This window comes from Maylandia zebra, linkage group LG6 (genome assembly GCF_041146795.1).
Source record: "Maylandia zebra isolate NMK-2024a linkage group LG6, Mzebra_GT3a, whole genome shotgun sequence".
In the NCBI taxonomy this organism is placed as follows: Eukaryota; Metazoa; Chordata; class Actinopteri; order Cichliformes; family Cichlidae; genus Maylandia; species Maylandia zebra.
Window position 1 is genome coordinate 16,934,635 of NC_135172.1, and position 144,179 is coordinate 17,078,813.

The 144,179-nt window shown below is 41.5% G+C and overlaps 7 protein-coding genes across 15 annotated transcripts; 5 read left to right on the top strand and 2 right to left on the bottom strand.

Moving 5' to 3' along the window:
• Positions 1 to 3,380: 3,380 nt before the first annotated feature.
• lrata (lecithin retinol acyltransferase a) lies at positions 3,381 to 4,962 on the top strand. The gene is made up of 2 exons (XM_004576414.4): positions 3,381 to 4,436; positions 4,543 to 4,962. The coding sequence occupies exons 1-2, from the start codon at positions 3,705 to 3,707 to the stop codon at positions 4,693 to 4,695; spliced, it is 885 nt and encodes a 294-aa protein (XP_004576471.4). The 5' UTR covers positions 3,381 to 3,704; the 3' UTR covers positions 4,696 to 4,962.
• Positions 4,963 to 5,762: 800 nt separating this feature from the next.
• si:dkey-30k22.5 (lecithin retinol acyltransferase family protein) lies at positions 5,763 to 8,281 on the top strand. Its single transcript, XM_004576416.3, has 2 exons — positions 5,763 to 6,265; positions 7,058 to 8,281. Exons 1-2 carry the CDS (start codon positions 5,780 to 5,782, stop codon positions 7,211 to 7,213), a joined length of 642 nt encoding a protein of 213 aa, XP_004576473.1. The 5' UTR covers positions 5,763 to 5,779; the 3' UTR covers positions 7,214 to 8,281.
• Positions 8,282 to 33,457: 25,176 nt separating this feature from the next.
• Positions 33,458 to 34,816, top strand: npy2r (neuropeptide Y receptor Y2). Its single transcript, XM_004568388.4, has one exon. The coding sequence runs from the start codon at positions 33,458 to 33,460 to the stop codon at positions 34,565 to 34,567; it is 1,110 nt and encodes a 369-aa protein (XP_004568445.3). The 3' UTR covers positions 34,568 to 34,816.
• An 8,392-nt stretch (positions 34,817 to 43,208) lies between these two features.
• Positions 43,209 to 54,864, bottom strand: LOC101484652 (PDZ and LIM domain protein 3). The gene is made up of 7 exons (XM_004568376.5): positions 54,683 to 54,864; positions 48,532 to 48,683; positions 48,023 to 48,107; positions 47,739 to 47,926; positions 45,940 to 46,067; positions 45,138 to 45,249; positions 43,209 to 43,645 (listed from the first exon to the last, which is right to left on the bottom strand). The coding sequence occupies exons 1-7, from the start codon at positions 54,773 to 54,775 to the stop codon at positions 43,456 to 43,458; spliced, it is 948 nt and encodes a 315-aa protein (XP_004568433.1). The 5' UTR covers positions 54,776 to 54,864; the 3' UTR covers positions 43,209 to 43,455.
• A 4,278-nt stretch (positions 54,865 to 59,142) lies between these two features.
• sorbs2a (sorbin and SH3 domain containing 2a) lies at positions 59,143 to 110,288 on the bottom strand. Of its 8 annotated transcripts, none has more exons than XM_076884777.1 (29): positions 109,665 to 110,288; positions 103,851 to 104,002; positions 93,880 to 93,935; positions 93,093 to 93,182; positions 91,859 to 91,885; positions 91,606 to 91,730; positions 89,567 to 89,983; positions 86,448 to 86,574; positions 85,909 to 86,084; positions 83,660 to 83,726; positions 82,859 to 82,909; positions 82,513 to 82,729; positions 82,258 to 82,372; positions 80,558 to 80,629; positions 75,830 to 75,886; positions 74,961 to 75,010; positions 72,903 to 73,078; positions 70,632 to 72,464; positions 69,102 to 69,178; positions 68,771 to 68,868; positions 68,268 to 68,382; positions 68,029 to 68,157; positions 67,249 to 67,443; positions 65,561 to 66,601; positions 64,348 to 64,809; positions 63,799 to 63,879; positions 63,443 to 63,480; positions 62,127 to 62,233; positions 59,143 to 60,748 (listed from the first exon to the last, which is right to left on the bottom strand). In XM_076884777.1, exons 3-29 carry the CDS (start codon positions 93,887 to 93,889, stop codon positions 60,687 to 60,689), a joined length of 6,015 nt encoding a protein of 2,004 aa, XP_076740892.1. In that variant the 5' UTR covers positions 93,890 to 93,935; positions 103,851 to 104,002; positions 109,665 to 110,288; the 3' UTR covers positions 59,143 to 60,686. The 8 variants fall into 8 exon arrangements, with proteins under 8 accessions (XP_076740892.1, XP_076740891.1, XP_076740896.1 ...); XM_076884776.1 differs by lacking the exon at positions 89,567 to 89,983 and adding an exon at positions 90,666 to 91,289; XM_076884781.1 differs by lacking the exon at positions 70,632 to 72,464 and adding an exon at positions 90,666 to 91,289 and having other exon boundaries at positions 68,771 to 68,817; positions 109,665 to 110,283.
• Positions 110,289 to 122,091: 11,803 nt separating this feature from the next.
• On the top strand, positions 122,092 to 131,725 carry tlr3 (toll-like receptor 3). Of its 2 annotated transcripts, XM_076884784.1 has the most exons (6): positions 122,092 to 122,267; positions 125,392 to 125,534; positions 126,451 to 126,918; positions 128,291 to 128,485; positions 128,645 to 130,497; positions 130,871 to 131,725. In XM_076884784.1, the coding sequence occupies exons 3-6, from the start codon at positions 126,460 to 126,462 to the stop codon at positions 131,100 to 131,102; spliced, it is 2,739 nt and encodes a 912-aa protein (XP_076740899.1). In that variant the 5' UTR covers positions 122,092 to 122,267; positions 125,392 to 125,534; positions 126,451 to 126,459; the 3' UTR covers positions 131,103 to 131,725. The 2 variants fall into 2 exon arrangements, with proteins under 2 accessions (XP_076740899.1, XP_004568434.2); XM_004568377.6 differs by lacking the exon at positions 122,092 to 122,267 and having other exon boundaries at positions 122,316 to 125,557.
• A 3,607-nt stretch (positions 131,726 to 135,332) lies between these two features.
• On the top strand, positions 135,333 to 143,331 carry cyp4v2a (cytochrome P450, family 4, subfamily V, member 2a). The gene is made up of 11 exons (XM_004568379.4): positions 135,333 to 135,602; positions 135,705 to 135,817; positions 136,403 to 136,488; positions 136,671 to 136,861; positions 137,402 to 137,471; positions 137,554 to 137,680; positions 139,790 to 139,963; positions 140,166 to 140,268; positions 141,605 to 141,739; positions 141,926 to 142,105; positions 142,207 to 143,331. Exons 1-11 carry the CDS (start codon positions 135,410 to 135,412, stop codon positions 142,383 to 142,385), a joined length of 1,551 nt encoding a protein of 516 aa, XP_004568436.1. The 5' UTR covers positions 135,333 to 135,409; the 3' UTR covers positions 142,386 to 143,331.
• The last annotated feature ends 848 nt before the right edge of the window (positions 143,332 to 144,179 follow it).

The window sequence follows — 144,179 nt, forward strand, 5'->3', positions numbered from 1 at the left end:
CGCCTCTGTCAGTGCGCCCCAGGGTGGCTGTGGCTACAATGTAGCTTGCCATCACCTGTGTGTGAATGCGTGGATGACTGGTTGTGTAAAGCGCTTTGGGGTCCTTAGGGACTAGAAAAGTGCTATACAAATACAGGCCATTTATATTGTAATGCAACTGCATAATGTTGTAGGAAATGACATACAACTAAATTAAATCAAAGTGTTCATATTTTTAATATGTTTTTTTCAATTTAAAGAGATGAAGGAGACACTAGTCTTAACAGCAGCTGACATTACGTCCAATCCGGATTTGGCTCCTTGAAGGATTGCTTCATCCCCGGGTCAAAGTTCAAACTCTCTTCTGTGCCTCGTTTTACTGAATAGTCTTGTGCCATTAAATTTTTTTAAAAACACAACTAAGTAAACAGATCCTTCCAAAGATGGTGTGTAGTTTTAAAAAGGTGTAGCTGCTGAAAATAGTTTTTTCTGTGGCCATCTCTGCAAGGTGCTGTGAGCAAACACACCTCTTGTTATTACAACAGAACAAACAGTAAAGATACATGTGACTTAATATAGCTTAATAATGGTTGATCTGTGGGCCCCATGTTGACATTAAATGATAAACCTTTGTGTGACCAAGTTTTATTATGTGGAAAAAAAACAAGCCCAGGATGGATATAAAGCCTCGCTGACCTGAGAATGAACTGCCAGGCCCATGAACCTAAACAGTGTTGAACTTTTGCTGAACTTTCTAGAGACACCAGATGGAAAGTGCCTCTTTCTTTCTCTAAGTGCCATGAAGACACAGGCACGCTCTCTAAACACCGGGTTCAGGATGTTTAGATGTGTTTTGGGCCATTGTCGATGTGTTCACATGCTCATGCCCGACTGACATTCTTACACTGTTCGCGCGTTATCAGGATGCAAAGCAACCAAAAAAGCAAGTTTTTAGTTTTCTTTACAAAGACTGTGCATACTCTGGAAATAGGTCACAAGAATATTATGCAGAATAAATGCAGTTTTCTTTAAAATGAAAACATCCACATTCCACATCTTAGGAAAATACGTCCTTATGTCAGTAATCAACTTAAGCACCAAAGCTGAAAAACAAAGTCAGCATAGTTCACAGGTCATCTGACCAGGAATTAAATTTAAAGAGCCTTGTTTGGATGCTTCAGCGGTCACAACTATAATTCTGGAGCTGTTTGACTGTGGCGTAAATCTCCCCAGGATGGAGGGCAAAGGTTTGCGGTTTGGCCACATTCGGGTTCAACCTGCGGTCAGGTTAAGTCGCCTCAGCTGAAGGTGGTGTGATCTGCAGTAACACATGCGGGGACATTGACACTTTGTTGTCCACATATCACAAACTAATGAGTAAAAAGTACATTATCATCATCAGTAATTCTTCTAATATCAGGATGTAATGTAACAGATTTGTAGTCAGCTTAAGTCACACAGACTTTATTTGGTTCTGCTGGCGTGTTTTTGTGGAAATAAACTTTTTATGTTAATAATGCAACTACCTGTGTTTGTCTGCTGTATATGCACATTCATGTGTTAATAAGAAATACATCAGATCGAACCTTTGTGGAATGCATAACAATAACAATGTTCTGTGCACTGTTTGTGGCCCTCGCACTCATCAGATACAAAGTCCTGAATAGCCTAACATTACTCATGATTTCCTTAAAACTGGACCACGAAGCAGTTTTTATGAAACATTACTTCATCTAGAGCATTTACTTGGCAAGCAAAAGGTCGCTGGTTCCAGCTGGAGACACAAATCCCTTTTGGGATTGTGTCAGAAAAAGCCTCTGGTGCAAATCTCTACAAAATCAAAAATTTGGAGTCACCCACTGTGGGGAGCAGCTGAAAGTGGCTTCTTCTTCATTATCATCCACAGGTGAATTCACAGCTGTGCGTGCTACTTGTTGCCCGTTGATGTTTTTTCGACATTAGATGTCAGCTACACAGAGAAATAACCCCCAGCTAAGAGCCAAATATCTCGTTGTTTGCTACTGCTAACAACCATTGCTGCCGTGAGAGACTGATATCAGTTTTTCAACTGATTGCAACCCATTGCTTTTTACTTGGGTCCTTCATTCATCACAATTAGAGTTTTTAATGAACTCTCATTGTAAATATTGTTTTAGACACTGAATTATAAATCAGAGAATCACTTTACCTTTAGGTCTAGATGCAATACCTACACATTGTAGGTTTTCCCTTAAGCAGATATTGGCATTTTTAGACTTCATCTATCCAATAATACTAATAATAAAAGACAAACATGTCTTACTAATACTAATTTACGCTGAAATTAAAGTGATTAATCTTAATTAATCATAATCATAGCTTAAATTAGGACACCTCCAGCACAAATATTGATATGAGACTTTGATCCTCATCTTTGCTTATAATTTATGAGTGTAACTCAAGTTTTATAGTGAGCTGTATAGCTTATTGCTTTTTATGGTCATTAATCAAACACACACCTCATTAAACCGGCTTTCTCACAGACACAGTCAAATACCAGCAACGATTTATCCTTTTCTGAAAGGATTTTGCAGAATCGAGGTCAGCAGACAAATGTGCAACAAATGATCCAAAGACAAGCACAAAACGAAACAAGCTGTTGTGTTTCTCAAAGTATTTGTATCTGGGTTAAAGATGAGCGTGTAAGTGAAGCCTGAAGGATTAAGGTAATCTCATCATATGGTTCCTCTGGGAAAGTGTAGGCCATCCAACTTATTTTGGTAGACTGATCCTGGATTGATGATGGAAAAGGACGGATTGTGAGTCAACAAAATCCACGGCCCAGAAATGCCTGTTTGGGTGATAATCAGCTTAATTGTCCAATTTGAAAACACAAATAAAAAAACAGTTTGCATGACAATAATTAGCTTGACAGAAAAAAGCTCCAATGAGAACAAAGTTTTCATTTAACTTTATTTTTTTTAAATACTCTTTTATATTATTCTAGTTGGTTTATGTACAGGTATCTAACACCATCGAACTCGGTTGGAGCAGTTGGAGCAAACTCAGTTGGAGCAAAGTGGTGAGCTGGTTAGAACCATCTCCTGACAGCAAGACACCCCTGGCTTTGAAACCCATGCAGATGTGGTTGAACCCACATCTGCATGGGTTCTTTCCACAGCTTCCTCCCACAGTTCAAATACATGGATATTAGGTTAACTGTTGATTTTAAATTGGCCACATGTATGTGACTGAATGATTTTGTTCATGCAAATGTTCTTTTTCTTAAGCTTGTGCTTTTAAAAACGTATTGATACTGAATATCCAGAAATCTGTCATTTACTAAGTAAATAAATAAAAAAAGGCTTTGCTGACATGATGCAAAATACAGAAAAACACAACTTAAAAAGAGATTTTCCTTTGTAGTTATAACTTTGCTTTTGTTTGTCTCCTCCACTTTTAAACACAATAAAGGCTGGAGCACAAGTGGCTATCAGAGCAGTACAGTTGTTATGAATAGAGTTTATAGAGTTTATACAGCCTCTGTGAAAGAGGACTTCCCTTAACTTACAGTGTATTCAAAAACTTTTGATGCATATCATGATGAGTTCATCTTGTTTAACATTTCAAATCTGCAGTCTGAACGCAGACGTACTCTGCCGTTCCTCGTTGAACTAATATTTCACACGAGTTCGTTTTGCGCTCAGTGAGACAGATTAAAGCGGTTTAGCGGAAAACAATTGCACATGTGTGCACCGCAGAAAACAACTAAAGGCAAGATGCTAAAGAGACGAACTACGAAGAATGCACACGTGCGCAAAGTTACTCCTGGCCAATCGTGCCCTTGGGATTTTCTGGACGGTCTTTCTCCTCCTCGTGCGAGGAAGGATAAAAAGGCCATTCCACACACGCACTCTGGTGTACTTCCTCCGCATATGTTCACGATGCTGCAGCTGCTGACATTCTTGGTGGAGAAGGTCTCCCTTCTTTTCAAGTTCAAACTCTTTGAGTCCAGCTGGTTAGAAAGCCGGCAGCGGGAGCGCGCTGAGCGACGCACTCCATCGCCACCCCTTCGCAGGGGAGACGTGCTAGAGGTTCCCAGATCCCTCTTCACTCACTTCGGCATCTATTTAGGCGACAACAAAGTAGCCCACCTGATTCCAGACATCCTCCCCGTGCTCACGAGCAACGACAAGCTCATCAGCTCTGTCATCACAAACGAGAGGCTCATCCTCGGCTGCATATACAGGTGTGCCACGGTGCGCGTAGACACGCTGGAGGACTTCGCGTATGGCGCCAGCATCCTCGTGAACCATGCTGATAAGATGATGAAGACGCCACCTCTGCCCGACGACACCGTCGCCAAGAGAGCTGAAAAGCTCATAGGAGCCTTTCCGTACAGTTTACTGTGGAGTAACTGTGAACACTTCGTGACGTACTGCAGGTACGGAGCAGCAAGGAGCCGGCAAACAGAGCAGGTAAACATCCCGAATTGCCTGGGGCCATGTCTAAAGTATGCCGAGACTTTTAAGAAATGTTACAATGATAAATAACTTTTTTTTTCCTGTTTTCTTCCCTCCGCAGTTCTGTGAGGTCCTAAAATCAATCATCAGGGACCAGCGCACTGTTATCGTTTCCGGGCTGCTTGGAATTATCTCTGTTGTTTACTTTGGTATGGCACCTTTAACTACATTACCCACAATTCTGATTCCCTTCACTCTCTGGATGGCTGGTTAAAAGAGCTCAAGCGAAGAAGCCAATAAAGAAGATGAACTTTTACTTGGCAAAACCTCCCTGAACACTGAACTCCAGCTTCATGCTTTGTCACAGTTCTCTGATTTCACTGGCCAACAGTGTTTGATGTATTATGTTGTTACTGCATCATTAGTTTCTTATTTTACTCTCAAAATGTGGGGACTAAACTGATTTCTTTATTAGAAGAATACAGTGAGTTACTTTTGCTAACATTGGACTAAATCAATAATAATGTTGTATGTAAATAAAGGTTATGAATATGACAGTTGTTTAATAAACAATGCATTTTTACATGTTTGCCTCGTGTGAATCTGACTCTTCTTACATCGCCACATGAATGCCAGTGGAAGAAGAGGCCTGCATCACCCATGCTAATGGCAGATAACTGGTCATAGGGTCAGCTGTGGAACAGGCTGCGTGAGAAAGCCTCCAAAACAATAGTTGACAAACAGATAGAGAGCAAGTGATGGATTATCGCAAACCTTTATACTTTTATATCAAGAAAGAGTCAAACCCATCACAGGACTACATTTGGCTTTAAGGGTATTTGACATGAAATTATAAGAACCTATCTCAGCTGAGAGTCGGGGTACATCCTACACAGGCTGCCAATCTGCTGCTGGACAACCAGCAACCACTCACACCCAGACCTACGATAAATACAGATCACAGATCTAATATATTTCTCTCAATATTCAACAAATCACTGAATAATAATGAGACTGGTTTGAACACTTGGAGGCCGATCTAGTCTGCAACAAAGAAACTAACAAAAGGTGCTTCTTTGGGTGTAATGGCTCAATAACTGTGACCTTTAAATTGGAATTGAACTTGTTGCCCAATTAGCCTTCCTGATGGGGGCGCTTCACCTTAATACCCCACAAATAGGCCTGAATTTCAAAATCCAACCACACAGAAAAGGGATTAAAGAAAGCTCCTTTGTTTTCCTGTGAAATTCACACTAAAACATTGAGCAACATTTAATCCTCCTCGGCAGACTCGGCCCTCCCATTTCTGTTATAAATAAAACGGTCAGGTGTCAGCCTGTGTGCTGCACACTGCCATCATGTTTCTCTACCAACTGCTCAGCTTTTTCTTTGTAGTTTCTAAAAAGGAAGAGAAGCCCAAATATGATTTATCTCTGTACAAGCGCGGCGACTTGCTTGAGGTACCCAGGACATTATTCACACATTTCGGGATTTACCTGGGGGACGATCGTGTGGCTCATCTCATTCCGGACATCCTGCCTGCGATCACCAAAAACAAATCTGCGATTGCAAAGATGGTAACAAATAACCGCCTTATCCTGGGGGCCATCACCAAAGAAGCAAGCGTCAGAGTGGACTCTGTGGCAGATTTTGCTTATGGCTCCGAGATCCTGATCAACCACGTGGATAAAGTGTGCGCACAGCCTCCCTTAGATGGAGACGAGGTGGCTCGGAGGGCAGAGAAACTCCTGGGCTCAGTCACCTACAGCCTGCTGTGGTACAACTGTGAACACTACGTCATGTACTGCAGATATGGAATGGCCATCAGCTACCAGACATACCAGGTAAACTCCACACAGAAAGGCCTCCCAGCAGCAAGACTAAAGGATGAAGTTCACTTTTTTCCAAGTCTGACTTCAAACAAGACTAAATAGGTTGTTTGTCACTGCGTTTAAACCTCGTGTCTATTCTTGTTGTAGAAACATAATTTTTGAATACCTTGCCACACACAGAATAAATGCATTTAAGGAAGTTAGACTGCTACAAAATATTTGTTTGATTGAATTTTGCAAAGTATTTTTTTTAATAAAAAACCTATAGAAGACAGTAGATTTTGCTATTCACTTTATTTTGAAAACCATATTAGAAAGAAATCTACTGGTATCTATTGCAGACGGGAAATATAATTAAAGCAGCCAGGACCATATATATTGTACCAGACATTTTATATATAAATTTTTTACATAGGTGTTATTTTAGAAAGGAAAAACATTAATTTAGACTTTTCCTCAAATAGGGTGGACTTTTTATAATTACCTCACTAAACAGTGTGTAAAAATGGTTTATTAGTACTTTTTAGGGATTTATATTGAAACAAAGACTTGCTTTTTAAAGGTTATGTTTATTTATTTATTTATTTATTTTGGGGGGGGGGGGGGGGGGGGTTAAGTTTTCCTGCATTTGTTATTTTGAACTTAACTATTTCCTGAGGCGAGCAGCTCCATCTAGTGTTACTTTGTGTCCACATTGTTGTCATTAAGACTTTCCCTTTTCAGAACAAACATCTTCTACTTTTCTAAATTTATCTCACACACTTTGTCATTTATCACAGCCTAATGTTGACATTTTCCCCCCAGTTCTGCACTACGATACGGAAGATCGTGTTCAGCAGACTGAGCGCCCTTTTGACTGCACTGTGTGGCGTGTGCACTGCGCTGTATGTAGGCTGCGTGACGCCGCTGATGTTTGTACTCATCCTGCTCGTCTCATTCACCATCTGGATGGCTGCCTAATGACCCCTGGAGAGACCGACCTGAGAGAAAGGACTCTGGCCCTGTTTTTGCTGTGTTACTGAAAACACTGGAAACAAGGTTTCTAGGTTGTTGTTTCAACTTCTTATATATGGCTGTTTTAATTTCTTTCTTTTTTCTTGTAGTTTTCTGAACTGTTAAGTAAGCTGTGATATTACTGTAGTTTAGCAGGTTTATTTAGCACAAATGTATTATGCAAAACTTTAAAGACTTTGAATAAAGCTCAAAGACATTTAAATAAAATAATGACTGAGATATATGATAGAGTACAGGGATGAGCTGTGCAGTAAGTGTGATAGATGGGTTCAAGATGGGGGTGGAATTACATCAGGGATCAGCTCTGAGCCCGTTCTTGGTTGCAGTGGTGATGGACAGGTTAGCAGATGAGGTCAGGCATGTCTTCAGATGACATTGTGATCTTCAGTGAGGGAGTACCTGAAAGGATGGAGTTGTGCTCTGAAGAGGAATGAAAGTTCAAGATGTTAAGATTTTAATTGGGAATGAAGATTATATATCAGAGGGACAGCTCAGGTTTCACAGTGAGAGAGGAAAAGTTGAGATGGTTTGGACATGTGATTATGATGGACATCCCCCCCAAGCAGCAGGAAAAGAGAAAGGAAAAAGAGGAGGTTCGTGCATGTATTGAAGCAGGACACGCAGCGGGTTGATGTGACAGAAAAGACCGCTAAGGATCGGGTGAGATGGTGGCAGGTGATCTACTGTGGTGACGCCTAAAGGGAGAAAGATGATGAAGAAGAAGACGAATACAATATATGTCAGTGTGATGGTGTATGCAAATTGTATTGTGATAAGACTCACAGAAATGACACAACTTGTTACTTTTGTATGTTGTAGAATAAATTACTGTTTGTACCATGTGGACAAAAGCGCAATAAATTCCTTCTATTGTAATTAGTTTTTGTTATTCTGTTAAACAATTTGAATTTCCCTTCATGTTGCATTACTTTTATGGCTCATAGGTCATATCATTACATTATTATCTGCTGCTATTTCAATCGTTTTTGACAACGCCTTGTCTGGGAAAAATAGGCGGAGACAACAATGCTCAGAATTAAATGTTTTTGCTGCTTACTGCAGAGACTGTTGTTAATCTTCTCCCATTTCAACAGTAACAAGGAAAGTGATATATGCAGTACAATGTTGTGAAATCATCTTAATAAATTCTCTGTAAATATTCAGTATATGGCTATGCAAACACACAGTTCAACTTAGACTTAGACTTCGAGCTTTTTATTGTCATTGTGCAGTTTCTTGCACAGCGAAATTGGGTAGCTGAACCACAAAGGTGCTAAAGTAAGAAGAAGAGAAACCAATATACAACAAAGGCGGAAAATAAATAAATAATTAAATAAATAGAATAAAATAAAAAACAGTGTATATGTATACATATGTGAGTGGAACTATATACATGGTGTGGACCAAAATAATTGCACATGAGCCAAAAATATTGCACAGAACATGGAAAGACTGAGATATTGCACATAGATGATCAACAGCAGTGTCAGGGTGGATGTGTTGGGGAAGTCTTTACACACTCTTAGTTTGCATTAAGAGTTCTGACAGCCCACGGGAAGAAGCTGTTCTTTAGTCTGTTGGTTTTGCACCTGATGGATCTGAGCCTTTTTCCAGAGGGCAGGATGTTGAAGAGGTGGTGGTTAGGATGGAGGTGGTCCTTTATAATTGCCCTGGCTCTGGAGAGACATCTTGAGCTGGCAATTAAGTTCAGGGAGGGGAGTGGACAGCCGATCACCTTCTCTGCAGTTCTGATGACCCTCTGTAGTCTCTTCTTGTCAGCTGTTGTGCAACCAGCGTACCACACAGGATGGCGTGCACCAGCACACTCTCGATAGTGGCACGGTAGAAGGACACTAGGAGTTCAGTCTGCAGCCTGTTCCATCTCAGAACCCTCAAGAAATGGAGGCGCTGCTGGGCTTTCTTTACTAGGGCTGATGTGTTTTGTAATGTGCGGTGGAGATGAAGCCAGCCGCGGAGGTGTGCAGGTGGATAGCGAATGAGCAACAGCTTCTGACTTTCCAAAAAGTACTCATTTATTTACAATATCAAAAATAAGTGCTACCTCTACCACACATTACTGAAGAGCACACTAGTCCGCGTACACACGGGAGCATCCATTACAGGAGGAGTGCGAAGAAGAACAAAAAGGGGGTGACACCAGTCGTGAGACAGGAGGCGCCGCCATGTGGTGATACACTGCATTACGATAGCAACTGATACATAGTCCCCCCTGGTGAGAAAAAGGCTGTCCTCAGCCGTACACAGCTGAAAAAACACACACCACACCTAACAGTACCCTATACATAGAGGTTACAGCTAAGATTGGTGCACACACACAGGGCAAAAGACCATTTAAAAATGAAATTGGTGAAAATAAGACGAATATGTACAGTGGAAAATCAGTCTTCTTAGTTTTTTCACTTTTTCCTTTTTTTTGTTTTTAAAGTAAATGCCAAGAATGAACCTTAACGCACTAAAGAGCCATAAAACTGGATTAAGTAGAGCAAACAGAAACATCTACATATCATGACTCAAAGTAGCAATGCAACAAGACAGCATCAAACAGGTTTAACCAGAACATTTCACTTCAGATCAAGCCTGGTTGTGTGAAAATCATTAGTCCATCTTTTGTTGCTCCAGCCAGACGTAACTCTGGGGCAACGTCTGGGCCTGAGATTGTAATGTCCACCAGCAGCTGGGCGCTGGACAGATCTGGGTGAAACACTCTCTGGAACAGCGCCCACACCAGAAGAAGAGTCAATGTCCGGTAAATCAAAGGGGAATGGCTCAGAGCCAATGTCAGTGTCTGCAGGGGGGCCAGGGTGGGCCTGAGAGTCAGAGTTCAGACCCTCTGCGGTCTCTCTCTCAGCAGGCAATGAAACAGAATGTTCTTCGGAAGTGAGAGAGTCCCAGGTATGGAACGGTTGCATGTTCACAACATGATAAACACCTGCATCCACACCGGAGTCCACCCAAGTGAGCCTGTAATTAACATCACTGAGTCTCTGAGATACACACAATGGTCCCTGAAACAGTGGTGCAAGTTTAGCAGTAAAGTTAGACTGAGCATCTGACCTGGGGTGTGTCTTAACTCTCACAAGGTCACCAACACGAAACGAGGCATGTCGATGTCTCAAGTCATAGTAATGTTTTTGTCTGTCATGGCTATAGTCCAAAGCTGCTTTGGCGTGGTCGTGAGCTTCCTGCAGGGAGGCTCTCAGAGTCTCAGGGTAAGGCACACCCGGTTCATCAACACCTGCTGTAGAAGGCTGAGTGATAAGGTCAAGCGGGGTGTCTAACTCACGACCATAAAGCATCATGGCAGGAGTCAAACCTGTACTGTCATGAGGGGCGGTGCGCAGAGCAAAGCAAATCTGAGGGAGAAACTTGTCCCATGATGTGTGCTTATCACCTACATAAGCGCGGATTGCAGTTTTCAGAGTCCGGTTGACGCGTTCAGTAGCATTTGTCTGAGGGTGATATGCCGTAGTGAGTCTGTGCACCGAGCCTAATGCAGAAACAACATGTTCAAAAAGCTCACTCACAAAAGGAGACCCTCTGTCAGAAATCAGGTAAGTGGGTGTACCATGTCTAGCAAAAATGTCAGTGACGAATTTACCAGCTGCTACCTGAGATGTAGCTTCTTTGACAGCACTGGCTTCAACCCATTTAGTCAAATAGTCAACAAACACGATCAAATAAGCATTACCAGTGGGGGTGCGGGGAAGTGGCCCAACAAAATCCACACCCACATACTCCCAGGGTTTCTGGGGGACAATGGGAATCATAAGACCGGCTGCTTTTTTCTGACTTGGCTTGGTGAGTTGGCACACTGAGCATGAAATCACATAGCGTTTCACATCAGCTGCCATTTTGGGCCAGAAAAACCTAAAACGCAGCCTAGCCAATGTCTTAGAAACACCCAAGTGACCTGCTGTGGGGTGGTCGTGGTAATAGTCCAGCAAGGTGCCTCTCAAGGAAGTAGGGGCAAACAGTTTCAGCTCTTTCAAAGGGTGCAAAGCACATGTGGACTTGGGTTCCCTGTGATACAAAAGAGAGTCATACACAACATACTGTAACAAGGTGGCATTGTCCGAGCTGTTCAGAGAGTCTGCTTCAATGTCTCTGAGGAGTGGACCTGTGACGTGATCGTCTAACTGCAGCTGTCTCAATTGTGAACGGTCAGCCAGAATGACGGGGGGCAGAGTACGAATGTCCAGGCTGCCCATAACAGCATGATCTGGTAAAAGATCAGTCGGCCTGTCACAGGTCAGAGGCAAAGGGTTGCGTGACAGTGCGTCGGGAACTTTGTTTTGTGCACCAGGTTTGTGCACTATTGTGAAATCAAAGTCCTGCAAACGAAGTGACCAGCGGGCGAGTCGGCCCGTTGGGTTTTGACGAGACATGAGCCACCTGAGACTGTTGTGGTCAGTGAAGATAGTAACATGAACACCTTCAACATACGGGCGGAAGTGTTCCAGAGCCCATATCACAGCGAGGCACTCCTTCTCTGAAGTGCAGTAGGGGAGTTCAGCTTTGTGAAGGGAGCGACTAGCAAAAGCCACAACATACTCACGACCCTTGTCATCCTTTTGCATCAACACTGCCCCAAGACCAATGTCACATGCATCGGCGTGAATGGAAAAGGGACGGTTGAAGTCTGGAAATGACAGGATCGGGGCTGATGTGACATGATCCTTCAAAGTGTCCATGGCCCTTCGACAGCTGTCGTCCCAGTGGAAAGCATTGTCCTTTCTGGTGATGGCGTGAAGAGGTTCGGCATGGCGGGCATAATTCTGAATGAAGCGTCGATAATAGCCAGTCAAGCCAAGGAACTGACGGACGTGTTTCACTGAGGTTGGGGTATCAAACTCCTTAACCGCCTTTACTTTGTCTGGATCGGGCTTAACACCTGATGATGTGATGCGGTACCAGAGAAAGGTGAATTCATCGAGGCAGAATTGGCACTTTTTGAGCTTCAATGACAAGCCAGCAGCCTGGAGTCTGCCCAGCACCTCCTCAAGATCCACTAAGTGCTGTTCAAAGGTAGGTGAGGCGATAACAATGTCATCCAGGTAGACTGCGCACGTTTTGTAAATGAGGCCAGCAAGCACAGAGTTCATGAGTCTCTGAAAAGTTGCAGGTGCGTTGCAGAGCCCAAAGGGCAGCACCCGAAACTGGAAGAGACCGCAGTGAGAGATGAAGGCAGTTTTAGGCTTCGAGTCCTCTGCTACAGCAACCTGCCAATAGCCTCGCGCTAAGTCCAATGTCGAGACAAACTTTCCTCTTGCCAGAAAGTCCAAAGACTCATCTACACGAGGCAGGGGATAAGAGTCTTTTCGGGTAACTTGGTTGAGCCCTCGAAAGTCCACACAAAACCTTGGTTCCGTGGCCGCTCTATTTACAATGACTACAGGAGCTGCCCAAGGGCTTGTGGAAGGTTCAATGATGTTGTCCTTCAACATTTGTTGTACTTGTTCTTCAATCACACGTTTCTTAGCAGGTGACGTGCGATAGGGTGGGAGATTGACAGGTGTTGCATTGCCAGTCTCTATGGCGTGCTCAGTGAGAGCCGTTCGACCAAGTTGACCATCAAACAAGGAGCTAAACTTGCTGAGCAGATTGAGTAAAGCATCCTTGTTGTTCTCTGAGAGACTTGCTTCAGACAGTTTGGCTGTTAAGTCTGAGCGAACCAAGTCCAAAGACATCAGTGTTCCAGGTGAATGTGAGTAATCATTTTGAAGGTCCTCTTCATCGTCTGCGAGTGGGCAGGGGATGTCCTCAATGTAGACGGTTCTAGTGGGAATGTGAATAGAAACAGAAGCTCTTGCCATAAAATCCATTCCCAGAATGAAAGGAGAGGACAAATCTGGTATTATTGCAAAACGCTGGTAAAAGTTCTTGTTCATGAATCCAATATTGAGCCAAATAACACCGTCAGGGATACAGGGAGCATTATTGGCGAGGTTAACTGCAGGACCATTCCACTCACTTGTGTTTCTAGGGTGAGAGTCATTTACTTGAATGAGATCTGTTCGTACAGCCGAGAGGGAAGCACCCGTGTCGAGGGTAGCATCCACAGATGAAGCATTGAAGTTCACTTTCGTTCTTAGTGGGGTATTCCAGTGGACTTGTGAAAAATTGTCTTCCAAGTGTCCAAGACTGTGTCCACCCTGTAGTGAATCGGGCGTGTGAGGCTCCGTTAGTAACTGGGGGAAGGTTGGCCTCTGTGAAATGTCCTCCCCCCCCGTAGTTTCCCGACTGCCTGTATTGTGGCTGGGATGTGGTGCTGCTTAATTCCACCTTTTCATGGCCAGGGTCAGAGGGGCCAGGTGCCGGCAATGGCTGGACTGGGCCATGCCTAGCGGTGTTCGAGGCTCGTTGTGGCAAATGAGGTTGGGTGTTACAGTTTGGGCAGGTGCGTGTGGTGAACCCTGGCTGAGAGCATTTGAAGCAGTAAGGTTCAGGCTTATAGTTGTCTTTGCTACATAAAGCAGGCTGTGGTCTTTGTGGTCCAAGCACTGAGTGAAGCTCATGAGCACGTAGCAGCAGGTCCATTACAGAAGTGACATTAGCGCCATACAGGGCAACTCTGTATTTTTCAAGAGCATGTTTACTAATTAGGTCGATTCTGTCTTTTTCAGGTGGAGGACTCTTCAGTTTGTCAAACTCACTCAACATGTGGGCAACAAAGGTTGGGAGTGGTTCGTCCTGAGCCTGAACACGATCCAAAATTCCTCTCAGGATGCGTTCTTGGTTGTCGGAGGGCAGAAAAACTGTCTTAAACAGTTGACAGAATTGAGCCCATGATGTGATGTGGGAGCTCAATGCCTTGAACCATTTCCCGGGCTCTTTTGCAAGAAAGTGTGGCAGTTCGTTTAGCAATTGCCCATCGGTTAGGTTCAATGAGGCTTTGTATGTGCCAACTGCATTTAACCAGTCCTCAGGTTGCACTTTGCCGTCCCCAGCATACACAGGAGGCTCCAGTTTTGCGTGATGTAAAGCTGCCGCAATCACTCTGGAAGTGCTGCTGAGCTCAAGTGAGTGAGATGGGAGAAAAGGATTTGTAGGTTGAAATGGGTTGCTGGGCAGGAACGGATTGGTACTGTTGGTGGGTTCAGTTTTGTCTCTCGCAGGAACATGAGGTGTCGATGTGGCCATTGGGAAAACAGGAGACTGTGGGACTGCAGGAGGGGGAGAGCTCCCCATTGTGAGTTGGTCCCACTGCCTTAGTAAACTCTGCTGTATGTTCAGTGAGTCACGTAATCACTCACTAAGCTTATTCACCTCAGTTCTTAACTCCACCACTTGTTGGCTAAGGCTAGGAGTCACATTTTCAACTATCTGGCACATAGGTAACGAGGTAAGTTCCATGTCTGAGTCAGAGTCGTCTGGGCAGTGTGCCATTGTGATTTCAAAAAAATTAAGCCGCTCCAGGGCACAGTGTAGTTATTGATATAGTAGTAAAAGAGTCAGATCAGACTAGAAAGACAAAAATGCAAAGATTAATTTTAAATCGTTTCGTTATACTGAGCCGAAGACCAGCACCAACGGTTGTAGTCGGCCAAGTTCTCACTTACATGTGCTACAGTCAGTCTCAGCAGAGGGAAAGGGGAATGGAAAGCCAGCAGAAATGTTCATGTCCAGGCTCTCCACAGAAGAATTAATCCTTAGAAGACGAAACCAACAGCACGTCCAAATAACAAATCCACGGAGTCCATTCGCGTCGCGGAGTCAGCTTCTCTCTTTTTCTTTCTCCCAAGCAGAGCAGCGGCACACCGCGGTATCCAGAAATTAGTCGGGTCCCACCTGAGCTGAGGCTGCGGCCATGGCTGGAGAAAACGTCCGAGCGTCCGCAAAACTTGGGGGATTTCCGAGACAGTTCACGTGCTAGAAGAGAAGAATCCTCGGCGGGATGCAAAAATCGTCTGAAGTCCAAGGGGAAAAAGTTCGGGCGCCAGTTGTAACGTGCGGTGGAGATGAAGCCAGCCGCGGAGGTGTGCAGGTGGATAGCGAATGAGCAACAGCTTCTGACTTTCCAAAAAGTACTCATTTATTTACAATATCAAAAATAAGTGCTACCTCTACCACACATTACTGAAGAGCACACTAGTCCGCGTACACACGGGAGCATCCATTACAGGAGGAGTGCGAAGAAGAACAAAAAGGGGGTGACACCAGTCGTGAGACAGGAGGCGCCGCCATGTGGTGATACACTGCATTACGATAGCAACTGTTACAGTTTGTGGACCAGCATAGGTCCTCGGATATGTGGGTGCCGAGGAACTTAAAGGAGGACACCCCTATCCATAAAAGGTGATGATAAAAACAACAACAACAGCAATGATAAAAAAAACAAAAAAAAAAACAACGTCAGTACCCACAAATCTTTATTGTGATTTTTTTTGACACATCTGTGTTTGCCTGCAAAGCGTTTAGATGTGTGCAGGTCTTTGAAACAGAAATAACAGATTTCAAACTGACCTAAACTGGCTAATACATTCAGGGGTTCCTTTGCAGAAGTATCAAAACTGAGAAAAAAGTTTTGCAAAAAAAGTAAAGAGAAACATCCTTTTTTAAAGAGGAGAATATTATCTGATTGACTCAGAGAAGAGGGCGTTTAATTCCAGGATTTATAGATAGAACTAGTGAGATGAAAGCAGACTTTACGCCAGGCAAGCGGTCAGAACAAATCCAGGAAAACAGATGCTAGAAAGAACAACAGGAAATGTGAAACACTGAGCAGGTATATATGTGTAATGTAGAGCTTATGAGGGGAAAAATATAAAATATAAATTTATATTTGTCATGATGTAAACACAAGATGAGACACTTATCAGAATTTCACAGCATCAGATGCAAAGACTCTAAATGTTCAGCCTGGCCAGAGCGCTCTAATAACTATAACTGAGCCCGCCTCTGTGACAACCTATCCGGTTGTTAAGTCTGATGTCACTAGCCGTGTCTGGGCCTAAACTCTGCTGCAGGTCCATATATCAAACGATCACTATGGCATTACTGAGAGTTGAAAAACTGTCTAAAGTCTTTCATCTTTTTTTTTTTTAATGTATTTATTTATGCAAGTTTCAAATTTTTTTTTACACATTCACAAACAGCGGGACAGAAGAACACAGACAATAAAGACAATAACAACCAAAAAAACAAAAAAAAAACCCCCAAAAAAACAGAGCAACAAACCACACAACAGGGTACAAGGCCAGCACTTGTTAAAAACAGCAGAGAAGCAAACAAAGCAACTGGTATACATGTCAAACAACTCACAATCTAGTGAGTCCAATCCACAAGATCAAATCCAAAGATCGCTAGGAGGAGCTGATAACAATCATGCAAAAACAGTTATGGGCAACAGCTCAGAATGAAAGCAGTTAAAACAATGTGGTCAGGACCCAGGGCGTGGACTGTCCTTCTTAATATGGTCTATAAAGGGCCCCCATATCTTCCTGAACTTCTCCATGGAATCAGACGTAGAGAACCGAATTTCTTCCAGGTATAGACAGGAGACCATCTCCTCGAGCCACCTCTTGAAGCAGGGAGGGGAGGCAGATTTCCACTCCCCCAGAATCAGACGTTTGGCAATCACCATACCAAACATGAGGGCCTGTTGAACAGCAAAGGGAAGTGCCAAGGAGTCGCCGGAGCAGCCCAGGATCACCATAAGACAGTCAGGATACAGTTGCCTATCATAAACAGTGCTATAGAAACTAAAAATACTAGTCCAAAAGGCTGTAAGCGTAGAACAGGACCAAAAAAGATGGCCAAGAGTACCGTCCACAAGTTTACATTTATCACATTTGGGGGAAACGTTAGGAAAAATCTTGTTCAATTTGGTTTTGGAATAGTGCAGTCTATGGACAACCTTAAATTGAATTAACTGAAGCCGGGCGTTAACAGAGCATAGTTTTATCCGACTTAACACTTCAGCCCATAGATCGTCAGAGATAACCAAACCAGTGTCCCTTGTCCAAGCCTCTTTAATATGGCAAGAGGGGGCTGCCGAAGAAAAAAGGTTGACAAGCTGAGAAATTAAGTGTTTTGAGGTGGGAGGTTTGTTCATCATATTGTAAAAGACATGCTGTATGGGGATGGTATCTAAATTTGAGAATGCTTGCTTGACATAATTCCTAATTTGTAAGTACCGAAAAAAAATGACTTGTAGGGAGATTGTACTTTGTCTGAAGCTGAGCAAAAGAGGCAAAATGATTGTCAATATAAAGATCCTTTATAGCAATTAACCCTTTGACAGGCCATTGTTTGAAAGCAGCATCCATTGTACTAGGCGTAAAGCTAGGATTGTGGCAGATCGGGGCAAAAGTTGACACTACCGGGAGGTTCAAGATTCTCTTAATTTGATTCAATATTTTTATGGAGTTGCAAAGAATAAAGTCATCACATGCACTTTTAATAACCGATTTTGAAAATAAGATAGCTGGCAAGGATGCTCCAGTGTGCTCGATAGCAGTGCTAAGCTCCAATTCGAGCCATTTAGGGCTGGACCTGCATCCCACAGCATCACCAACTATAGGCAGATTCCAGAAGACCCAGGCTCTGGCATTACAGGCCCAGTAATAATGTCTGAAAACTGGAAGGCCCAGACCACCCTCGTCCGAGGGCTTTTGCAAGTGAGACTTCGAGATGCGGGGGGGCTTGTAGGCCCAAACAAAAGGCATGATAATGGCATCCAACGCTTTGAAAAAGGAAGACCTGAGAAAAATAGGAACGTTCTGGAATAGGTACATGAATTTAGGGAGCACAACCATTTTGATTATATTGATACGGCCAATCATTGAAAGTGGGAGAAGTTTCCACCTATCTATCATACACTTGAGCTCATCAGTTAGAACCGAATAATTAAGCCTGAAGAGGAGTTTTGAGTTCCTAGGGATGTTAATACCCAGGTATGAAAAATAATCCTGGGAGACCTTAAAGGGCAAACTAGACAGGAAATCAGGGCCCAGACCAGACGACAGCGGCATAAGAACAGACTTCTTCCAATTTATGGTGAACCCTGATAGGTGGCCAAAGCTGTCAATCAGCTTAAGAAGTGGAGGAAGGGAGATCTTTAAATCTGAAAGAGCCAATATGATATCATCTGCATACAGACCGATGGTGTACTCTGATGTGCCACAATTTATACCAGAGATATGGGAATTGGCTCTGATGGCAATGGCCAACGGCTCAAGAGCTAAAGCAAAAAGCATTGGAGAGAGGCAACAACCCTGCCTTGTCCCACGGTGTAAGAGGAACGGGAGCGACCTCTCATGGTTGGTAAGGACCGAGGAACGAGGGCAAGCGTAAAGCAACTTAATCATATTCAAAAAATTCGACCCAAAACCAAATTTTTCAAGAGTAGCAAACAAATAACTCCATTCCACCTGGTCGAAAGCCTGCTGGGCATCGAGTGAAATCACCGCAGAATTGGGCAGTGTCGTTGAGTACATCGCATTTAAGAGACATCTAGTATTAGAAAAAGAGAATCTATTGGGGATAAAACCCGATTGGTCAGGATGAATTATAGAGCCTATATGCTTATTTAACCGATTGGTTAGGACTTTAGCAATTATCTTTTGGTCTGAGTTGAGAAGACTTAGGGGACGATAGGAAGAAACATTAGTTTCGTCTCTGTCTTTTTTCAGGAGGAGACATATATGGGCATCGTAGAAAGAATGAGGGAATGAGCCGTTTAACACTGCGCAATTTACCATCCGAAGTAGCAGGGGAGCGATAACGTCAATATGTGTCTTATAAAGCTCTATCCCGAAACCGTCCGGACCACAAGCTTTTCCATTAGGAAAGGAGCAGATTGCATTTCTAATTTCCTCCAGCGTAAAGTCTGCATCGAGTAAGCCCCGTGCAGCCTCAGGAAGAGTCGGGATGTCTAAAGCATTAAGAAAATTAGTGATTTCAGCAACTGTGGCCATGGTACTAGATGTGTATAACAGACAATAAAAACTGCGAAATCTGTCATTTATCTGCTTGTGATCAGACAGCAACTGGCCAGTTGCAGAGAGAATTCTGTGTATCGCCCTTTCAGCTTGAATGCCCTTCAGCTGTCTGGAAAGCACCTTGTCAGCCTTTTCACCAAGCTCAAAATGCTTCTGTTTTAATCGACAAATACAATTCATGACCTGCTCCCCCAACATGTGGTTGTAGTCATATTTCAATTTGAGAATGGTATTAAGTGTGTCAGCAGCCCCGGTATCCTCCAACACAGCCAGCTCTGCCTCAATATTAGTACGCAGCCTGAGTTTGTCCCTCTTCTGAGAAGCTTGATAAGCAATAATATGGCCTCTAATAACGACTTTAAAGGACTCCCACAAAACAGAGTCTGAAACTACACCATTATCATTAAATTGTAAAAATTCTGCGATTTTAGTAGATAGGTAAACCGTAAAAGAGTCATTTAGATATAAAGAGGGGTTAAATTTCCAATTGTATTGGGGGGTATATAGGTTGAAGTCAATTACCGTTGAGAGAGGTGCGTGGTCCGAAACTAAAATACTGTGATAAGTGGAACTAACCACCTTCGAAATAAGCCTGGAATCAATAAGAAAATAGTCAATTCTACTGAAGCTGCCATGGACAGGGGAGAAGAAAGAGTATTGCTTTTCTAACGGATGCTGGTGCCTCCAAATGTCAACCAAGTCCAAAGATTTAGTAAGAGTATTGAGTACAGAAACAGCTCTCAAGGTTGGGGCTAGGGACGCAGAAGACCTATCCAACAATGGATCGAAATAACAATTAAAATCACCACCGATAATGATATTATGGTCATTGTATTGTGAAACAAGATTGAATATTTTACTAAAGAAGTCAGGGTTGTCAAAATTAGGGGCATAGATGTTCAAGAGGACTACAGGGGTGGAGTTGACTGTACCTGTAACAAGTATGAACCTCCCACCTGGATCACATATCTGAGTTTTGAATATAAAAGGAATAGTTCTGCGAACAAGAATGGCAACCCCTCTCGCCCTGGAAGAAAAGGCGGACTGGTACACCTGTGACACCCATACCGATCTTAATCGCCTCTGCTCTTAAGGTTGGATATGGGTCTCCTGTAAAAAAATTATATCAGAAGACAGAGATTTTAAATGCGAAAATACTTTACCACGTTTAAGAGCTTTGCCCATACCCCGACAATTCCAGGTCGTAAAAGTGATGTGGCTCATCCCCATCTTAAGTGAGTGGATGGTGTACGACGATGTGGAAGGACAAAATGAAGGCTTTGAGGTTTGACAAATAAAGAGCTGGCACTTACATCAAAAAACAAAAACGACACATATTTAGAAACAAGTAGACCCCCCCCCCTCCCACCCCCACCCACCCCACAAACCGCAGAAAAAAAGATAGCGGAACACCCCCTATATCCAACAGGGAGGCAGCCGGGAACCAGGGCCAGCCTGACTGAACGCTAATACTAAAAAAAAAAATACCGTGGAGCCCCGTGCGCCCCACATATAATCTATTTAACAAACATGAAAAACAAAATTGTGCACCAAGTACGAAAGATCCAACTCAAATATCTAGATGGATATAAAACTTTAACCGTTGCAACAAAACTGCAAATATGCAGAAATGAGACAGAGCATACAGAAACATGTGCATATCCCCAATATCACAACGTAACACAAATACTGCAGAAGCAAAACCCAATAGGCAAAATAGGCACTGTACACCGTTTCAGTGCGGGAAAGAGATGAACTCTACAGTATGTAAATCACAGTATGCAAACCAAAAAAACCTTTATATTGCGCATTGATCAGCTGAGGACAAAGATGTTGGATCAAAACATTCAACATAGCTGGGTAGAGAACATTACTGCAGAAAATGCGCGAATATGTAAACATGTCGTGAAATTAGTAAGTCACTTGTGAATTATTATTCATTTGCAGAGCCAATGGAGTCAGCAAACCGTGCAGCTTCCTCCGGCGACATAAAAGTCTTCGATGTGTTGTTATATTCGACATGGAGCTTTGCGGGAAAGCGAAGAGAGCACTTAGCACCGGCGTCGATCAGCCGCTTCCTCACACCACCAAAGGCCTGCCGCTGCGCCGAGACCTCCGCAGTGTAATCAGGAAAAATGGAAACTCTGTCTCCGCGGTACAGCAAAGGAGACCTTTGCCTGCTGAGTCGTAGTATGTCAAACACATCCCGGTCGTTGTGGACTTTAGCGATGATGACACGTGGCCGTTCATTGGGCTGTGGCTTCGGTCTCAGGCTACGGTGGGCTCGGTCTATTTTTATCGGCCTGCTGAAGTTCTCACGACCCAAAAGCTCTGGAAGTAGGTTAGCAACGAAGTCGGTAGGGCTGCCTTTCTCATCCCCTTCCTTAACTCCCGCAATCCTCACGTTGAGTCGGCGAGAGCGCCCCTCCAGATCGTTGACTTTAGCTTTGAGGAGAGTGTTAACCACCTGTAGCTCTTTGCACGATGCTTCCAGCGCTGCTAATCGGCTATCGTTAGCGGACATAGGTCTTCAAACCGGCGCTCAGACTCATGATATTTCTTCTGGAGAGAAGTTAGCGTTGCATCAATTGCATCGAGACGGCCCTCAACCGACTTCTTCAACCCGTCCACGAGCGAGGTTATTTTGGAAAGCTCAGCTCCATGGTTAGCGATAGCCGCTAATATGGCATCATTACCTGCCGCCGACTGACTCGCCTTGGACGTATCCCTCTGGCTCTCATCTTTCTTCGGCATGATGACAAAAGATCGGCTCCGACAGTCCACGAAACAGATTTTAAAACTACCCAGCTAGAAATAAACTTAAAGTGCAACTTTATGAGTGAGAAGGCACGGAGAGCACAGAAAACACGTCTACTCCATAGCTGCACACGAGCGCCCCCTAAAGTCTTTCATCTTTAATAAAATGATCAGTGTTCTGCTCTACCAGGTGTAACAATTGAGTTTAACATCAAGGCATCCATGAAAACGGAATTTATGACATTTAACGGAGTTAGAAGTTAGCAGGAAGTTAGCTCGCTAGCTTCTATCTAAATACAATATAGCATGTCCTGACTGCGGGGTTTTGGAAACAAATTAAAACGTGCAGCTTTGTTATCACTTCCAACATAAGACAGAAAACTAAACAGCAGTGACGTTTGTAGGGTTACTGAAGTTGGGCTAGCTGGTATATAATGATGTGCTACGTGACCGCTAGCGACACAGCTATGTTAACATAATATAAACAAGCTAACTTTTTTTTCCCGCTCGATAAAAGTTAACGTGAGTGTTCTCAGTGGTCAGGAACAAATGTAATCGCATGGCAGGATGCTGTAAAAGGACCAAACTTCAGCCAGGAGAACAACTGAGATAATCCATCCACAATACGAGGTTAGTCATTCATATACTGCTGCATGGGCTGGGCTGTAGTTACATCCTAAAGTTTTAAAAACTGAGCTTAAATAAATGATTAGCGGTAATAAAAGCCGAGGGAGGTCAACAGTGATCACTGACTGTTTTAGTAGACTGTTTAAATAGAAGAAAATACAAAACATTAAACATGTTAACAACACAAAAGCCATATTAAACGCAGACTACTTTAGGCCCGGAAGTAGGATTCGTCGTGTCATCACTGAACAACCGGATTAAGTAGATCAGGAATTAAGATTAAGATCGTGGGCAGTCCCCACTGGTGGGGTGAGGAACCAACACATGTGAGCATGAATGGGTATGTCTCTCCTGCCTTTATCAAATTAAAATTCATTGTGGTCACTGTTTTTTTATTGTTAAAAATAAGAATAAATGATAAAAACACTGATATGTGAAGTCAAGTGAACTTTATTCATTTTTTTAACATACAAACACATTCAACAACAATAGTGGAGCAGAGAAAAGCAATACAAGCACACTAACACTTAAAATGACATAAAAATGTATGTGGGGCATGAAAAAACTGCACAACCACATATAACGTCTTCTGCATAAGTCAAACTAAGTCCAAGATCCAACTCTTGATGTTTCCATCTGGACATCTACAATGTGAACATTTAACGAGTCATTAAATGAGTTTATAGGAGTCATTCTATAGGTGCAAGTGTATGTCTGTCTTTCGTCTGAGTATCAAAGGCAGACCAAGACCAGAGTTAAAGAAGGATAATTGCCTTACCATTACACTTAAGCACTAATCCCGCAGAGAAGCACTACATATTGATTTAAGATAGGTTGATGTAATGGGCTGAACCCCACAGGTTCTAATAAAAGGAGTGCAGGTGCACAGACCCTGCTGAGATGGAAGTGTAACTGGGTTTTGTCGCCTCTAAAATTGACGATTTCCAGGGCTAAGTTGGATTCACTAAGAGAAATCTAATTTTCATTTCTATAATCTCACACGGTGTCAGATGTCTCCCTTATTCAGCTTCTATTAAATACCTCGAGACATATTTCACATGGCAGCTTTAAGAAAAAAAAGGTCTGTGTCTATGAGAAGAAAGTGGGCTAAATCTATTTTAAGAGCCCAAAAGCTAAAGCAGGAGTACACTGTGCGTAAACACTCTTATATTTCATTATAATCATTTTTTAATATTTATAATACACACAAACTGATAATATTTGAATGACTTTTTTACAGTTGAGACATTGAGCTGTAGGTGCCTTGAGCTTTATTATTGCTGTCACCAGTTTTCCCTACCCTAACTGTCAAACGTGGTCCAAACATTAACATTAGTGGCTATAGTTACTCAACTAAATGTCTGGAATTGTCCTTTTAAAATATTTCCAGGGCACTCAAACATTTCCTAGTTCTGTCACAAAATATATTTTGTATTTTTATGTATGCTCTGGACAACTTTTTTCCCATAAAAATCAGAGTCTGCTTCCACTGGAGGTCTCTTCCTGTTAAAGGGGAGTTCATTGCTGCCACTGTGGCTAAATGTTGCTGATTGGGGATTGTTCACATCCGTTATAATACAAAGTGCCACGAGGCAACAGTTGTTGTGAACTGGTGCTATATAAATAAAAATAAAAATAGTGGTAGCTGCCAGTGCCACGCCTCAGCGTCTTAGTGCATGCACACGTGGTATAAATTTTTATCATAGGTGACTTCCATGTTCAGTTATTGCATTCACAAGATATTCAGAATGTGACCTTTGACTTCGACCTCGGGATCAAGGTTCACTGATATTTGAATTTGTCCAAGGTTTTCAGTAGATGCACATATGGCATCAATTTCAAAACCCCGCATCACCTCCTTCTCCAGTTATTCATTCACAATCTTGGGTGTCCATGCTGTCCACCTGCCTGCCTGGTGGGGTGATGACAATAACCCATCAGCCTTTTGCAACTGAGGGGTAAAAAGTGAATTTCGCTTTCTTCTTAAGAACATTTTAAATTATGTAAATCAGAAATCTAAAGATATTAAATGCATGGTGGTGCTGTGGTCAGTGCTGTTCCCTCACAGCAAGAAGGTCCTGAGTTTGACTCCAACCTTGTTTCTGTGTGGAGTTTGCATGGGTTCTCTCCAGGTACTCCAGCTTCCTCCAACAGTCCACAGACATGCAGTTAATGATGTGTTAATTGGTGAGTCTAAACTGAGTTGTGAGTGTTGCTGGTTGTCTGTCTCTCTGTGTTAGTCCTGCATCAGACTGGTGACCTGTCCAGGGTGTACCCTGCCTCTCACCTATGATAACTCCAGCAAACCTGATAAGGATAAGCGGAAGAGAAAGGATGAATGGGTGCAATTTTACAAACAGTGTTTATAAATGTATTTAAACTCTATCACAGCGGTCCCCAAACCCCCGGGCCACGGACTGGTCCGTGAGTCATTTGGTACCGGGCCGCGAGAGTGAGACTCGGGTGTGAAATGTATGGTTTTCAGGGTTTTTATCGGTTTTTATCGTTATTTTGTTATCGTTTTTTTCGTTAACTCGGTTTTCCTGGGTCTTTTCACGTGTGTTATGAATAAATCTTTTTTTTTTTTCGGTACCGGTACTAGTTTTATTTTGTTGTATTTATCCGCGACACCTTAAAGGCCGGTCCGTGAAAATATTGTCAGGCACAAACCGGTCCGTGGCGCAAAAAAGGTTGGGGACCTCTGCTCTATCAAAATCCTTTTGTAATACCACCAAAGTTTAACGTGGTTCTCTTCAGGACACTGACTGTACCACCAGAACATGATTTTGAAAATAACTAATCTATGAACATAATTTCTGTGACAGAGATTTGTAATTGTGGTATAGGAAGTTACTACTACTTATCAGAGGGTTTATGGTTTGATCCGCAGTTCTTTCAAGCCTCGTGTGTATTATTGTGGTGTGGAATTAGCTTTTGGACGGATAAAAAATGTGTAGGATAAAAGCGCTATACAAATGTGCGTGAAATGGTAAAAGTGGTTTGCGGTGCAAAAGTGCTTCAGGTGTTTGATAAGACTGGAAAAAGGCTTCAAAGGCTTCAAAATACAGTAGCCAATAAAGTGATAAGTGGGGTGAAGATGGCAAGAAATATGCTCTTCTGGAGAGTGGATGTGCACTGAAGGACGGAATTGAACAGCAGTGCATCCTGATGCGTTGATGTGCTTGAAATTACAGTGACGCACATCGTGACTCCACCAGTGTGAGGCTATAAAATATTTGCTGCACAAACTGCTTGAGTGAGTTTACCTAAACTCTCTTTCTTACAGATTTAAACAGACCAAACGCAGCTACTGTAAATGAGCCAAAACTGAAATTTCTGTCTTTGTTTATATAAAAATCTCATCTTTCAAGTGTTTTTCAAAGTTCATTTATACAATATAATAAGCATATTATCAAGGTAAGTTTGCTGTTAGCCAAATTTATATCTTTCTAGCGATTCGTTTTTAATAACAATAGCCAAATTTTTGGTAATGGTAACTGAATGGTCAGACATGTCATTGGTCAGCTGCAATGCTGATCCTGGATCAACTTTATTATGATGATATAGGAACAACAACATGAGCATGGGGATATCAGTGCGTACTCACATATGCAAATGACGCCCACGTTTACATGCAAATAAAGTCCAAGAACTACTCCGATGTCAAATCTGGAAGCTTTTGTAAGTAAACCAAACTACCAAAACGACTGTATCAGCCTGCAATGATGTGAAAATATATAGTGTCACTGTATACAACACTGTTATTTGCTCTGAACAGCATGTTCCTCAGATCCATTTCATCGCTTTTACTGAGCTTTTTAGCTCATTTTTCTGCATGTTAAACAAGTGTTTTGAACACACTGTCCATAAATGCTATCTTTTGATTGAGTTCTATGAATTTATTATTGTTGGCCACAATATCTTCCTGTTCCTGTTCTCCCTTATTTATTTATTTGTTTATTTTTGTTGCTTGCATATTACAGCTTTATTAGTTACTAGGAGTAAATATGACACAGCAGCAACTGCAGTAATTATGATAAATACTGAGGCAGAAAATTAGTCAACCAGAAGGCAGCGCGGCTATTAGCCCTGGCTGTGCGAGAGCAGTGTGGCAATGCTAATTTTAATTGACTACACTGGAAGCCCTGCATGTGTCTTGCTGTGCACAATGAAAATGTGCAGCAGCCATGAGTGAAGAGACCCATGATCACCTTTTGAGATACAGTGACGTAAACACACCAAGCAAGCTGGCTTTAAGTAAGAACTCAGTTTCACCGATAACAAAAACACTTGCAAACGTTAGTGTAGCATTTTTCATGCCATTCTTCCTGTTTTTGTGTCATCTCTCTTCAAAATAAAGTAAAAATAATATTTAAAGTACAAATAATAATCATGTCAGAGGTTTACATTTCATTTGGACATCCACAAAGAATTGACCATGTGAGACAAAACTGATGTGGATTTGTCTACATGTTTCAGTTTTAACTCCATTAGTACTGACTGAAGGTAACACGTTTAACAGCATACAGCAAAATGTCCCCTGCATAATCACTTTAACTACAAACTGACATCTGGTCTTTGGATCTTAATATGATATCAGGTTCTGCAGCACTGACCAAGCAACGTTTGGTTTATCACTGTCTTTAATCGGTTAACGTCAGCTTCCACTGAAAAAGAGACGTTGCTCTAGCTGTCAGCTTTTACAGTCAGAATTGTGATCTGAATGCACTGTGGTGCTAAACTCAGTTTGCTTTTACAAGAACAGCTACATAGAGTCTCTACAGGCTCCTCTTGTTCATGTGAATCTTTTATCTGTTGATTTATTTATTTCTATTTCTGAGTATTTCAGTTATTACATTATATGTGGTACAGTATGAGCGCCTAGCACTCATAGGAAGCGGGGGCTGGGGAAATATTGGGCAAATATAATAAAAGAATAGAGTACGAATGGAAATGCAGAATGTATCGCCAACTGCTGCTCCTTTAAGAAAAACACAAACATGCAGCACACACAAAAATGAAAAATACACAGATACATAAATCAACAATTTTCTTGTAGCGTTAATGAGTGTGTCAGAGAGAGAGTGTGTTACAATGCCTGTGTCTTTGTCACAAATGTAATTGCTAATGAGGGTGGGAAGCCACAATAATGCCTCCCATGAGCCAGAAGCAGACAGAGATGGAACCAGAGATGGACAACTGCGCTATCTGCAGCCCCCAAGAGTACCTTAGACCTGTGGCCACACATCTCGGTGACAACCGCACACCCATCCCAGCAGGAGAAGGATTGAGGCCTCAGATGGGATGCCCACGACCAAAGGGTGAGAGTCTCAGAGTCAACCCTGCCAGAGGCTGGCCACCCTGGTGCAAGCTGAGAAGAGAAGAGTTGAGGGTCCCAGGCAGCCTAGAACTATCCCGCACCTGCCAGAGCCTGCTGACAAAGAGGAGGTCTAAGCCACGCCCAGCCTCCAAGGGAGCGGGCCAAAGTCCACACCAGAACATCCAGCCATGTACCCCAGAACCAACAAGCAACCTCATCCCAAGGAGGGGCAGAAGGGTCCAGCAGGGCGCAGGACCATGTTCCACAGGGGAAAAGGCATACAGTCCCCTGCATAATCACTTTAAGTACAAACTGACATCTGGTCTTTGGATCTTAATATGGCATCAGGTTCTGCAGCACTGACCACTGTCTTTATTTGGTTAACATTTGGTTTCTTTGCAACAGAGACGTTTCTCTGTGTATTTTATCATATCAAACACTTTGTTGTTCAGAATGATATATGTCGTGTCATCCTCTACAGACACACAGCAAGCAAAATTCTGCAGGTATTTAGGTTTGCTTCAGTTGTTTTTGATGTCTCCAGTGCACAATTCAATGATGTCTATGTAAATGCTGTCATGTTCAATTACCTGCTCGCTGCCAGTTGAGTGCATCAAATAAGTCTAATTTCTAAGATGTGAGCTGAGACAATGAATAACAAAATTGTACTGTAAAAAAAAGAAAAAGGTTATCCATGCACCCATGCATCCATTCTATTAATCGCTTCTCCAAGTCAGGGTCACAGGAGGCTGCAGCCTGTGAGGGTAAGAGGCTAAATAGGATGAATAAAACATGAAATAAGAGGCAAATAAATTCTGATTCATTTACATATTTATCCCTGCACTAGCTATTTAGTGAAACAGATACAATTTAAGAATTGTATAATAGAAAAAAACATTTTATTCTGACATAGAGTACACACACACACACACACACACACACACACACACACATATAATCTATGTGGACCTCTTACTAATACAGAAATGTTCTTTTTTTCCTTGACCAGGAGCTGAAGCCTTAAATCACAGTGTGAGGCATCTGCAATGACAAATGAAGAATCATTTCTTGCTACCATATTAAAGAAGATCATTTACACTCTGCTCAGCCTGCTGCAATCTTCCTGAAAGCCTTGCCCAGGTTTCCTGTTTTTCTTTCCTCATTATTTCACCATCTGTGTTGTAGCTCTATGGGCAAGTTTGGTAGGCGTTTGCCAAGGAGACAGTTCTACAGTAACTCAGTTCCTAATGGCCACATGGTGACTTGGTTTATAACAGCGGTAATCAAATGATTGCAATTATAAGCCGCAGGCTTAACAATTTGAAATGGACCTGCTTCACTGAACTAGACCTTAAGCTGGAACCTGCGCTGTTATTCACCAGAATATAAAAAGTGAGGTCTCTAATGATGAGTTTGTGGGGAAAAAAGACGTTTCAGAGGATGCTGATTGATGGCATCAGTGAAAAAAAGCGGCAGAGACTCACGGACGCTCATATAACTGAAACTGATATTGTTTCATGTAACAACGTAATTTAACAATGCAAACATACTAATAAACAATCAAAAAGAAAACAACATCAATTACATACAACTTTAATTACATACACTATACAGTGGCGTGTCTAGAAAATTTTTGTTGGGGGGGCCAGGTAGGGGCACAGATTTGGAGAAGGGTGGCAGATGTAATTGGCAGATAATGTTAAAAACAATTCTACCAACCGTTAACCATAATTCAATAACCCTGTAAACCTAATAACCGAATGCGCTTTTAACTCTTATTAGAATGAGATTTTAACCACTACGGTGCAAAGTTTTTAGATACTGCGTTGATAAAGTACAAGAGATACAATCAGTCAGTGTTTACTCAGTATTCAAGGACATCAATATTTGCATAGTATTTTTACTGACATGTAGTGCACATATGTTTTGGGCAAAAACATTTTTGAATATTAAAATACGAACATTTTTAACATACAATTGGCAAATTAGCCAATGCCAATGCAAAACCAATGCCTGTTAAAAAAAAGAAGATAATCTTCTCACAAACTGGTGTTTGATTTTGAAACAGGAAAAAAGTGGGGAAACAAATGAAAAGACTAACATTTGAATAAAACCTGAAAGCAAGTAAATACTTTCTATGCTGCCTTATGGTAAACTTTGGTAATATTGATGTATAAATAACAGCATTGGCTGATGATGAAATACAGTCAGCTGGCATGGTGACACTGCCAGTATTAACCTGCAGGGCTGGACTGGGACAAAAAATTGGGCATTTTGACTAGAGACCGGCCCACCAGGTATTAAAGCCATAAAGACTTTGAATGAAAACAAATGCTGTTGTGACAGTGATGTACAGTCTTTTTGGTATATGTATGATTTCTATACATTTTACGTCAGATAAAAACTTTGTTCGCAAGATTCAGATAATTATTTAATAAAAGCTAGATATTTGAATTGACAATAAAAAAAGAAAAGTATTTCTTTGTGCCCCCCTCTCCCTGTTAATGCCCTACCTGGCCCCCTGGCAACACTTTCCTAGACCTGCCCCTGCACAGTTACCAGCTGTCAGCTATGTAAAAAAGGATCCTGATGTTATTTGTCTCTCAGAAACAGTTCATAACTTCCCTTCAACTCATTCATGTCACCTAAAAGGTAAACCTGTTTCTCCATCACAGCTCTGATGATCCAGTAAGGACATCTCCTGGTTTCATCTTCATGTTTCCCTCTCACCACATATCCAAACCGACATCATGACCAGCAGCTTTACAGCTGTGGCTCCAGCAAACATCAGCTGATACTAGAAATTAATATTAAATAAATTCTAACAACAGCTGATCAAGCTTAAACGTGCTGCTGTTGTTTAGCGCGACATCCGCTGGTTTCCTGTTTCTGGCACAAAGTGGGCGATAAACAAACAAGAGAGCCGATCAGCTGATCATTGATCAGTTTCACGATTGAAGTAGCAATAGAAGAGGCAGCTGTAAAGACAGAATAACTCCAGCTTTGTGTCTTTTTCCATCCTAGCTGAAGTACGGGACAAACTGCGTCTCTTCTCAGCTCAATACGAAACGTGTAATATTTTCTCTGAATGAGGGACCATTCCATTTTTTAAGGAGCTGTTGGCAACTCTACTAACCTTATGAATAAAATAAAGTTCACTATCAGTAACATCATAGCAACCGAACAGCTGTATAGAAACTCTGTCATGCTAGCTCACGCAGTACGAGTTATTGTAACTGACTGTAAAAAGTCAGCATAACAAAAATAAACTCCACCTAAACTTGGTTTATATCTGACCCAGATAGACTGCAGGTCATAACTTCTTACCTGAAGTTCAGTTCACCTGACACTCGGACCGGCGGCCACCTCGGGTCTCTCCTCCTGCCTCACCTTCCCTCATCCACCTGTTGCCTCTGTGGAAGCTCCGCCATAGCCACCACCAAACAACTGAGTTATTTTTACACATTGGCCAGCATCTGGCCAATCCACCACCTCTCATTGTTCATGCCGTTACAAAAAAAATAAAAAAATAAGTCATCAGCCCACCATGCAAACGTCCAACGGCTAGTCCAGCTATGTTAACTTGTTAATCTTTCGCAGAAAAAATGTTTTCTGCGGTGCCGTCTTTTGTGCTTGGCTCTCCTACCTTTGCTAACATGATGCTCATAGTGCAGAAGCTGGTGCTCCATTCACTTACCCTCGGATATCTGAGCTTCACTGTGAAACCATAATCGTACATTTGATATTTCATTAAATTTTATTGTTTTAGCTTCGGAGTGGCACCTGGGGTGGCCAGTCTGGTTGGGGGGGGGGGGGGTGGCCTGTGCCCCAGGCCCCCGCTGGACACGCCACTGTTCAGCTCCTAAGTGTCCAGAGATAATTAACGCGTGGGTGGTAAATTTATGTCACATTTGACTCACTGCTTACAAAGTTGAGAAGATGCTAAATATGCTCTAGCTTGTGACTTGATTTTAAGTCACGGTAAATTTTGTTGTTGCAAGTAGCATTTCGAGGACATGTTGGAGTCACGTCCTAGCTGCACCTTGACGCATTTGGAGGAATCTGTTTAGAGTTTTTAATACCATACAATAGTGTTTATGTTCTAGGCGCAGTTATTAAACTGCAAATACTAATTATGAAAAACCCCAAAAGATAAAAGAAAAAGCTGCTACCGGTGCTGCGTAACAGTCTGCGGAGGCACACCCAGACTTCATCAGCGGAGTCCCTGTAATACGCAGATGCTGCAAGCACGTTGTCGCCAAGCTTATTTTTTTTTATTTTCTACATAAAACATTTTTATAATTGACTTTATAGTCTCATCTTCTCACAGTCTTTACACTTTGCTATTGCTCAAATGCTCCATATAAAGCACGCTACGCATCTGCACTTTTAGGTTTTCCTATTGTTGGCGCACATTTATTACATTTTGTACTCTCACAGGATGAAGATCCCCAAAAGACCGCGTTCTCGTTTCTTCTCTGTTACTTAACCCGCCTCGTTTTTCTGTATCGCTCAGTCTCACAGAGCAGTTAATGAACCCTCGACGCCAAACGGACCGCAGTGCGCACTGGCAAACTGTTGCGCGCTTTGCTGCTGCTGCTGTTTCTCAGAATAAGGACACTTTTTCTTCCCCCCCGCTGGTGTTTAAATGGGTTTGCTCATCTGGACATGACAGGAACGAGAAGAAAAGCACCAAAACTTTACTAGCGGCACAAACGATGAGCGGAATCTAACAATCTCACTCTGCAGATTGAGGTGAGTGGATCTTGATCAGAGTAGCTGTCTCATTTATACTCAAACTGTCACGTGTTTTTTCTTGATAAATAGCCATCACAAATTGCCACATGACTTAATAACTGTTGCATTTGCAATTTTTTACAAGCCCCCCACAAAAGCGCGGTGCATCCTATAGGGCATGTAAATGTTAATTTAAGATTTTCACAATCCAGCAGCTGAGAAGGGGGTTAGTATTCTCAGCTAGTGACAGATTTGTGTTTGCCGCACTGAAAGATAATTGCGGCACTGCTCGTTACAGTATGTGGCTCTGGTTCCTGCGTTCATTGTATTCCAAGACCTCTTAAAAGGAAATCCACCCCATCAGAAGCGCATTGTGCTCTTGGATAGAAGCCAAGCCTTCGGAGTCAATATCTGCAATCACCCAAAGCAAACCTATGTGCCACCAACAAGTGTTCTGTCAAAACTCCGGTGTAACTGTGAGGTTTTTGGTAACTGGCTGATATTTAACATAAATGGTGGACTTTTCAAAGTTAAACCACATAAAAAAAAAAACTTTCAATGTATGAATTAATTAAAATGAGGGCTGTCCCTCAGTGACTTCTCACGTGTAGATTTGCATTTTACAGAGCTTACTTGTGATTTTGACTAATGCAGACTTAATACTAATACTACTAATAGAGCACGCAATATAAACTACTGGCTAATGGTTAATAGACTATTACATGAGCCACAACTAATGTCCATATCTACTTTTTGTTCCACAGATTTACTCTGGTTCTTTTAGTCATGAACACAGCAGAACAATTAAACATGACTCAAGTAGAAGATTATCAGCTTCAACCTTCTAACTGCTGCTCAACCGCGTACACAGTGTATGGTGAGAACTTTCTCATGGAGGATGACAGCACAAGGCTGGTTGCAGTTCAAGTTATCCTCATCCTTGCTTACAGCACAATCATCCTGTTTGGAGTCACTGGGAACTCCTTAGTGATATATGTCGTCTACAAGTTCAAAAATCTGCGGACCGTGACCAATTTCTTTATCGTAAACTTGGCTGTTGCTGACTTGCTCGTAAACACGCTGTGCTTACCTTCCACCCTTGTCAACACCCTCTATGGCAAATGGATGTTTGGTCAGGTGTTGTGCTTCATGCTACCCTGTGCTCAAGGCATGGCTGTGCACGTGTCCACCATCACTCTGAATATCATTGCTCTGGACCGCCACAGGAACATTGTCTACCACATGGAGACTAAGATGTCCAAAGACATGTGTGCTGTTGTTATCGTCATCACGTGGGCCGTCAGTGCCCTGTTGGCTAGTCCCCTTGCCATTTTCAGGGAGTACGAGATGCTTGATCTGTCGCCGGCCGAGACTCTTCACGTGTGTGCGGAGAAGTGGCCGGGAAGCAGCATGAATGGAGCCATCTACAGTACATCGATGCTTCTGATTCAGTACTGTTTGCCTTTAATAATCAACTCTGTCGCTTACATTCGCATCTGGAATAAACTGAAGAATCACATGGCTCATCGAAACGATCGAAATGACCGTAATCAGCGAAGGAAGAAGACCACCAAGATGCTCCTGACCATGGTGGTGGTCTTTGCCGTCAGCTGGTTGCCTTTCCACGCCTTCCAGTTGGCCGTTGACATCGACAGCAGCGTGCCGTACATGAAGGACTTCAAGCTGCTTTTCACTGTGTTCCATATCATAGCAATGTGCTCAACATTCGTCAACCCCATCCTGTACGGCTGGATGAACAACAACTACAGGATGGCTTTTATGTCTGTGTTTAAGTGTTTCCCGCTTTCCAGCGTGACCGCAAGATGCTCCAAAGCCAGAGAGACACAGAAAGACGAAGATGGGGTTTGTACTGATTGTAAATCAACAAATGTCTAAAGTTGCACAATTTAAGGGAATGGACTGATAATTAGTTGTTCAAATGTGAAGTGCGTATTTTATGTTTATTTTGGGCATTTTGACCACACATAATAATGGATGATTAAAATGACTTTTTAAATGTTTTAAAGGGCTTAAACTTTAAAATAGCTAACTTCTAACATCAAATAGAGCAACAAAGGGGGGCATCATTAACACACCTGTGAAACTGTACTCACGGCTTCGTAACATACATGTATACGTCTTTAATCTTAATCATTTAAAATACGGCGGATCCAATCTGCCATCCGCAATATACTGGTGTTATCTACATTTTTGCAGTCAGAAAAATAACTGACAAATACCCGCTGCAATAATGAACTTCTTCTCAATTTTGATTTCTGTTCAGCAACGCCACCAGTACAGCTCTCTTACAATATCTGCATAACATGAATTGATTTTAAGCTTTTCTGATTTTTTCCTTCAAATTCTTGGTTCGGCTCCCACCCTTAAGTTGCCACAAAATCTTCTCAAACATCAGAATAAGCTTCATCGACACTAGAATGAAACAACAATATATTATTGTGACAAAAAAGCTGAAAAGCAAAAACCTCTCATAATCTCACGTTTTTCTGATTGTTCACCCTAATCATTTATTTTCCTGCTCACGCTGATGCCAGGCTGCACAGACTTTAATGGCGTATTTATCGACACATTTTACTGAAATGTAGCAAAGTCTTGACATGTTTAATTAATTAATTAATTAGCTAATTAGATTATTTTCTCACAATATGAATAAATAATTAAAACAGTAAGCATTTTTATCATAAGCAATTAAAAAAAATTGATGTTTGTAATCATTAATTTATTTTTATTTTACTTTTTTTTTTTTTTTGGTCCCTGCCACACTTTTTTAAGGAATTTGTCTTGTTGTGTTAGAAATGCACACACTGATAAGACACAAGACTTGAAGACAAACACCAAACTTCTATGTCAAAATGAAACTTTGCAGTCTAACCTAGCAATTGCTTTTCAAACAATTAAACCTTTAGAGGGGCAATAACTGTATCTGCTGCTCACATTTGTGAACACAGAAACAGAAAAGTTTAACAGCTGTATTGGTTGTTCTTATAGGGTTATATAGAAACTCACTGAAACAAAATAAATACGGAATAATGAAAAAATGTAAGGTAAACAAAAAAAGTACTGTTTGATCCTGTCATTTGTTATGCTCCACACGTCACATCGTCCACATCACGAGCTGTGCCATCCGTGGCTTGGCAACGGGGAAGATATCACCCTGCTCTTCTGTCGAGTGGACTGAAATCACATTGATGTACTTGCATGCCTTTCATTGCTTGAAAAAGAGGACCGGACCAAGGTATGTTCTTGGTTCTGATCTTCTCCCTCCTATTCCCCTTATCTTCCTCTTCCTCCCACCCTCTTTATCTCAAAGTTTGCAGAGTTTTTACAAGGGAGTTGAGCTACTAAGGTTCAGACTGCCTGTTGTATAACTGATTTCAAGCATGTGTGGGTGTTTCCAGGTATGTTTGGCAAAGACTGGAGAGAAGTGTTATCTCAATGATTGCAAGAGATTTCATTCTTCACCAACGTGTTGGAAGAAACACGTGTGGTGTTTAACAAGCAGTGTTCTGCACAACTGCATCAGATTACAAAGTATTAAAGAATATCTGCTCTTGCAGATATTCTTTAATACTCATTTTGTTCCATGAATCTTTGTTCGACAGCAGTCTTTTACACAGGAGCATGTAGAATAAATAAAATAAGAAGAATAAATAGAACCTAGGCTGTACTAAATTGGCTGTTGCTAAGTGTTTGACTTGGATTGGGCAATTAAGAATAAATACTTAATAATAAATAACAGACAAATTATGATATAATTGAAAGAATTGAATATCCAGTGAATTTAATGTTTAAGTTGCCAGTTCAGCTCAGGCTTCCAGGGTTGTAAAGATATAGTTGGAAAAGTTAACGTATCCATGCTTCTGTTTAAGCATTCACTTTCAACATGCAAGAAAGCAGCAAAGCTGTAATGGTTTACAAGGTTAACAAACTGTGGCAAAATGAAAATGTGCTATTATGAGCTCAGTGTTTGCAGTGATGGTTCAAATATACTAACATTATGTTGATCATGTGCTTTCTTGTGCTTCTCATAGCATCAACACGTTTAGAGACGATTCAGCAGAAGAGCCCAGCTGAGACAAGCAAGTGAAACCAAGAACAGGCTTTTTACCCGAATTATCGTATTCCCGTTAAATCCTTGCATCTATTTAATTTTTCCTTAAACTTTTACGTGTGGTTAATGCTAAACTCCTAAACTTTATTTCTGACATAGAGTGGCTCTTTTCTAACTAATCTGCATCGTAAACAACACTTAATCTGACTGGGTTTTAAAGATTTCTTTGATGCTCTTGTTAATGGTCATGATTTGAATGCATGGTTTGAAGTACAGGAGTCGTGAATACGTTGAAATTTTGACTGTGATCATCTGTGGTCACAGTTATAAAACTGTGTACAATGATGACGTTATTGCCTTCCTGTGTGAATTAACCTTCATACACACTTATTTTATTGATAGATAATGAATATGAAATACATTTTAATCCGTGACATGTAAATGTAACAAATTTAAGAAATGGCATGTGAAGTAAATTCCACTAATTATTCTGTTCTTGCTTTAAATTTGAGAATCATTTGATATTCAGTGGTGTCTTAGCTGTAGTTGCAGATGTTTGCATGTTTTTGTTTTTTAATTTAATTCAGAGTTCAACAGGAAAGTAAAATAGTTCCCACCCCTCCCCGAATTGTCTTTGTTTGCAGTGAGCATTGTAATCACCACTATTCACTCTTACACTGATTATCTCGGCACTCAGGTTTTAAAGTGTTCTTCCTGTTGACCGCGTCCTTAGTGATTTACTTTACGTGTACGTGAGGACCCAAGGGACTGGGATATTGGCTGTGGGTCTCCATTTTTAGTAAGCTATTCATGGTGTATTCAGCATTAAATCAATAATTGTTTCTTTGGCTGTTTGGCAGAGCAGGTGCTGCTGTCACAAAGCATCTGTCCAGGATGAGGGTACATACTAATCAAATAAATTGAACAATAGCTTGAAAACAAATTCGATTTTATTATTTTTTGCTGATCGCCATGTCCTTTGGCTTTCATACAAGAAAGCACTTAAGTCATCTGCCATGTCAATCTCACGACTTTCTGTCAACATGTATTAATATTTAATTAATGACATTTTGTTAGATATCGTGAGCATTGATTTTGCCAATTAATTGTATTCCCATTGTGAAATAATTAGATGGTGTGGCAGGATACTAATCAGTTGATTCACATGTAGAGAAGAAAATTTTATTGGTTATTGGTGATTCCCTGGGTTTCTTCAGCCACTTGAGTGGCTTTCTGTTATTATATATACAACACAGTGTAAAAGTCTTGAGTCCTCCCTGATTTCTTCATGTTTTCCCAGGAAAATTTGAAATAAGTGCAGTGATTTACTGAAATGTGCACACATGGAAATACAGCATATAAGGCCAAAACAAGGTTTATAATTTTAATGAGCTTGAAAGTAAATGTTCGGTATGACCACCTTTATTCTTCAAGACAGCCTGGAAGCTTTCTTGTCTTGTTTCTTTAAGTGGTCTTCAGGAACAGTTCTCCAGGCTTCTTAAAGGACATTCAAAGCTCTTCTTTGGATGTTTCTGCCTTTTGTTCAGCTCTCTGTCAAAATGATCCCCCCACACTGCTTGCTGAGTCCGGGCTCTGGTGAAGCCAATCCATGACTCCCCGTGTCCCACAGTGTGTTTCGCTTTTGTTGCATTAGCAGTGTGTTTGGGATAATTGTCATGCGAAAAAATGAAGTCATGCTTTCCAGGTCATACTGCATGGTGAATCAAAATCTGATTTTTTTTTACAAGATGTCCAACACTACTGGCTGAAACACAGCCCCAAACCATGACAGAGCCTCCACCATGTTTTACAAATGGCTGTAGATACTCACTGTTGTACCTTTCTGCTGACCTCCTCCATACATACTGACGACAGATTGAGCTAAAATGTTCAATTTAGATGAATTACTACAAGGCCACTGATTTTCAGTCCAGTTCCTGTGTAATTTGGCACACCTCAGCCGTTTCCCTTCACTTCCTTTCCTGAAGAATTGCTTCTTGATATGAACCCTTCCACTGAAAGCGTTTCTGATGAAGCTTCAGTGAGGAGTAGATGGATCAAAGTTTCAGATGTATCTTTTAGGTCCAGTGTCTGGTCTTTGCTGGATGGTTCCCCCCATTTCTCAAGGACATGACTTTCAGACACTGGTTATCTGCCAAAGATCAGTTTTAAGCTTTCCACTTACTCTTTTGTCTTACACTTGTCCAGTTTCCTCAAAGGACACACTGCACATCATGTTGGGATATGCCAAGGTTTTGGCTAATAGTTCTTTGGGAATCAGTGTGTTGGTACAACATGGTTATTTCATGTCTGTCAAACTGTATTATCTTTGACATTTCTGATGTATTCAACAAAGGAAATGGAAACAAATGTTGTGTTTCTGCAACAGCGTCATAGTAAAACTTAAATCTTGGTTCTCTCTTAAGCTGTCAGTTACTTGTAGAAACAACAATTTTTCATCCTTTGGTCGTTTTTTTATGCTTGAATCATTCGTAGGTCAATGTTAAGTGTTGTAACAAACAACAACATTTATCTGAAAACGATCAGGTACAAGTACTAGACTGAAAATGAGTGGAAAAGCAGTATTTTCTTTCTACTATACGTTAATTGCACAACTGAAATAAATTATATCTGGTTGACTGAAATTTGCATCAGATGGTAAAGTGGTGCAGGTGAAGTCTAAAATGTATGTTAATGTGTTGATCTAAAGTGAAAGTTTGTGTGCAAACCTTTTCCAATAAACTTTTAAGTAATGTGACCAACATCAGATTTATTTTGTATAAGCAAACAACATGTTAGCAGCAGCTACAGAAACAGAAAATGTCCATTCATATATCATATAAAAAGTAGCTCATACCTACCGTGACATCTCCAACTGGTGTGTGAGATACCAAGTCTGGCATTTTGGTCCCTTATTTATTTTATTTTTTTAAAACTTGGTCCTCGGAGTGGATAAAGCTAGGTTTGTTAGCTAGGCGCGTCACTGATTATGTTGTAATAGTAAATGTTATAAAACCTCCCGAGCATTTCCTCGTTGGAATCGCTCAGCTCTAGGTGTCACAGTTTGTTTGTATCCTTAGAAGTTTTTCTTTCCTCAGAGAAAGAGTATAAACCTAAACAGTAAATGGCTTTTGACTGTGATTTTGTCCAGCTTCTGCAAGAGTTTTCTGAATATTCAACGTGCTAGATTTGTAGATTAGTAACGTGTTGTTGATAGCAATTATGTTTTAATTGACTTAACCTCCTGCTCGGGTTAATGTGTGAAACCTCTGGCTAATTTCCAGCACCTGATTAAGATGTAGGTCAAATATACTGACAGGTTAAAAAGCTTAGAAAGTGCTGGAGGGTTTGACTATCAGCCGTTAATCAAGATGTTTTATGAGTGCAGATTAAAGAAATTAATTTAGGTACAATCTCTTGATTAATAATTCACAATTATCTTAAATGTTAAATTCGGACCTAGAGAAAATTCACCACAATTGCTACTTAGGTAATTAATTTAACCTCAAAACACTTCAAAAACATCATGTAGAATGGTCATAACAGAACAAACAATAATGCTATGGCTCCCCCTGCTGTCTCAACAGGTTCATGTCATATAAACTAAAGTTACTCTCCAATATTTTAAGACAGTTAATCATAGTATTGGTAATATTGAGTATTATTGTTTATTTAACACTGGACTAGATCCAGCACTGCAATAGTTGAGATCATGGAGAATTTCAAGGATTTTATAACACTTAACCACATGCTGTATTTTTATTTTATGACTCCAATTGTGTGCTACCACAGTTTCAATCTGACATCCTGGAAATTAGAATCGGATGTTGACTGAGGATAAAAATAAAGTTATGCGGTTTTGTGCGTCTGCAGTGACAGATTCATCTGCCTGTTTTGCTCTTTTGCAGACTCAGTTGTGTAACTCTCCATTGTTCTTTGAAATGGTGCATAACAAGGTTAGCTACTCATTCACTCAAGAGGAATTGTGCGATATGGTGCACAACAAACAATACAAAGAGGCCAACGAACTAAGGAGTGGCTGTCGTATTGCATAGGTGATCTCACAGGGTGGTTGCTGCTACGTTGAAAGATATATACATGAGTGCAGGTGGTGATCAGTGCCAAACATAGAATGATGCAGTGACACAGCGTAGGGTCATGTGTTAGTAGTGGGAACAGTCGTACGTTTATTGTTCATGTGTCCAACAGCAGAGGGGAAGAAACTGTTCTTATGGCGAGAGGTTCTGGTGCGAATGGACCGGAGCCTCCTGCCTGAGGGGAGCAGGTCAAACAGACTGTGTCCAGGGTGAGAAGGGTCAGCTGAGATCCGAGCTGCACGCCGCAATGTCCTGGAGGTGTACAGGTCCTGCAGAGATGGGAGTCTGCAGCCAATCACCTTCTCAGCAGAGCGCACAACACGCTGCAGTCTCTGTTTGTCCCTGATAGTGGCTCCAGCGTACCACACGGTGATGAAGGAGGTGAGGATGGACTCGATGATTGCAGTGTAGAACTGCATCATCGTCCGTGTTGGCAGGTTGAATTTCTTCAGCTGCCTCAGGAAGTACATCCTCTGCTGGGCTTTCTTGATGACGGAGGTGATGGTGGGCTCCCACTTCAGGTCCTGGGTGATGGTGGTACCCAGGAAGCGGAATGAGTCCACAGAGGTGATGGGGGTGTCAGTCAGGATGATGGGGGGGAGTGGGGCTGTGTGCTTCCTGAAGTCCACAATAATCTCCACTGTCTTCTGGGCATTCAGCACCAGGTTGTTGTGGCTGCACCAGGACACCAGACGTTCAACCTCTCTCCTGTAGGCAGACTCGTCCCCGTCCGAGATGAGCCCAATGACGGTGGTGTCATCTGCAAACTTGATTAGCTTGACAGACTGGTGGGTGGAGGTGCAGCAGTTGGTGTACAGGGAGAAGAGCAGAGGAGAAAGAACACAGCCATGAGGGGAGCCGGTGCTGATGGTCCGGGAGTCCGAGACATTCTTTCCCAGCCTCACATGCTGCTTCCTGTCCGTCAGGAAGTCAGTGATCCACCGGCAGATGGGATCAGGCACATTCATCTGGGAAAGCTTGCCTCGGAGATGGTCTGGAAGGATGGTGTTGAAGGCAGAGCTGAAGTCCACAAACAGGATCCTGGCGTAGGTTCCTGGGGAGTCCAGATGCTGCAGGATGAAGTGTAGGGCCATGTTGATGGCGTCGTCTACAGACCTGTTGGCTCTGTATGCAAACTGCAGGGGGTCCAGGAGGGGGGCCGTGAGGGTCTTGAGATAGGAGAGAACCAGGCGCTCAAATGACTTCATGACCACAGATGTCAGAGCCACGGGTCTGTAGTCATTTAGTCCAGTGATCCTAGGTTTCCTGGGGACAGGGATTATGGTGGAGGACTTGAAGCAGGCAGGCACATGACATGCCTGCAGTGAGGAGTTGAAAATGCCAGAAAACACTGGGGCCAGCTCGTTTGCACAGTGTCTGAGGGTGGCAGGAGACACGCCGTCTGGGCCGGGAGCTTTCCGAGCATTCAGGTTCTTAAACTGCTTCCTCACATCTGCTTCATGAATATGAAGAGTTGTGGTGGGAGGAGGTGGTGTGAAATCCTCTTTTGTGTGGGGTGAGGAGGGGGGTGTTGTAGGTGAACGGTTTGAAGGTGGTGATGGCTCTATGTAGGGGGGAGAGGTGGGGGAATTAGTGTCCAAAGTGTCTCTATTGTTGGGGCCGTTGGAGGTGTGAAGGCTGCCTGATGGCTCGTCAAAACGGCAGTAGAAGTCGTTAAGGGTGTTGGCTAAGAGCAAGTCATCAGTGGAGTGGGGGTTTTTTTTGTCGTGGCTAACAAATGCTTATAGCCATAAAGCTTATAAACGGCCAACATTTAATATCCACCTTTCAAATATGAAGCAGGTGGATATTTCACACCAATGATGGGCATACAACCATGCCAGAGATTTAATGAGTTTGTACATGTTGAATTTTAACAAATACATTCATCGTTTTAATTTGCTAACATCTGTTAGCTTAAACCACAGGTGTCGAACTCCAGGCCTCGAGGGCTGATGTCCTGCAGGTTTTAGATATGTCCTCGATCCAACACAGCTGATTTAAATGGCTAAATTACCTCCTCAACATGTCTTGAAGTTCTCCAGAGGCCTGGTAATGAACTAATCATTTGATTCAGGTGTGTTGGCCCAGTGTGACATCTAAAACCTGCAGGACACCGGCCCTCGAGGCCTGGAGTCCGACACCTCTTGCTTAAACTATGCATAAACAGAGCTGGATCTGTTAGAGCAGGGGTGGGGAACTCTAGGCCTCGAGGGCCGGTGTCCTGCAGGTTTTAGATGTCACACTGGGCCAACACACCTGAATCAAATGTTTATTTCATTACCAGGCCTCTGGAGAACTTCAAGACATGTTGAGGACGTAATTTAGCCATGTTGTTGTTGTTATTAAGGCTACACATACAGAGACCTTTAACATTATGAGCAGAGGCCTTTATTGGAAAGACAGATTGTGGTTTCGCTGGACTCTCTAAGCAACCAGGTGTTTACATTATTGCCTAGAAAATACATCATATCAGTAAGAGTGAAGAGTGTATTCTTACTGAAATATTATTACACACAGCACCAAAGTGCAGACGAACACATGAACACATATGTAAGGAATAGAAGGGCTTCTTAGATTTTATGTGTCTGTGCTCATATAAGGGAGGCAGGGTTCTATACAGAGGGAAATGTTGTGACGAGGTCGTGTCCCTCCGCTGGTCTCATTCTGGCACGAGCGTGGATCTCACAGTACAGCTGTCCCTCCACAAAGAAATAGCCCTTCTGTTTCAGGTTGACATCACAGTCAGAGCACACAAAGCAACCAGGGTGACGATATTTGTCCCGAGCTTTCACCACTGTCCCACTGAAGCATCAAAAACAAACTGATGTCAGGAGCACAGAATATACGGCACTTAAAAAGTGGTACAGCTTCACGATAAAGCATAGAACCCAGTTACTGCTGTGCTAACTGTTTATAGGTTAGAAACACTGGTAGATGTACTCTAAACAGGCTCCAAGTGTAAAGACAATAGATGGACACAAACCCAAATAACTGGAACACTTGTTTTCCTGCAGTGCAACCTCAATGCGACTTGTGTTTTTGCAACCAGAAAAGTCGCCCTCTGCTGCCCATCTAAAAACACACAGGTTTAACAGACTTCTCTTTCCCCCAGTCCCAGAAGCTTTTGATAATGTATTGAGTTTCAAAATGTAAGACATTTGTGTTTCTAGCTGACATTCAGTGGCCACTTTATTAGGTACACCTTGCTCGTACAGAATTGGATCCCTTTTTTCCTTCAGAACTGTCTGAATTCTCTTTGGTACAGATTCAACAAGGTTTTGGAAGCATTTCTCAGAGGTTTCGGTCCATCAGACAGGTGCTGCACATCTATATTAGCAATCTCTGATGATGGTAGAGGCCATATGAGTGCAGTGAACTTACTGACACATTCAAGAATTCAGTTTTTGATGGTTTGGCTGTGCGATTTAAATGACGCTGAGCCAGTACTGGTGGGCTGAAAGTGTGCCAAGAACACATCCCCCATACCAGGAGCCTGAACTGTTTGTACAAGGAAGGATGGATCCATTAATTGCATGTTTATGACAAATTCTGATCCTGCCATCCAAATGTTGAAGCAGAAATTGAGACTCGGGCCAGGCATCATTTCTCCAATCTCCTGTGGTCCAGTTTTGCTGAGCCCATGTAAACTGCAGCTTTAGTTTCCTGTTCTTAGCTAATAGAAGTGGTACCCGGTGTGGTCCTCTGCTGCTCCAATCCATCTGCTTCAAGGTTCGACGTGTTGCACGGTCACGTATGCTATTCTGCATAACTTGGTTGCACTGAGTTACTGTTGCCTTCGTATTAGCTTAAAGCAGTCTGGCCGTTCTTCTCTGACCTTTGACGTCAACGAGGAATTTTCACAGAGAGAACTGCCGCTCGCTCGATATTTTCTCTTTTTTAGACCATTCTCCGTAATCCCTAGAGGTGGTTGTGAGGGGAAAAATCCCAGTATGTCAGCAGTTTCTGAACTACTGAGACCAGCCTGTTTGGCACCAACAACCATGCCTCATTCAGAGTCACTTAACTTTCCTTTCGTCCCCATTCTGATGCTCAGTTTTCACTTCAGCACTGTGTTACTGCCACTCAGTGCATTATTAGGCTGATTAGATTTTTGCATTAACAATGAGGTGAACAGGTGTACCTAATGAGGTAGCAGGTGAGCGCATATAATTTATGCAGTTTCTGCGATCTTCAAACGATGCTAGAGCCTCTGGGTGTACTGCGCTGAACTGTGCTGTTTCTGCATAGATGGTCTTAATGTAAATCGCAGATGAGTCGTTCTATTTTTACTCACACAATCCCATTCCCACACTTGTCACAGACAGGCAGTTTCTGCAGGTTTCCTGTGGGCGTAGTTGGTTTGGTTGTGGGCGCTTTTACTGTCCTGGTCACAATGGGGCGAGTGCCTGATCACATTAGAAAGAAACCACTCAACACAAAAACCCTGCGTGATCATAACACACACATGAAAAGAAAAACCACGAGACGGGGACAAAGCGGCATGAATGATCATTCATTTTGGGTTTCTGTTTTTTGTTTTTCAGCATATTATACGTATTCTGCTAACAAAGGAAACACGTGGAAAAGTGCTTTTGTATTAATAATACTCCAAAAATAAGGAGAATGACACACACTGTGGAGCTTTAATAGGGTGTGATATGAGACATTGTCACAGTATTGCATAAATGATCTACTTACTTTCAGTCCTTTTTGTCCAAGTAAATCACAGTGTAATTTATTGAAAATGTATTAATGCCACAGGTAAGTCATCAACATGTAATTTCAGCTATGACTTTAAGCCAAAGGGTTTTTAGATCAATCCCTGAGCCCTTCTTCCAACCAGGGTTGAAAAAGATATGAAACTTTCAAATTTGTTCTTTATTTTTCTTACAGGGGGAAAGCTGAAAAAAAAAGGTTTAAAACGGCAACTTTATGTGAAAAAACAGCATCTCGTGAACTGAAAAGTGTTTGATGACAAAACTACTGCCTGTCAGTGTCACTACAACCAGGTGAAGACTGAAAAAGTGGGAAGAATTATGAATGATTTATGAATTGATTTTTTGAGGAAGAGATGCATAATTTAGGAGAGAGCTCACCATCACTGTCAATAAATTCCTGGAGGGCTTTGAAGGAGCCAGACTGCCGAGGCTCCTGGGGATCCTCCTGGTCTTTCTGTAACATCCGGTAAACGTCAGAATCCTCAATGCTGGTTAGAGCTCTGGGACTGAGCAGTGCATCGAGACACACACAGAAAAACCCCATCAAATTCTACTAACTGCAATACAGGAGTTTTCTTATAATTCTGACAAAAAAAACCCAATGAAAGTTTCACCCATCACGCTTTAAAGTTGGTGTCTAGTGTGTGCAACAAATGTGCGTAACCAGGTGACGATCACGCAGCATGATGGGTCAGCCTTACAAGGAGAAAATGGATGCGAGACAAAAATAATCACACGGATTTGATTAACGTACAATTTGAGCTGTAATTTAACCATAATTATGGTTTAATAAACAATGATCCCTTCCAGTGTACTGCTGCAGTGCTCGTCTAAATCAGTGCAGAAGTAATGCATGAGTGAGTGGCTTTGGTCGGATGTGACCTATTCAGAAGTTGTGGTTGAGCCACAAAGAGATTCTTTCCTATATTCCCTAAGACACCGTACATCAAACAAGCTAATGGAATCCATATGACTGCATGGGAAGGCTGAAGGCTAACATGCTGTAGCACATCTGTGTGACTCACTGGACGGGTGATTCTGGAGGTGAGTTATGTAAAACGGGCAAAAACAATTGGTGCAATAGTAGCTCTGTAGGATCTACAGTGGTTATTATTCATTCCTGTTGTTGTATTGCTGGATCCTTATCACTCAAATAAAGAGAGTTGCCATAAGAGAGGCTCCAGAGGAAAGTAATTAGTTAATCAGTTATTTGGTTAAATATTCTTAGGTCAGCTCAGTTATTTTCAACCATAAACACACACACGCACAATCTTAAAAGCTTCCCACATACTTAATAGAAGAGTAAACAGCTATTTGCTGTGTATAATTACAACGATGCAATGATGTCCTTCGCAGAGGAAGAAGGCCTTTGTAAAGTGAGACTAAAAGCCACAAGGCAAAAACTACTCCAGAGAATCAGTATGTGTACTCATTTCATTTAAGCTCATGTAAGAATTTCCACTTATGTTTGCTGTGGCAAAGTAGACACACAGGGCAAGTGACACAGAACAGCTTTACATTAGTTGGTTAAGTGGAGTATATAATGTGTACAAAAGTATTGTGAAAGTATTGTGCACCTGTTAGGCTTTGGATTCAGGTGCTTTCAACCACAGGTGTATAAAATAAAGCACCAATAAAGAATCAGTTGTACTAAAGAGCTCGCTGAATTCAAGCATAGTAGTGTAATAAGATGCCAGCTATGCACTTGCAACAATTTAGTACATGGAATTTCTTCCAAAATTAAGTGTAAGTGATATCATTGCAAAGTGGGAGCATTTAGTAACCCTAACTGCAAAGTGGCAGACCCCAAAGTTACAGAGCAGGGTTGCCAAGTGCTGAGGTAGTGCATAAAAGTCACCAATGCTCTGCTCACTCAATAGCTGCAGACCTCCAAATCTCCTTGTACATTAACATCAAGCACTGAAACTGTGCGCTGGGAGCTTCATTGCATAAGTTTCCTGTTGATGTAATGTGTTGGTGGCACAGTGTGGCATGCTGTCGTGCTAACATTTTTCTGTGTGTGTGAACCATTAGGCTTTACACTTACGCACCTTTATATTTCTAAACATACCAACACAATGACTGATGGAAAAGTATTTCTAAGCAACAGGTTTTTAGCACTTAGTTTGTGTAATGTGGTGCTTTTAGACAAACTAATGATTATTTGCACTGATCACCTCTCAGGCTTGTGCTGGACCAAGCCTCGGATCTGGCCCTCCATAGCATCCTGGATGTTGCCACTGGAGTAGAGGCCTATAGGCGTGTTGTAGGATGTGCTGACTACCTGGCGCTTGTCATCAATGTTCGCTGCTGCCACAAATGGCTGAGCTCTTCTATTGTGAGCTGTGCCAATTGGTTTATATTCCTGGTAGGAGAAGAAGGAAGCAAGGACACTACTGAAGCAGTAACAAGATACAAAGATTTAAGGCATCATAGCTACTAAACATACAGTCTCACAGACCTGCTGCTCTGCTTCCAGGTTTATTTTAAATGGGTGAGCTCTCCCGTCCTCCATGGCACGTGGAGTCCACAGTCTTGATTCGTTTCTGGAATTTAAAGGCAGATCCTGGTCAGAAGTTCACCACGATGAACTGACTGTTAAATGCCTGTTTTTGAAGCTTGTGCGCACATGTGAGCCTAATCCTGGCACATAAAACATCTAAACTGACCTTAGATTTATGTCTTTCCTTAAGTACCACAGGCTACATATTTCTTCCACATTTTTTCCCACAGCTTTTTTTGTAGTAGCAGTGGATATTATTATTAAAATTAAGGGATCAACACACAAAATAATTGCAGTAACAATCTGTATTACAGAATGTGGATACATTAGTCATGGATTTATACCTTTATAGTAAAGCGAACACCTGTGAAATAGCTAACACCAAAAAATCCAACTTCAAATTTAACTTGAATCAAAAGCTGAATGATCCAAAAAAAGGTTTGTGAGCATGTGTATACTCCCGCAACCTTTCAATGGTGAGACAGAGCTGATGAGTGGATTCCTTTATCTTGTTCTGAGCTTCACAATGCAGCATGTTTGTTGCTGGGACTCCCTCAATAGCCAGGATGACATCACCAGGGCACAGGTTGGCAGCAGATGCCTTACTGCCAGGAGTGATCTGGATGGGAGTCAACAAACAAGGCGAGCATCATAGACAAGTGGATAACAAAAAAAAAGGAAAAACAAATATCCATCCATTCTCTTCAGCTTGTCCTTATCAGGGTCGTGGGGTTGCTGTAGCCTATTCCAGCTGGCATAGGGTGAGAGGCAGGGTACTCCATGGACAGGTCGGCAATTTGCCACAGGGTTCACACAGTGACAGATCACCAATTAACCTAACCCCACTGACTGCATGTCTCTGGACTGTGGCGAGAAGTCAGAGTACACGGAGAGAACCCATTCAGTTCACTGAAGGTTAGCCCAAATCCTCACCCTTCCACCACCGTGCTTGACTGTTGGTACAAAGTGTTTGTGCTGCTATGCTGTGTTTGGTTTTTACTGAAAGTAGCACTTAGCCTTTGTAGAGATAAGAGGCTTTCTCCTAGTAACTCTTCCAAATAAGCCATACAGGACTTTTCTATACGTACTGCCATGAACTTCAATATTTGCTGTCCCAACTAAGGCCTGTAGAGTCTAGGATGTAGTTGTTGGTAATTTTAGTGTTTCTCTGAAGATGCATGGCCCAACCTTGGGGCAAGATTACTCCTGTGAGGATTAGCAGCTGCCTTAAATGTTTTTGACTTGTAAATAACGTTTCCCTGTAGAATGATGGACTTTAGAAATTGCCTTATAACCCTCTCCGGATTGATTGGCACCTGAATGCTCCAGGCAAGCAAACTCCCAAAATTTGCTGATGATCAGTTAATCTGGTGAATTTGATCAGTAGCTCATGGCTGCTACTTATCCTCTTAAGCAATACAGGTGTACTTCACAGACACAGTTCATCTGAGGGTGTATTTATCCAATTGTAAGTCCAGATAAATTTTAAACTGGGTGTGCTTTCATTTTACTGTGGCGGTCAGTAATAATGCAAACAGCTCCGTGTAGGACAAAGGATACTTTAACAAGCATATTCTATGGCCTGTTTCAGTTCCTAGACAGTGTTCCCTGGGAACACTGAATGGGGGATCTTTAAGAAACACAACAAGTTTTTCACCAAGCAACTATTTCTGAAAATTATGGGAGTTACACACTTTACTAAGACACACCATTCATTAGCTAATTCCTAATTAGTCTGTCCAACGTCCAACTTTTAATTTCAGCAGCAGCTGTCTTCATTTGCTTTTCGTCCTACGATTTAACTAAATTTTCATATCAGTTTATTCCTCTCAGTTTCAGTGACAAACAAAAACATGCCCTCGACGAATTCAGGGATGTACGGCTGTAGCTGGTGGGGTCATGGGAAAAGTTTGGGACCAGAAGACCAAGTTATGCAGCGGAAAAGGTTGAAGCAGCCTGAATTAGTATCATTATCAATAGAGGGAGTGGAAAATGAGCACGATATTTACGTCTGTATTAAAACTATTTCCTGTTTGTTGTATCATAGTTTGCTAACAATCATAACAAAGTGTTCTTTTCTCAAAAACAGAAAACTTGGCATGTTTGAGCATTTAAATCCAGCTTCAATAGAGTCCAAATGCAGTTCTTTTCAACAACACCTTACACGAACGAGCAAATACATAATATGCTTAAACTTATACATGCTTACACACAAAGACTTGAGTAAAAAAATAAAACAAAACCCCAACATATTCCGGTGATCTCATTTCTACGGTATGGTCAAGATTCTTACATGGATTGAAGCTTTAGCTTTATTAAACAGAAACTCTGCCCTTGACTTGGATTCCCTCTGTACATTGCCTTTATACAGTCCAGTACATCCAGATGTTGCAGTGCTGTGAAAAGTCTGTTCTCCATCACTGGCACGTCATCTTTTAATACAGTACTCAGGGGCTGGGCCCCTTGTTTCTGTTCCCCTGCTTGGATCAAAGCTTTATAACCTCCCCCCACACACACACACACAAATTCAAAACACAATTCAGACCATTGATGAGCTAAATCTATAAATTCAGCAGCTCGTGCACTCTCCACAGTAGCTGCTAACAGAGAGACGTTGCTCTGGTTGGTATGCATGTGTGTAAACTCTCCTGTCATGGAGCCAAAGTAAACACCGAGTGACAGCGTCCAGATGGTAATATGTATTCTGATGGTCAGGAAGTGACTGGAAAAAAGAGCAAGAACTGCCAGAAAGCCACCAGGGTCACAGCTCACCTCTCCCGAGGCAACATCAAACAGTACCCAAAATGTCCACTTGCGCCACACAGGGCACGACCTGTGCTCAGTCATATTGCATTACTGGACATTGCAGACTGAGCTACACTGAGATGTTACGGTGAAACTTAAATTAGGTCATCTGCCTATAAATAACAGCGGATAAAAGTGGTGAGGGGATGTCTCATGCTTCCAAAAGAGGGAGCGGTAATTTACAGTGGAGCATTTGTTTGAGAGCGCTGTCAGACTTTGTCTCGCTGCTCTCATGTCTGGATCGAGTAGGTACACAGCCATGCTTTTATTTTTTTCTTTAATTACATTCTTTTGCTTCCTCGGAGTTCAGCTGTCATGTCAAACGTTTGTCTTTGTTTAAATTACAACCACCTGCCTGCCTTTTCTTTCTGCTTTTCTCCCGTCCTGCCTCTCTCTTCTCTTTTTACCTCCCTTGCTTGCTCTAAAACTATTTTCTTAAGAGTCCGGGATAAAATAGGGGATGCAAGTAGCAAGACTGGGAATGTGACAGGTTGAAGCTCGTTGTGAAGGAGTACCTCAGCCTTCTTGTCAGCTGCAATCTTCTTTTTTTTTTTTCTGCCTGTTTGGACCGCTGGACTCTGATAAGCATATACAGTTGTAGTCTTAAAAATTAAGCCAAAGTAATGACATCATGGGAGTAGTTCTCTCACAGAGATCCGGCAGAGACACGTAATGCATGTTAGGCAATTGAATCCATGTTCTTTACACCCCTCATGGAGACATCACACAGAGATGCAGATCTTCATGGGTAAATCTAGAGCGGCGCCCACTTTACAGCCCCTGTGTGCTGAAGAAAAAGATGATTATCACTTGTGTTTACTTTCACCAGCTGGGAACACCAACGGCTCATGAAGGGGAGGATGTTCCTAACCAAAAATGGCATTGAACGGAGCGAGTCGAATCACTTGTGCTCTCAAATAAATCTTGTGGGTTCACTGAAGTAGCAGCTTTTTAATCTGCCCTGTAGCCATTTTTTTAATCATAGTTTGTTTTGGGGTTTGGTTTTTTTAACAGTTGTCTCTGTTACAAATGCATTTGAGGATACAGCTTCTCATATTACTGATCTCATATCGTTTCCGCTTCCCCTCTCTCTTCAATCTCAGCCTTCTTTCATCACTGTGCTCATACAGGCCTCTGAGTGTCCACTAACACAACAGGTGTGAGTTTACTGGAAAGAGCTGGTGGTTTGTGAGCTAAAATTGCTTTTGGTCAGTATTTCCTGAGGTCCCTCTCTAAATATAGATTCACATAACCCCATCATACATAACAGGATTACTGATCTCCATCTCTGGCTGACTCTGGGGATTCAGCCCACAGGCAAGTTGTAACACAGATGGAGAAAGCAGTGCTCATCGTCAAAATCCTAACTTTTGTATTTTGCAGTGATCAAAACAGTTATTTGGAGCAGTAGCCAATATAAATGTCTGTTAACTGTGTGCATCCTTTGAAATTCTTATGTGTTTATTAGGTTTGTGGAGTCTGAATTATTAAAAAGCTAAAAAAAAAAGTTTTGATTTTGACCAATATGGAACAAAAACGCTAAAACTTCCAACTACAAGGGACGATGTAATCTCATTTAGAAATAATCCTCATCAAAGTAACAGAGACTGGTTTTCTTACTCACAGGCTATGCTCAAAAAATATTGGATCACCTACATGTTACACCCCATGAACGTCTGCAGTTGTGCAGTTCGCAGAGCATCTCCTAAGCACCACGTTCATCCCCGCTCAGCAACTTACGTGGCTGGCATTGCTGTGTTTCCTAAATGCTTCCACTTTGGAATAATGCTTAAAGTTGAAGACTTTAAAGTAGTCACCGTATTATGATCAAATTCATTGAGCTGAGCATGGCTGGACACTTTATTTTATATGCCTGTGAGAATGGAACTGAAAACATCTGAAGTTACACTAAAAGCTGACAGGAAGTCACCATTTTACAGAGACTACAACAAAAATGACAGATTTTTCACCCATAAGGAATAAGTTCACATCCCGTTTAGGACATCTGTTGAGACTTTGCTTTTGACGGTATGATTAGGTTAGATTTTGGCAGCAAAAGTTAGCTAGCTCTAAAAAAACAAAATAGTTAATATAATCCTTTTTAAAATATAAATTACATACTGGAAAGCAATTTCTACCATCTACATCTAATGGCTTCTGTTTTAGATGTTGGAGGGTTTTATTGAAGTTTATTGAACTACTTGGTACTGTTAAAAATTTTGCTAGTGTGTGAAAGAGTGGCAGCGAGGTTTCCTGCCCAAGCATTAGTAAGCTAGGTGCTACACCACTTTTCTGAAGTTGTAGATATGATTCCATAAATGAATGAAAAAACATTTTATGATAGCTTTGACTGGCGCTTCAGAATAACAGTCTAAGTTTGCTGGTGGCAAAAACAAGCTTTTACATTCACACAGATCTTTGCTAAGTGGGATTAGCGTGCTTGACGGTCGTTGGTTTCTTGCTCTATTTTAGAAAGTACAAACATTTTGGTCAAAAATTATTTAGGTCAAAAAACATTTAGGTCCCCCAAATTAGAAGATATAAATAGGTTTGAAAATTACCTGAATTTTCCTTTAAAAATGAGACAATAGGAGCCACTGGTTAGCATAGCCTAGCTTAGCGTTCTGAAGCGAAACAGATAGTTGGACTCTCTAAGTTTACCTGCACTCCCAAAACTTACTTATTAGAATGCTATTTGCACTCTCACACACGCAAACCACAAAAACAATAATATAAAATTTATACAATTAGACTAGAGCCTGGTGACTTAAGGACAGCAACATAAAGAGTCAGTGAGGTTTGAGATATGAAAGACTATCTGTTATCATATTTGTACTAAACTAACAACAACACCCAGTCACTTATCTACAGTATTTATCTTCTTATCCAGCTTTGGCCTACAAAATACATGAACATATTTAACATATTTTCAGAAACAGAGAATGTGAACTGTCCCATTTAATTTGTGCTAAATTTACAACATCATTATTGGTATCTGTGAGGATTCCCTTGTTAGTACTTCGTGTCAACAGGAAATACCTAATTTCTTCCAGGAAATTATCGTTTTCATCACCGATGACCCCATACAGATAAGAGTTTCTCCATTTTCTTATCTTCCAAGTCCACCTACAGTCAGTCATTCACATGTCCAAATGACTTAATCTAGTTGGAATTTTTTTTTTGTATTTGCGAGTTATTTTTGTTTCTTCTCTCATCTTTTATCTCTCTCTGTGCTGTTGAGGATGACGAGCTGCCTGATGCTGTAAGCTGATCCAAAGTTGGTGTACTTTCTTCTCAACAGCTGCACTGTTCTAACAGACATTTCATAATGCTGCGCTCATCACTCCAGCGTCGGCACTGTCTGTTCGTCCTGTAACGTGAGGAGGTTCACACAGGTTTGTCCAAACATTTGTTTAGATCATCGGCTTTAAGTTGGTGATTATTCACACAGGCAGCGGGATTAGAGTATGATTTTGGAAATATTTTCCATGCTTCAAAATTTACTCAATGAGACATCCGTGTTTGTGTGTGTATTCGTGTGCGTGTGTGCACATATGTTGGATAACAATGCAAGCTGCTATTTGTATCTAAGCCTCTTGCATTTACTGCGGCACAGGTGCAAGCTTCATACCACACCAGAATGTTTCTAGAATGAATCGTCTGGAAGCACAATGTTTACCCTCAAGCTATTTGAAAAATGCACTGGGAAAAGAAAAAAATGATTTAAAGAACTACTTAAAAAACTGGCAAACTGATATCACTTTGCTTCTGTTCTTATAATGCAGACATTATGCCACTCACTCACTCACTCACCCTGGAGATGGTCAGGGGCTGGTTGAAGTCCTTTCCTCCTGTCAGACGAAAGCCCCAGGGGGCCGGCCCATCCAGCACCACGTTAAGTGGCATGACCCTTTAAAGTCTCCCTGCTGTTTTGACAGCAGCACAGACAGTAAACTGCACACTGTGGGGATCACAGTTAAAGAGCAGTGGAATATCAAAGTGATGGAGATTTTGAACCAAGTGAGGGGGTCAGGGGGAGGAGGATGGACAGCTCCCGCCCCGTGAGTGAGGTAATTGGTCAGATTTTGGGAACTGACTCTCAAGTCTGTACTAATTCTGTTTGAGCGTGTCTCGTTGCTTCTTTTACAGTACTCAGTAACTGCTTACCTAAATGAACTCGTGTCCACACACAGACTGAAGATGTAAACCAGCTTCTGTCAGAAGCCAGCCCCCACTAATGCTTCTCATCCCCGGGCAGCTCGAGGTCTGGCTGGCCTCCTCTTGCTCTGGTTGATGGGTCTTGCTGCTCCTGCCCTTATTTGGTCTGAAGGCAAAGCTTCTCTCTGAGGCCTTGGAGGTCTCACAGGCACATTCCAGTCACTATTGATTTGGAAGGGACCCAGGACTCTCACTCCTAGCCGAGCTTGATAACAATCCAGCTCTGACTTGAAGTTTTTTTTATTTTTTATTGTGTTTACAGCAGAAACCGGGCTTTGTCTACTCTATTAAACTGAGACATTTTTCATGTCTTTAAAGACTTCTTCTAGGCCAAAATCTGAATTCGCTCTTTGTGATCTCAGGAATTTATTTTTCAGCCAATACAGAATTTTCTTTGCTCCCCTTTCATATCTGTGTAGTACTATTAATAAGTTAAAATAAAAAATAAATAAAAACATCAAATGGTCCATGCCTGTGAGTAAGGCATACTAATCTGTGTCAACAGTGATAGCCATTTAGCCTGAGCAGGGAGCGGCTTCATCATGTAAATGTGCCATTATGAATCCACACCACAAACTCCGCCTTCGGCCTTGAAAACCCTTTCCCACTTGCAGTATTTCAGCGTGGATCAGATTCATGGTTTGTTTCTGTGGTTGCCATGACATGGAATCACTTGTGTTTCCACATTTCTTTCTCTCTGGACAGAATTAACAGGCCGTAACAGTAAGAGTACAGATCTAGGCATCCATTCTCTGTAACACCAAAACCATATTTAGCACACGTGTAGCGTTCAAGTACATAAGCATATAGGCATTATATGAACTTTATGTTTACCTTGCTTTACCTGAGGAATGGAACAGTTATATATGTCATGCAAGTTTAATGCAACATAGATCAGGACTGCTCTACTGGTTCAATGTGTGATGAAGCTTCAAAATCCACCAATAGCAACACAGTAACTCTGTAACTTCTGTCAGTGCTGTGCTTTTTTGGAAATCGAATTTCCCAGAGGAACCCACCTGAGGGATTAATAAAGTTCTATCTAATCTAATCTAATCTAGCGCTGTTGAACGTGACTGAAACCAGGACTCTGCTTGTTTGCAGACCCACTGAAAGAGCTCTCCTTATTTATCCTTTATTTATTCTTGTTTTCAAGTCTGCCTAGAGGAGCCGTGCATATGGTGGATTGTAGCCAGAGTGTCGTGACAAACTGCAGGGCACACGTTCCCCTCCTGATGGTGAAATTTACATCGCTTGGACTGAAGCGGACCTTCCACACTCACAGACACCAACTGCTGTTTCTTTGCTTCTTCGCAAAGAATTTGTGACCTTTTGCAAAAGTTTTGTTTGTAAGAAGAAAGAAATGTCCTTGTAGCTGAGAGCCAAAATACTGAGATGGTTTACTTGAACGTGCAGCTGCCTTCTTATTGGCACACGACCGCCTTTTACTGCAGATTGGTTTCCTCTACTGGCTCCAAAAGAGAGTCAATCTCTGTCAACTCCTGTATTAAAAGATTGCCTCTGGGGTTGGGGATTCAGTTCAGTGATTTTACGTCACCTGAAGCAGAGATGGGCAGTAACGCGTTACTGTAATCCGATTACTTTTTTCAAGAAACGAGTAAAGTAAGGGATTACTATTGCAAAAACGGTAATTAGATTACCGTTACTTTCCCGTAGGAACGCTGCGTTACTGCGTTACTAAAACAGTGATTTTTTGCGAGAATGTCTCATGACAGTGACATAAGCGAGTGCGCCGTTAGTGACAACAGCTGTGTGCAGATCAACAATGGATCACATATCGATTGTGGGAGAGAGTATGAGCGTGTAGCGTTTAAAGCGTGGAAGTACTGACCTTACTTTGAGTTTGATTCCATAAAAAGTGACAAAAACATTATTGTCCGTTGTGCGTGGGAAGAAAACTTCTTTTTACAGCGAAAAAATCCCAAAACTTCCAAGCAAGCACCGAGTAGCTACGACGTAATGGGAAACTCACAGAGAAACTCGCGGATTCTTCAACTGACCGTGGCACACCTGCACCAGGGTAAACCTCCGCCTACCGCAGTCCTGCTTTACAGGTGAAAATAGAGCAACAGGACCGCTGAGTCTTTGACTTTATTTATTTTCTGCTGTGTTTTACTTGCATCTATTTGAAAGAGTGAGTGTAAACACAATTTTTTTTTTATTTTATGTGCTGGAATGTGCAGAAAATAGGTTTAAATGTTAAACTAATTTATTCAAGTCAGAGAATGTTGCATATAATTAAATTTTTGCTTGATGCATAAAGTTAAAAGATTAAAACTGATAAAACAAGTTTTAAAAAGAGACTTTTCCATTTGATTACATTTTGTATGATGGATTATGTAGAAAAAGTAGAATTGGGCTGAAAGACCTATCGCTTTATCACCTATTCAGGTTGTAAATCGTGTTTTTAAAAAGTAACTAAGTAATTAATTACTTTTGAAAATAAGTAATCAGTAAAGTAACGGGATTACTTTTTTGAGGAAGTAATAAGTAATTAGTTACTGATTACTTTTTTCAAGTAACTTGACCAACACTGACCTGAAGTCAACTGGACTGAAATGGATATTTGAATTCTTTTTGTGGCACTGACACCACAAACACTTGCCTGGTTGCAGGGAATGGAATTACGTGCCCTGCTTTGAGTTCCAGTCTACAAAATTTGTGTTTTTAGTCAGCTAGCACTAATTAGTAGGTACTCGTGTCCATCTAAATTATATGTCCTACCTTAGCTAGGGCAGGCAACAATAAAATAATTCAAGTCTGAGAGGGAGCGACCCGCCTCCAGCTACTCTGGGCTCTGTTTTCTGGTTTAAAAAACAAAAGAAAAAGCATCCGACACAAGATTTCTCCAACCACAGGGCTTTTCACCGGTTATACATTGGTAGTTTCCAGTAGTCGTGTATACGTTGTAGCAGTTTACTGTCACCAGGGGGCGGTGTCCATGACAATCAGTCTGTTGGTCCTTTAGCTTAGCGTCTACTGAGAATAGGGCTGAAGTAATAATAGACAAAGACCTTCTTAGTAGTGAAGTGAAACCAAGTGTTAAAAACGGTTTAAACGGTTGTTCTCTGCAGGTGCTTCCTTTGCTTTTCGTGCTGCTCTTTTGATGTTTTACGTTTTAATGAAGGGGGAAAAACCCTTCATGCTGAATTCTGACGTTACTCGCTTTCGTATTCCAGCCCACATTTCTATCAATCAGCTTTCAACCTATGCTTAATGTGAGCACCTAAGAACATCTGTGTAGGTTGTATACCCAGAACTTTTCACTCTGTTCAGTCCAATACTGATGCAAACCGCTTTGCAGTTTTTAAATTCTGCTTGACGTCAAAAGTGAACATTAATTCACGCGTGTGTCCTGTGACCTTCTGGTAGGAGAGGATTTATGCCAGGGATTTCTAGATTTCTGCCTATGGCACCTGAGATTTTCATTTCAGGTGGATGACATAATCTTTTTCTGTTGAGCTGAAAGGAAAAAAAATTGTTGGAATATTTGATCTACCAGCTGGATTTTATTAGCAATACAGCCCCTTAAAATCATCCAACAAGTCCTACAAGAAATACTCAGGTCCAAGAGTGTGCATTGAGTTCAATAATAACATGAATAACATAAGATTTACACCTTCATACACGTATAAACATATCAGCAATCAAATTCATCTCCTTGCTTCGAATTTGTTCTTACGCTTGTATCAAAGGCAGGCAGAGGGCCTAACGTTTAAACACTGAACACTTTGTATGTTCTCTGCACACTTTCATACACTTTCTAAACTACATATGCATAAATTATTCTTTTTGTTTTTGCATCACAGGTTTACATATACATGGCTATTAAATTAGTGAGCTGGATTTAAGGCAGCGATCACCAACTCTACTCGGTCTACCTACAGTAAATTCACTTTAAATACCCCACCAACGTAAAAACGACGAACTGGAGCAAAGAAAATCCTACGAGCCCGGCTACACGAGACGTTCTCAGAAGAATGCGGGTTAGCACCACTGATGATGCGAAATGGAAAGAAAGAGGAAACCAAACGTGATGGTGGATGAGAAAAAGCCGACTTTATAAAGCAAGTGGATGTTGGCCATTTTACAGCTCACATACAAAAACAAAAAAAGGCTTACAAAAACACGACACGCTCACACTCGCACACAGTGAACTCACGCCGGCTGAAATGGTGAATGACAGAGAGTGACGTGAAGGACAGTGAATGATAAAATATTTTAAGGTGCTTTTACATCGTTTTGTTGTCAGTGTCCATTCTTTGTGAAGAAAACAAAACAGAGATCAGTTACTGAGAACGACACGCTAAGATGGAAATTGCCAATCATTTCACAACAGTACAAACATGAGTAATGACACACTACCCACTCACTCTGACAACAGCTATAAAAGATCCAACAGCAGTTCTGTGATTTCCAAAGGTTTTCAAAATTCCCGTCCTGTATCTGACTTAAATAAATTCATCATAAAACAACAGTAAGTTCTTTTTAGCCCATTAACCATTGTGTTTTTGTTTTTCTGTAATCACTCAGAACCTGGACTTTGAATAATGATGACCATAAAATAACAATCATTCAAATGTAAGTTAGGTACTGTTAAAATATGCTTAAAAAAAATCCCAAAAAAAACAATGTGGTGCTCCGTTCTTTCTAAAAATCATCGTATAACACAGTGAGACCAGCCTTCGTCTTCTAATAAATATAATACCTAAAAAAAGGTCAGTAACCTTTCTGCATACACTTTCAACACACTCCTCTCCCCCGAAGCCAGGCGCAGTCAAAATGACCTCTGCTGTGTAAAATCTGAAGTGAGGTTAAAAAAAGAAACCAAAGAGATTGTTTGTGATCAAGTTCAGTAAAAGTGCTTCAATTCTAACGTGAAAATAACTGAACAGCAACAACGTGTTTACTAATCTGGAGCTAAGTCTGTGATAGTGTTTTTCTTCACGTCTGCAGTATTTAAACTTATTGTTCATTTTATTAAATAATATCCCCCAAAGTAAAACAAAAAAACATTTGCTGAACCATCCTTTTACCTGGCATGATGATGCAACACGTTGGCTCCTAATTTGCCAAAACACATCTGGCCTCTGACACAATACTGCTTTCCTTTAACACTCTCTGCACTAAATCTTTGTGGAGACATCTGTAAATAAACACTGAAGTTAACTATAAGTGATTTAAATTTTGAGTTACTGGAGAAAAAAAAAGGTATTCTTGGTGATCTTAATGTCCTTAAACAACTGAAAAAGAAAGGAAAGCATCACTGCAGATATACTTCCGTTATTGTCAAAAGTCAAAGGTCACTGGGTGCAGCACAAATCTTCGGTTCTCCATAATAGAAAAATAAGGGTAAAAAGATAAGTTTAAAAAATGCGTTATTACTTTATAGAAGTCTTCCATTAAAGATGGCTAGTTAGAGCTAAGTATTTTGTCTGTGTGAAGCTGACAAGCCACACACATACACGCAAACACAAACGTGTGCTGCAGGTCTTTGTTGATGTCCTGCGGGTGCTGTGCTGAGGAGGGCGATGAACGGGTCATAGAAAGGGGCGGGGTCAGCGGGAGTTTGGAATCATTATAGCTGCTTCACGTAGTTTCCTGGGAAGGTTCCAAACAACTTGCTCCTTCGAGAGGTCCCTTCACAAACACAGAACAATGAAAGGAAACTGTCAGGGCTGAAACACGACTATGGCACAAATGTCAGCTGTAGTCTAGAAATCTGCCAACTGTGGAGATTCAGAACTACACCAACATTTAAGCAAGTTTCATTTTTGAAAAACAAAGAAATGACACTTAATCTGTGCTCAGCTGTGAGGGATATGGTTGTTTTGTCTTCTCCCACAGTCAGTGCTGAAGCCACACTGACATCTAGTGGTGTGTCTAGTTTTTCTACATTTTTATGCTTTAGTTTTCCTCTATTTTTTAGAAGGTTTTAGGTCGTGTTTGTCTTTACACCCTGACTTTAGACATTAAATTAAGGAGGGGGTCCAAAGTTGGTGTTCTCAAATCACATTAATTTCATGGTCCATTCGGTCCATTGTAACTGACTAAACCTTTAACTCATACATTAGTAATGGTTAAAAAGCTAGAAACCAGCACAAACACAACAGGAAAAAATAACAAACAAAAGCACAAAATGCACTGTATAAAGTGTAAAAGTTCCTTGAGGTAAATTCTGTGATTTTTGTGAGTATCTATAAAATTATATCGATTTTTTTGATATATACAGTGGTGGACAGAGTTATCAAATTCCTAATTTAACTGAAAGTAGTTCAGCACTTTATTGGAGTCATTATCAAGTTAAACATTGACTGTATTTATTTTCTGCATTCTTCCTGCTTATTCAGTCAGTGCGCTCATTTCTGCTTCATTTATTATGACAATTATCGACGTCTTGCTGGTACTTCCTTAATTCTTTGTGCCACAGATTGAACAAAGTGCTGTGGAAACATTCCTCAGAGATTCCAATCCACATTGGCACAATGACATCAACAACCTGCATGCTGCAGCAGAAATCATTTTTTCAATCTTCTGATGTCCAATTTTTCTGAGCCCATGTAAATGGTAGCATCGGTTTCCTGTTTTTAGTTCACAGGAGTGGGTCCCTGTATGGTCTTCTGCTGCTCTTTGTATTCAGAGATGCTCTTCTGCATAACTTGATTATAATGAGTGGTTATTTTAGTTACTGCTGACCTCCTATTAGTTGGAAACAGTCTGGCCATTTTCTATTTTTCAGGCTGTTCTGCAGAGATGGTTATTTGGGAAAATCCTGTACATTTTCATCAGGTCCTCCTGATCATTACTACATGCCTAAATTCATTGAGATGCTGCCATGTGACTGGATGATTGGATTTTATACATTTATAGAAGAGGCAGGCAAGTGTAACAATATAATTCTACTACTTTATACACTTATATAGTGATAAACTCACTTTTAGTTCATCATGTGTTTGGCTCAATGCATTTTGTATTTCTATCTCTATTACTTTTGTTGGCTGATGCCTGTTCATCTTACCAACAAACCAGCCATCATCGCACTTCTCCATCACATCAACGACGTCTCCCTCCCGCAGCTCCAGCTCATCCTCATTGCGAGGCATGTAGTTGTACAGCGCCTGGTACCTGGGTTGGAAAAGATTTGATTTTTATTCTTTGGCAAGTATTTCTTCACTATTAAGCAGAGATGGGCAGTAACGCGTAATCTGATTACTTTTTTCAAGTAACGAGTAAAGTAAGGGATTACTATTGCAAAAACGGTAATTAGATTACAGTTACTTTCCCGTAGGAACGCTGCGTTACTAAAACCGTGATTTTTTGCGAGAATGTCTCACGACAGTGACGTAAGCGAGTGTGCCGTTAGTGACAACAGCTGTGTGCAGATCAACAATGGATCGTATATCGATTGTGGGAGAGAGTATGAGCGTGCAGCGTTTAAAGCGTGGAAGTACTGACCTTACTTTGAGTTTGATTCCATAAAAAGTGACAAAAACATTAGTGTCCATCGTGCGTGGGAAGAAAAATTCTTTTTACAGCGAAAAAAACCCCCAAAACTTCCAAGCAAGCACCGAGTAGCTACGACGTAATGGGAAACTCGCAGAGAAAGTCGCGGATTCTTCAACTGACCGCGGCACACCTGCACCAGGGTAAACCTCCGCCTACCGCAGTCCTGCTTTACAGGTGAAAATAGAGCAACAGGACCGCTGAGTCTTTGACTTTATTTATTTCCTGCTGTGTTTTACTTGCATCTATTTGAAAGAGTGAGTGTAAACACAAATTATTTTTTATTTTATGTGCTGGAATGTGTCAAAAATAGGTTTAAATGTTAAACTAATTCAACTCAGAGAATGTTGCATATAATTAAATTTTTGCTTGATGCATAAAGTTAAAAGATTAAAACTGATAAAACAAGTTTAAAAAAGAGACTTTTCCATTTGATTACATTTTGTATGATGGATTATGCAGAAAAAGTAGAATTGGGCTGAAAGATCTATCGCTTTATCACCTATTCAGGTTGTAAATCGGGTTTTTAAAAAGTAACTAAGTAACTAAGTAATTAATTACTTTTGAAAATAAGTAATCAGTAAAGTAACGGGATTACTTTTTTGTCGAAGTAATCAGTAATTAGTTACTGATTACTTTTTTCAAGTAACTTGACCAACACTGCAGTTAAGTACAGCTAATTTAAACTGGATGGGTGCAGTTGTTTTGATTACAGTTAATGCCACACACACACACACACACACACACACACACACACACACACACGCCTTTTAAAGCACAGAGAAAGATGTTAATAGCAATTCAAAAAAAAATTAAAATCATACTACTTACGGGTCTCCTCCACCGTGGAGTGCATCTTGTACTGACCGCTGAGTTTTAGAGACAAAGAGAGAAACACAAATGATTAACACAAATTTGTGTTTTGCCATTTGTGGAGCTTTTGTTTAGTGTTTGAGGAGAAAAGATTTTAGCAAGTTTTTTTGCTCTAAGATACTTTTGATTTTTATCTTCTCACAAAGTGAAATTATAAATCATCATATGACAAAAGAACAAAAAGAAATGAACCAAAAAAAGCATACTGTAGCACGTTATCAGTCATGAATGATATGGTTATTCCCAACATCTCCCTCCTGCACAGAGACAGGAGTGCACTATGAGCATGGTTGAATGAAGACATGCCCCCCTACCCTTCGACCTCTAACGGGTGACAGATAGGACCTCCGGGACAAGATGGGGCTACGAGGGGGTTTACCACCAACAATTGGATCCTGCTTAACAGGCAGAAAGACCAGAAGCAACACACCTATAATCTTTAACAGTAACCAACAGCAACCTCGACTCTGAGCTCTGCACACAGACAGAGAGTCTAAAGACATGCTGTAAAACATCATCAACATGCTGATGCCAATAAAAAGCCTCCTAATCACAACACAGTACAGTTACAGCTCACAACTCTATTAACAGTTATTCAAGCATGTATTCTGCTGCCTCTAAAATCATCAGCTGGGTACTTACATGTTAATATAATGAGAATTAGTGCCTGAAACTAACAGTACTGCTTGCATTGCATCTATAAATCTGATTATAAATTGTAATTAATCTTTGATATATATAACCAATCAGTTACTTCTCAATTCAGTTCACGTCTTAGTAGTTAGAGAAATACACTATTATGAGAGTTCTTATCATCCTCATCACCACAAATCAACGGCATACTCGTTACATGCCAGCTTTACCTTCACCTTAGGCGACCTACGTCCTTGATGTGGTACAGTTGGGGCAGTGGGGGGACAGCGCTGAGTGGAGGGTGGAGGGGCAATGTTAGCGGGAGGAAGGGGAAAATTTGGCTCTGAGATGGGACATGTCGTGACCGGACTAGAAAGAAAAGGAGAGCTTGAGGGGTGAGAGACAGACCGCTGAGAGGGATCGTCTGGAGGGAAGTGGAGGGGAGGTGGTGAGACAGATGGAGAAATTGGAGGCAGCAGTGACGTTGTGAGCTGAGGAAGGGACGGAGGACGAGGGGAGGCATGGTCACAGGAAGGGACGATACTACGATTGTGCTGCTGTTGTGTGTGGGAGAAAGAGGATGAAGGGCAAGCAGAGGAAAAAGAAGTGGAAAGCAGGGAGGTCACAGGGGGTGGTGTGGAGGGGGAGGAGGGACCATTGTGGGGAAACTGAGTAGATGGAGACACTTCAGCCTACGGGGTAAAGACACACATGTGAATACTCAAGTGTAATCACGGGATGAGCTGTTCTGTTTGTGATTTACTAAACCCCAGACGGGACATGGAGGAAAGTATAATTAATATATATATATATATATATATATATATATATATATATATATATATATCCACTGAGTATGAGATGTTTCCAAAAAATCTTGTGATCAGTGTTGAATGGAAATAAGAACACAAGTCTATAATGCGCCCTAGACTAGACTAGATAACAATAATAAAAATAATGTATTATTTTTTAAATCAGATGCCAAAAATAACACAATTTTTAAAAAAACTGGAAAGAGAACTCAAGTGCCTCTTGAACACTAAATACACCCCCCCACCCCAAAAAAACAAACAAACAAAAAAAAAAACAACCCTGGGTGTACTGCACCTACAGGAGCTGCTCGGCCATGGAAACCAATGCCAAGAAGCTCCTGGTGAACAGTTTCTATGCTGATGTTAATGCCAGAAGAGGTTTGGAGCTCTGCAGTTAATGAGTCAGCATAGTGCTAGCGACTTATACGCACTATGCGCCTCAGCATTTTGCAGTCGCGCAGCAGGAGATGGGAGAAAACAAAACAAAACATAAAAAAAGGACGATGGGACACACTTGCTAATTTTGGCGGGGAATGACATCATACAGTATATTAACTTAATTCCTCAATGTCCCTTCTAAGGCCCTATAGCATTTCCAAACTCAACAGATGTAGTGCACACCATGCTGTACCTGTGGGCTGTGCATCTGATTTAAAACTCTAACATCCTGCTCTTTCTCACTTCTAGCTTCATCGTCTTCTTCAATGAACAACTCAGTGTATTCCTTTGCTTGTACTGACGGTGGTCTATGTGAGTCAAAACGTTGCCCATTCACATTTTTTGACTGCTCTCCCCACGAAACACATAGGGGCTCCATTGTTACAGGCTTGTGAAGCTGCACTGCTAACTGAAAGCTGCCTGTTGAGTTGCTTGCAGGAGTGACCGCTGGGGGCTTTACGTCCGACTGATGGGATTCTTCCGCTTTTAATGGGAAGAGCCTGCTTTGGGACGTTTTGGTCAGCTTAGCTGCTGAAGAATCTACTGGAGATGATCTCAAAACATCACCATCATCTGTGCTGCTGGAACCATCCAAAAACATGCACAACAGCTCATCATAAGGGTCTTTGACTTGCAGTTTAGTGTCTGGGGTTTCCCTGCTTTTGTTTACTCGTACTGTGGATTTGTGCTCTTGTGCAGGAGGTGTGGCTGATTTTATCGGCTCTGATAAAACCTCAGGCGTAGTAATTCCTAAGTTTGAGTCTTCCTCAGTGATATGCAGTCCTCTGCCACAGTTATATTGAAATGAAGAGTCAGGCAGTGGAGAGGTTAATGAGAAATGGGGGTCTGGAGGAGGAGGAGTAGGGGGGGAGATGGGTGAGACAGCTGTGGTGTGACCTAAACTGAGGTTTGCGTCTTTAAAAGTGGGCGTTCTGGAAAATTCTTTGCAGGCTGTGGTTGCTAGGGATGACAAGGTGAAACTTTTTTGTGGCTGTGCAGATGAGAGTGCTTTGGGCTCTTGAGCCTTTAGGAGAGATGCAAGGTCAGAGGGGAGAGGAGGCGGTGTGGGCGGCAGAGGGGTGTTCGTGAGGGAGCGAGCTTGAGTGGATGCTGACGGCTCCACTGTGAGGGACAGCCACTCGGTGGTGATGGCTTGCAGGTCAAGGCTTCTCAAAGAGGGGTGAGGGGAGGGGGGTTTGTGGGTGGTGGGTGGTGGAGGTGGATGATAGAAAGGCTCCATGAAAATAAAGCAAAAAAAGAAGGAACAGTGGGTGATTTATGAAACTAGAACAGAGACGTGCTGTGTGTTTTTATGTACGTTTTGACTCTTCAAGGTAGAACAGAAGACTTACTATAGTTAAAGTATTCACTAATTACTAGACTACCGTTACACCAGAGGGAAGTTTTGGATCTTTATTTTCTTTTTATTTGGGGTGCAAGTTGATAACCAACAGCTTTTTTTAAGATGAAGAAATACCCCCCAAAATCACATCTTAATGAATTTATGAAGCCCCTGAAAGAGATGCATTATTTACATTATTGCACTGTCATACAGTCAAGTAAAGTTTATTTATAGAGCGCATTTGAAAATAAACAGTGTCCTCTGTAATAAACTTTGACTATACATACATCCCATACAACTGTGAGGAAAACTGCATAAAACAGGAAATAAAGAGACCATCACACAAACACGTGATTTTAAACAGTAACAATGTAATTTAACAATAATTAGGCTCTGATTACTTATAACTTTGATAAAATAAATAATAAAAGCCAAGTTCAAGTATAATTTAATCAATATCTTCAAGGCACAAATCTGATCTGAAGTTGCTCTATTGTTTTTTGTGGCTTGACGAGTAAGCAGGCTCTAGACTCTCTTACCTTGACGGGTGTGGAGCTTGGTGTCCTGTTGCTGGGGTAACCATGTGGATCTATGTGATGGGCGGAGCTTTTGGATGGAGATCGCTTGACAAGGTCAACGTAGGACACAGGAAAGATCCCCTGTTTGGTTGTGTCTGGGATTTTCCCCTCATACCAATTCTGATCCACCTGCCTTATCACAATCACTCTCTCACCCTGCACACATCAGACACACCAACAACACACAAACAAGGCACTTAGCTGCAAATCAGGAACGGTGGAATGAACAGGACCCCACAGCAGGTCCTCTCACACTTACTTAAACCACAATGTGGCTTTTTTCCCCATGTCATTTTACATCATTTTGTCCCACTCTTCTTAACGGCGTTGCTTCAGTTCTTTGTCATCAATTTATGCGCATATCATTATGCACTTTCTTGCTTTTGACTCAATCATTGTAACACATCGATTCTTTTCTTTTTCAGCCTTTATGTTATAAATTTGCTGCTGTGCTTGAGATCATTGTCCTGTTGCATGGCTCAGTTTTGGCCTAGCTTTAGGCCTCAAATCTGATATGAATAGAGGAATTTATACAATATGTCTGCTTTATCAAACTGCATTTGATTAGAAGTTCCTTCCTATGGAACAGAGAATACCGGGAATTTAGTTCTTCAGAGGACTGCATTTTTTTTTACTACAATTTAGTAACATCTTTACCTTTAGATATAACTGCAAAAGCCAGCACTTCAAATATTTAAATCAATGACAAAAACATTATAAACATGCTTTAAGTTGAAATACCTTTCTCAGTGACAACTCCACGTTAGTATCAGCGTTAAAGTTGTAGCGGGCCACTGCCTCTCCAATCTCTCTGACATGTGCTGGAGGAGGAGGACGGATTGGCTGCTGCTTCTCTGAAGATGGCATCTTCTGTAAATGTGTGAAAAATGGTGTAAACCTGTATGCGTGTCATGTTGGAGGAGATGCATATTCAAATACAACCAAGCCATATTCAGACCAGAAATCAGCAGCCGACTTACCTCTACATATGCTATAGGGAATATTCCCACTCGCCCACGGTGTTCTCCTTCATACCAGTTGTTATCTATCTGCCTGATGATGTTCACTGCATCACCCTTTTTAAATGTCAGCTCCCTGTAACACAGTTTTATGAGTGAAGGGCCTCTGCATGCATCTTTCATCCACTGCATGGACATAACATAGCAGCTGAACAAGACACGGCGACTTCTGCAGCACGAGCATCGGTGACAAAATGTCAGCCAGGAAAGCAAAATAATATAAGTAATAAGAGCAAAATAATAAGAGACAGCAATGCAGAAAGCAGCTTTATTCATGCATACATCTAAAAGAAAAAAACCCCCCATCAGATTATGGTGGTAAGGTGTTATACTGGTATACATGAAAGCAATATTACAACTACAAAATGTAAATAAAGGACATTGAGTTTGCTGACGTGCAGTTAGATGTCTGCGTTCTTAGACTCGGCTCTCTCACGCGTGCACTCTAAGCTTGTTGTACTCACTTGCTCGTTTGTGCCTTAAAATCATAAATGGCTCTTGCAGGTTGTTTCTGATGGAGGAGAGAGAACAGAATAAGTTGTGTCATCTGTTTATGGGAGACCTAAAAGAGTGGAGTGAGAGAAAGAAAGCCCACAAGCATTACCAGGTATATGAAACACGTATGTAACATAATTATTTTGAATTTTTAAGAATAAATATAAATATCAATGTGCTACAGAACTGGGAAATTAAAGACAAAGACGTTACCCTTTTGAGCACATTGATTACATGTTATTTGAGAGAAATGCACCGTGTATAAATGTGTTAAGTGCACCACCAGTTCCAATGTTGTACCTCTCTGTCAGGAGTGGGTCTTCTGTTCTGGGGTGTGTGGCGTCCATCCAGTGTGGAACTCCTGGAGATGTCCTGGTCTGTGATTAGCAGAGACACATGAAAAGGTTCACAGGAGTTACTAAGCGAACATGCCACATCACCTACAATACAAAGTGTGATCTGGGAAACAGTGATGATGCCACTCAAACAGGTAAATGAGGGAATGGAAGCTTGGGTCATAAACAGGTGTGTTTTATTTGTTTTTCATTGGAGAAAACAAGGTGATTGGACAACAGCACAAATAGACACATGCGATGCTACAAAATACCCGGAAAACAAAATGAAACACGGGGAATACAGAGCAAAAAAATATGGCAAACAACAAAAACGTAGGATCAAAAGGATTACGGGAAAGAAAATGACCTGGTAATAATGCGATAACTATAAATAAATGTTTGAAACAGACAAATGATACAAGAAAAACAAAATGCATTAAAAAAAAAAAAAAGGAACATTCACAACAATTTAGCCCTAACATCAACCTTGTCTCTTAGAAGTTATATTTCTTTACAAATAAACTGAAATAACAAATACGGTTTGAAGGAAACTGTAACCAGATTATTATTTCTTACTCTGAACATGAAAGTAGATTTTTTGAACACATTCACTGACAACACATTTAAAACAAAAGTGTTTGATCAATATCCACCTGAAGTAACTACACATCCTGTTCTGTTTTGTGATTTGAGGTTTAGACACTGCCTAAACCCAACTATAAATTCAAGTCTACACGTAAACCTCGGCTTCTGGTGAGAGAATTCAATTCTTTGTATAGCCAAACTCCAAAATCCAGTTAATGACTCGTTCATTAGGAGCCTAAAAGTAAGGTGTAAAGAAATATTACATCTTTGAGACAGGATTACAGAGCAATATACTGTAAATTCTCAAATATCTGTCTTCCAAAATTGCAGAAAACAAAGCCAGCATTTGAAACAATCCCTCTCCTGTTTCAAACCCTTTTCATCAGTGCTAAAACAGACTTATTATACTTGGACCATGTTATTTGTATCCCTCACTGTACTTTTGTACTATTTCACTGTAATAGTTCAGCTTCTCCACTGTTTTCTTCATCTGTTCATTGAGGATCTGCCAATAAAACTCCACATTCTGTGCAGTGTTTCAAATTAAAGCAGAAGCACTGTCCTCTTATTTTACTAAAAAAATAGCAGGAAGCTTCACTCACATTAACTTAACAAAATAAACAAATAGCCAGATTTGTCTCGAGAATTTACAGTAAATGGGTCTTAATCAATGCCATACAATTAAACAGAAAAGCATGGTAATGGAAGTGTCGGCAGATCAATGAGGAGAACTGGGCAACGAGTGCAGACAAAACTGAAAGAGACACTGAGATAAATGTAAGTGGATGTATATGTGCCTTCGTGTATTTATGCTTGTATGCATGCATGTATTTGTTGTGAAACGACACTCATGTCAAGTGACTGCGAAGTGTAGTGTGTATCTGAGGTGTTACATGTGTGTTATTTCCACCTGAGTAACAGAGACCATTTCCATTGCCCTGCTCCTCTCCATAATCATTGTTGTTTGAGGTCTCCAACTGTCGTCCATAACAGGCACTGATTGGTGACTGTATCCGTGGTGACTGTAACCGTGGTGTTGAGGGCTCTCCTCTATATGAGGCATACCCAGTGGGGCTACTGTCTGGGTACAACGATGCAGAGGAGTGACCGCCGTGCCAACACCCCCTCCTTCCCCGCAACGAGGAGCTGCGTTCTGGCACATTTGGCAGCAGTTCTGCCAAGATTCTTCTCAGGATGCTATCATCAGGTGCCCGAGGGTTTCTGTGGCCTCTCTCTGCTTGAATGTGCTCATATATGTCTCTCAAAGCTGCATCTAGCGCTTCGTAAATTGCCTGTTTAGACTTGGGTCTGCTACCTCGACCTCCGCCCCCACTGCATCTTCTAGAGGTAGGTGGTGAGCCCTTTTTCCTGCGGAAAGGCACTGGACTGACCAGGAAGGCCAGCTTGGACATCGATTGCTGGGATTGTGAGCTCTGGTTTTGGGAATGGCTGCTGCGGGTCTGCTGTGAAGGTCTCTGGTGCTCCTGTCGCGCGCGTTCCCGCTCATGACGTATCATGGTTGTGAAACGGGTATATGAAGCCGGGCAGCGGCCTTTGCAGGTGCTGATGAGATGGCGGTGTTGGTAGCCTTGGCTCTGACCAAGACTCTGGTGACCAGGATGATGGTGGTGATGGTGGTGGTGGTGACGGAGGTGGTGGTGATGGTGGTGGAGGGTGGAAGAGCCGTATAGGCTCTCAGAGGAGGTTAGTGAGCAATGGTCAAAGTCACTCTCACTGCAAAATGACGAGCCTTCAACCTGAATGAAGTCACTGAGGTCAGAGGCAACAGCGTCTTGTTCACTGTCAGAATAGTCTGGGTTGGCTTGGGGGCCTTGGAGAACAGGAGGAGCGGGGAAGGACCGTCCACGCCCGGGGTCTGGTCCAACACGAGGCTGTCCCTCAGGGGGGCTACGAGGTCGGTGTAAGTGATCCATGGTTTGAGGTACTGTTCCACTGTTTCCATTGTTGTCTTCTTCCAGTAAAGACTCTATTGAAAAACGGCGTTTTGGATAACTGGGTGTGACACCACCACCACTGCTAGCTCGAGATGATGAGCCACCTGGTGTGGTGGTGCCTGAAGGCACCTCGCCATCACCCAAGTTAGGCATGGATTTGGATTTCTGAATAAGACGCTCATATTCAGAAATGCGGTTTGGCACCATATCACGTGGCACTTCCACACCCCAGGAGGGTGTCCAAGGAGAGAGGCGATGCCGAAGCAGATGAGGCTGACGCTCTAGATCCAGGATGCGCGCACGGACCGACCGGATGACTTCAGATGGAATTAGCTGAGCTCTGTCGATCTGGTGCATCTTTCGATAGAGCTGGAGAAAGCCCGGCGAGTCGTGTGCTCGTCGTCGATGGAGACGGGGTAATGAACGAGTAGATGATGATACTGTGGAGAGATTTCCATCGCATACCAGTGACCCAGCACTCTCTGAGCGGGTAGCATTTCGTCCACCCGAGCTAGAACGCCCATCGTTGAGTAGGTCATCACAACTGCGTGACTTTAGCTTGGCAGGAGAAGCTGGCGCTTCCTCTGCACTGCTCCACGTCTCAGCATTCTGGCGTTTTGTCTGCCAGCTGTTCTTACAACAGACAGACTGTTTGGAGGAAGAGCTGCCATCTTGGCTGCCATCCTCATTTGAATTGAGAGGGTCAGATGGGACTGGGGGAACAAAGGGCTGCTGATAAGGACCTGGAGAGGTCAAACTGTTTGAATACATGCTGCATGCGTCCCCACCTTTTAGATGTCCAATAGAGAGCAGCGTGGTGAGAGAGAAGAAGGAGGAAAGCAAGTTAAGAAATAATACCCAGCAAAACAGTAGAAGAGCTGGGGAGAGGGAGAATAAACAGGAGAGAAGAATGGATGGAAAAAACAGATGACTTGATGTTCTTTTTTTTTTTCCTTCAGACTTCCACCAATCAGTGAACTTTAAGGTTTATACCAGAAAGGCATCATATTGCAAAAAACCCAACAAAATCATATAAGCACAGTTCACATGCATGTGTTGGGAAAAGAAGGGAAAACAAACACAACCTGACCTAGGGTGAGCCTTTGGTGGCTAAACAGTAATGGTAACTTTCTTCTGGATTTGCCAAACAGCAAAATACAAAAAAATATCTCTTTTCATGAAATACCCAGAAGTGAAAGAAGCTTCATCTGTGAAAGCGTGGCTACCTTTGGCTCTGGAGGGTGAGGATGGTGAGGAACGAATGACGGGTTTCTTTAGGCTGCTGCTGGGTCTGTAGGCATCCACTGGTTTAGGGGAAGTTGCAGCTCGGCTCTGAGATGGAGCATTCACTTGGGAGCTTGACGGCTCAGACTTCCTTCTCTTCCTGTAGTCACTGGCAGCACTACAATAAAGAATGGGCCAAACAGTCAGTGAATCCAGTTTGCAGAAGGCGAATACAGACACTATAAATCTCCTGTGGGAGCACTGTTTATTTACCAAAGTCATGAGTAGTTGAATTGACAACAGGCAAAAAATAAATAAATTAAAAGTAACCCAGTAGTTTTAAGAAATAACCTCTTTTGTAAGAAATGATGCTACTGACAAAAGGAGATGTTAAATTTACATAGAATATGTCTGTGAAGGTTCTCAGTCATCCAGGTCATCATAGTCAAAGGAGCTTGCAAAGAAAAGTGTCTGGACTTCTTTAAGTTGCTTGAAGACGTTTCACCTCTCATCCGAGAAGCTTCTTCAGTTCTAAGGTCAAATGGTGGAGAGTCCCAGATATAAAACTAGTGGGAGTAACCCCCCACAGAGGGACAAAAGGACCCCCTGATGATCCTCTAATCGCCTGAGCCAAGGTGTGAGACTGGGTGTGGGTCCCAATCAGCCAGAGTTTCGGGTGTGTTCATTGTGAAACCTGGCCCCACCTTATCATGCGAATTCCTGAAGTCAGATGGCCCAGGATGTGAGTGGGCGTTAAGGCGTCTGGGAAGGGATCTCAAAACTGGATTATAGATGGCAGAGAGTTGGTGTCGTAAACCCCCGCCTCTGTTCAAAGATGGTCGCTCACAGTGGACATAGATGGCTTCTTTCACTCCTCTTTCAAACCATCTGTCCTCTCTGTCCAAAATGTGAACATTGGCATCCTCGAAAGAGTGACCTTTATCCTTAAGATGCAGATGGACTGCTGAGTCTTGTCCTGTGGAGGTGGCTCTTCTGTGTTGTGCCATGTGCTTGTGAAGTGGCTGTTTGGTCTCTCCAATGTAGAGGTCTGAGCATTCCTCGCTGCACTGTACAGCATACACCACATTGTTAAGTCTGTGTTTTGGCGTTTTGTCTTTCGGGTGAACCAGTTTTTGTCTGAGCGTGTTACTGGGTCTGAAATGCACCGGGGTGTCATGCTTGGAGAAAACTCTCCTGAGTTTTTCTGATACACCGGCTACATAGGGGATGACAATGTTGTTGCGTCTGTCCTTCTTATCCTCCCTCGCTGGTGTCTGGTCTTCTTTTCTGTGCCTCTTTGCTGACTTTAAGAAGAAGAAGGCCCGAAGAAGGCCACTGAAGAAGCTTCTCGGATGAGTAGTGAAACGTCTTCAAGCAACTTAAAGAAGTCCAGACGCTTTTCTTTGCAAGCTCCTTTGACTTTACATAGAATACTTTATAGGTTTTATATATTGAGAGAATGTTAAAATCACTATGATCAATATGAAAACCTTGAATACATTTCTAGTATATCTAAGATCATCATACAAAGTACCAGATTATACTTAAATCCAAAAACAAAACAAAGGGAATAAAGTAACTTGAGTTTTAAATGTTAAAAATCCAAGGGGGCTTTCTGTTCAGGACAGTTAAATAAATGACCCGGCCTATTCATCACATCCCCGCTCTGCCCTCTCTCTTCACAGAGTATAATGCATCTGAATAAGCAGGCCATTGATGAAAGGGAGTGGGATGAGGGGAGGAATGGGGGTTGAGGGAAGGACAGGAGGTGAAGAGCAGCATCAATAGGTTTGCTGGGTTCATTTATTCTGGCTCAGCTCGTGAAAAAAAAAAAAAACGAGGCAAAGCGCCCTACCATCAGTGACAAAAGCAAAATTAAGACTTCACAAGTCATCATTTACTGCACACGCACGAGATGTTTGTGCGAGCGACAATATGAGAAAGACCTTAGTTTTTCTACTGAGCTGAATCACAACACGGACAGCTGCTGGTGAAAGGATGGGGGAGGGGGAAGAGGGGATGAGGGTGATGCAGAGGAAAATAAAAGAAGCAGCAGTTACCTTGCAGGTCTCTCTGGAGCCTTGTCAGCAGGAGTGATGTGGAGGGATGTCTGGAATAGGGCAGACAACAAAAGAGAAAAGTGAGCCCCGCAGGAACAAAGACTTGAGGCAGAGCAGCTTACAATACACAGCCTGCATGCGGTTGTTGCTGTGCCACACTCAAAACACTCCCCCAGCGTAAGGCGCAATGGATGCTGGTTCCACATGGCACACCTGACCAAGAAGAGGCCCTGCTGGTGCACACATACCGAAGACAAATTTCTGGTCTCTGTCGTGCTGCTCTGAAGGATGATGGAAAAGGTGATGCACTGAAGGGTGTTATGGAGGTTCAGCTCAGGGGGGCAAATGTTACCCTGCAAAAACTGGCATGGATCAGCTGGAATGGGTCTTAGTGGTATAGAGTGTTCAACGCTGATGACAAAAGTAGGGAAATCAACAGCATCGATTGCAATCACATTTATACTGGGATAAATGTGTGATTACCCTATGATGACTTGGGTAGGTGCAAGTCCCCAACCCCCATGATCATGAACTAGACTGAATTGGATTGAGAAAAATGATGGGTGGACACTTATGTCTGAAGCATCTATTGGTTTTCTAAAGTTTTGAGCTCATACTGTAATGTTACCAAAGGCTGATAAAAAAGAATGACGTGAACCAGCACTTCAAAGCTTCAAATGTTCAACAGCCTTCACAAAACAACCCACTCAAATTTTAGTAAATGGCTAGCATTTTAATTTAAACTCACAGTACATTCATTTTTAGCAGTCGTATCTTAAATATGTCTTAGCAATCGAGATCCTGATTGCTGTAACGGGTTAGAAATGGTACAATTAACACTACTGGAACACTTGTGAATGTGAGATTACCTCAATGCGCTGGCGAGCGGAGATGTCTGGATTATAATCCAGCCGTTTTTTAGGAGGCTTGAGCCCCAAGCAGCAGCAGTGAGCAGGAAGGGGAGGAGAAGAGGAGGAGGAATAAGAAGGTGAAGATGGAGGAGGTGAAGGAGGAGAAGCGGTGGTGACATCATGGGGGGGAAACAAACAAAAAAAAAAAAAAACATGTGGAGAGAGTGACACCTGTTAGAGAATCTGAGTAACCACAGACAACCACAGCACATGTGATTTGCTTGTATCAGACACTTGTGCACTTACACCAACACATTGACACACACCTACATATATCTATTCATCACACACGTTCTTTGATATACACTTTCTAATGTATTCTATTTATTAGTTTTTTCCCTTAAACTGCAGATTGTCGAGGCTAAAACAACGCAGGCCTACTACACCAGTCTATAAACCACACCAACACACGCAACTGTGCCTATTTACCACACACACATGCAGAGTGTAAGAACAAGCTGTAAGCAAAAAGCAAAGTGAAGCACAAGCTACGACATTGTGTTTCTTTGAGAGTGCAAGGACTTGCACAATCAAATGCTGTGACTTATCGCCTCAATCGAAAACTGAACACAGTGTGTGGTTCTGACCGTGGCCGTATCAGTCAGATAAAATGTCTACACTCTAAGGGCTTATTGAATGATGTGAAACAGTGAAAACATTGCAGGTAGAAATCTCACAAAACAGCTAAACATGACTGTGAGAAGACAGAAAGTCATGCTAGATCTGAATGTGAAATTTTCACCTGAACATTTCGAATAAGCCCAGCAAGTCAACACCTGATGTCATGCGCTGGCATGGACAGAGGCATGTCCATGTGACACTTTGTAAATCAGACAGGTTGTGGGTAATTTGATCCCACATTTATGACTGGAGGCGATCTCTGTTTCAAGTCACTATGACATTATTACCACTTACATCCATCAGAGGGCACTAAAGCATTTAGCTTCAAAGTATGCAGAGAGTTCCCTCATAGTACTGCAAGGATCAAATGAATAAACAGGGTATGTAAAGGCAGATTGACAAATAAATACTGGCATGTACAGTACTACGCAAAAGTCTTGAGCCATTCTTATTCTTTATGTTCTTCACCACAGTCTGAACTCTCTCAGGCAGCTTTCTTGTCATTTCTTTAAGTAGACTTCAGCAATAGTTCTCCAGGCTGCAGCTCTTTTTTCAGTGTTTCTGCCTTTTGTTTTGTTCTCTGTCAAGATGATACCACAAGGCTTCATTAATATTAATGTCCCGGCTCTGGGAAGGCCAATACATAACTGATAGTGTTTTACTTCCTAGGTATGCTTTACAGCATTGGCATTGCTTTTGAGGTCATTATCATGCTGAAAAATTAAGCCACCAGACGCTTTCTCCCAATACCACAGGCTGAAATGCCCCAAACCATGACAGTGCCTCCACTGTGTTTTATAGATGGCTGCAGACACTGTTGTACCTCTCTCTAGACCTCCTCTGTACATACTGATTACAATTTGTGAACAAAAAGTTTCAAATTCAGATACATGATTATAAAGCCTGCTGCCAATCAGCTGAAGGATTAGCTGCATCTCTTAGGTCTTGTCAGGTCTTTACTGATTTTTTCCTACTTCTCGAGGACATGACTTTTAGCTGTAACCATTTTTTTATGCCTTCTTAGGTCATTTCTTATTTTGTCCCCAACTTGTCCAGTTTCCTAGAAATTTTTAAAACTCACACTGCACACCAAGTTTTACAACAATAGTATGTTATGCCTGTCAACTATTTTCATGGATTTAGCTAAAGAAATGGGAACAAATTATGTGTTTTTTGTGACAGGCTGCTAGTAACAAAGTGCCTAAAGGTAATATTTAAAACTGCTTCTTTGCCAAGTTGTCATACAGTGGGGCAAAAAAGTATTTAGTCAGCCACCGATTGTGCAAGTTCCCCCACCTAAAATGATGACAGAGGTCAGTAATTTGCACCAGAGGTACACTTCAACTGTGAGAGACAGAATGTGAAAAAAAAATAATCCATGAATCCACATGGTAGGATTTGTAAAGAATTTATTCGTAAATCAGGGTGGAAAATAAGTATTTGGTCAATAACAAAAATACAACTCAATACTTTGTAACATAACCTTTGTTGGCAATAACAGAGGTCAAACGTTTACTATAGGTCTTTACCAGGTTTGCACACACAGTAGCTGGTATTTTGGCCCATTCCTCCATGCAGATCTTCTCGAGAGCAGTGATGTTTTGGGGCTGTCGCCGAGCAACACGGACTTTCAACTCCCGCCACAGATTTTCTATGGGGTTGAGGTCTGGAGACTGGCTAGGCCACTCCAGGACTTTCAAATGCTTCTTACACTCCTTTGTTGCCCGGGCGGTGTGTTTTGGATCATTGTCATGTTGGAAGACCCAGCCTCGTTTCATCTTCAAAGTTCTCACTGATGGAAGGAGGTTTTGGCTCAAAATCTCACGATACATGGCCCCATTCATTCTGTCCTTAACACGGATCAGTCATCCTGTCCCCTTGGCAGAAAAACAGCCCCATAGCATGATGTTTCCACCCCCATGCTTCACAGTAGGTATGGTGTTCTTGGGATGCAACTCAGTATTCTTCTTCCTCCAAACACGACGAGTTGAGTTTATACCAAAAAGTTCTACTTTGGTTTCATCTGACCACATGACATTCTCCCAATCCTCTGCTGTATCATCCATGTGCTCTCTGGCAAACTTCAGACGGGCCTGGACATGCACTGGCTTCAGCAGCGGAACACGTCTGGCACTGCGGGATTTGATTCCCTGCCGTTGTAGTGTGTTACTGATGGTGACCTTTGTTACTTTGGTCCCAGCTCTCTGCAGGTCATTCACCAGGTCCCCCCGTGTGGTTCTGGGATCTTTGCTCACCGTTCTCATGATCATTTTGACCCCACGGGATGAGATCTTGCGTGGAGCCCCAGATCGAGGGAGATTATCAGTGGTCTTGTATGTCTTCCATTTTCTGATGATTGCTCCCACAGTTGATTTTTTCACACCAAGCTGCTTGCCTATTGTAGATTCACTCTTCCCAGTCTGGTGCAGGTCTACAATACTTTTCCTGGTGTCCTTCGAAAGCTCTGGCAGGGCGAAGGACACTGTCTCAGCTGAACTATGGACACGCACACACATACATATACTGATACTGATAAGCACTCACTGACGCAACACCCTCCCTACCCCGGCTCCAACGCCACCTCCAACGCTTACCTCCCCCATGATGTGGACATCGGGTCAGCTGGAGGCGCAGTCGAAAGATTGTAGCGGTCCCAGATCAGATGTACACACTGGAACTCTTTCCCATGTTGCTTGTCTGTGTTTATTGTGTTATTGTGAGTTGATACCTGTGCATTCCTGTATTATCCTTTTGTGTTGTACATTTCAATGTTTTTTTTCCTCGCTACCTGGCCTGACCTGTCTCCCCAATGTGATGTTTGTATTGTATGTATGGTTGGCAAGGTCTGTCATCTCGGTTGTGGGCAAAAGACCTGCAACTGACAAATAAAGGCTATCTCATCTCATCTCATCATCTCTTTGGTCTTGGCCATGGCAGAGTTTGGAGTCTGACTGTTTGAGGCTGTGGACAGGTGTCTTTTATACAGATGATGAGTTCAAACAGGTGCCATTCATACAGGTAACGAGTGGGGGACAGAAAAGCTTCTTACAGAAGACGTTACAGGTCTGTGAGAGCCAGAGATTTTCCTTGTTTGAGGTGACCAAATACTTATTTTCCACCCTAATTTACGAATAAATTCTTTACAAATCCTACCATGTGGATTCATGGATTTTTTTTTCACATTCTGTCTCTCACAGTTGAAGTGTACCTCTGGTGCAAATTACTGACCTCTGTCATCATTTTAAGTGGGGGAACTTGCACAATCGGTGGCTGACTAAATACTTTTTTGCCCCACTGTATGTGTAGAGACAACACTGATTCATTCCTTGACTTAGGAGCCTGTTTCATGCTTGAATGATTCATAGGTCAGCGTTGTGAGGCTTAGCTAACAAAAACACATTCTTCTGAAAATGGTGAGGCAGAATGACTGGAATGAAAAAGCAGATTGAAAAAGCAGCCAATGTCCAAAGAAAAACTTCAGAAAGCCCAGAGAACTAAAGAAATTACAAGAAAGTCTGGCTTCTTAGATGCTAAATATGAAGAATTTAGAAGTGGCTAAAGACTTTCGCAAAGAACTGTATGATAGATACTGAACAAAATTACACAAATTATTTAAGAAAGAGTTTAGAGCAAAAAGTAAATATCAGTCGAATCTCTGCTACTGCATCTTTTTTATTAATGTTTTGACTGTTCATGACCTCAAGTTATCTCAAACGTTTGGAGGCCACTGCCTTTAAACCATTTCCTGCTTATTTTTGAACAAGATGCAGAAATGAACCAACTGAAACAAAAGTGTCGAGGTTCACGTGTGAGCATTTTAGTGCCTGCTAGTCAAAGAACCAAAAACCCAGCAGCAGAGAGATAAACCGCAGTTTGTCACAAAGGTGTTTTGGGGGTAAGGAAGGGGGCACCAAACAAGCACCAAACAAGTATCACATGCCCAAACAACTAGCCCCACCCAGTCTAATAGCACAGACATAAAAAAAAGTCCCGGGTGGAGTGGAGATAGTGGGTGTATGCCTATGACAGAGTTGTGTTTAAAGGAGTAGCTAGGCCCTGACTTACCGGCCGCCCAAACTCCAGCTCGGAAAAGAACTTATACCAAGGCTCGTTCTCTAAATCTATGTCATCATAGGTCTGGGAAAGCATGACAGTGACAGAGAGAGGAAGTAGAAGAAAGACAGGAGAAAGGAAGTGTGGAAAGAAGTCACATACAAAGAGAGACATGGTCCTCGTGGTTAGGAATGGGCACAGGTGGCAAAGGGAGATGGGCACAGGATGAACCAGGATGAAGGCTTGCCCATGGAAACAAAAGTGTTGCAGCAGAGCCCATTTACAGCTCAAGTTTCACTCCTACAGTACAGTGGTCAGTCAGTCTAGAGCAACAAACTGCCACAATCCAAAAAGGGCTCAGGCTAAACATGTAAATAATAACTGTAACTGACTACGCTTTTGTGCTGCTGTATGCATTTATACAGTCTATAAACATCAAACACAAACAGCACCATGAACCACTCAGAAGTGAATGTTTGTGAATGAAAAAAGACAACATTTAGATGTTTTTCATGTTTTAAAATGATGTCCATATTAATGTTTTAGTTGCCTTAGTTTTCTTGTATGTCTTGATGCCTTTTAAGACACATTTTAATAAAAGGTCAGCTTGTTTGATTTGTTTCCATTTACTGTTACTTGAACTGTAGAGATGGCATTGTGTGTTTTACCACGCTGTCTGCTCTTTCTAACCCCAATCCCACATAAAATTGAGTTTTCATGCCAAATGAAAAACTGCCAGGAGATGTTTTGTAGGTGTTGTAGTGCTACATCTCTGGCTTAAAAGGAAATTCAGCTTTCAGATGGATGAGTCACCCTGGAAAAAAAAACAAAACAGAAGCCTGGAGCAGAGACTGCCAATCACACAAATGCATTAGGGACACTTGCACACACACATCTAAAGAACAAGAGTAACAGAAAAACATTTTTTGCCTCTTAAAGGCCATAATTACCCAAACGAGTGCGTCATCAACATACAGGTTGTTTTAGGGGTGACACTTTTTTACTTTGGTTAATGGAGAAAAAAAATTATACCGAGCAGCACATTAGACAGCGTGGGTCCTTCTACACCTTTCTCCTTTATTACCTCTGTCTATCAGGAAGTGACTCATGCATTATTGCCCTGGAAGCACTCTCAGCAGTCATCACATAAAACATCTGCGAAACAGCCATTTTTTTTTTGCAAACACAACTCATTTATAACACATTATTCATTATTCCGTCCTAATCTCAAATACTATTTTTTTCAGTCCCGCCTGTCAACACAGTCAGTTTTTGCATTTTTTTCCTGCTATCTGCTTTGTCCTTCACCCCACACAAACATTAACACTGAGTACTGTCGCTAGCGGATGTAAGCACTGGAAGCTTTTAACGCCCACATTGTCTCTGACAGAAGAAGAGCCATGTGAAAGCCAACAATATAATGACATACTAATGTCTGTCTACCAGACTAGCAAGTTTCAAAAAAAAAAAAAAAAAAAAAAAAAAAAAAAAAGGCGCTCTTGCTTGTGACTATTTTTTCACTCTAAAAACAGCCTGAGCAGTGACTGAATTATTTAATCTTCTACCAAACGATACCAAGAAACACTGTGAGGAAATCACTTGATGTTCTCACACGATGCCAGGGTGAAGATAAACAGGGAGGCATTTCTCTGCATATTTTAAGAGGGGTGGGAATTTCAGTATTTAAAAAAAAAAAAAAAATAATTACTCACTGGTCTTTCATGCTCCAAGATAGAGGACTTCCCAGGCTCGTACTCAAAAATACTCTTGGGCTCTGCGCGGTACTTTCGCGTGTCCACTTTTCGGTCTGGAGGACCCCATTCATTGCTGGTGTGAGAGAAACAAACACATGCTTTTTCAGAAAAAAACGCTTGAGATAACTGACATTAAAATAAAGATTATTAAAAATATTACAGCATATCAATATATCATCAATATTAGTTAATATTGAGAAAGTTCGCACTTACGCGTCTGTCAAGTCCCTCTCGCGATCACTGTCTCTCGCCCTCAGTTGGAGAAGGGATGGCATGGGTGGAGGTGGTGGGGGTACAGGGGATGGTGAAAGCTCCCGAGGTCCAAGATGCCCTTCATTGTTATCCGAGGGGCTCTTGGACAGAGGCCTGTACGTATGTGTCCGAGGGGCAGGGTGGGCCATGGTGGTGCTGGATGACAGGCTGTAGTTATCTGGCAAGGACAGGATGGAGGAGAGAGTGGAGGCAGAAGCAATGAGGCCAGTAAGCCAGAAAGGAAGGTTGGGAAGAAGTTATTGATTTTTAGGAAATACAACTTGTGTTACACAGGAGCAGGTCTCACCATTGTTTACGAGAGCATATGAAGCATTGTATGTGTCGGAATAGTCGTCATCTGTAGAGGAAATGTACAAAACAGTTGATTGGGAACACGTGTAAGCACACTTTGTTGTACACAGGGTACAAGTTTGTCCTCAAAGATAGCACTTTTAACCAGCCTGGAAATGAACAGTTACACAAGTGATTTTCTTTTCAGCTACAAGTATATTAAAAGCACCAAAGCAACATGATCCACTTTCCCAGAACTCTTTCTGAACTTTAAAGATGAAAGATGACTGAAATTCTGACTAAAACGAATCAAGGTTGCAGGATGGGGAAAGCATACTACTGCCTGTGCTTCCAGTAAAATCAAAAAAATAAAATGCATCAAGACCATAATGAGCCTTTGGATGAGTTCTCAGCGCACACACCCGTGAAATAGTCTGTGTATCTGAGAGTGCATGAGTTTTTTGTGTGTGCTCTTGTAGCAGAAGGCTGAGCAGTTTAGAACAAACAAGCCTTGTACTGATTCTGTGATTCTGTCAAGCCCACAAAATTAGAGCAGATTTCCCAGGATGGCTCTGTGTCTATTAGAGGTTTCTCTCCATTCCTCCTCCTCTCCAGGCTGTTGCTCGCAATCTAACGAGCTCTGGCTCTGGGATCATCTGGGTCTTTTGGTTTAATGAGAACTGGCATGCAAACACACACCCACACACAAAATATGCACACGCATACAAACAGCATGCATACATGACCAATTCTGCATGAAATGTCTAATAATCTAGTCGTTGCACATCATTTCAGCACGCTACAGCAGAGGCCTTACCTGCTTTGTGAACTTTGTGAATCTGTTTGAACATAGTTTTGTACCAGTCTTTGGGCCTATCCACCGTCTGCAGACAAAGAAATAACCAGAGTTATGTGCCGTTAAATGTAACACAAATGTGAAGGCTGAATTTAGAAACTATAAACGGACTCACAACATGTTATTGGACATTCTAGAGCTGAAAAAACACAGTAAGCCTGTTGAAGCATTTATACTTCACACAGGGATAATATAACTAATATAAATAATTTAACTAATATAAACAGACTAATACTAATATAACTATAACTAATATAAAGAATAAAACCAAGACTGCGTCTTATCCGAGAGAAATATTTGTATTTGCCAATAAGGTTATTCTGTCATGGCCACTTGTGTGTTGTCGTTTTCTGTTGATTAAACAAACAAACCCGTTAAATTAAGTAAGCACTAATTATAAAACCCGGGCCAACGTTTAGTTGGTGCATCCCTACATCAAATATCAGGCTAGTGTCTGACCACTGGCTAAAGTTGCTTTATTCACACAACTCCTGCTCTGTATGGCTGCTTTTCACATATAGTGTGTTTGTAACTTGTATAACTGTTTTTCACTTGACATTTGTTAAAAGGTTAAGATAGTCTTTTGTTTAGACAGCTTTTAGACAGAAATTTTGATAATATTCAGTAACCATACAAGTCTCACCAAGAACTTACACTGAATATTCATATGAAAAGAAACACAAGAGCTGTGAAAAAACAGATTTTTAGAATATTTGGCAGTGATAGTGTTTAAATATGTGGATAATATGTAGAACCTCTGTTTGTGTCTGCATATTCCTCAGAGACCTTTAGGACATTTTTTGGTTATATCAACTATTATATTGTCATTTTTGCAAGCAAACAAAATGGCTAAAATTACTAAATTTTAGCATTTTGTGCCTATAACACCTTATAAAATCATTTCATAGGTTTAATTTCATGAGAATAACCTTCAACAGATATACACAAAACTCAAATTATGCATGATACATTATTATTACATGACATCATTACTTAGCAATGGGCTAAAATGATCCGTTATTAGCATATGGCCTGTATTTACCACTCCTTTTTTATGCTTTTCTCAGTGTGATTAAGTGTGAACAGGACAAACGATACTGTAGCATGGGCAACTACTTTTGTAATATTCTAAAATCAGGCACTTGCTGCAGCCCTTAGTAGGGCTGTGGGGTCCTTCTTTCTAACTATGACTTTGAGATCTTAAAGTGAGCAATTAAAAAAACATGATGTTTATGTAAGGTCAGAATATTTAAATGCATAGTTTAAATAGCCACAAATGACACACTATCACTTACCTGAATGACTACTATGTCAGTTTGTTTTGGTATGACTATCAGTGCGTATGTTCGAGTCAAGCTGCCTCAGCAGGTTCAGTTTTGAACCACAAAGGTGTCGAATTCTTGTTGGTACAAAGTGGGGGCTCTGCTTGCTGTGGCTGGAGAATCAAGGAGAGACCCTGGTATGTGTGCCTTTGTGTAAACAGTATAGATCTAACAGACACTTAAAAAAAGACCCATCAAATGGCAGAGAGACTTAATCCTCTCTTTATTCAGTAGCACTAAACAATGTGCCTGGATTCCGGTCAGAGAGGAGGCAGTTTGGCTCCACAGAGAAAGAGCATGTGACTGTGCACGCAGCACTGGCACAGCCAAGAGACGCGCCAATTACCACTTCACTCTCCACGGTTACCAAACAGAGTGGCCACAAAAATGTTTGCCCGCTTAAAACAAGGAGCATCTGTTTTTCTTCTCTCCTGCTTTCGTCTCTTTTCAACTCTTTTCGTTTATTGCTCGTCTCTTATTCTCCCCATTTCTCTTTCTCTCATTTTGTAGCTCAGCAAGCATTCCTTTAAATGCTGCTCTTCAACCAACCAATAACTGAGTGAAGTGTTAATACACGGAAAGCCTTAACAGATATAACACACAGGGACACGCTCCTTGACAAGTAATCAGCAAGGACCTTGTAGTACCAAAGCAAAGACCTTGTTTGAGCTCATCTTCATGACTAGCACACAGAAGGAAGCGAAACTGAGATAGTGAGAGCGGGAGAGAGTCTTTGAACATGGGGTCAAAAGCTGCTGACAGCTTCAAGTAATTCCTTGCTTAAAAAAACCTGTTCACACAAGGAGGCAGGAGAAAATGGCTTCAAAGAAACTCCTCTGCTTTACTACAGCATCTACGAGAGCAGGTCTACTGTACGAGTTCTCTCACCGTGCGGATGGCGATAGGAATGCCTGACTCATCAACTGGGCCGATGCCTTCGTAGTGGGGGGCTTTAACGACCGACACCTTCTTTTCTTCTTCTGAGAAACGGGCAATGGGCACAGTGCTGCTGATGCTGGTGTGCCCTGACATCACAGACTCTCTGGTGACTGTTTCACTGCCCTCTGGATCCAAGAAGGAAGCAGAGAAAGAGGAGACAGACGTGTTAGTAATACAGGTCCTCCACAAGCTCCAGTTAAATGTTTGTAATGGATAGACTGCTACAGATATAGATTATATATGAATCCTGAGACATAGATACATACACCTTACTTGGCATCTTAACGTTTACAGTTACACTGTAAAGATCCTTTTACATTTACAATGATGTAAGCAATGATGTAACGTTTGTTCCTCTGTGAGAGGTTTCAGTTCAATTATCTGACTGAACTTAGGTTCTATTTTCTGCATGTGCTTGTGTAGTCTTAAGTCTAATGTCTTTCAATCTTTTTAGGCATGTCATATATCACCACAGATCAGTGACTCACCTGAACTCCTGCTCTGTCTCTGAAGCCCCGTGTGGAGTGAGACAGGAGGTGGAGGATATGACGGGGGAGACAGCGGCCTATGTGGATGGCTAGTACTTCCATTCATTGCGTGAGAAAGAACCTGGCCCTAGGAGCGACCCAAAACCCAGAAACAGGGAGTGTAAGAAAATCACCAACAGCAGACAAAACCTACACTACTTACAGTTGTAAAGCTCTATAACATTGGCTTAACATAATATATATATTTTTAAAAAATTGTGGAAACAAAAGGATTAGCCGCCAGATAACACTTCATGATAACCATTGCTAAGGATGGATACTAGTGGACTAAAAATCAACCTGGACAGTGACGTCTCTGTCGGTGTGTAGTTTTATTGTCACTTGCTGTTTACATTTGTTGTTTGGTTTGGTGCAGGCCCTCAAAATACTGCATATGTTTATGAAAAGATTGTGTTTTAGGTAAATATTCAAGGAACCAATATAAGACCAAGGCTAAAGGACACCTTGTGCATACATGTGAGACACCTGCACAGTTGAATAAACAGCAGCATTTAATCCCCCGGGAGTGAAAACAGGCAGGTTAATCATTACCGAAATGCTAATGCAGTTTTGCAATAAACACATAACAGAAGTTTATAAAATGTTGCTTGTGTTGGTGACATCATAATGTAACAGCTACTAAATCTAAGTTATAACTTCATTAACACTAAAACAAATCATTGTTTGTTTCTAGTAAATTAACCGCTTAGTAAAGATTAATTAACAATCAATTTGTGGTTTATTAGCAATGGCTATTACAAAGTCTTACCATCCAACATTAGTCATCACATTGTTCCAATCAGAGCGGGTAAAAGAACCAGTTCTGATTAAGAGTGGATGGACATGTGAACATACAGTGAACGTGATTCACAGTAAGTTGTGAATCTGAAGTGACTAAAACATAAAGACAGTTAGTGGGGGGAAGGGTCACTCACTGAAACACGTCACAGTGTACATAAAATACATGAAAAAAGAAAAAAACAAAAGACTAAAACAGAGACAGTAAGCCCATTCACATTCACACACATCTCATTATTTAGTTAACAAACATCTGACATAAACAAGATAGTGGACATGATATATTTACAATGGGATGCTCTTCCCATTCAATATGTCACAGGAAGAAGTTACATTAACTGAAAAAGAATAAAAAGTCTGTACAGTGCTGTGAAAACCATTTACCCCCTTCCTGATTTCATAGTTTTGTTATTCCCCAAATTTCTCCCTCTTAAATGATTCAGATCATAAAACAAATTTTGACATTAGAAAAAGATAACCCATGTAAAAGCAATGCAGTTTTTAAATGATGATTTAATTTACTAAGAGAAAAAAAAATGGCATCCATGGGAGAGTTCCAACGAGCAAACCACTGCTGACCGAAAAGAACAGAGCGACTGTCGCACATTTACCAGAAAACATCTTGATGATCCCCAAGACTTGGATACAAAAGACAACCAACAAACCAAACCAAACCAAAAGGTAAAGTCTGGACTTTAATCTCATTGAGACTTTCTGGCATGACCTTATACGGGTTGTTCATGCTGGAAACCCCGCAAAGCTGCTAAACTGAAATAATTCTTCAAGATTCCTTCATAGCGATCTGACACAGATCATTGACAGTTATACTTGCTGCTGTGGGTGGCATAGTTATATTTTCTGAAACGTGTGAGAACTAAGCAAAGATCTATGAACTCATGAAGGGCGAATACTTTTTCACAGCACTGCATTTCAGTTTTAAAGTTTGCCTGTTCACACCAAAGATTCATGGTGAAGCAAGAGGGAGGTACTACAGAGCCAGAGCACCATCATCTTCGACTCAGATAACCCAAAGAAAGACTGACTAAAAAATGAATTGCTTTTTTAAGTGTGCTTGGCATATAATGCTATTATGTTGTCATATGAATAGTATAAAATTATGTAAAAAACAAAAACACACACACACACACACAATTATTTTTATACATAGGTTCAAGTGAGATTGCCTGCCTGTAGTACCCTAATCTACTTACACAGAGAATACTAATTAAAGCTACTTATTAGAATATGATTTTTTAATAAACTGAATAAAGAAAGGCCAATATGATATTTTAGTCATAGTGGTCATATAGCAGAAAGATAAAGTATTATTTATAAAGCGCCAATGTGCCTCAATGTGTTTCATGCTGTAAGGTAGGGACCCTACAATAATAGAGAAAACCCCAATATCAGACAACCCCCCTATGACCAAAAACTTTGTAACAGTGGGAAGGAAAAACTCCCTTTTAACAGGAAGAAACAACAAAAATGACTAATTAACTTCTCATGGTAACATTGTATATCTCATTGAAAAAAAAGGTTTGAAGAATTCTGTATTTAGAGTACTTTTGCAAACACTTGTTATCCACATAGTGATTAGCAGTGTAGTTACATGCATTTACAAAGCACTGCATGCTCTCCCCAAAGGCAAAAATTAGATTAAAATACTAAGAAACAAGTTTACCAAAATGAAATCTACTGCTTTCAATATCATACTTGCATAACTGCAAACACAGCATACACATGTATGTTCTCCTAGCATAACATAGAGAAACAATAAAGTAGAATATGTCTATTTGCAGTGTAATATAATGAGCTGAATGGTCACATAATTACAGTCCAAACACATGCTGCAGTGCTAAAAAAAAAGAAAGAAGAAAAACAGCAGGAGTTCAGTCTTTTTAGATGCTAATAACCCATAGCTAATGGCTTCCAGCAGAGTACTGCACCTTCACCTTAGAAAAATCACTCCATTGCATCATGAATTTTTGATATGAACTGGCCTTAAGAAACACGATGGCAAAAACGACAAAAGGAGAAATATAGACACGCATAGACATGTTTGAATGAGTACAGACAGTAACATAATAAGGGAACGAAGAGGGCTGGATTTAATTTCAGTATCTGACAGGTAGGGTGTAGATAACAGTTAGTGAAAGTTAAAAATTGGTAGTGATCACACACTTTGTAGAGTTCTGATTCAGCCATCAAAATGAGTGGAGGGAGCGTGGGAACCAACTGTTCTTGGTAATGATGTATGTTATAGATGTGACTTGGATAATTACATTAGTGAAAGTGGCTGCTGCAGCAGTGGAGGCCACAGAGGTTGTTAGCACATCATCACGGCCAGCAGTGGGCGTGTAGGTAGAGACATGGCTCAGAGTGGGCGATGGCGTGGGTGAGGCGACAGGCGAGTCCAGGCTACAGATCTGCAGCTCGTCCAGCAGACCGACCGTGGATGTCGAGTAGTGGCTGAGAGCTGACACGGTAACGGGGGAAGCCGAGGGCGAGGCACAGCTCACACTGCTGACTGCGCCGTGGCTTGGCCCGCTGGCCGCACCAGCTGTGCCACCAGCTCCACTTGGGACATACGGAGTGGGTGATAGTGCCTTGGGCATTAGACCTGACAGGTAGTCAAGTGACTCTGAGCTGTGGTAGCGATAGGGGGAGTGCCGTGCTGTGGGGTCAGGCGAGGGAGGCCCCTGAGGTTGGAATAAAAGGTAATTCATTGGAAAAGGAGGAAAGGAGGAGAGTGCTTAGTGATATAATTTATTAGACATGGCGTCAAAAGGGATGTGTAAAAATAACATGTGACAACAGGTGAATTACTGTTGTGAAACCACACTGTGTCATAAAGCTGCAGCACCCTCTTCTGAACGCATTAATGCTGGAAACTGAAGATGTTTTGTTAATTCACACTTTACAGAAAAAGCACCAGATTACATGGTAATTAACTGTGGTGTACAACATATTATACACTTGGTTAAAATGCAGTACAAGTTCACACAAATGTAGAATCACTGTTTGGTTCAGTGGAAGGTATTATCAAGAACAAGAATGAACTAAAGGGCAACACACACAAGTAGGAGACATGCATTAAAACCCCTACGGTATATCTGCTTTAACAGAATGCCACAGTCAGACTCAACATATAAGAAAAGAAGCTAGTTTAGAATTTGGGCCATCACTGTAATAGTAGCTTGACTACTTCTGTTATTTCTGGGGACCTACTGCAACCAAGTGACATGATGCAGTTGGTGTGTTACCCTTTAATCAGTCTTGATGTCACCAAGACATAAACCCAGTGTCTGGATTAAAGTGACCTTTAAATGAACACAACTGTGTATTTTGCTCTGCTGTACCGGTCTGTAGTCAGTTATGTACCAACAGTTTTGCAGGAGAAGGCCTTGGTGGAATTGCAGGAGGAGGCTTCGTCATCTCCACCTGGGATGGAGCTGGAGCTGCCATTTGATCTGAGACCTCGAGTTCCACTTTGGAGTTTGTCTTAGATGAAGCAGGATTTTTTTTATTCTCTTTGTCCAAGCGGACAGAAATCGAAGCTGTCTGTGTCACGGGTTGAGATAGGATGGGACTTCTTTGTGGAGGTGAGGAAGTGGGTGGAGGGGACCCTGTGGTTTGGGTCTTATGTTGGGGATCAACACAAGAATTGAGGTGTGCAGGAGGGTCAGGGATGGTGACAGGAGTTAGTGTAAGGGAAGACACCTTACGTTCTTTTGTATTAGCATTGCTTGTGTCATTCGAGACAACGGACTCATTCAGCTGCTGGACTGTGTTTGCACTGGTTTCTGAGTATGAGTAGGATGATGTGCTTCTTACAGTGTAGGACTCTTTCAAGACTGCTTGCTCATTTTTAGTGATTGTTAGCATTCCAGGACTCAAATCATTAGCCAGGCCAATAAGGGAACTGTAATTTTGAGGATTAGTGCCTGCAGGCGAGAAGTGAAAACTCTCTTTTCTGGGGGGTGGCAATGGCAATGGACTGATATCCTTGTTAGCCAATTAGAAAGTGGCAACCAATGTAAGTTCAAACAGCAAAAAAGAAAAACAAAACAGAAAAAAAAAATCAGCAGCACAAAGCATGAGATCAGAAAGTTTAAAAGACTTGTTTCAGAATACAGCAACAATATATGTATATTATCCAAATTCCTAATGACGTTAAAAATAACTTTTTTCCCCACTCAGACACTCAAAAGCCAACAGAAGCACATCACATCATGAAATTACACTTGTAATTAAATTTTAAATAGCAACAACAGAAATAAATGCGTGAGTGTCTGTCAGTGTACTGTGAATGATGTTTCACCTGTGAGGGGGACTTTTTGTCCTGCAGATTGGGTCTGACGCTGCGAAAGCCTTTGGCAGCAAGCGATGAGCTGCTAGCATCTCCGTTTTTAAGGCCGTCTGTTGCGCTGTGTGACCGCCAAGAATCTGAAGATAAATTTAGTAATTTTACCATTACTAATGTTTTCTGACCAAGTTTGCTGGGATCATGTGGGATGTTTTACAGCAGTGTTAGGATTGTCCACCAGAAATCACCAAAAGCATCAGGCACTTACCCAAGTCCGATGAGTGAGAATCACTCCCTGGGGAAAAAAGGACACAGCAATAATAAGCAACATGGCTGAGTGTTCCTTACATTCATCTCTGCAACAAACTCCAATATACACCTACTGTGCAAACATTTTTAAAAAGCTCTTAAACATCAAGATACAATTCACACCTAATTACCAAGAACTGCTTCTACTGCATTTTTAACAGCTAATGATTTTCCCCCCTGCATGCTACAACGTGTCTGTGGGTTTCCTCTTGAGGTTGCTTTCCCGTCAGCTTAAAGGATAGAGACAGAAAACTCATTCTTGAAGCAATTTTCACGCTTCACGCTGTAACAGGAGCATCATCTAAAGCAAACGTTAAAATCCACTATGAGCCACTTCAAGAAAGGCAAGTTGGAGCTTTAGGAAAATATGTGAGATAACCTAAAAATGTCTTTGAGTGAACTTGAAATTATCTAAAAGGAAATCAAAGAAATCGAGACTCTATAGAGACAGTTATCAAACTGTAATATCAAAATCTATGCCAAAATGATTTTTTTCTGCATTTCAAACTCCTGGCATAAAAAAATATCAGCATTTGCTTCAGTGACTGAACTTGCTTCCTATGACTAAAAATACAATCAAATAACTGTAATCTAATTTAACACTGAACTCACAAACAATAGTACTCTGTGGTGAATCTAGTGTAACAGTAATTTCATTAACGATGCCATTTTCTGTACACAGAGTATCTGAGGATAATTTAGCTTAGGTCAAGGAAACAGTGTAATGCCTAACCAAAAAAAGAAACATATATTAAAAAAAACCTTTAAAAACATTAAGGTAATATACACATAGACAGGGAGAAGACATTGTGGGATGTGAGAACATAATATCACTTCTACAAAGAAGAAGCAAAAGAATAACAGCACATAGATACAAATATGACGAATGAGTGAAGGAAGCAAAAGAAGGAAATGAACAAAAGGAAATGAAAGAATTACACAATGAACTGATTAGGAAAAAATAGCATCCCACAATCCAAACATTGCTTAAGCATACCGAGGCAGCCACAGCCTATTTCAAAGTATTTCAAATGTGTTCAAGCCATAACAGGATTTTCAACAACAACAAGCCACTTAGATGTACCTCATGTCCTTGACCGATAGTTTGGCTCAGCCAACACTTGCAGCGGCCTTTTATTTGGGTTATTTTGGGAAATAGTTATGTTCATTTGTATGTTTGTGAGTGTTAGTACCTGTGGCTAGATTTGGTGAGCTCTGGACCCTCTTCATGGGAGAGAGCATGAGTGACAAGGCCACACATTTGCGAGCATATCCTCCGCTATCTGAGAAATCACAGCCAGGCAGATGATCATAGAAGCAAAAGCTGAAGCATACATGCACATGCTTGTGCGCATACTGCCATAAACAAATGCATTCAGCCGGAAAGATAATAATTACAGTAACAATATTGCAAACAAAGGCAGATTTGGAGGCAAAGCACATGCATTTCAAGTAGCTGATTTTTACTGGCACTCAATAGAAAATTAGGAAAAAGCTGTGCAAACACGAGAACTGCAAAAGTGAACAAATCAAAGTCAATATGATTTACTGCATTAGCTTCCACTAACCTAAATATTTACAAGAGATAAAGTGAGACATTAGTTGTTTTTAAATCAACGTGATTCTGAACTGGGTTATTACCAAAAAATAAATTTAAAAAAATCCCAAACTAATGATTTTATGATCATGACATGACGACAGGCAGAAATGTAAAACATGCTCTTTCTTGTTATATTTCTCCCATTTTTCTCATAGATGAATACATTTTACACTTATAACCTGAAGTCTTATATAAGACACTGTTTTGTAATAAAAGTTTCATGTATGCTCATCACCGTCATGGCTGATAAACCCACATGACAAAAATTATTTTAACTTTTCCAAACAAAAGCAAGACATGGATCGGACAGGTGGATGGGGGACTTCCCAACGATCCTGTAAACGCTGCACTCTGTACTTGTTTTTGGATATATACTGTACCTGTATTCATATTGAAGAGCACTTCTTACTGATCGGCAGCAGGGGCACACACTTTCCTAAAAAACAAAACAAAATACAAAGTATTTTAGAAAGAGATTTAAACTGTTTGAATAGAGTTTCAAATCCAAGACCTCAAATAGATCTTCTTGAGGGTAAAACCTCAAAAGCAGATTTTGGAGATTCCGGTGTTAAAACACAAAACTGTAGCGAGGTACCTGCTTTACTGCAACCAAGCATATGACTGTGATTAGTTTTTAGTGTGCTCACTAATTTGGCTTTTTTTCCATTCTGAGAAATGATGGCAGGCTGGGTGCATGATAGTATTTTGTAAACATGGAATAGATCATTTTTCACTGAGAAACAGCAATAAATGATTTCTAAAAAACTATATAAACTATATAAACTATTGGATATACGAGTGACAGGAAAAGGACACAAATCAAAGGCAAAGAATCATTACAACTGACAAGCAAACAGCACACCTGTTTTACAAAGAAACAAGACTCACATCGCTAACACTGCCTGATTCTGTTTAACTCTGTTTTTTATCTTTCTATTCTTAGAGCTGAGGAGAGAAATGCACAGATGTTTGGGCTATATGCCCCATAGCTGTATGTTGCCAGTTTGTTAAAAAGGATGAAACAGATTATATTCACCAACAAAACACATGTATCACCAGACATTTGTTTCAACACTGTGACAGCTTAGGGCCTCTTTGCACGCATGTGAGGTCCTGATAATTACAGCTGTCATTTACTGGTGCTTATTTGGGGGACGGTATGCAATTGTATTCTGACATAAATGTGTAAACTGCCTTAGCAGTTGTCCCCAGTAATGAGTGGCACGAGATGGATGACCCAGCATTTTAGTACATACTGTATTAGACCATACTCACAACTCCAGTCTTAACAAGGAGATAAATACAAAACAGTTTTAATGACAGACTAAGTTTGAAGTAACTAAGAAACATTTATTGCTGCTAACTATACAAGTAACTACAGCACCAGCCTCTCAGAACCATTTCATTTACAACTAAGTAGTTTATGTACACATAACAAACAAAAGACAAAAAACATGCAGCTACAACCATTAACTTGTAATACAAAACATAGTGAAACACATCTACCATCACAGGGACTTTATTTTCCTGTCAGCAGATTCTATTTGATTGCTTGTAATGGTTTTAAGAAATGCACAAGGTGTGATGAAACTGTCTTGGGCCCCAGTCACACAGAGCTTAAACTCATTTGGGGCTAAAGACCATCAGGAAACTACCCGCCATGAGGGAAAAATCTATAATCCCTGATCGGTTAGCAGACAGTTGCTAGCATCTGCTGTGAAATCAATTGACGCAGGCGTAGAGACTGGAGACCCCTGGTAACCACTAGTCACTAGGGAAAAGTGTGTCGTGGGAGCCTGTTGACAGTCGATTTGGTTGCAGGGGTATACAGTGCTGCACGACAAACCTTCTTGTGATTGCTTTGGTTCCCAATTGAAGACACAGAATCTTCTACAAATAGTAACAAACTACTTGCTAAGCAATAGTAAAACTAAGAAGTGTGATGCAAACGGGGGATGGAGACTACTTTCCTTCATAGTAAATGTTTTGAAACGTGTTGGTTGCAGCAGTTATGAACAACTTTTACTATGAAGGCAAACATTCTTTGTTTCCAGATTGTGTTGGACTTTGAAAAGTTTCTCAGCTTGGAGAGTAGACGGCGAGTGTTTGTAGATGAGGGGCATCTGTGCAACAACCTCTTTTCAACTGATTTTTATCAGGCATCAGCCAGATGCCTCCAGCCAACACTGGGGGAATAGACTACAGCAACCAGAGGTTGCCAGGGGGTTGCCAAATGGCCCAAGCCAGTGTGACTGAGGCCTTACCTGATTTGGCCAGTCACCCAATAAGGTTGTCCTTTTAGATCACCCTTTTGGCCTGATAATGCTCCTCACTTGACTGTAAGGAGCATCATCATTGATGAGAACAGCGATGCAGAAGCAGTTTTCAGCTGCATCATATCCTCGACCCCAAGGCTGAGACCGTCAGCTGTACTATAACTGTGTTTTCTAGCCACACAAACACAACCTTCACTCACCACCTGGACTAGGTGCCAATCTTTGCTGCCTGCAACTTCAACCACTTTCCAAAATTCAAAATCAAGCTGAAGGGTAGTCACTTTGACAATGGGGGAGATTCAGCATGCACTGCAGAGGCACAAGTGCAAAAGGATAAAATGTAGCAGGTACACAGTGAGCTCAAAATGCTCGAGAGGTGTGTAACAAGTTGAGGTGGGCCAAATATAAATCAGGTAAGGGTTTTTATTTTGGCCATAGATCTTTATCATCATAACTTATAGATATTTTGCCCTGGCTTTGAGATTTTGAGTGCTGAATCTTTTATCACTTACAGTTACACAATATTATTTTTACTACACTTTCCTCTGCTCAGCCCTGTGTCCATCTGCTTCAGAGCAGGGTAGACCCACAGTAAAGCAGTTATATAAGCAAACTCACCCTGAGATGGAACGAAACAAGAGTACATTAAATAGATAAATTAAATTACAAGAGGTATCCTGCTTATCACCCAATAAGAGATGGGATCAGCATGTTTTTATCATGAAGTAACGTTTACTGACAAATTCTTTTTTAATCTGTATTCTTCTTGACATAACCTTCAAGCACCATGTCTTTGATTAGTTTATCCATATTCACTGCTTCATTCTTCCAAACACAGCTAATTTTGGTTGGCAAATAAAATCCTAATATTTGTGGGAGTGCATGAAGACAACATGGGATACTTTCTGTCCCTCAAGACCTAATCCTCACCCTCATACCCTGTGTCCTCATAAATCTTGCTCTCAGAAACAAACACGCACACATACACACACACACGCACACGCGCGCAGGCACCCAGGGGTAAATCATGGGTCTGGCGTCGCAGGCTGTCGGCGTCCAAATGATGGTCAGATTATAAACAGCATCATGTTTCTTGGGGACAGATCAGCGGCGACACAGCAGCTGTGGCCGTGGTGTAATATTAAGGCTACACACTGGAAGTAAAACGCTCCGGGCTCAACACCTCAGTTCAACTCTGCCTGCTTGTCAATATAGAGCTTTTTAAAGCTTTTAAATACAATCTAGCAACCCCGTCTAAAGCCTGGGATAGACCATTAGTAGCTCTTTAGCATGTGCCTCACTCTATTTGAAAGAAAGTTTCCAAAATAATCCTGCAAATACTCCCCTAAAATCAGAATCAGAATCAGAATACTTTATTGATCCCTGGGGGAAATTATTTTTTGTTACAGTGCTCCATTTTAAACCAACATTAAGACAAGACAGACAATACACTAACTAAGAATAGTACAATAAATGCTTACTGTGTTGCTTGAAAAGGAAGCCTGGAAATAAATGCAGACAGACCAAACATCTGATACTCTGTCAGCTCTCAAAACCTTAAATAAATACTCAATAATAAAGAAGAGGACTTTGTTTTCCAGCAAGATGCTTTGGATTCTTGTACTACTTTTTAAAGTTGGTATGTCAAGTTTCTTTCGAGACATTTTTTGTTTTTTTTTTACTTTGCTGTGGTTTTTCCACCGACTGTAATTTAGACATCGGTTGGCCACTCTGGAGACCAGTGTGTATATAATTACTGAGTGTAATAGCTGTGGGACAGCAAATATACAACTCAGAGCTAGAAGCTGCAGAAAGCTGTGATGTCCAGTATCGGGGCCATCAAGTCTCGTTAGTCTGCCATGTGGCCCTCTGAGACCTACCTGGTTTACATTATTGGACTAATAGGGCTTAAACTTTATAAACTTTATTTATAGACAAGAGACTGTTACTGTAAGAGGAAGTTTGTGTTGTTTTGTGTCAGTACTAGAAAAACATTTTTGCTAATCTGAGTTTCTCACCATGAGCCGTTTTCTTAATTTTCCTTCCCTTCATCACATGGTAAGCTTAAACAGGAAGACTTTTAATATTGTTGACTTAATCAATCACGTGTTGACACAAATGTCCTTCTGAAAACAACTGATAAGTTTGAGTACATGTATGGGAAATTCCATGTGTAATCTGAGCGCTGTTTTAATTATCTCATAAAATCCGAGCGGAGACAGCACAACAAAGCTGGACCACCAAAGACCGGAAGGAACAAGTGTCTTTGCCAGTATTAACAAAAACAAAACAACAACAGTCACTTAGCTAGGATGCTGTGAAAAATAAAGATATGCCCTCAAAAAGTGTTCGACAGGATACCATTAGTCACTGACTGCTTTGACATAAACAAAACAAGAGTCTTAAGAATAAACATGCCACCATCTTTTAGGGGGAGTACTTAAAGAGCTGAGAGAAGCACTTTTCAATATCATGTGCCTGCTAAACGGACCTTATACAACTGATGGTGTTTTCTTATAAGCTATAACTGCATTGAAAAAAAATAATTATAAAAACAATACTTTGCTGTTCAAGATTATGCAGAAGAGTGTGTATGGGGGAAAATCACCAGGTGAGAGTGAATGGTCATTAGTGATGAGGGGACATCAGCCTCAAAGGTTCTGGTACTGAAGTGGTCACTCACTAAGATGCACTCACAGATTAAAATTTGTAGCAAAACTGTTAAAAGTGTTGCATATGACCCTGAATGTCCCACTGGAGGAACATCTGAGACCAAAACAAACAGTTGCACTGACCACACCTTTGTGTTTCATATACAACCAGAAACTCTGTGTGCACACAGTCCTGCAAAACACGAAGCCAGCCTGCTTCAATGGCAGCTTTAATTACATTTACATCAACATAAAGGCCAAAGTTAAACCAATGTAAACTCTGGCTGACTGAAACTGTACCTACTCTTTAAATGATCAATTGGTCTTGAGGAAAGAAAATATGTAAATCAATGCACTAAGACCACTGTATATGATAGCTTTATTGGACTATGAGTAATCAATACATTTAATAGGTAGCATTTGCAGTATATTAAATCTCTGTATTTTACACAGAACTGAGAACAACAGACTCAGAGCTGCCCGGATTCATCATCCGTATGATGTCAGAAAAACAGAACAGCTATATATCAACTTTATGTCCAGCTTGGTTTGGCTGTTGCTGCTTACTTGAAGGTGAGGCTGGGCATGCCTCTCCATATAAAGTGACTTTGATATTTTGGGCCTCTGTTTTGACAAACTATAACCACAGCAATGTCTTCTTTGACTTCTTGTCTGTTTACAGTTGAGATTTGTGCACATAAGTTGCGTAAATCAAACAAACCAATTTTATTGTTACTCTTTATTTTCTGGGGAGACCAGCTGATGTGCCCGACTGCACTCTAAGGGTGGGGAAAATGTTTGATACAACAGAGCATTGAAATATTTTGCATGGCAATATTGTATCAATACAGGGGCACCAAATATCAAAAACTATAAATGATAACTCATCCCAAGATGAGCAAACTTATATTAAATCAGTTCACCTGAAAAAAACAAAACAAAACAAAAACAAACACTGGACACACTTAGCTTGACAAAGTTGCCCTTTTAATTTAGAACAAGTTAACGGTGCAGTCACACAAGTAAAATATGACAGCGGCCTCCGTACGTCACCAAAAGTCAGAGGCAGCCTGGTGATTGTATTGAATTTTCCCCACGTTCTGCCACATAACCCGTGGTGACTACCCAGAACTTGAGGGCGTTGTACACTCACAACCACTCTGATCTGATTTTAATGCAAAAAAATAATAGATGTGAGACAAGTTTGTCAATATCTTTCTTATCCAATAAGATACTGACAAAGTATAACTTTCTGAACATACTTCGCAGTTGAAAAAAGGTGATGAATCACAGTTTATGTTATTGCAATACTCAGCATATTGCAAAATGTTAAAACAGCTTTATCAATGTTCAAAATGCTTGTTACAAGCTTCAGTGAGAAAAAGAAGAAGCAAAAAACAAAAAATACTGCAGCAGAAATATTAATGGACACGAGTTGGAATGTGTGCTCTGCGTATTACCTGTAGGGATGCTACACAGTAACAGCCAGGCCAGTGCATTTTACGCAGATACAACAACAGCAAACAGAGAAATCTGGAAAACCTATCTAGGAGGAATCAGAGAAAACAAACTCCTTTTTTAAACAGGGAAACAGAAGGTCCCGGGAGATTCAACATAAATCTCAGCCAAGACATGACCAGACTGAAACCAAACCGACGGGGACAACAACCCCTCCAAAAAAGGCAGGATTTAGCATTGCTTCATTCCTTAATTACTGAAACTGAGCCAAATTTTTTGCTTTTTTTTCTTCAGTGTTGCATTTTTGTGGTAAAAATGTGGGGAGTGTGGGATTGTGGTAAAAGAAACGAAAGAATCAAAACAGTAAAAAGAATTGCCCACTGTGCTTTAAATGGACACTGTAGCCACGTTAGCCCAACAAATGTTAATAAAAGTAAACATTGAAATAGTTTATAAGCCTTTTAATAAAGCTGCAGAGGAAGCGTTAAGAGCTTGTAACCTTTTCCTTTTTCAAATAATGAAGAACATAAAAAAAACAAACAAGTTTTTGTCTATGCTTAATTTAAAACTCCAAGTATCTTGGCATCATTTAGCCACACAAATGTCCTAACAAAGTAATGAAAAATATAACCTCCCATAATGGTGGCAACAAAGTCAGATTTAAATATTACATTCAGAAAGCGATGAGTAATCCATGTCACGGTGATTTTAAGCACTTTAACACAGAGGCATGTGTCAAAATCTCTGCTGAGCAGCGGTGTTAAAAATCCTTTAATGGCCACATCACAATGATTCCTGGTAATATGCCGGTCATTTCCCATTCATATGATTGAGGTGCTATTGTTTCAGCATGCTGCCTTTCCTACATACCTTAAGAAACTTCTGACCTGCAATTCACTTTAGAAAAGCGGATTACTCGAACCATGAAACAGTTTAGGCCCCGCACTCCAGCCTGTTAGAAGTATGTTAAATACCCGTCCATACCACTAAATCTGAATAAATGGTCTTTAATGATTCCTTTAAAAAAACGAAACCTTTCTAAAGTACAAAACGAACAGCTTCAATCCTCAAGCAGAACACAGTTTAAGCCTCTCACAAAAGCTCTAAAGTATTTGTTGTTAGATGCAGGAATGTTTTGTCGGTGCCATGTTACTGTTCTACCAGCACATTACTGCCAGTAGTTGAACAACAACCACTTGCAACAAAGTCTCTGTTATCAGCCTTGTTTGCTCAACCTTGCCACTCATTAGCGGACCCCCCTCCCCTCTGGCTGTAAGAATGGACAGGGGAGGTCAACACACTGACCCTGCGTGCCCACTCACTGCCCATACGGCAAACAACAGAGAGTGTGTTCTCCAGATTGCATCACAACGACGCTAACGAGCACAGCCATTGGCCCGAGAGCACTAATGCAATTATGTAACACAATCCCTGGTACTTTGAGTCGGGGATATGGGAGAAAAAGAATGAATTGGATGTGACACTTGGTGGGTTTGTTATCTCAGTCTTCCTATACAGAATTTATGATGTGCTCTGTGTGTAAGGAGAGAGCAATTTAAAAATAAAAAATAAAAAAGTGCATAGAAATCTAATAAAATCAAGAGATGAAGAGAAAACCTTCCTATTGTGTTGTGTTTAGTGAAGGAAGTGCAAAATAACTGGCATCCTACTGAAAATGGAAAATTATATTAGTTGCATTATGTAAGCTCTGTGCCAAAAGCTGCCCGAGGACACATCTGAGCAGCCCCGCTCAACAATACATTTAGGGCTGCCACAGTTTCATGCCGGCTCCTTAAGAATAAGCACAACACACACAAAGATATCTAACAAAAGCTTGAAAACTATTATTCAGACTGCAGCCCACACAACAAGCTAATATAGGCAGAGCTACGAGAAGATAATAGAGTGAGCAAATGAGAGGACAGTGTGACATTAGGCTAAATGTCAAAGCAATTTCAAAGATGAAGCTTGAGCGTTTCCTGACTTGTCATTTTGACGTAATGTAATAGTCAAGCTCCAGCTTTCTGAGTGAAGGAAGAACAACTGTTGTTCAGCTTGGAATCTGAAACATTTTGAGTTTAAAATATGATGTTTGAACTACAAATACCATCAGCCGATGAAAACTATTCATTACAACTTGGTGTGGACTTCATAAAAGCAATATTTTCCTTTGTGCTTGCAGAGGATGCAGAAGTTAGTTTTTCCACATGCTACGAGTAAACACGCCCATCTCGAGGGCGACAAAGTGTGACGAGGTAAAGAAATGTATCCTGAAAATATGCAAACACGTCAGAGAGATGACAACAAAAAGAAATTCCAAATTACAATATGTAAAACAAAGTGTTTACGTCTAAGACTTTGTTAAGACAAACAGTTCAAAAATATATTTTTTGATTTGAGACAGGAGGTACGCTGAAGCGGCAGGGCTATCTGTTGTGCCCAAGATTAAATTCCCCATGCATAGTCTGGATTCCCCAGGTACCAGTGTTAAGTGTCGAGCATGAAGACAAGAGGAACTTGATTAGAGGAGGCGCTATATTTAATGCCATTAGCCGTGACCTTTTAACCTCGAAGCTGGTCAAGAACATTAGAAAAAACTTTTTCCTATTTCCAGGATTCTAGATATTTGCATGAGAGCCTCAAATAAGAGCCTTGCATTCGCTTTGATTCAGTAAAATAAAAAAAATTTCAGCTTTAGAACAAACAACCAGTAATCAGGAATGCGGAAAAGAAGGGCTGAAACAACAGCCCGGGTAAGCTCATAATCATAACTACCACAAAATATTCTATCCTTAATTTTAAACACAGACACTGCAGAAAAAAAAAAAATCCCTGATTTCATGCCAGATTCATTTAATTTTTCTAATAACACCAGCTTCATAGAACTGCCACTCCACATGACACACATCTAACCAAGCAAATGCCATCAGCTGAAGAAGAAAACTATTCATTACAATGAAGCGTGGACTTTATAAAAGCAACAAAAAGATTTATCTAAACAAAAAACCTTTACAAAAGTATCGCTGACCTCTGCAATCAGTTTTAATGAGGCTGGAATGACGCATATGAATGAAGAAAAAAAAAAAAAAAAAAAAAAGAAGAGGTTGCCCTGTGACGTTTGCAGGGAACGCACAAAGTGAATGTGTATGTGAGATCCGGAAGAAAACAAATCCAGCCGCCCGTGATACAAACCGAGGCTGGGAACCACCCCTTACTGTGTACCCAAGGGGTCAAGGTGACATTCCACAACACCTCTGAGATTGGCCTAATGGAGGAATTGGTGCATGGCTTTTGTTGAATAGGAAATAAGAAACCATGAAAAAAGGCTGTAACAAGAGACTGAAGTATGTAAAAGGGCCCGAAGAGGGAAAGGATTCTGGGGCAAAAGTTAAGAGGTTACGGAGTTCTTATAAATATATTTACAAACAAACAAATACACAAAAATCTGATAAAGTCATGCTCAGGAAGTTAACGCTCACAACTGTAATCTAAGCTTTTTTTGTGATCCTATTTCTTAGGTGACCGCGGTCAAAACCGCTGTTTTTATTTGACACCATTTCCTCTGTCCACTGTCACAAAAGACAAAAATTCTACTCTTGGGCTATAATTTTTGGTTTTGGCAGCACAGATAAATACTATTCCTTTTGGGTGTTTGGGCTGTAAAAGCTATTCGGATCTCTTTTAATTTAAATCTTTTTAAAGCATCTGTGTTCATAACAAGTAAATATAGACACATGACAACCGAGTAGACAGCGCTGCAATATCTGCGTGCCTTGAAGAGGGTCTTTGAAGAAAGCAATATAAGATATTAGGACAGGTTAAATCCAAAATATCCACACTCGGATTTAAATTTGTTTTAATAAAAATGGTTTTCCTGTGAACGCCAACGAAATGCAATCCTGCCCCACTGCAGACAACAGAGTGCAGGTGCAATGGTCCATCAAGTAAAGTAAATGTAACTCTTACCGTCATAAACCCAAAAGACTGGAGAAGTGCTAAGAAGAGTCACGTATGGCGTTGTGACTTAAAGTCCCCCTGTGCCTTCCACTTTCTCTCCTCTGCTCAGGACAAGTATCTCCTCCCGCTCAAGCTTTAGTCCCAAGATCCCCGTTCAATGCCTGGGAAGCACAGAGACAACAGACCGAGGAGAAAGTTAAGAGACGGAGTCGAAGAGTGGGAGTGACAGGGAAAGAGAGTTGCCTGTTTGGGTGAAGCAGTGATCAGATACGGTTATTTTCAGACTCTGGCATGCTTGTCTTTGAGACTGGAAAGTAACCCCCCGGTGTGGATGGGTGGGGGATAAGTGACAGGCCTGAGTATCTCTATTTTGCCACACACATGTTTGCATGCATGCCACGCAGTATAAGCGCACGCATGCCCATGAAGACAAACTACTTCTAAGCACACGTTCACACAATTCATACATTCCAAAGGAGTCGCAGAGTGATTCTACTGTATGCTACATCAGGTAGATACACCTTTCAGATGTTAGGCTCGCCTGAGGTGTGAGAAGGGTGTAAGAGAACCTCAATGTACTCATCTCCTCCTAACAGGTTTTATGTCACAGTGGCCAGAGTTGTCAGTTTGTGGCTATGTAAAGTGGCAGCATCCACACAGAAACTGACAGGAGTCTTAAATCCTTCTCACATGAGATTTTCTTTCTTTCTTTCCTTTTTTGTTGTGGTCAGCTTGACTTTGTGTCAAGAATGCTCCCTCGGAGATGTGAATATCCAGCCACATAGACATGACATGCAATTGCACTTTTTCTTTTCCCTTTTTAAATCCATGTAAATACATCTTGTACTGTCAACATCATACCAGGCTCTAAATATACAAATTATATGACCACTCACCTGTACCATTAATAATCTTTCCCGCGCTGTAATCCATATGGGACTGTATATTTGGAAAATGACCACACACATGCACACAGACGCCGAATATACACAGGAGAGAGGTCAGCCAGAAGCACCTCTAGACCCCAGACTCCCTGCTATTCCTAGAATGATGATGTAACTACTGCTATTAGCATGTCATATTTAGAGCCTGGATACCTAAAACCAGCCAGGCAGCTACTGTGTAACATGCTATTTGGACAACATCCAACGCATCCACTTAAAACAAGTTTTTAACAATAAACAGAAGAGGCGCAAGAATCCGCAACTTACAAATTAAAGTGCGGTAAAGGCTCGGGCAGAGCCGAGGTGCCACTACAAAAGAAATTAATTAGCTTCCATAAACCAAATCCTGAGATATGACAAAAACAGATGAGATTCATACTACAAACCTTCCACCAAACAGTGGGCGGATGTCTTTAGTTTGCTGTCATTTTAAATGTATTTATCTTACTCTACAGTAGCTGACCAGCAACTATTTTAGTATAAGGCCATAAATTAGAAAAAAAAAAAAAAAAGCTTCATAGGCTCTGCCAAACCTGTTGCCAACTTTTAAATCAAACATGGACACAGCTAAGTCTTGATCAACACTCTCTGTGCCTGCTGTCATCATGCAGATGATGAAGTGGTAATGTAAAAATCCTGTCTACATGGGCACGAATGGATCCAGTGACGAGTAGCGCTCCTCCAACTATGTCTCCCAAACACCTAGGCTTCAGACTTTAGGGTTCCTGAAAGCCCCACAGCAGCGATCAGTGTGTCAACAAACATAATCAAACAGCAGTTGCCCCCCCAGAAACATCTCATCATGTGGGAAGGATCACTGAGGTATGGTGAAAAGCTGACAACTGACAGGTGCTAATGATGCAACCTTGAGGCCAAAATCAGGGCAGTACCAGGGGACCAATAAAGTTCTATCATAAGTGCTATCAACTATAGACTTAATCTTGTAACCTGGCATGACAAACACAAGCAGCAGGATCTGCATCACACATCAAAGCAAACAGATTTTTGACCACATTCCTTACTTGAGATCATATTTTGGCTCTTCTAGGTGTGTCCTACTTAGTGCTGCATGTGGAAGAATGATTTATAAGACAATTTAAAGTAAACGGACAGAGCAGCAGCTTAGTAATGATCTTATTAAAGTACCAAAGCAAACTATTTTTATAGTGACTGACACAAACTCACACTCAAACGCACCGACACTTTGACCTATGAGCCACTCTGGACTACAGTAGCCGTGTCGACATGCTCTCACCCGTACAGTTTCAACACCTAATTCATTATCAGCTTCTCCAAGGCCCTGCCATTCCCAGTTAAGTAAGTGGTAGGATATAAAAAGCAGAAGAGCTGCGCATGTAGTAAGTGTCACTTACTGGAAAACACTTAAATCTGAAGATCAAAAAAGGAAAAGCATATTCACAAAGCAGCGTGCTCTTTAATAGAGATATAATAGTTTAATAATATTTGTTTTTCTACAAACTTTTTTTAACATGTATTACATAACTGGTGTTGTGAACTCCTTCAGTATAACTCATACATTCAGATCTGGCCATTTTTGAGTGGCCAAGTACTGTACTGGTTGGCCCTCTCAAAGACGATTCTAGATTTGAACCAGCTGGTCTGATGGGGGCATTTGCGTGATGAGTTTGCACATTCTCCCTGTCCCCGTTTGGGGTTTTGTTCAGGTTGCTCCAGCTTCCTCTCACAATTCAAAGACACAAATACTAGGTTGGTAGATAATTCTAAAATTGTCATATGTATGAGCGTGCATGTTTGCCTCATGTGGTAGCCCTGTCTATGACGGTATAGTGACTTGCTGAGGGTGTGCCCTGCATTTTGCCCTTTGTCAGTGGGGTTAGGCCTCAGCCCCTAATGATATAGGGATACACGGGGCTTAATCTGATGTATGACAAGCTGGATGTGACCACACCAAGTAACTGTGGTGTTGCACGGGCTTTTGGTCCACTTTTCTAGATTTACCATAATTTGAAAGCACCTGGCAGGACTTGAATAACATGAAGTGTAACAGAGGTATAGCAGGCCCACTCAGTGTACTCAGAGGCTTAGTGTTTCTGCTGTTTAACAAAGCTGGCTGTGTATTACTTTCTGTGTTTAGCCTTTATATTTAGAAACCCGTGGTTGTTCTTACAACCACTGAAATAGATTAAAAGGCCTCATGACTGAAATAGGATTGACGTGCAAGGATTAAATTAGGGAAAGATCTTGGCTGGAAATACAGGTGAAGATATACTTGTCAACTTGCAGTGTAAGTTTTTAGACTTTTAATTTTCCAGATACAGTATAATTTGAACATCCCTAGCGGTGTATAGATGCAGAGGTTTTTCACAAAGCCAGAAAAATGTGTTCAAGTCCATTTTATAAGATCAGATATTGCCATTTTTACACATTTGATTATTACACATCACATACATATGCACAAGTTTGCCACTAAGCAAACCATATTGGGTGGGATTAAGGTCCCTGTATGGTCATCCGCAGGTGCAACAGAGGCTGGCTGACCTGCGTCTGTGTGCTGTCGCTGTGTACTGTCTCCAGGGGGCAGTGTAAAAAATATGTGGAACAACCGGTAATGTGGGCTCTTGTTTGCACTCATGTTAGTCATTTTGGTTTGGCCACTGTCAAGTCATGATCTACTAGAACGTCTCTACAATGGAGTAGGACTAATAAAGAATCAGAACTGTCCATCACAGCCATTGTTTGTGTTTCCTATCCATGCTTCTTTCATCTCTGTTGTTTTTTGCTTTTCTTTGTCTTTGTGGTAACTCAACTACATTGCACACCACAATCAGCATTTGGCCTCGACAGCAGCTTTTTGGGGCCGTCTCTGTTGCACAGCCAGATAACTAAGCAAAAATGATTCCAATGCAGGACCGTATCAAGTCTTTTTTTGTGCTACAATGTGTTGCTTATTTGTCAGAATAAAGTATCTCTGGTTCAGTAACAAAGAATTACTGATTACTGTGCAAAAAAGAGGATTTCTTTAGATAAAAGTGGCTCAGCAGATGAGATTTAAAAAAAAAAAAAGTCATCAGCATGACACTTTATGATGCACGCTACAGGACATTGTTAATGGGCTCTGGGAGCAGGCACACACCACTTCTCAAACACTACTTGAGCCATGACATCAGACTCTGGAGAAGGGCACAGTGAGGGGGAGATAAAGGAGGAAGCAGAGCAGAGGATACAATGAGAAAAGAGAGGGCACCAAAACAAAGAATAGACATGGGAAAATTAAAAATGAGTGTGAGAGAATGATAGAGTGAAATAAAGGCCACTGTGATAGTAACCCCCTCTGCTACATTCTGTACTTTCAGAAGAAAATGTATCACATTCGCCCATTCCCTGACAACCTGCCTTGATCCTCTTTCTTTCTCTCTCCCTCTCGGACACACATGCACCACACAGCTTCTCTCCCAGTAACTCTAAACTAGCAGGTGCAACTGAGTTAGCAACAGAGACACTTAGTTTTGGGCTCTCTGGCCATTAATCAAATCAAAAATGCTATGATTGCTCATTATGAGTGTATATTTAAGTCCCTGTTATTGGTCCTCTGCGAAACAGTCAGTAGCCAACTGTTGCTCGTCACACTGCATCCTGCCCGCTGCTTCCTCATCAGAGACAGAAGTGTGTAGTCACAGAAATACAAGAAAGACAACATCAGAAACACCGGCCAGTATGGCCTAAGGCACACACACACACACACACACACACACACACACACACACACACACAGCAAAAGACACTCACAAGGCAGGTAGAAAGGTAGGCCTCACTGGGAGTGGTATGTGGTTCCCGGAGTGATAGTGTTACAGTCTGTGCATCCTGGACACATCCCCATTTTCCCTGCTCATCCAGCATTCATATACATCTTACGGATACTATCCGTTGCCCCTCATTACATCATCCGTTTAACCAAGTTAGAAGACTGGACAGAAAAAGCTGTGTTATCCGTTTTATTTTTGTTTGCTTGTTTTGAACTGGGACAGCAATGGCTTTGAGGAAGTCAGACAGCAAGGCAGCAGATGAGTTTTCCTATCTGCATAGAGACTGACTGATAAAGCTTTAATGGCAGATGAATGTGAACTCAGGAAGCAGGAATAAGGAAAAACTGCAACTCAGTGATGACTGTAGGGTGGCCCTGCGCAGAAGCATTGCTCTACATATTACACACAAGATGAAATGAAAGAATTGCAGGGTAACAGTGTTACTATTATCATCATAAAACCAAACTCAATAAGTTATATGTTCTTCGTCCAGTTAGAAAATAAATATCTGCTATACGCTTATATCCTTTTTTCTTACACATACGGGAAACTGTATTGACCAATGCACAAGTGCAAGCTAACAATAGAGATTATCCTAAGCGTTTAAGATCTAGGTTAAACGTGGATATTTCAGTTCATGTTTACAACTATCAGGAGGCTGCATGTTCTTCCCACACTGCTCTCATAATGTCGGTCCTTACGGTTTTAGAAATATTCTTTGTAAAGCTTAAAAGCTTGTGGTTTCGTCATTTATCATCCTCCCAGTCCCAACCGCATCTTCCTCTAATGCACTGGAGACACCAGTCCACCGGAATGCACTTTAAATGGAAACCGAGTCGACCCGACCGCATCCCGGATAAGCTAATTCATTTTCTCGAGTTTCGTCAATTACAACTGCAGGGTCATAACTGCTTGTAAGGCAGTTAAAACAACCCAAATAGCCTTGTTTACCAGCTCTAACACCACGAAATTAAGCCGAGGGTCAGATCTAGTGCTGCTGCTGCTGGTGCAGCTGCTAAAAGCGACGCGGAGGGAGAGATAAATATATAGCCCCCCTGTGTTTTTTAAACAACAAACTGGTAGTGTGTACTTACCTTAACACAGCTGCCACCTCACCGGACAAATTCCCGAAACATGTCTAATAACATGTCTTTTCCATATAAAACGAGTGAAGTCCTCGGACAGGCGCAGAAGTGACACACACCGTGAAGCTACGGCGGCTTCGGGAGCTACTGTGTGATGAAACCGTACACCTGTTTTCAACGCGCATGGATGTTGTGCCAACCTTGACTGAAGGCTACTCCCTCTCTCCCGGGGGGTCACTGGGCCTCGGACAGCAATGCGGTGAAAATAACCTGTCCCCTCTCCTTAAGACACTCCAAGGAGAAGGCGGCACAATTAAGTTACCGCCTGCCTTTCTTTCTCGACTACATGCGCGAGCCGCGCCGCAGTCCCGACCCTAGCGACTCTGGAGAAGAGAAGCGGCGTCAGTCCAGAAATGGACCGGCTCTGCCTCCGTTTCCGTTTTTCGTTATTAGTGAATGATGTCTTGGCTTCGTTCGCAAAATGGCCTCTGTTATTTTCATTCAGCAACAGTCTACCGCGAGCTTCTCATTGGGTCTGCGTGTAGCCATGGCAACGCCCGCGGTTCAATCAGTGTTTGCAGAGGACACACACAGCACACGGGAGGCCTGTGTACGGCTCACCAACAGGAAAGTGTCACTTTGCCTTCTATCTGCAGCAGAAACACACAATAGACTGACCTCAGATATGAGGCGGGGTGCTGACGGTTTGTTTTAATGGTTAGACCATGACACAGGCTAAGGCTCGAAGCCTAAATAAGAAATGATTCATAGATGTTTGCTAGGAATAACTTTGAAGCTGTGTTAAGATTTATATCTATGCTGTCCTGGTAGCATTTTGTCCATCACCATGCTTGTAGGTTTAAATGAGTTCTTTTAGCTACCATGTCCCTACCGTGAGCTGTAGGTATTTGCTTCTAGATACATTTGTTTCTACTTTTTATTATTATTATTTGGCAGCGAAATCTTTTAATTATCAGGAAATACTCTGCTGTGATAGTGTGGGTTTATTTGAGTGCTGACCATAAACTGTATATAAAAGATGCACATGTCCACTATGACATCACCTGGTCATAAGTTTGACATTTTGGCATGCACCATCTAGGTTTTTTGATGATCATATTTGGATATTAGTTTTGAGCTCTGTGTCATCAGCTAATGCTAGCTACCTGTTTTGCGGTTTGGAAAAGGCCTTGGAGGGGACTGGCGTCGGCTCTTGGGATGGGCAGATACACATGCACTTGTGAGAAGTGAATAAATTGAAAAAGAGAGGGAGGGTGAGGAACAAAAATGAGAACAAACTCGTAGCTTGTAGTGCAGGGGCGTCATATATAGATATATAGACAGAGAAGCAGAAGGGGAGTGTACGAGGTGTGGTCCTGCATTTGAAATTTAGATAAATTATCTAAGGTGAGATCTAGCAGAAAGCCAGCAGCTACAGATGCTCAAAGTGGCTACACTCTTCATGCATGACTTTAGGCCATAAAACAATTAAAACAGGTCAGTTTTAATTGTTTTATACGCTCACTGGCTAATGACTTGTCAGTCACATAATATAATCCTCCTCTCTGACACCAGACTTTACAAAACGGACTTAAGGTTTTTTTCATTATGCCCCAAAACATGCAACACAAGTCAGTTTTTACAGAGGTAAAGGGAGAGTGCTGTTATCTCATAGATTTCTGTAGGATCTGAAGCCTTTTATGCAACTACAGGTGTCACCCCCTGGTGGCTGTTAGAAAAGAATGCCTATTTAGGGCACTGCTGCATTGGCTTCACTTTGGAAGCTAAGTGCATTTCCCCCAGCCCCATCCGAACACACCCAGCTATTAAATAATATATAAACTTGATCTACTATAGGCCTTTATAGCCAACAGAAGATATTCTTTATGCACATTTAATAATTTGTCTTTAATGTGTCCAATAATATCTATCTATCTATCTATCTATCTATCTATCTATCTATCTATCTATCTATCTATCTATCTATCTATCTATCTATCTATCTATCTATCTATCTATCTATCTATCTAATTTAATACCTCTTTGTTGTGGCTGGTCTATTTATCTATTTAGGTCTCAGTGTAACAGAGACATAGACTGCAGATGTGTTGTAACTCTAAAGTGAAAGTAAGCAGCTTTTGCTCATAAATTCTTAAAAACCTTTTGAGGGCCATTAGACATGGTCTAGCGAGTTGATACAGAATCACACACAAAGCCAAAAATTTGAGTTGTTCTAATTTTCTAGTAATATGGAAATTATTGAAAACATTATATGCAGGGTTTTCATCTTTAGATGCCAAATTTATGTTTAAACTATGTCTGAATTTGATTTTCAAGTGAGTTTCTTTACTATACTGCACATTTCTGATACATTTTCACTGTTTAATGCTTCAGTAAGAGTGATTATTATTTGTGTCATCTTATAACTTCAATCACATTAACAGCATTTCATCAGCAGCGTTAAAGCTGAGGTGTTATGTTTCCGTTAGCACATCCATAAAGAGCCCTTTCTTCTGTCAGCTTGAAAGCTGTACGAATTTAGAGCATTATTGATGGCTGACCTTTGTGAGGTGTCAGCAAGACCACATCTGTTAGTGTGTATGTGTGCATATGTGTTTCTGTGAGCGCGCGTGTATGCAGGCATCTGCTCGGTCTTTTATCACCAGCACTCATGTGCTGTAAAAGCAGCCCTTACTGTCTGTTACTGTGGTCAAGAGGGTTCCTTTTTATAGGTGATATGTTATCCGCTGGCATACTATCAGGCATGCATTCTTACAGGGCCAGGGAAGACGATGATGATACATTGTGTCTGGTATGCAGAGATCCACAGGAGGTACAGGTATAGACATACCGAGGGAAGAGGCTATGGACTTTAAAGATTCAAGTAATAGAAATGAAATAACTAGGCTAGAATGCCCACCTGGTGGTAGGTTTCAGCGAGTTTCAGCGAGTCTGTGTAAATTGTAGCCTCAGTTTCCTGTTCTTAGCTGACATGTGTTGGTGCTTTTAGGTTCAATGGGCTGTGTGCCCTGAGATGCTGTTCTGCATACCTTGGCAGTAACAAGTTGTTATTTTGACACAGTGTAGCCATTCTCATCTGAACCTCTGGGATCAACAAAAGCATTTTTTTTCCAGCTCGGTGGATTTCTTTTTGCTCTTTCTCAGACCACTATCTATAAACCATAGAGATGGTTGTGTGAGAAAATCCCAGCAGATCAGCAGTTTCTGACGTAAGCCAGTAGCTTAACCAACCTCGCCACATTTAAAGTCACTTAAATCACCTTTCTTTAAAGCTTTGAGCTTCAACAGAACATGTTGACATGCTTAAATGGACTGAATTACTGCAATATGATTGGCTTTTTTGATATTTGGAGATGAACAGATGTACTCAAACAAAGTGGTCAATGAATATAATTGCAAGAATCCTTACCAGTCTCCACTGACGTTCAAGAATCATCCTCAGTGCGGGTGGCTCTCATAGTGCATCGTTCATTTAGTAAAGTCTTAACTGCATTCCAAATACTGACATTAAATACAAGACACACTGAAGCTGGCCACAGCCAGGAGACAACACGCTGCACGTCACACAGAGTATCCCTGTACCTAACCTTTAAACAACTGCAACTGTTTCATTTTCTCATGATTACAGCTACATCATACTGTAGAACTCATTCTAAATAAAATACATAAAAGTTCCCACAAGACACCCTCATAATCTACTGATGTTTTTATATAAATAAATGTATATAAATAAATATATAGCCCTAACATACAGTGTATACTAAAAGCACCCTCGCAGTCTCTCTCAGAATAGCCCACGGGACAAAGGACAGCAGGGTGGCACACTGATCTTGTGAGAAAATGACTCTTTTTATCTGAACAGTGGCACTCTGTCACATCTTTCAGTCATTGCTATCCAAAGAGATCCACATTTGGAACAGCTGATACTGAGGTCCACTCGTCTGGCCAGTGTTAAAGAAGTGGTACAGAATGAGTGCATGGCGTATGAGTACAGGAGGACATTGTCTGGGAATGACATCATGCTACTTTCACTTCTATTCCTGACTTACTTTGATGTCTAAGAGCTGAGCAGGTGAAATGCCAAAGCAGATCTGTAAGAGGGCGATGATGTTGAAGTCTACGTCCTCTCTCTGTTTAGCAGAGTCATTAGAGACAGCTCAAGTATTAAAGTAAATCTTTGACCCCCTAACTTCCATTTGCTCTTATTTATTTTACCCAGCGTGACTGCAGTTAGTCAGATAACTATCTTAATCAAGCTAGCTGTGTTTTAGCTGTGTTTTACTTGGTCAAGAGTCAGTTTCCACCTTACACAGATAGAATAAAAAGGGGAAAAAAAATCTTTCCGCCTCCCATCAATCATCCAGTGGATGGTATAATTTACCGTGAACCCAGCACTTTGGCTTCTGCCCTGCTCCTGTGCTGTAATCAGTCAGAAAGAGTGAGCATTGCCCAGTGTGAAAGCCAGTGTCACTCATGACTCTTCAGTTTGAATAAAGTATTGCTCTTCCAGTGCTTTGACAGATGTTAAGGAAACGCTGATGCAGCAGAAAAAAAATGGTGCATGAGAGAAGTTCAGGAATACCAGAGAATTGAAATATAATAGCAATATAAAGGACTGTGAAGAGCTCAGAGGACGAGAGGGGAACCAGAGGTTGATGCCATAATAACAAAATTATACTTGATAGCATGTTGCTGCATGCAGAAATGTAATTGAATTAAATTATTTTGCAGACATGTGAAATGTTGAGCATAACCAACGCACACTATCATGTTTATTATATTTTGAATTAATTAAACAGATTACGCATTTCAGCCTTTTTCCTCGGCCATAAATTCTCACCTAGGCTCACTCGGAGGCAGATTCTCAGACTCTTATTGCCATTTGGATGATAAAATCAATCATGGCTCACTTTTTGTAGCATACTGCTACAAAACCGCTGCCGACTCGGTTTTTGATATTTTGCAATTACCAGTAATCCAATAGTGCTGAAGATGTTTGGCACAGTCAGACTGGAGGCAGAGGGAAAAGAGGCAGGACTAAATTAATTTTCTGCAAGATTTCCCATGCACGTGTTTTCAGTATTGTAATAGATCTCCCAAATGAATTTGCTGACTCAGTGGCTTTAATAATCTATCTGTAGCTGTTTGGAAATGCTCCCGGCAGTGTCTTTGGTCTGCTTGCGGTGTTTGTGAAGTCTTCAAAAAGTCCACTAATCAATATGTCCTATAACAACAACGGATAAAATGACTATGTGTATTGTGTAAATTGCCAAAGCTACAGATTGTTAGACCTGACTCTGCAGTACTATTGAGCTTTTTAGGCTAATTTCACTAATTGTTTTGATGGTACTGTCCCCAGGTTCCACTCTCATAAACTCATCTTACAGGGAACTGTTTTCATTCAAATAAATGAATAGAATAAAACAATACTGGACTTAACTTAAAACACAGAAGCCAAAGCAATCTCTATTTCTGAAGAAGCTGAGGTCTTTTAATATTTGTTGGATGATGCTCAGCATGCTTTGAGTCTGTGGTGTCCACGGGCAGCAGACTGAGGGTAGGGGGCATCAACAAACTGCTGCTGGCCCAGTAGGATCGTGGCTGTAGAGCTTGACTCTCTGATGTCAGTGTCAGAAAGGAGGATGCTGTCCAAGTTAAGCACAGTTTTGGATGCTTTACACCCTTTCCGTGGCATGTTGAACAGTCACAGCAGCATTTGCAGGAAAAGACTCCTTCCACCACAATGCAAAACAGAATGCCACAGGAAGTCGTTCATTATGGCCATCAAACTCTACAACACCTGACATCCTGGACTATTTTTTCGCTTGCCATTTTTTGGATACGCTACCTTCCCGGCACTACAATTCACAGAGACAAAGTTAGGCACTAGCTGTGTTTCCTTAAACTATGATTTAGCAGCTATTGAGCAATCAGAGGCCAACAGAGGGTGTAGCTATATAATTAACACTGTAATTACCGCAGCAGGGCACAAGGATGCGTTTAAGATAACTACTAACTTCTGTCTATATCATTCCCTCTTCTAATTTGTGTGATGCTACATAGGGGGATCAAACTTACAGCTGACATACAGAGATAACCTTTTAAAATGAGGAATAGCATGCTTTCTAGAAGGAAATAGCCAAATATTGGACATGTTAGGCAATGTCATCAAGATATTAAAGATCTTATGTCTCTTTCACTCTGAATGCTGGTAAGTTTCTCATATTGTAATAAACGTTTAAGGCAGATTAAAGTTCAGCTTTCACCCAATTTGAATAACCAAATTATCCTCACCCTTTAACCCATCATTATGGAAATCATTAAGTCCTAATAGGCCTATCTCTTTTTTTAGCCATGATAATACATGAATAGGCTCTTTAGCACAGTTCTATTGAGTGAATCAGTGTTCGTCTGTTATTTAGCAGGTCTGCTGTGGTCCAGACTGAAATATCTGACTAAATATTGAACAGATGAGCCATTAGGTTTGGAAGACCTTTCCATGGTGTCCAGAGGATGAACTGAAATGACACTGGTGACACTCCTGAAAGGGTAGCAATAAAGTGAATCATTATGTGTGTTTTGTTCAGTGCCTTCATTTATGATAGGCCTGCAAAAATGAATGGCATTCCATCAGTGTCAGATTAATACACACACTTAATACTTAGTAATCACATGCATGTGTAATTGTTGTCTTGTCAGTGTTATGAAGACTGCAACACCATTAAATCTGATCTAACCCTGATACTGAAACACACAATCTTACATTTGAAACCTTTGGAACCGCATCCACCTCTCTCCTTTTCCTTATCAGGGCATGAAAGGACGGCAGACTATCTTGTGCTCCTTACGCAACATAGCTACCTCTTCATGTTTCCCACGTGCGTCTTCTAAGCGTAATTGCTGACAGACTCTCTGGAACACATTTCTAATACACCTCTCTACTCTTCACTGTGGGTAAGCCAGGCCTCTCCTGTGTGACCGCTGAGTGGATTGATAAGTGGTGCTGCGAAATGTGGCCGGTTGCTGATGCAAGCTTTGTGTATATGCCAGTTGGCAGAGCCGATGCAGAAATGAGAACCAACAAATACAAAAGCAAACTTGATAGATGTGCAGCTGGGTGGGGGACCCTGACAAAAAAGAAGATAATGGACTATTAGCAAGTGCACTGAGAGAGTATGGAGAAGTAGAAAGTATGAAAAGTGACTGATAGTTAGAGGTGCTTGGCAAGTGGGGATGCCAGCTGGCTCATAGTTAGCCATTCCTCGCACATCTAAGTGTTTAGTGAGGATAGACACCCCTTCTCAGCTCAGAGCCTGAGTGTTTGGAGAGTCTTTGGTTGATTTTGTAAATGATTAGCTTACATTGTAATCAAAAGGCCAAGGATGGGGTCTTATTACAGTTCAATTTAAGAAATATTCAATATTCAATATTTGATAAGTTAACACAACATCTCTACTACTAACTACTGACGGCATAAACATTTCAAGTGTTTGCAAACTCTTTTAGCAACCTCTTTTATTTTACCATGTAAAATAGCAGAGTTTGGTCCATATTGACACGATAGCATCACGCTGTCGCTGCACATTTGTCTGCCGCACATCCACAATTGTACTGAGATCTGGTGACTTGCATGATCAACAAACCAGTTTGAGATGATATGACAGTGACATGACGATGCAGCCAGCAGGGAATGGGTGCATTGTGGTCACAAAAAGCGATAGACATGGTCAGCAACAATACTTAAGTAGGCTGCGGGATTTAAACAACTCGCATTTATTATGCTTGTGATTATTTGGCCCCCGCCCCTCTGCTTCCTTTAAGGTGTGTTCATGAACAAGTTGGAGCCCAAAGTGTGCCAAGAAGATATCTCCTACGTCATTACACTACAATTAGTTGCCTGAATTGTTGATACAAGGCAGGATTGATCCGTGTCTTTATGTTGTGTATGCAGAAATTGATCATCATCAGCCCAGGCACCATTTTTCCCATATTCTATTTTTCAATTTTCATGAACCTGTGTAAATTATGACCTCGGTTTCCTGTGTGGTCTTCTGCTGCTGTAGATGCTCTTCTGCATACCTTGTTTGTAACTTGTGTTTATTTAAGCTACTGTTGCCTTCATTAGCTTGAAAAACTCAAGCCACTCTCCTCTGACCTCTGAGGAGCTTGCTAACTGGATCATTTATCTTTAAAATGCGTTGTATAATATTCTGTAGAAGTATAATCTCAAAACATCAACTGTTGATCATGCAAGTGAGCTCGCTGTACTCAAATGTACAGTCACCAGATCTCAGTACAATCGTGGATGTGTGGCAGACAAATGTGCGGCAATAGCATGATGCTATTGGGCCAACATGGACCAAACTCTCTGCTATTCTACATGGTAAAATAAAAGAGGTTGCTAACAGAGTATAGAAATACTTAGACATGATCTCAACTCTAAAGCAGTGTTTACACCATCAATAGTCAGTAGTAGAGATGTTGTGTTAACTTAGCAAATACTGAATATTTCTTTTCAAAACTTTTTTGCATTTGTAATGAGACCCCATCCTTGGTCTCTGAGTTCAATGTAAGGTAATTATTTACAAATTCAGCAAGCAATGAGAGTGTAGCAGTGAACCATTATGCCAAAAGTCTACAGTCTAAGCCTACAGTATGATGGAACAATTGCACTGCTTTTTTTTTTTGCAATTTAGAGCTACTAATCCTGATTGAACATTTTAATCATAAATTTATTAAACCATTTTCACATTCTAACAGTGAGTAATTACTGTAATGCTCCTGACCAGCATTGGAAATGCTACCTGGATAGCAGAATCAGCAGCAACACCAGCTCTTTCCTTCATTTCCTTGCTAATGATCCTGTTAGTGGAAAGCAGTTATGAAAAAAATCTGTCCTTGATTTATGGGAAGAGCTGTAAATCCTCCTCATAGATTTTCAGCTTCTTCTCAAGCCTGTAATTAAGTAATGGCTCGATTAATCCTATCAAACCGGGGGGGGGAAAGCAGGGATATTTATTAGAAGCCAACAGGAGGAGACTAATACAGGTCAAACACATGATGGTGCTGGTAGACAAGTGTGCAGTCGCAATCACGACAACGCACAGTTTGCAGTGGGATTTGAAAACTAGGCGACCAAACAAAATGTCTAAGTTCATTCAGAGACCAACAAGGGGATGCAAACAGTAGCAAAAGGGCAAAGTGTTTTGTGTATAAAAAAACAGTGCTTACTTTTAGTTTGCCTAAAAAGGGAGAACTGCAGACAGAATTGTCAGCAAATATTGACTATCTCGTTCATCAAAATACTTTTGCTCTCAATTTTCAGTGTCCTTCGTTCTGGTTCTGTTGCATTAGGAGTAAAGCAGTCTGTCCATTTTTTTTTCCGGTGTGAGGAATGTGACCCCTGAAACTCCCTCTTCCTTCTTTGGTAACATTGCTGCTCTGCTACATCAAAAGAGACCTAAATCGCTAAATCAGTTTTGACCACATGACCCAGAAAAAATATTTGTGTGTTTAGCCCAAAGGGGATGAACTTCACACAGCAGTGAATGAAAGTATTTTATTTAATTTATCAGCTGAAAATAAGACATGTAGTAATTACTGCGTTGAGCCTAAATTGTTTATTCCCGTTGTTTTTCTGTTTTAGGACAATCTTCCCTGTTGGACATTAGTTATATTGTAATTACACATTAATTACATGAAAAATACTAAAGGAGGATCTGCAGGTGGCTGGACTTTACTGTGCTCTTACATTAGAATTAACAAGACTGAAAAAAAATGTATTCTAAATATAATGCCCTATTTTTAACATAAAAGCAAACCACTGACTCTCAGCACTCACTCAGTCTGCTTGGCTCTTTAAATCAAGCCATTTAGTGCAATCTGCTAAACATAACAGGCAGGCTGGGTTGTTAAGACTGCCAAAGCTTAAGGTGTTGGAACAAAGCTGTGGCTGCCTCCTTTACTTTAAGGCTGGCGCTAGAAATGTGTAATCTCTCTTTGAAAAGGCCACATGTCCGACAGCATTTATCACACAGAGAAAGCTCAGGTCTCAGCTCTTCACAGAAAGGCTCACAACCTTGGAAAACTTGGGTCGTGGGTCAGCTCGGGCACTGTTTGTGCTGTAGGCAAAAATAAAAATGTTTGCTGTAGATCGCGTCACATGCTTTCTCAGATCAGCCTGAAAAAGCTGCACACTATCAGTAAGTCTGCTTAAAAGGAAAGCCACAGCCAATTTTTAATTCCTTAAAGCTGCTCTAATTTTTTATTTTATTGTAACACAGAGTGATAGAGATGTGAAATTATCACATGACTGCCAGTTTACCTTCTCAACTACAGCCCTAAGACAAGTTCTTCAAAATATGTTTAACTACTGTTTCGACCTACAGGTGTTCAGTACGTGGACAAACAAACCTCTGATGCTGACTCACTGCCCAGACAGCAGTAACTGCTGTTTGGTCTAAATGTGGCCCACATCTGCAGTTTTCTATGGGCCACTGAGAGAGATGACTCACTTTGACTCAGACAGAAGTTCCACCTTAAACGAGCCAGATGGAAGGTGTATTGCAAATTTTAGGCCACGCATAAAATAACAGAACATTTTCTAACACTGTAACTGAGGATAAGAACAAAAATCAATAGAGATTAATTCAAATGTGAAAGAAAGAAAATTAGAAAAAGGAAAAGATTTCTAAAAACAAGAAGCTGATTTCAGGTCCTTCAAATCCATACATGCATATGTCTGGCATTTTATTCAAACTGTGCCTCTTACACACTGAATATCACTGAGCTGCACTGCACACTGCAAAGAGTTAAGAGTATGGTAGTAGATCCATGCTGCTGATTCCAATTCAGTATTGATGTCCTGTCACCCCCGGGGACTACTTCTAGTGAGAACAGACCCGAGTAAGCACTTAGTGAGCACTAGCCACTGATGAGAAACACTCACATGCAGTAATTATTTTGTTTATTCCTCAACAGCACTCTTTTTAGTCAAAATAAGGACAAAACTGTTAAAAATCTGAGTTTCCAAGTGCGTGCAAAAATTATCTGGCCACATCTCTGTCGTCTGACATCGGCTGCTCGTTTTCCTGCACTGAAGACAAAACAGCCGTTTCTGTGCGGGGTGACACATCATGCAGTCATCCGTGCTGAGCAGCTTTATTTTTTGGGTAACAGTATGCTGAATGCATATATTTGCACATTTTTGCTCACTAGCTTCTCAGCAGATGGCATAAATATGTGCATATATTTTGCTTGTGATTATTTGCCCCCCCTCCCCCGCGCTTCCTTTAAGGTGTGTTCCTGAACAAGCTGTATGTCATGGGGCTGACAGCAGAGCTGGGAGTCTGACCTCCAAACATCATTGGTCAGCAAATTGGGGAGGGGGAGATATGCTGCAGTGTCTTTTTTTTTCTGCAGAGGGAACATGCTACAACATTGCTTCTACCGCCTGCACATCTCCTTGTATGTGCATTAGCCGTTCCCTTCTTCCCCATTCCTCTCTGCAAAAAATCTCTTCATTCCAGTTTTCCACTTCACCTATTGTGAGAATTTATCCCATCGCTGCTAAAAATGTCAGGCTAACAAAGACTTAAAGTAACACTGCTTGTCTTTTTTAAGTCCACACATGTCCACCAAACAATGGCAGTATGCTGCTATAAGACTGCAACTCCCTATAACTACGCACACAATCATATTCTGGGAGTAAATAAATGGATGTCCAAAGCACAGGTGTCACTCAGTCAGTGTGTAGTGAGGGTTTGGACACGCTGATGATGAAGATTTATTTGTGAGTTAAAGCTGTTGACATAATTACATAGCACAGGTTAACAACCGCTACAGCGAAGAGCCAAGAGGGCAAACTCACCTTTTGTGTTAGGGCATTCCAACACTCCGGAGACTCAATCTATAAATGAGGGAGAGGAGATTAACCCAAGCCGCACACATACTCCCACTGATGGAGCTGTTGCCTCCCACCAATTATCCCTTTTGCATGAGTGCATTCAATCACACGCGTACGCACAACACGCACCGGCCACAATCTGGCAACAGTAAGTGAAATAAGTACAGTAACGCCTGTCACTGTCCACAGGTAAGTAGGGGTGCTTCTCCTTATTCTTAATCCCTTATTCCAGCGCCAAGTTGTTCCTCTTGGTCAGAATCAGATGGTTACCTGATGGTTACTTTTCTTCTCTTCGCGAGCTGATCAAGGTGCATCTCATGAGTTAGTTGGTGTTATGGCAGAGGCTCCTGTTCTCATCACAGCCCTTTCCACTCCATGCGCCTTTGATCTCACTTCATTTGATTGCCCCTATTCCTGCCCCCCCCTGCTGAATCCTTTCAATCTATTCTTCCTGCTTTTATTTATTGCATTACTAGCTTGACCTCCACCAGCACCACCACAGTGCTGACCATGCCAGCTGTCTTCAGTTTTTGCAGGTCTTCAGCAATCCAGGAGTTGGCACAACGCCCTGTAAACTGCCTCAGCTTAAGTGGTGGGATAAACCAATCAGTGGCCTCAGGTCTGTTCCAGGAAGTACCTGCTCTGCAGCCCAATAATCTGAGGGGGGGATGAAGGAGAAAAGGGAGGTGAGAGAATGGTGTGTTTACATATCTTCGGGTCTGACTACAGAGAGAAGAAGGCTTTTCTTTTTCCAAACTGAAGCAATGTAATGTTTCCTCCTTTTCATGCAACACAGCTGTCCTCATCCATAGCACTAATCCAGTTAATAGACAGAGTAAACATGCTGTGTTAAAATGTTGCTGCAGGGTCAGTGACCTTCCTTCATCCATCTCTGCATAATTAATCGATTAGCAGTGTGCAGGAGAGATGGAAAATGAAAAAGACAGGAAAAACGCTGACACGGTCTGTGGAGTTTAAGAGATTTAAGATGTTAATCACACGTTGCTATCTCCACATTTAAAAGATAGTACTTATGTATGCAGTTCTATGATACTATAAATCCAGAAAGTGCACAGCTGCAGCTCTCTGAGGCTAAATGTTAACACGCTCACAGTGAAAATTCTTAAGATTGGTCCATTTTTTTCCTCTTTTTTTCAGACCACAGTTAAAAAACTAAATGATGGCTGAAAATACAGGAAAAAATATTTTTAAAGTTCAGTGAAAACGATTTCAGTAGCACTTCGTTGCAGGTTTGAACTACGGCAGTGTTGTATGGCAAAAGATGGGACATGCAACCCCCGCAGTATGATAATTGATGTTAAGATAATGAAAATGCTTTGGCTCAACTGGCACTTGTATCTTTATGCTTCCATAAAAAAAATAAAGGTTTTTATCTCAAGTGAAATTCAGTTTAAAGAATAATTGTCAGTCTAACATTATTGCTTTTCATTTTTTTTATGTAACTTACACCAGCTGTAAGTAATTTCTGATTTTCTATCACTGCTGACCTTTTAAAGGCCTGCCATGGTGATTACCTTCAGATTTATAGGTATTTGGACTGCCTATGTAATGCACTTAGCTGCAGCCTACAGCTGCAATCATAGTAACTTATACTTTAAAATGAAATTACCTGCACTGTACATCTCTGGTGGAAGTCATACATCTTTGACTCCCTGCATTAAATAATTAATTTGAACTAAAATAAATATAATCAGTGTCATCGGTTGCAAGAGTCAGGAGTGAAATAACATTGATGCTTCATTTATGTCCATAGTGTAGATATGATTGCGTTCTGAACTGTGTTGTTCTGGGTCCCTACCAAAAGGACTTCTTATTATTCTATTTTCTAATAGAATAATAAGAAGAAAAGTTATGTGGGGTCAGATAATATATTCAATTAAAGCACCCTGCAAAACAGAAACAAATCCATAGATTTTAGCACATTATCCAGTATGTGTAATGCAATCTCCAACACAAAGATGCATACAAACTGTATAATACGGGCTCATTGACATTTGTTGTGTCATTCTGTTGAAAGACCTGTCACTATAAATATGTGCTGTACCCTGAAAGAGGACTCATAGCGCCCACCAACAAACAGCACAGCATTACTTAAGCTCATGGTTTAATAGCAGCGTTTTACTGCCCTCCAGTGGTTACTAACACCAAGTTCAGATTTACAACAACAAGATTTCACTTCTCTGTCGTTCTGAATAAGGACATATCAGGTCATGTAATGAGATGTCAGTTTGTACGCTGCAGTGTTCCTGCAAGCCTCGGAACAATCAGGGAGAACTTGATACTCTGTGAATAAATGTAATAAAATTAAAGCAGAGAGAGAGAAACTGTAAAGTGTGCTTTCTGTACATTTGTTTAGGGTGTACTCTTAAATATAACTTAACAAAAACACAGTCTTAAATGACTGTGTTTATGCCTCTAAATAACAAAGGTTGACCAAAGTGCTGTACATAGTAAAAAAGTAAAAAGCAGAACAAACACACACAAAGAATCACACAAAAGCCCAGTCACAATTAAGTGATGATGGGTTTTTAAAAATGTCAAGTGTTGGAGAGATCCTAATATGAAGAGGCAGACTGTTCCAAAGTTTGGGCACAGCAATCGCAAAGGCCCTAGCTTGTTTCTAGGGACAACTACAAGCAACTTATTAGCTGACCTGAGAGTAGGTCTGAGAGGTTTGACGGAGCTAACCCGTCACAGCTAATTTAGAGACTTAAAAACAAGAAAGAAAATCTTAAAATCGATTCTACAACGTACTGGAAGCCAGTATAAATGAGCCAAGACTGGACAGATATATTCATGTTTACGAGTGCCTGTCAAGGGTCGGGCAGCTGCATTCTGAACTAGCTGAAGATGAGAGAGCAGAGCCTGGCTGATACCAAAATAAAGAATATTACATGTATGAATGACCATGAGGGAAAAGCCATGTAGGAAAAGCTTTAAAACACAGTTGAAAGTTCAAAATTAAGTTTTTCCAAAGTTATGCAGTGGGTTGGATTGGACTCTTAGCAGAGCTTATTCTGGCACCCAGGCCTTGTGTTTGTGACCCCAAATCGAAACCTCATCAGGGTAAGGGAAACCATATCCCACAGGTGTGTGGTTCACTTGCTATAACAAGTGCTTAGCTATAAGATGCTACTCCTCTTAAAAGAGAAGCAGCAGTTTTTTTTTTTTTTGGATAGTGAAAACCTCGAATTTATTCTGGTCCTGTCACTATAATAAGTGTGCGTTTTAGAGTACCACATATAAACTTTGAGCTACCTAAATGACATCTGACTAGTTTCATATCCTAAAAAAAACGAACTAACTAAATAAATATAAAGTAACAATTTTTTTGTTTTAATAACTTATAACATAATAAATATAATTAACTATTAATTTAAAGGATGCCTAAAAGAAAAAGAGAAATAACTACAGCTGTCTGTTGTTACCTGCACATATTTACGACACTTTTCCTACACAGCAGTGTATTTGCTCAGGCGCATCTCAGTCGCTGTTTAACTCACCGCGGATGTTAAACATGTTTAAAAACGGTTCCCGGTTTAATATATGAAACCACCGACAAATGTTTCAGAAGGCACGAACATAATAGACGACCGGCTGACTCAACCTGTTTACACCACGCCTTCCTGAATCCTGTCTACGGTCTACACGCAAGTCCAAAAAGTTTGTTCGGAAACTAGACGTCAAATCACCCGACGTGTCTCTGGAGTGTAGGATATGATGCATATAAATTTTATGCAAACTTAATATCTCAATATCTGTGGCTATCCGCCTGCGTGAAATGGTTAGCTCTCCAGTGGATACCCACCACCGAAGAAGAAACGAAACCACAGTTTCATTTCCTCATAAGCGCCGCTGTGGCTGTGTGCGTTCAGCGATAGAAGCCGTGCAGCTGCAGGGGGAATCTTCTGTCTGGACTCTGACTGTCGAAGGTATTGTGCAATGTTCACATCTGGTAAGAAATCTGTATGGACTGCATTCAAAATATTAGTGTGCTTGTAAGGTCAGCGTGGGAGCGCTGTAGTCACCCTGTAATTACGAGGGCGGATATTTTTGAAAGCTTTCAAAGTTACAGAACTGCGCAAAGGGCTGGATCCACCGCTCATCTCTTTATATTTTGATAGGAAATACGAAAAGGTTGCCGCGACTTATTGAAACATGAAAAGGTAAAAACAACGAGCTCGACAGTGAATATTTGGTATGATCATCGTTGCTTTAAACATAGCCCGAGCTCTCTTAGGCAGCTTTCTTCTAATATCTTTAGGTAGTCTTCAGGAAAAGTTCTCCAGGCTTCTTGGAGGACATTCAGAGCTCTTCTTTGAATGTTGGCTGCCTTTTGTTCTGTTCTCTGTCGAGATGATCCCACCCTGTTTCAGTAATATTGAGGTCTGGGCTCAGTGGAGGTCAATCCATGACTCGTGATCTTTTATTGTTTATTTTTCCATTCAGGTTTATCCAGCCTGTACTGCAGGCAAAGTCTAGTAAACTACTGCCCAAGAATGTTTGGCTCCTTGGAAGTAAACTACTTGTATAAAGAAGTGAGGGATGGTCCAAGACTTTTGCACAACAGTGTTTACTAGTTCTACAGTGTAGTGTCACAATTGAAATCGTTGGTACATTGTTTTTGTAATTTTCCCAGTATACCAAATATTATATTTTTATATAAACAAATTGTGTAGAGTTATAATTGTTATTAATATAGAGGAAAGTAAAAAAAAAAAAAAAAAAAGTAAGAAAAACATGTCTCAGTTCCACCCAGCTCCACAGAGGGCTTCTCAGCCTTTTCTTTAGTCTTACCATCCCAGCAACAAATTTGAATGCAAATCCACCCTTCTCTCTTCTTTAAAGGTCTTTGAAATGATGTGCGCCCATCGTTCCCGTCTCCTGTCATGGATCCTCGTCACGTGTTGTGTTTTGACGGGACCGTACCGTTGCGATGCCTCTGAGAAGAAGACCTCCTGCTATGTGGAAGACGGCCGAGCTGACTGCAGTCGCCTCCGCCTCAGTGCGATCCCTTCAGACCTTCCCAGGAACATCACCAGCCTGGATGTGTCCCACAACATACTGAGAGGGATTACCCCGCTGTCACTAAGCCTGTACCCGGGCCTCCTGCACCTCGACGCCGGTTACAACAGCATCACCAAGGTGGACGCGGGTTTGTGCCAAACACTGCCTCTGCTGCAGATGTTGAACCTGGAACACAATCAGGTGCATTTGCTGAATACTGGAGATATGAGCCACTGCACCCGACTGACATCGTTGAACTTGGCTAGTAATAGACTAAAGCTGCAGGGAGAACCCTTCTCGTCACTGCAGGTACTGATGTGTCGGATCACTTAGATGACTAATTATTGCTTGACTCAATTATATTTCAAGGCCAAAAACTGTACGTTTGCTCCTCATTATTAATATGACAGCTCTGTTTCAGTTAGTTTTCTTTTTATCATACAAATCATCAGTGATCAGTGTTTTGGGGATTTAGGTTAGGTTAGGTCATGGATTTAGGTTATACAGCCTGCTGCCCAAAGCTTGCTGCCATTTGTTTGATATCTACAGATGTGTTGGTATCCAAACAAATTAAATTTGGGGTAAAGAGTATGTGTGTGTGTGAGGAAATGTGGAGCTTCCTACTTCCTCTGAGAGAGATATTGAAATTTTGCCACATATAGCTTCAAAAATCAAGTCCCACAAATGTAAACGGAAGAGGTTTGTGTATTAATTTCAGTTCGATTTTCCGAACTTCCTATGATTAGCAGGAAGTGAAAGTTACTGCGTTTTTTTTTCCAGTCTTATTAAATACACATATCAACTTTTTCTAAACTAACTGTTACAGCAGTTGTTAGCTGTTGTTTCATCACGGATTCTGCCTTCCAATCATCTTTTCAGCTGGGATGCATCTGTTGCTCAGCGCATTTCTTCCAAGCCACATATTTCATATGCGTGACTCACCCCACCCCAACAAAGTCTGACAGTCTTTTTCCGCTTGCTTCAGCCAGTCTTCATTGTAGCCGTATTTCCTTTTTTTAATGGTTGTTTCCATTAAATTACAAAATCTGCACCACTTATATCTTTGTGGTGATGTGTAGTTCTCTCAGTTTTGCATGCATCTGCAACAAAAGACACGGACATTGTAACCTGCACTTGATGTTTCCTGGTTTCTTCACAGCCACTAGATAAAAAAGCCAGACATTTTGACCAAAAAAGCATCCGCCCTGCAGTGTTAACTTTGGAAAACTAGAGCCAGTGAAAAATGTGGGACGCTTTCTTTATGATTGGAACGATGGTGGTGTTGGGGGGGGGACCCTTTGGAGTTCCTCTGCCATTCTTTAATTTGTACTTAATGGAAATAAAGGCAAGTAAGAACAGTTAAAACCTAATAACTATGGACTGTCCTGCAAAAGTAATACACATGAGTAACGTAAATTCCACCTACCACCAAAAATAAAATAAAATAAAATAAAACAATAATAAAAAAAAAACAAAGAGCCGAGGAATTTTAATATGAAATGGATGGATGGTGCATATGTGAGCTGCCTTTGTAGAGAGATGGAGCAAACTATCCTGTGACCTGAGAGAAGTGCTGCTTATGAAATTTTGTCTGACATATGCTGTGGATCAATTGTTTGCCTCTTGTGCACAGCATTAAATAACCCTTCTTCTTGTCTCCCTCTTCTTTAATAATCCACAGAACCTAACCTTTCTAGATGTTTCTAAAAACAAACTGCAGTCACCCAAGCTCGGCTCCCAGCCTCAGCTGCCCAGCCTGGTGAACTTCAGCCTGGCATTCAATGACTTCACCACTCTGAAGAAAGATGACTTTTCATTTCTTGACCATTCATCCTCTCTGCAAGTCCTCAACCTGTCATCTGTGTTTTTAAAAACAGTAAGAAACTTGTTTAATCCAGAAATGGGAAATGAAATTCCATCAAAATCGGAACTGGCAGTAGAAAGTAGAGTTACTGTAGCACATTCCTTTCGGTTGTCTGTTTTGTTTCCTTTTTCCGTCTCACTAAAAAAAATCTCTGTGATTGTTTGTTTGCAGTTGGAGCCCGGCTGCTTTCAGCACATTTCAGGCCTGCGCACTTTAATCATGGATGGGGGCAACTTGGGAACTCTGATGGTTTCCAAACTGTGCTCAGAGTTGTCTGGGACAGCCATCGATGCTCTCTCTCTTCGGAAAATGAGTCTAGTCATGGTCACAAACAAAGTCTTTACAGGACTGCAGAAGACAAATCTAACCTTCTTGGATCTGTCCAGTAATGGCATGGGTAAAATTGAAGACGGCTCATTTCAGTGGCTATCTAAACTTCAAACTCTAAATTTGTCGCACAATAACATTAAGCACCTAACCAATGGGACATTTCAGGGGCTCAATAGATTGAAAAAATTGGCACTTACAGAAGCACTGGTGAAAGGTCGTACCGCTGCCCCAGTTATTGATGATTTTGCTTTCCAGCCATTAGGCATGCTAGAGAGTTTGATGTTACAGAGGACTGCAATCCGGGAAATCGGAGAGCACACCTTTGCAGGCTTAAAAAGTCTTAAAAAACTTGACATAAGCTGGATTAGCTGTCCGTCACTCCGAAACATCACCAACAAGACCTTAGCATCTCTTGCAGATTCACCAGTCAGATGGCTAAATCTTATAAATACAAATATAGCGCAGATCAATCCCGGAAGCTTCTCTGTTTTGCGAAACCTCACTGTTCTTCTTCTAGATTACAACCATATCAAGCAAACTTTGACAGGCAGAGAATTCGAAGGCCTAGATCAGGTTCAGGAAATTCACATGAGCAATAACTTCCAGTCAATTGACCTAAGCTCCAGTTCCTTTATTAATGTGCCCAACCTTAGAGTCCTGACTTTGGGGAGAAGTCTTAAAGCTTTAGCCCTAAACCTAGATCACTCTCCATTCAAACCCCTGACCAACCTCTCTGTCTTGGATCTCAGCAACAACAATGTTGCTAACATCAAAGACAATCTGCTAGAGGGGCTTGTAAACCTAAAGGTGTTGAAACTCCAGCACAACAACTTGGCCCGACTGTGGAAGAGTGCCAACCTTGGTGGGCCGGTGTTGTTTCTCAAAGATGCGCAGAGGTTGGAATCCTTACAGATGGATTATAATGGACTGGATGAGATCCCACTGAAGGCTTTGAAAGGTTTGACTCACCTCAAGGAGCTAAGCCTTAGCAACAATCTCATAAATAATCTCAAGGACTCTGTTTTCGATGACCTGAAGTCGCTGCAGGTATTACGTTTTGAGAAGAACTTGATCACAAGCGTGAGACCTGAAGTGTTTCGTACTCCCATGAGCAACCTCACCCAGCTTATCATGGGCAGAAATCCATTCGACTGCACATGCGAGAGCATCCTGTGGTTCGTGACGTGGTTGAATACCACAAATACGACGAGTGTGCCAAATGTCAGGGACGAGTATGTGTGCAACACTCCACGAGCTTACTTTAACCACTCCATCATGGATTTCGACCCCCTTTCTTGCAAAGACATGACCCCATTTCAGACTCTTTACATAGTGAGCAGCACAGCCGTCATCTTGCTAATTGTAACCGCACTCACGGTGCGGTTTCATGACTGGAGGATCCACTTTTACTGGAACATAATGATCAATCGCACATTAGGATTCAGTGATGCCAAAGTTGACGAAGGCAGAGAATATGAGTACGACGCTTATGTCATACGTACGGAGGAAGACTCCAGTTGGGTGGAGAGGAGGTTGGTCCCTTTAGAGAATGAAAAGTGCCAGTTTTGTTTAGAGGATCGAGATTCAGTCGCTGGCATGTCACAGGTGGAATCCATTGTGACAAATATGAAAAAGTCCAGAAAAATCATGTTTGTCGTCACCGAAAGTCTCCTCAAAGATCCCTGGTGTAGACGGTAAATAAAACATACACTAGATTATGCTTTATTGTGACTTTATGTATCAGGTGAAAGCTAAGTACAAGAAAAAAAATGGTGATGTGCAAGGCAGTTTTATCAAATTCTCCTTCCTTTGATTAAAAATCAGTACACTTACACCTTTCATATAGTGTTTTTAAAGCAATAGTAGTTCATTTCAAGCAATATGTAGAACTTGTCCCTATTCACCTGTAGATTTAAGCGCTCCGAATTGCTTGTTTTTTTACATGTTCACACACTAACTCTATAATTTTGAGATCAAACAGTCATTTATTTATTGCAAAAGTTGCAAAATTATCTTAGTCGGATAATATTGTTTAATAGCACAATGTCTTCTCTTTCTTGTCACCAGATTTAAAGTCTATCATGCACTTCAACAAGTCATCGAAGAAAGCAGGGACTCAGTCATCCTGGTCTTTCTTCAGGATGTGCACGATCACAAGTTGTTTCACTCACTCTTCCTCCGCAGAGGAATGTTACGTTCACGTTGCATTCTGGACTGGCCTGTCCATAAGGAAAGGATACCAGCATTTCACCAGAAGCTTCTCATTGCACTCGGCTTGACTAATCGGCTGAAGGACTGACTTGTTTATCCTTGATAATCATGACAGATTGCATTCTTGATTCTTTCCACAATAAAGACAGGATTTGAAGACCTCAAGTCTATTCTTAATGATGAGTTTCACAACTCAGTGTATATCAGTAATGATGTATACAGCGAGAGACCGCATTCACTTAATTTTAATGTACACTCAGTGATTTTATTCTACAAGTAGCTTAAAATATGACAGAAATCATTCCGTTTGGAAAAGAGCCTCAGGGGTTAATGGGTAAAAGAATTAACATAAACTAGTGTTTGTATGTTACTTCCAATTTCTGATTGTGTTGCCTTTTGTATAAATATTGCACTCAGTGGCGGTCCTAGCCTGTTTGGCACCCGGGCGAACACTCCCTCTGCCCCACACACATATGAAGAGAGAGGAAGTATGCATTGTATGCAAACGGCTACCAAACAGCCATCATAATTCGTCATACAATGAGAACAGGACAAATCAACAATTGACAATGACTAATTAATATTAAAATCTGTAACATAATGTATTGTTTGGAGTTTAGTCTGTTACTGTTACTATTTTTACCATTTCTTTTTGGAGCAACTGTAATCCACATTATTTCCTTAGGGATTAATAAAGTATTCTGATTCTGATTGTTTCAGGATGACCTGCCAATGACACATCTGCTTACCTGTATCTTTTGCTCGTTTCTCCTCCTCTTCTTTTCCATTTTTTCTAAACTGAGCACCTGATGGCTTTGAACTTTTCTTGTCCATCTTACATTGTTTTTTTTTTCTTTTTCATTTTTTCTTTTATTAGTTATTTTTATTCTAAGTTATTGTAATCAGGCCAGACTGGACAAGAAGAAAAGTTCAGAAGAAAGTTAATGGAAGGAGAGGGAAAGAAAAGGGAGAAAAGAGAGAGAGAAAAGACAATGAAAATTTGCTTCATCACCTTTTTTTCCCTCTCTTTTCCTGGATCACCTGTTGAGAAAAAAAGCAAACAAGCAGAAGAAGACTAGAGCAATAGAATAAACAACATCATGATGATCTATGGGAATATAACAGTAAATACTAAATATTAAACATTATTGTGCAGTAAGTAAGATCGACAGCGCACAGTGTGCTTTAAGGTAAAAAGGGTGTAGTTTGTGTGTGTGAGCACCCGTGTGTACACCTGTGAGCATGAACACACTTGTTTTTAAAAGGTTCCTTCATGTAATGATCTGCTAGAGGGTGTGGGGAGGCCACAGCCCCATCCTCCAGGGCATGAAGCAGGTATGGAGGAGATCAAAACTCCAGACATCCAGAGGCCCCCAGAACACAAGAGACCAAGGAAGACCAACAGAGGGGCAGCCGCGCCACTGTCCCAGAAAGAGCTGAGGAGAGTCCCAGATGAGGGCTCACTCAGCAGCCGCGGAGCAGAAGCCAGGGGGAGTTGCAGTGACGCGCCCGTGAGCTCCACCGGCAGCCAGCTGTGCCTGAGTGACCGAGCCCCAGGCCGAGAGGCCGGGGGCACCCCACCTCCGAAGTGGCCCGAGCGAGCCCCAGGCTCCAGGCCCCGATAAGCAGCCACCAAGGAGTGAGCCGGTGTGTACCTGGACGCTCATCCAAGACCCACCAACGCACCGGTGTCTGAGGGCGTCTGTCACTGGCAGGGGAAGTTGTGGGGGGAGATAGGCCTCCAGACCTTGGAGGGCCTGAGATGTCCCCAGAGAGGTGGCGTCTGATACCCAACCTGACATATGGACACAGACAAACAGGCACACACAGATACAAACATCCATTCCCACCCTCATGCTCTCATATGCACTCACTCCACACTCAACCAACGTGGAGACAGACATAAAGAGACACTGTACACACAATCACACTCCCCAAGCGTACTCTAAGCCCCGGGGTCTAGGTATCCTTGCCCCATCTTACATTGGTTTTGATTTTGCACTCCAGTATGAACACAAATCCCCCAACTCCAGGATCGTCACAACATAACCTAATAGACCTACACCTTAGTTCACAGATTCACTTTGTCTAAGGTTTATTTCTGGGATTTCACACAACCCAGGATTCAAATCATGAATACATAATGGGCTTGGATTTACATCATTATGAATGAAATGTGCTCTATCTGGAAGCAGCCGGCCCCCCTCCCCCTTTGAAGGGTTGTGTGTACTTTAAATCATCAAACTGTAAATTATAAATTTTAAATTGTTATTGATCCCTTTACCCCTTGTCCTAAAGTGTATATTCATTTTCTTACTCTTCTTATATTTATTGTTTGTTTACTTGCACTGCTGTAACAGGAGCCTCGTCGTCTCGTCTCTCTGTATACTGGACTGTATGTAGCGGAGATGACAATAAAGTTTACTTTGACTTCAGCAGCAAGCAGGCGCACTGAGGGCTCTCGCGCTCACTTTTCACGTATAGAATTTCGAAAAAACATCGGCGCAAATTATAACTCTGTATCATGATGTCTGGTGTTTTCGTGTTTGTTGGTTTGTTTTTATTTTGCGAGTTGGTTATTAGATGCCGCTCCAGCCACCAGTGAATCCGTCGCCGCCCCGCCCTCTCCTCCCTGTGCCGCAAGCAGCAGGCGCACCTGGCAAACGGAGGGCGTCCTTACTCCCAGCAAATGGGCGATAGAAAACCGATCGGTGCCTATGCCATTCCCAATGTGCGCTGGCTGATGTCGGGGCAGCATGAGTACGAGCAATTTTTTATTTTTATTTTTTTTGCCGATGCCCGTGATGCCGCCCCGGGCAACCGCCCATGTCGACCGTATCAAAAACCGCTACTGATTGCACGAGACTGACTGCAAGAGTTGTATTTTTGCATAATAAATGCAATAAAACCGCATAAATATTTTAAATAAAAATATTAAACGTTTTATTAATAATATAAAAATCGTGGAATTCACAGATTTATTGCTTGCTCATTCGTAACATCCTCCTTTATTGTTGTTTCCAGTCTAGTCCTATTTTATATTGTATGCCAATGCAGAGGGTAATATGGAAAAAACAAACAAAAAAGAAGAAGTTGACATCGAACATCTAGTGGCTAAAGCTCAGTATTACATTTTGTACTAAGGAGTCAAAAGCAAGCTACGAAGTTGTTCTAATTTGCAGTATATTTCCAGCCACTCAGGCAATGTTTTTAAGGTGCACTGTCTTTACCTAGGTTTTTGTTTTTTTTACCAGCGGAAATGTTTTACCGTAAAAACTACCAAAATTATTTTTACCTTATTATCAGTCAATATTTAAATGGCATGCTTATTTTCCAACAAATACTTTTTCAAAACATTCTTAAGGCTGAACAAATTGTCTTAAGGATGTTCGTTTCTAAAAGTGACATTTTTACAGTCTTTGTAGACTACAATGTCTGGAAATTACTGAAAACAAATCACATTCCCACAATGGTTCAGGCTTTCTTGGGAGGGTTTATCTAAGAATTCATCACTTAGACACATGATATTATTAAAAGATTCAGAGAATTCTCTGCACGAGTCAAAGCCACTACTAGCAAAATCTCCAGTTTTAATCGACTGAGGAAAAGTTAAAAACTCTCCTGTCGTAAAATCTGTGATTTTCAAATCCTTTTTGGAAACCTCGGGCACCACCTTGTCAAAACAGAGACCTTCCTTCCTTGTTATCAGCTCACAGTTCAAAAGCCAGCATCAGGGAAGATATCAATGCTTATTAATGTGGATGCATTAACATTAAGGAGACTGGCAGACCACATATTTTAAAGCAGGGCTCTCTAGTAAAGGAGTGTAAGTCCTTTCAGTAGCTGTGGGGCCTGGGCAGCAGAAATCCTGGCTCAAACAGGAATGAGATATTACAGGCTCACTCCTTCCATTGCTAAAGGTAATTAGCGTGCAAAGCTGAAGAGCTATGATGACATAAAAAGAAAAAAAAACACAAGGCAATCACAGATAAGACTGTCACTTATTAACCAGGCAGGTAGGAGACGAACTGTTAATGTGGATAAATACACGGAGATAATAAATCGGACAAAGTTCTTGATCACGCAGTAAATAATTAACACGGGTTATTCGTGCCAGCAGAGAGCACGTTTTTCATATTTGAAAATGTACATTTACCTGTTATCTCATGCTATAAATGTCAATTTAATAAACTTTCTATGAAGTCCCTCACACATCCTCCTCTCCTCCTGGGCAATAGATGGCAATGTAAGACCAGGGGTCCCCTTTACCCACTACAGGACAGTAGAGGAGAGGAGGAGTAAAAGGCAGGGCAAAAACATGTCACAGAGCTTTTAAGGACAGCCTGGCACCGACATTTCAGCACACACAGGCTGAGCACACACACGGCATGAAAAATGGCAGTTTTAATTGGCAGTTACAGCACAACTTTACTCGGAGTTAGCATCTTTGTTGCTTTTCTGACCTACTTAACCTACAAGCTGCTGAGCGATTACCTGCACAAATGGTTTGAGATGAAGCCGATCCCTGAGCTGGGAACCACTTACCCCTTCATTGGGAATGCTCTGCAGTTCAAAAACAATGCGGGCGGTAAGCAAGCAAGCAACGTGTTCATTTAAAGTACTCAAAGTGATGAAGCACATTGAGTTTCTCGTGATTTTTGTACCCAACATCTTTATTTTTCTCTTTAAGACTTCTTTCGTCAAATTCAGGATTTTACCTGGGAGTTCCGAGATAAGCCGCTGTTTAAACTCTGGGTCGGGCCGGTCCCCTTTGTGGTTCTGTATCACGCTGAGACGGTTGAGGTAAGCGGACTGACACCTATCCAAAATACAGAGTGGATGCAGCACGTCTTATACTGTAAATATGCCTGTGATGAGTAAGCCTATGGACAATTTCCATCCCCGTTCAGCGAAGCAGGTAAACAAACCACACATGTCACTGAAGTGGAAGCTGCACTGTCGTTACAGATGGATTGGATGAGATCCTGTTGAAGTCTTTGAGATCAGCTAAGCAGTCTGTGATGACATCTTAGGATGTCTTTGCACTTTTATACAGTGCAGGATACAGAATTCCTGCCACCCACCACTCAAACATTAAGCTGAAGCCAGTTACTCCTCTTAGCACAAATTCCTCATGTTCCTTAAAGAAGTTACAATATGTCCCACCTAAACTGTATGTGTAACTTGTTTTCATCATACATCTAGATAAGATAATGGACTAAGGTGGATGCTTGCAGGGTCAGTCTGAGTGAATCATTCTTTCCCCCTGTGACGACAGGGACTGTTGGAACATAGCATGCTCGATTGTGCACTGAAGATTTCTTTAAGTAAACAACTTTTTGCCTCAAATATTACTCATGACATGTTTCTGTCTACTTTTTCTTTAAGCCGGTTCTGGCTAACAGCATTCACATGGAGAAAGCTTTTGCATACAAGTTTCTGCATCCTTGGCTGGGAACTGGTCTGCTTACTAGGTATAACTGTGGCATAGCAAACATCCCATCTGTCCATCAGGAAAGATCAAAAGATTTAGATCGTTCATATATCAAAACTTGAGCTAAGACTATGCACAAAACAAAAAGAAGCTCCTATCTACAGCATTATTATTGCAAATGAAATAATATAAAGTGCATAACGCCTTCTTATCTTTGATCAGCACTGGGACCAAGTGGCGTCAGCGGAGGAAGATGCTGACGCCCACCTTTCACTTCTCCATCCTGGAGGACTTCTTGGAAGTGATGAACGAGCAGGCTGAGATTCTGGTGGAGAAGTTGGAAAACCACGCAGGGAAGGGTCCATTCAACTGCTTCAGTCTCATCACCCTCTGTGCTCTCGACATTATCTGCGGTAAGCAGAATGTGCAAATCTGGGACAACTTAAAGGAAAACCCTGCGTTAAGGTGATACGCATCCAGAACAGAGCAGATTCAGCATGGCATGGTTTCTCCTTCCAAAACATATTCTCTCATTAGAATTGGTAATGGTAGGGATTAGCAGTGAGACCATTCATCCACTCATGCAGTCTAATTGGGTTGAAATGATGAGTGGGTCTCGGTCGCATTTTTTGAGCCCTCATGCATTATGTCATTCTGGAAGAGACGAGTCCAGTCGTCAAATGATGACGGTGATCTCCCAGAACAACTCTAGATTCATTTTTCTCTATAAGGTGGAAGGCGAATCCAATCCAGTGAAATATCTGCAACGACATAACGGAGACACCAGATCCCTTTACTGTAGGGGTTGAACTGTAAAGGTTTTTCCTTTAAGTTGTCAACCCTTTGAGTTGGATAAACCTTTGACCCTTTTTGTGCTTAACAAATGCAGGTATACAAAATAAATAATTAGAAAAAGGGCGTTTTATATTTATATACCCTTAATTTCTTGACAGAAACTGCAATGGGAAAGAAAATTTATGCACAGAGTAACTCTGATTCGGAGTATGTTAGGAGCGTGTACAGGTGAGTTACTGCTTTTATCATTCTAATGCAAATTATAGTAGAAGAAAAAGATCTAATCTGCTGTCTTTCTCTTTATTCTCAGAATGAGCGACATTGTCAGTCGCAGACAGCGGTCACCTTGGTTATGGCCTGACTTCATTTACACTTACTTTAGTGAAGGCCGCGACCACGACAAAACACTCAAGGTCCTCCACTCCTTTACCTACAAAGTGAGTAACGGAGCGGGTCGCTTTTCCACGTTGCGCGATCATGCAGAAATCATGAAATTTCTGGCCCCGGTCTGATGGGCCTGGGCCCCCCTTCCCTGGCGGGTCGCGGAGGGTGGGAGTGCCTACTGGGGTCAGCGGGGGAGCTGGCCCCAGGGAGGGGTTACCTGCCCCTCCCTTCCTTCCCTCCCCATCTCCAGCTGCCTCCCTCTTCCCGCTCCTCCACAACCACCCACACATGCAGGGCCTTGGAGTGGGGGTATGTCACCAGGGTGCAGAGGAGGCTACCCCCCCCCCCCCCCCTGTCCCCTTCTGGCTGCCTCTGCCTCAATTTTATCCCACAACTTAGACATTCACATTATTCACACTCTCATTACACATACATATAGGATCTTGGGGGTGGGCACAATCACGGAGTCCAAATCACCATCAGGGTGTACACCTCACCCCTGACGTCGTTGCCCACCTCTCAATTTTAAATACACTTAGTCATTGAGGGTTAGCAGGAGGGACTATGCGCTTACCTGCTGCTCCTTGGCAGGTAGCTCCATGCCCTCCTGGGTTTTAATTGCACCTTAGAACACATATGCATCAACACTACAATGAGCGGGTGGAGGGAGGTTTGGAGTCTTCTCCCACCCCCATTCTCTGCGACCTGCTGGAGCGGGAGGGCTAGTAGGAGGAGTTGGCCGTCCGACTGCGGTCTGGGGTGTGGGGCCTCCCTGCTGCTGCGGAGTCGGGGTGGTCTGCCTCTCCCCACCGCAGGGAAAAGGGTAACACCACCTGGGTCTGGGTGCAATTCCCCCCTCCAGGGGCAAGGGTACCTAGACCCGGTTTGTAGAGTACGCTTGGGGAGTGTGATTGTGTGTACAGCGTCTCTTTATGTCTGTCTCCACGTTGGTTGAGTGTGGAGTGAGTGCATATGAGAGCATGAGGGTGGGAATGGATGTTTGTGTCTGTGTGTGCCTGTATGTCTGTGTCTATATGTCAGGTTGGGTATCAGACGCCACCTCTCTGGGGACACCTCAGGCCCTCCAAGGTTTGGAGGCCTATCTCCACCCACCACCACTTCCCCTGCCGGTGGCGGACTCCCTCAGGTGTCGGTGTGTTGGTGGTTCTTTGTGTCTGGGGGTGGGCGTCCGGGTACACACCGGCTCACTCCTTGGCGGCCGCTTGTCGGGGCCTGGGGCTCGCTCGGGCCCCTTTGGAGGTGGGGTGCCCCCGGCCTCTCGGCCTAGGGCTCGGTCACTCAGGCGCAGCTGGGGGCCGGCGGAGCTCACGGGCGCGTCACTGCAACTCCCCCTGACTTCTGCTCCGCGGCTGCTGGGCGAGCCCTCATCTGGGACTCTCCTCAGCTCTTACTGGGACAGTGGCGCGGCTGCCCCTCTGTTGGTCTTCCATGGTCTCTTGTGTTCTGGGGGCCTCTGGATGTCTGGAGTTTTGATCTCCTCCATACCCGCTTCACACCCTGGAGGACGGGGCTGTGGCCCCCCCACACTCCCTAGCAGATCATTACATGGAGAAACCTTTGGAATGCAAGCATGCTGATCCACACAGGTATGCACACATGGGTATTCACAGACGCGGACTAAAGCTTTCTTGGCTGCTGCCTCAAAGCACACTGTGCGCTGTCTATCTTGCGTGCTGCACAATATCGTTTATTACTTAGTAAATACTGATATCTATGACTAGCTAGTTTATTGTGATGGTATGGTGCTTTGTTTTCTCTATTATTATGTTGCTCTTTGTTGTTTGCTGTCTCCTCTGTTTGTTTTTGTTTGTTTGTTTGTTTGTTTTTTTTCTCCATACAGGTGACCCAGGAGTTTTTTTTTTTTTGTTTTTTTTTTTGTCTCTCTTCCCCCCCCTTCTCACCGTCTCTTCTCCCCTTTGGTTTTCTTTCTTTCTCTCCCCCTCTCTCTCTCATTCATTCCCCCTGTCCTATTTATTAAAAAAAAAAAAAAAAAAAAATGACAAAGGATGAACTGAAGCTCTGCCATCACGTAATGTCGCATACTGCTGTTTCTGATGTCATTTAGAAAAAAAAAAAAAAAGAGAGAAATCATGAAATTGTTCAGAAGAAGCATCTCTTCTTCTCTTCCCATTTATTTTCAGGTGATCCATGAAAGAGCTGAGAACATGTCCTGCAACGAGTCAGACAGCGAAAACGACCAAGGCAAGAGGAAACGACGGGCATTTCTGGACATGCTCCTGAGCACCACCTATGAAGACGGCAGCAAGATGAGCCATGAGGACATCCAGGAGGAAGTGGACACCTTTATGTTTCGGGTTGGTGGTTAAGCAATGAAAAGGAATACTTAAGGCTGCTCTTATTAATACATTTATATTACCCAAAAAATTGCACTTTGTGCCAATAAAGGATTTACTTTCTGAGATAATGATGTGAGCCTCTTCTGGGAGAATAATCCACATATCCTGTTTCAATAAAGGGTCTTTAAAAAAGTCTCTAATTAACTCTCTTTATTTGCAGGGCCATGATACTACAGCCGCCGCTATGAATTGGGCTCTCCACCTGCTGGGCTCGCACCCTGAGGTGCACAAGAAAGTTCAACAAGAGCTACAGGAGGTGTTCGGTAATAATAACAGGCTCTACCACTTTAATGGTGTTGTTTTGTTCCTGCCTGAGGGCTTTTTGACTCATCTTTGTTCAAACTCATTTGTTCTTTGTAAGGCACGGGGAGCTTTTTCAGGGATAAGAGCTGTGAACATACCCGCCAGAATACACAGACAAAAAGTGCAGCATAATAACTTTCTTTACCGATGGCCTTGTAACCATAGGCAACCAGGCTAATTTGTCCACAAGTAGAGAAGGATAATTTTGCCATATGGTCATCACTTATATTTCCAATGTAAACCCTATGCTACAGCCACACCTGGGGAAGCAGTGATTGGAGACCGTGGCATGACTTTTGTAGCCATGTGCAGTGAACTTATAACCTTTTTGTCTTTGAAATGGTTGCTTTGAAGACGGGGACCAGGGTCAGTTGCTGTCTTCAGGTTGACTGTGGTGCATTAAGATGGTGATAAAACAGCAATAACATGGAGTCAGTCTGCTATCACTGTGATTGTGATTGAATGGGGGCAAGTTAGCGATAACTTTCAATGTGTTTATGATAGTACAGCAATTTACTGCAGTGAATCACCCAAATGTACATACACAGAAATTAATATTAAACAGAAACTGACATCAACCACTTATATTCAGATTACAGAAAGAACTGCATAGATCTAAAAAAGAATTTAAAAATTCCGATTTAACTACCGACATAGATGCAGCTTTTTATATAGGACTATAACAAGAACGCAAACAACTGGTATCCAGTTGAGTGAAATCACCGATTGCAAAGAGTTGCACCGCAGATGAGTTGCACTGACTGATCCAGATTGATTGCAATATCCTCGTGATCTGTCTGCATTTATAAATTTGGCCACAAATGTCTGCAAACCTTCACCAGCCCATATGGGCTGATTCGGATCACAGTTATTTGGAGACAGGTCGACTCCCACCATGTGACCTGTGCAATGACTTGGAATCAAAAGTGGTTGTTCTGAGATAGCTGGCCACTGCAAGTACGTGCAATTGGTTGTTAAAAGTGCAAAAAGTTACCAAAATCCTTGTAACCTCACCATATTTGCAAAGAGGTTACTATCCTATTTTTATCCTGTTGTGTCTGAGCTATTAGATTACCTTACCACACCTGGTTATATAATTAATTTGTTATGTTAATGATTGTTGATTTACAGTCACAAGGTTGATAACAATTATTGCTCTATAGAGAGTTACAGATCTTGAGTGCTGTCCTATTTACAGGTGAATTTTAGGATGTACTGTTGCACTTTTACCTACTGAGGCAGGTTAAGTATCACTGTATGTCTAATCTGTGCTGTGGTGCTGTTTAATGTTCAAAGGTACATCTTCCCGGCCCACCAGCACTGAGGACCTGAAGAAGCTCAAGTACCTGGAGTGTGTGATCAAGGAGGCTCTGAGGCTGTTTCCCTCTGTGCCTTTCTTTGCTCGTAGCCTCGGTGAAGACTGCTATATCAGTGAGTTAAAGATTAGATCGTTGGCACCTGAAACAAATGGCTCATTGACCCCAAACACAAGACGGTGCTGATACCTCTTCACAAAAAGGGAAGCCAGTCTTCCTCTGTTGTCGTGGCCACGTAACAGATGCATCTGAGTAATCGGTTTTGCCTGTTTTTGGTGTCATACTTTCTTCGTACTTTTAGACGGTTTCAAGGTTCCTAAAGGCGCAAACGCGATCATAATCACCTACTCTCTTCACCGTGATCCACGGTACTTCCCCGAGCCCGAAGAGTTCAGGCCTGAGCGTTTTCTGCCGGAGAATTCGGTGGGAAGGCCTGCCTATGCATACGTCCCCTTCTCAGCTGGACTCCGCAACTGTATAGGTAAGGACTTTTAAATTTATAGTCTCCATACGCGCTTCGCTGTGTGAGGTTTCCAAATAGGTGCGTCACGTCTTCGTTTGTTTTACTGTCATTTTCTTTAGGCCAGCGTTTCGCACTCATGGAAGAAAAGGTGGTGCTGGCGGCTATTTTGCGGAACTTCACAGTCGAAGCCTGTCAGAAACGCGAAGACCTCCGCCCGGTTGGAGAGCTCATCCTACGACCAGAGAAGGGCATCGTGATCAAATTAGAAAAGAAGACGCCTCAAACGTCATCAAACTAACACCTGATGCAGCATCCTGGGGAATTTTCTCTGCATGGTTTTTATCTAATGACACATAACAATGTGACATTTTTAAAAAATATTTTAGTAATTTTAGGAAATTCCTATTTTCATAATGATAAATATTCATAAATACAGATGACAAAGGAATCCTGAAATGCTGTTTGCTGTGTTGTGTGTAGACACAGCACTGGTCCATCTTTGAGCTGAATGATTCACAGGTCAGTGTGAAGAGGCTTAAAAAATCCTCGAAAGCAAAATATAAAGAAAGAGTTTTCCAAACTATAAGATTTACAGTATAGATTTACACCATATTGTGAGTTACATTAATAAAAATGAACCGACGATTTCAAAACACGCGACTGATTAATTGTGGAAAATGAGATAATCAGCTACTTAAATGGAGTCAGTCACAGATAATTATTTTCTAGGTTACACCCATTTTACGAAAAAATGAAAGCATTCATCTTGATTCCCAGCTGGGATAGGCTCCAGCCGCCCTGCACCCTGAGTTGGATAAGTGTACGAGAATGGACGGATGGATGATTCACATCCACTATGCACTCTGCACGAGTTTATACCCATGTATGACACATTTCTGTTATTTTGTATGTGGCTGTGTAACGTAGATAAACAGTATGGAGGATTAAAAACGGAACTTATGTACATGCACACACATATATGTATATATATTTTGTGGTATCAGCTTGTAATGAAGTCCTGAATCACACTTTAAGATATTAATTACACTTACAGTACAAACAAGATCTGTCTTTTGACTGTGCAGTGTTTCAAGTGCTATAGTAATTTTTAACCTTTAGCCATTGTGTTTTCTGTGGATTGACCCCCCTTTAAAAAAAATAGTTGCTGTCTTTATGTGTAGCTTTCATTTTCTTTACTTACCAAAAACCTACTATTCTTTCTCCAATAAAAAGTGTTGCTTAAACTGTGTTTTTCTGGGATCATTTCAAAGATTTGGACATATGAGAGATGCACATATGAAACGGTCAATTTCCACATCATCCATCAGCTCACAAGCCACATTCGTGCAGCCAAGTCTGTAGCCTCGAGTCAAGCTGAGGCTGTAGACTTCATGGAAACGGCCGACACAGCCACCGTCATGGAAGCGTGGACTGTGGAACTGAGATATTCTGTTTGATCATAGTTCTGCTCGATCACAAGGCTGGCCTGCTCCAAAGTATACCTTTATGTATTGTTCTTGTGGACACTGATGTGACCATAAATGTACAAAATGAAGATCATAGTGAATTCATAACGAGTCCGTAAACCTAATCAGGAAAGTGTTTGCTGTGGTCAAAGAGAAAGTTAGCCTTGGGTCATTTTCTTATAGACTGCTATAAAACTAGGCGATTCCCCCCCCTCCTGTTGGTTACTGGTCAGGTTTAAGGTACTTCTGGGCTAAATCCATCTTTTGTTTAGCGTTGTTGGTTCTGTCATTCCAGCTCTGAGCACACGTCTAAAAACTTGTCCTTAAAACTTTTTCCTAAAACTTCTAAAACTCTCCTCGGTGTACTTTCAGGCTCTCGAGTATCAAGACCAAAACTCACTAAATCAGAATTGAGGTCAAAAAGGCTCCTTTGTAAGAATAGGTAATCACAGCATGATACAGTTACAAATGACCCCATTCATTATGTCATCGAATGATTTAGCAGGTGCGCCTGCAAGGGTCATTGCCTAACACCCAAATGACTTGACTGATGATGAATAGCATCTTCTTTCCCAATGCTATTTTTTGAATTATTGAGCACATCTCTAATCAATGAGCAGAGCTGA

Bases quoted from the DNA above. Each gene is read 5' to 3' on its own strand.
- si:dkey-30k22.5 (XM_004576416.3), top strand. From the start codon at position 5,780: ATGTTTCTCTACCAACTGCTCAGCTTTTTCTTTGTAGTTTCTAAAAAG. The intron at 6,266-7,057 runs GTAAACTCCACA...TTTTCCCCCCAG, and splicing joins TCAGCTACCAGACATACCAG to TTCTGCACTACGATACGGAA.
- npy2r (XM_004568388.4), top strand. From the start codon at position 33,458: ATGAACACAGCAGAACAATTAAACATGACTCAAGTAGAAGATTATCAG.
- LOC101484652 (XM_004568376.5), bottom strand. From the start codon at position 54,775: ATGCCACTTAACGTGGTGCTGGATGGGCCGGCCCCCTGGGGCTTTCGT. The intron at 48,684-54,682 runs GTGAGTGAGTGA...ACTCCCATCCAG, and splicing joins AGCCCCTGACCATCTCCAGG to ATCACTCCTGGCAGTAAGGC. The intron at 43,646-45,137 runs GTGAGTAAAAAT...TTGATGCTTCAG, and splicing joins AAGTGTGGGAATGGGATTGT to TGGGACAGTGGTGAAAGCTC.
- tlr3 (XM_004568377.6), top strand. From the start codon at position 125,384: ATGGTTAGCTCTCCAGTGGATACCCACCACCGAAGAAGAAACGAAACC. The intron at 128,486-128,644 runs GTAAGAAACTTG...GTTTGTTTGCAG, and splicing joins CATCTGTGTTTTTAAAAACA to TTGGAGCCCGGCTGCTTTCA. The intron at 130,498-130,870 runs GTAAATAAAACA...TCTTGTCACCAG, and splicing joins AAAGATCCCTGGTGTAGACG to ATTTAAAGTCTATCATGCAC.
- sorbs2a (XM_076884776.1), bottom strand. The intron at 80,630-82,257 runs GTGAGTAATTAT...ATGCTTTCCCAG, and splicing joins TCTTGGAGCATGAAAGACCA to ACCTATGATGACATAGATTT. The intron at 68,158-68,267 runs GTAAGTCGGCTG...ACACATTTACAG, and splicing joins TCCCTATAGCATATGTAGAG to AAGATGCCATCTTCAGAGAA.
- lrata (XM_004576414.4), top strand. From the start codon at position 3,705: ATGTGTGCACCGCAGAAAACAACTAAAGGCAAGATGCTAAAGAGACGA. The intron at 4,437-4,542 runs GTAAACATCCCG...TTCCCTCCGCAG, and splicing joins GGAGCCGGCAAACAGAGCAG to TTCTGTGAGGTCCTAAAATC.
- cyp4v2a (XM_004568379.4), top strand. From the start codon at position 135,410: ATGGCAGTTTTAATTGGCAGTTACAGCACAACTTTACTCGGAGTTAGC. The intron at 136,489-136,670 runs GTATAACTGTGG...ATCTTTGATCAG, and splicing joins GGAACTGGTCTGCTTACTAG to CACTGGGACCAAGTGGCGTC. The intron at 140,269-141,604 runs GTAATAATAACA...TAATGTTCAAAG, and splicing joins AGAGCTACAGGAGGTGTTCG to GTACATCTTCCCGGCCCACC.